The 116,306-nt window shown below is 40.6% G+C and overlaps 13 protein-coding genes and 3 long non-coding RNA genes across 22 annotated transcripts; 12 read left to right on the top strand and 4 right to left on the bottom strand.

The window, feature by feature from the left end:
• Positions 1-1,586: 1,586 nt before the first annotated feature.
• On the bottom strand, positions 1,587-11,683 carry LOC115673547 (uncharacterized). Of its 2 annotated transcripts, XM_030595755.2 has the most exons (18): positions 11,505-11,683; positions 11,291-11,416; positions 10,762-10,882; positions 10,236-10,330; positions 9,623-9,782; positions 9,388-9,526; positions 9,150-9,243; positions 8,502-8,642; positions 7,917-8,017; positions 7,244-7,357; positions 5,721-5,944; positions 4,301-4,359; positions 4,025-4,207; positions 3,800-3,923; positions 3,620-3,678; positions 2,918-3,063; positions 2,640-2,804; positions 1,587-2,063 (listed from the first exon to the last, which is right to left on the bottom strand). In XM_030595755.2, the coding sequence occupies exons 2-18, from the start codon at positions 11,349-11,351 to the stop codon at positions 1,764-1,766; spliced, it is 2,286 nt and encodes a 761-aa protein (XP_030451615.2). In that variant the 5' UTR covers positions 11,352-11,416; positions 11,505-11,683; the 3' UTR covers positions 1,587-1,763. The 2 variants fall into 2 exon arrangements, with proteins under 2 accessions (XP_030451615.2, XP_030451616.2); XM_030595756.2 differs by lacking the exon at positions 11,505-11,683 and having other exon boundaries at positions 10,236-10,340; positions 11,291-11,420.
• A 1,012-nt stretch (positions 11,684-12,695) lies between these two features.
• On the top strand, positions 12,696-15,900 carry LOC115673570 (probable serine/threonine-protein kinase PBL26). Its single transcript, XM_056314445.1, has 5 exons — positions 12,696-13,325; positions 13,750-13,955; positions 14,067-14,256; positions 14,542-14,933; positions 15,232-15,900. Exons 1-5 carry the CDS (start codon positions 13,190-13,192, stop codon positions 15,613-15,615), a joined length of 1,308 nt encoding a protein of 435 aa, XP_056170420.1. The 5' UTR covers positions 12,696-13,189; the 3' UTR covers positions 15,616-15,900.
• An 8,353-nt stretch (positions 15,901-24,253) lies between these two features.
• LOC115668751 (uncharacterized vacuolar membrane protein YML018C-like) lies at positions 24,254-29,038 on the top strand. Its single transcript, XM_056314444.1, has 4 exons — positions 24,254-24,545; positions 25,142-26,013; positions 26,098-26,524; positions 28,305-29,038. The coding sequence occupies exons 2-4, from the start codon at positions 25,441-25,443 to the stop codon at positions 28,613-28,615; spliced, it is 1,311 nt and encodes a 436-aa protein (XP_056170419.1). The 5' UTR covers positions 24,254-24,545; positions 25,142-25,440; the 3' UTR covers positions 28,616-29,038.
• A 3,774-nt stretch (positions 29,039-32,812) lies between these two features.
• On the top strand, positions 32,813-35,712 carry LOC115668489 (probable serine/threonine-protein kinase PBL26). 2 transcript variants are annotated; one of them, XM_056314449.1, is made up of 5 exons: positions 32,813-33,187; positions 33,580-33,785; positions 33,879-34,068; positions 34,341-34,732; positions 35,026-35,712. In XM_056314449.1, exons 1-5 carry the CDS (start codon positions 33,115-33,117, stop codon positions 35,407-35,409), a joined length of 1,245 nt encoding a protein of 414 aa, XP_056170424.1. In that variant the 5' UTR covers positions 32,813-33,114; the 3' UTR covers positions 35,410-35,712. The 2 variants fall into 2 exon arrangements, with proteins under 2 accessions (XP_056170424.1, XP_056170425.1); XM_056314450.1 differs by lacking the exon at positions 32,813-33,187 and having other exon boundaries at positions 33,657-33,785; positions 33,854-34,068.
• Positions 35,713-37,585: 1,873 nt separating this feature from the next.
• On the top strand, positions 37,586-41,145 carry LOC115668982 (uncharacterized vacuolar membrane protein YML018C). Its single transcript, XM_056314446.1, has 4 exons — positions 37,586-37,719; positions 38,339-39,198; positions 39,293-39,722; positions 40,729-41,145. The coding sequence occupies exons 2-4, from the start codon at positions 38,635-38,637 to the stop codon at positions 41,037-41,039; spliced, it is 1,305 nt and encodes a 434-aa protein (XP_056170421.1). The 5' UTR covers positions 37,586-37,719; positions 38,339-38,634; the 3' UTR covers positions 41,040-41,145.
• A 1,000-nt stretch (positions 41,146-42,145) lies between these two features.
• On the top strand, positions 42,146-42,738 carry LOC130138908 (uncharacterized). Its single transcript, XR_008817187.1, has 2 exons — positions 42,146-42,330; positions 42,442-42,738. It is a non-coding gene; the product is annotated as an uncharacterized LOC130138908 (long non-coding RNA).
• A 3,257-nt stretch (positions 42,739-45,995) lies between these two features.
• LOC130138905 (uncharacterized vacuolar membrane protein YML018C-like) lies at positions 45,996-69,183 on the top strand. 2 transcript variants are annotated; one of them, XM_056314447.1, is made up of 4 exons: positions 45,996-46,290; positions 65,287-66,146; positions 66,242-66,683; positions 68,440-69,183. In XM_056314447.1, the coding sequence occupies exons 2-4, from the start codon at positions 65,583-65,585 to the stop codon at positions 68,727-68,729; spliced, it is 1,296 nt and encodes a 431-aa protein (XP_056170422.1). In that variant the 5' UTR covers positions 45,996-46,290; positions 65,287-65,582; the 3' UTR covers positions 68,730-69,183. The 2 variants fall into 2 exon arrangements, with proteins under 2 accessions (XP_056170422.1, XP_056170423.1); XM_056314448.1 differs by lacking the exon at positions 45,996-46,290 and adding an exon at positions 63,918-64,028.
• LOC115669441 (E3 ubiquitin-protein ligase PRT1-like) lies at positions 48,764-50,595 on the top strand. The gene is made up of 4 exons (XM_056314459.1): positions 48,764-48,903; positions 48,999-49,202; positions 49,345-49,436; positions 50,206-50,595. The coding sequence occupies exons 1-4, from the start codon at positions 48,888-48,890 to the stop codon at positions 50,593-50,595; spliced, it is 702 nt and encodes a 233-aa protein (XP_056170434.1). The 5' UTR covers positions 48,764-48,887.
• Positions 51,035-54,323, bottom strand: LOC130138907 (uncharacterized). Of its 2 annotated transcripts, XM_056314457.1 has the most exons (5): positions 54,303-54,323; positions 53,209-53,259; positions 53,023-53,120; positions 52,423-52,739; positions 51,035-51,628 (listed from the first exon to the last, which is right to left on the bottom strand). In XM_056314457.1, exons 2-5 carry the CDS (start codon positions 53,215-53,217, stop codon positions 51,213-51,215), a joined length of 840 nt encoding a protein of 279 aa, XP_056170432.1. In that variant the 5' UTR covers positions 53,218-53,259; positions 54,303-54,323; the 3' UTR covers positions 51,035-51,212. The 2 variants fall into 2 exon arrangements, with proteins under 2 accessions (XP_056170432.1, XP_056170433.1); XM_056314458.1 differs by lacking the exons at positions 53,209-53,259; positions 54,303-54,323 and having other exon boundaries at positions 53,023-53,129.
• LOC115664336 (omega-amidase, chloroplastic-like) lies at positions 54,950-56,593 on the bottom strand (the record flags this gene model as incomplete). Its single annotated transcript, XM_056314510.1, has 4 exons — positions 54,950-55,329; positions 55,446-55,664; positions 56,084-56,200; positions 56,276-56,593. Coding segments are annotated over 4 exons (675 nt in total), but the record flags the coding sequence as incomplete, so codon positions are not given.
• A 1,040-nt stretch (positions 69,184-70,223) lies between the features above and the next one.
• On the top strand, positions 70,224-79,800 carry LOC130138906 (probable serine/threonine-protein kinase PBL26). Its single transcript, XM_056314454.1, has 6 exons — positions 70,224-70,511; positions 70,904-71,106; positions 71,200-71,389; positions 71,662-72,053; positions 79,169-79,516; positions 79,628-79,800. Exons 1-6 carry the CDS (start codon positions 70,439-70,441, stop codon positions 79,628-79,630), a joined length of 1,209 nt encoding a protein of 402 aa, XP_056170429.1. The 5' UTR covers positions 70,224-70,438; the 3' UTR covers positions 79,631-79,800.
• Positions 79,801-82,286: 2,486 nt separating this feature from the next.
• LOC115664235 (uncharacterized) lies at positions 82,287-83,944 on the top strand. Its single transcript, XR_008817189.1, has 3 exons — positions 82,287-82,578; positions 83,823-83,851; positions 83,930-83,944. It is a non-coding gene; the product is annotated as an uncharacterized LOC115664235 (long non-coding RNA).
• Positions 83,945-88,235: 4,291 nt separating this feature from the next.
• Positions 88,236-90,714, top strand: LOC115669737 (E3 ubiquitin-protein ligase PRT1-like). The gene is made up of 5 exons (XM_056314455.1): positions 88,236-88,602; positions 88,711-88,914; positions 89,058-89,149; positions 89,978-90,326; positions 90,604-90,714. Exons 1-5 carry the CDS (start codon positions 88,347-88,349, stop codon positions 90,678-90,680), a joined length of 978 nt encoding a protein of 325 aa, XP_056170430.1. The 5' UTR covers positions 88,236-88,346; the 3' UTR covers positions 90,681-90,714.
• An 84-nt stretch (positions 90,715-90,798) lies between these two features.
• Positions 90,799-94,192, bottom strand: LOC115664337 (uncharacterized). 2 transcript variants are annotated; one of them, XM_030586278.2, is made up of 5 exons: positions 94,052-94,192; positions 92,963-93,022; positions 92,777-92,874; positions 92,183-92,499; positions 90,799-91,389 (listed from the first exon to the last, which is right to left on the bottom strand). In XM_030586278.2, exons 2-5 carry the CDS (start codon positions 92,969-92,971, stop codon positions 90,974-90,976), a joined length of 840 nt encoding a protein of 279 aa, XP_030442138.2. In that variant the 5' UTR covers positions 92,972-93,022; positions 94,052-94,192; the 3' UTR covers positions 90,799-90,973. The 2 variants fall into 2 exon arrangements, with proteins under 2 accessions (XP_030442138.2, XP_056170431.1); XM_056314456.1 differs by having other exon boundaries at positions 92,963-93,013.
• Positions 94,193-95,744: 1,552 nt separating this feature from the next.
• Positions 95,745-96,248, top strand: LOC130138909 (uncharacterized). Its single transcript, XR_008817188.1, has 2 exons — positions 95,745-96,001; positions 96,131-96,248. It is a non-coding gene; the product is annotated as an uncharacterized LOC130138909 (long non-coding RNA).
• A 3,378-nt stretch (positions 96,249-99,626) lies between these two features.
• Positions 99,627-104,518, top strand: LOC115668110 (E3 ubiquitin-protein ligase PRT1). 2 transcript variants are annotated; one of them, XM_056314451.1, is made up of 8 exons: positions 99,733-99,864; positions 100,150-100,397; positions 101,087-101,115; positions 101,196-101,375; positions 102,163-102,549; positions 102,656-102,859; positions 102,999-103,078; positions 103,717-104,518. In XM_056314451.1, exons 4-8 carry the CDS (start codon positions 101,237-101,239, stop codon positions 104,113-104,115), a joined length of 1,209 nt encoding a protein of 402 aa, XP_056170426.1. In that variant the 5' UTR covers positions 99,733-99,864; positions 100,150-100,397; positions 101,087-101,115; positions 101,196-101,236; the 3' UTR covers positions 104,116-104,518. The 2 variants fall into 2 exon arrangements, with proteins under 2 accessions (XP_056170428.1, XP_056170426.1); XM_056314453.1 differs by lacking the exon at positions 100,150-100,397 and having other exon boundaries at positions 99,627-99,864.
• Positions 104,519-116,306: the final 11,788 nt, after the last annotated feature.

Genomic DNA, 116,306 nt, shown 5'->3' with positions numbered 1-116,306 from the left:
TAAATTGATATCCGTACAATAAGTTTAAGACTATTTCAACAATTTCTCCTAAACACACGAGTTACAATATTTTACAACAAAGCACGTGGCAACGTAGCTACAAACTACTACACAACCGCAGTGTTACCAAATAGACGCTAAACTTGGATTTAGATTTGGCCATATGAGTTTAAATATATGTGGATTATGTTTGTTAAAGCCAAAGGAAAGAGGTTTCTTTGAATCAAAAGCTGGGGACATATCTCCTGAACAAACTGGACAATACACTAACCATCATGTACAAATCACATAATACCAAGACTCCGTTTGTTTCACGAAAAATAATTGATTTGAAAAATATTTTTTTAAAAATAATTACTTGTATCGCTTTAAAAAATGAATGAACGAAAATTTCTTTATTGCCTATGAAAATACTTAGACGTAAATTATTGTCGATAATGATACAATTTTTCATTGGCTAATTATTTCAAGCGATATAAGTGATATTTTTAAGAAAATATTTTCCAAATCAATCAATTTCCACGAAACAAACGGAACACCCAAGTGTCGCAACATTGTCGATAATCACATCCTACATGCAATTTAAGATCCTGATCCGAGAGTTAATATAAACACATAAGACAATCCGTGTGTTCCAAATGCCCCATAAAGAATGTCTGTAGGAACACCAAAAGACTGTTGAGCACCAGCAATACTACTTGGGGAAGATCCACCAATCCCTAAATAATAATTAGTGTTGTCCAATCCCAAAAGCGAGGCTCGCTTTAAGGTCGTGAAAGAGAAATTAAAGCAAAGTCAATGGACCACGCGATATGAAATCTTTGTTGATTGAGCAATAAGGACCTTCATAATGGGGATTAAAGTGTGCTCCCCAAACAGGTATTATAAAGTTCTAGCAGGCTCTTAGAAATGAAATTTTATCTACAAAGCTCTTCAAACTTTGATGTATAATTCTACAAATGCAGTGATACGAAGTATCAAACCGACACTGAAAACATGCTTTCATGTGATTTACCATACTTCGCCGGATCCCTGCGGACACATGCGAGATAATCAGCACTATCTTTCATATGACGAGTAAGGCTTTACCTTCTGAGTGCCGGGCATGGCCCTAAGTTACTTTGAGCAAGCGATTCCTATGATTCCAATACGGGATTTGCCGCACACATATCAACTTTGACCGTTCAACATAATCCTTAAGAGAAGATTTTTCTCGAAAGCTTATGTCTCTCCTCAAGTAATAATGCACTTAAAGGACTGGAAAGCAATTGAAATTTGAGGGTTTCGTTTTCTGCAAACAATACCAATATATCGAATTTCGAACTATGGTTTGCTCAGGCCTGCCCAGTGCCGGAAGGTCAAGGAAGTTGGTGACATCTACAGTTTAGATGCGAGCACTTCTTAACCCACCCACACACAAGATAAGAACAGAATTGCCAATGCCCGTCTCCCATAGACACATTCGGAGGAAATGGAAGATCGAATAACATGAAAGGGCCAGAAACCTCGTATCGCATATTGGACTAGTTTGAGTATAAGAAACAGCTTCCAAAGGTGTTAGTAAATGAAGGGCCAAAAACCTCGTATAGCAAAATCTTTATTCATTGTCCTGGCGGATATCATTGAAAAGTGGCCAACAATTGTACTGACATATAGTCACAACAGAGAACATTACAGGTATGACAAAATTTTGGTTAAGGCACATGCACTGTAAGGAGGCTGAAATAACTAAACTTAATCCCGCACAGAGAAAAAATCGATCCTCATAATGATACACTAACCTCGATGGAGGATTCCGTCAATATAACGTCTTTCGAATTATCTGCTTTTGGGTGATTAAGAGTGTCGAACTTTAGCCTAACATGTAAGGGTTTAACAAATACGAGGTCCCGCAAATCTGTGGTGGATTTCAATAAAATCTCACAACAGAGATCCCTACCCCTTTTTCCACTGCTCTTTGGCACCAGAAGATCTGAAAGTGTTCCGGCATATTTTTCACGATTGTCTTCTAGTATATCTAAGTTCCTTCTAAGCCTCAAATAAAGTGCTGCGTAAACAATGACCTATATGGAAGTAAGAAGATTTAGTACCAGTAAAATGTTAGACGTGAATCGCAAAGCAACCAAATTAGCCAAGAAGCATCACTTCTAATTGTAAAGGAGAGAGCTTTGGATGACGGGACTGAGGATTCCAAAAAAGAAGGTGCTAGAGTGAAGGTGAAATGAATCAGTCTGTAGAATTGGTATTGCCTCGTTTAGCAAAGGAAAGGTGTGTAGAAGCTGTTTAAATTAGAATTGAAGAATTCTGCATTCTTGAGTGTATACTCTTTATTCATTACCTGTGTTTACTATTTAGGCAGAATACAGTCACCTATTGTTACTAAAAAATTCAAAGAAACCTCTGAAATGGAAGAAAGTGATTCAACAAATTAAAAGCCAAGAAAATATCATTTTAGTCTTTTAGAGCTCATGTAACCAATTCTTCAGTTGATAAAAATAATTCAGAACAATTAAACCTCCAAGTCGACCCACTTCGATATTTGAGAAGACTATAGAATTTAGCATGTTAAATGGTGAGATGGAGCATATTACCTGTTAAGGCAACTGAATTTATATAAGAAAAAAATTCAGAGAGCATACCTCACTAGAACCAGGACTTGTATTGACAGCACAATCGATGCGAACATTCTTATCGTCAATCCTCATGTTCGAAGCATCATTATTGTCTTCCACAATCAACTGCGACTCAGGCACGGTGAAGGCAAGTTCGTCCAGTTCATTGTACCATTTTTGGGCTACACCAACCTAGATTTTGTCCACCAGAAAAGGTTCTCAGCTATCAAATTTATGGAAGTAGTAGTCTATAAGATCCCACAGGTTACAAAACTCTAGTCTTTTTCCTAGAGACGAGAAATTACCTTTTCTGAAGACCCCACATCATCCTCTGATTCATGGACTTCGGTAGCAGCTCCCCTGGCCTGGCGCCATATGCTGCCTTCTTGTACTGGCTCCACGAGCTCAGCATCCTTGGGAATGTCCACATTCAATTTAATGTGGACCCTACCTGATTCATCACAAAGGATTATAATGGATGGGCTCGATAGTTGAAAGGGACAATTATCTTATCAGGTTATTGAGGATTAGCATTATCACTCTGCAGTTGCTCTTCCATATACAACTATAATAGAGGGTTCATCCTTGGGCAATGTCCTTTCCATTGTCACTTGATTTAATATATGTTGAGGGTCCGTGCCCGTGAAATTAAAAAAGCATACGAATCGGAGTGAATACCAAGAATTAAATAAAACAAAAATTAAAACGAATGAAACTAGGCCTTCTCACCATGCAAAATGTGATCTTTTCGGGACAGCTACTTCTCATTGAATATTTGACAAAGATCTCCAAACTAGAAACTTAGGAGCATAAGCAACCTTAAAGTTATCAGTGAAACTGCCAATGCAACGAGAACCAACAACAGCAATCAAGTCTTCCCCTACTTAGTTGGGTTAGCTTCATGAATCCTCTAAAGCCATTCCCCTCTATTTTGTACTATATCCCAGATAATTTTGAAAGGACCATGAATTCAAAGATAAGTATCAGGCTTAAGACCAGAGTAATACCAGGCAACAAGCTGAAACATTGAACATGATCAGCTGGCGTTCCTTGAACTCCGTCAGCACTGGTGGCATGTTTCCACAATATTAGCAAACAGATACAATCAATGATTTTTATTAGGGAAACAAAATAAATGCCAGGCATGTGTAAACTTGTGCTGACGTTATTAATATTTAATTACTCACGTGGTGTAAACTCTTTCCAAACGTAAGGCCAACCAGTAAGGTAAGCCAAGAACTTGAAAGTTTGATAACTTAAAAGTTGAAACTTCACCAGAACTTCTGTCAAGTTTTAAAACCCTGTGACCAACTTCAGAAAGAACAAAAAATTAAATCAGATTGGATCAGCACCTACTGTACAACAAGTTACCAACACATAGAGCTGCATATGTAGAACATAAAGTTGGGTACCTGGATCACATACTATCGTGTGCTTTCCCAAGGTAGTTATAGATGATATAAGATCATTATAAAGGAGACCTTCTCCTACATCAGCAAGAGATTGATGCTGCAACCAATCATAATGGATCTGTTTCAAAAGTGCTACTCTCTCTGAAATCAACTCTTTGCCGATCTCCAAAATCTTCTGGAATCCTTGTTTACCGGTCATCAATTCAACAAGACAATTTTAGTAGACCTGTATCAATAATGGAGAAGTGGTCAAAGGACATTGAGCTAATTTCAAACCTTTGACAATGCCTTTGGTCTCCCCTGAAGCCAAATCTAAGATCCATGATGCTTCAAAGCTGCAAGAACAACAAACACTCATACAGTAAGCATGAAAAAAGATCAAGAAACGTGCAATGCATTAAGGGATCAGATCATAGCTCCCCAAATAAACCTACTAGGTAAGTCCTGTTTAGCGTGCAACTAGGAAAGAAGTAAGTAGATAATTGCTCCTTAAAATCTATAAGTAAACTAACGTGCAGGTGCATATTCAAAAACTCACTCCAGTGAAGAATTTGATGGAAGTTAAAAAACCCAGATAGAAGTCTTAGTTTCCTTAGCAAGTCATATTTCTTCAAGTATATCAGACATAATCTTAGGTCCCTAAGCTCTGCTTTCTTTTCTTACTAAGTTACAAGAATTGAACAGATTTTGCCAAAAGGGAACCTAAAATTACTACAAGTGCTTCCTCTTTCCATTCTGATGAGTATTGTTTTCCTCTCCCATCAGTACAGAGGACCAATAGTTGACAGAAATAAAGAACCATTGAACTTCCTGAGAAAATTCCTACTTGAAGTTTCGAAAATGGTTCCAAGAGGAAAGCCCTCATTAAAGATGACAGGGACTTGACAAACGGCTTGTTGAGATATCCTCAAACGCATAAAAAAGGTGCAATACGCTTTTCCTAATGTAAAATGAAAACTGCGGTGGTTCCTAAAAAATCAAACTTAAATGTTCGTCCCATCAATGTTATATAGCATCATAGCTAGAGGCTTCGAGTTCAACTCTGGCACCCTCCTTTCACTCATTAATGAGTTTCCCATGTTTAAACATAATGGGTTTCAACAACTCTTCTACCCACACATTTAGTGCTTCTTCGGTTGAGGCCATGTCATTTTAACAGCCTTCTTTATCCTACCAGCCTTTTCTGGGGGGTGTGCTTAGATATAAACCGTGTCATTGCTAGTTTAAGCTTTTATGTTCTGTTTGGGAGAGCAAGGGAAAGAAAATGTAGAAGGAAAATGCTAACAATTGAAAATTTTCCCTCCGTTTCCTTCTAACTAAAATTTGAAAGCTTCCCCTATTTTCAACAGACATTTTCATTCCCCTCATTTTCATTATTCTCCCAAACAAAGCCTTGAGAAGACATTTGCACACTTAACTTCAAGAACACAAGTGCTTATCCAAATTGGAAAAATACAAAACTTGTAACTGTAGTACCTCCCTCTAAAACTGAAAAGAAAAATTCTTATTTTGAGTACTAGTGATTGCTCGATTCAATTAAAGAACAAAGAAATGGTATAAAGAGTCCAGCTGCTTCCATATGAACCCTGTCAAGAAATGTGGAATCCGACGCCTATATCATATGTTATATAAAAACATAAAAGAGCAATCGAAGCCAAGCAATTTGTTGGGGAAAAGCTGTACAAGCGTCCTTTACCTTCGGCTTATAATTAACAATTTATCAGCATCTAGTTGCATTATATGCCAAGGGAAATCTAGTATCTGTGTATCAGGAGCTCCAGAGTCTGCAATGATCTGCCTTTGCAAGCCCAGCATATTCACGATCCAGCTCCAAACTGTAACTTTTGTTTTGCTATAGTCTTTTGGATATATTGTCTCAACAAGCCGGCACCTCATGTCTGCTCTCCTTATAGCATGGTTCTATTAGAGGCAAACGATGAGTGATAAGGAAAATTTTTTAAATCCATGACAACTAACTAAGACTAACAAAGGCACATATTGAACTGAGGAAGCACCAGTTCCTGTAATCTCTCCCGAGATACTAACAAAAAAAACTACAGCATTAACAGTCAATTTGCAGACAGCTAGTCTATCGCAAACTTTAGTAATAAACTGCATTCATGCTACATGTTTTGAATTCAAGAGATCCCTAGTACGAAGATGTATGAATCCTGGACGTTCTTAACAAGAAAAAAATACAGCGCTATGTAACATTGGTTGTGTGTGAGACTACAAATTACCAGATCTGTGCACCATACATATCAGAAGAATGTGAAAGAGGGGGGGTGAAGGGAATAAAAGGATAACAGGAAATTCAACTAAAATTGACTGGCATATATTACAACATGGATATATGTTTCTTGAACAAGAATGGATTTTAATGAGCCATTCAAGAAGGCACCATTTTAGGTTTTAAATCGCAATCATACAGGGATTGATGAAGAGATGATCGTAATGCACACGGAATCCTTACAAATATTTCTTAAACAGATTTGTTAAGCTATCAGCTTTTCATGAAGACCATGCGACAGCCGGGCGATACCAGTGGAACAAAAAAACAAACACAAAAGGGCAACATTTGATGAGTTGCTTTGGGCCTCAGATACCTATGTCATTATGATAAGTCAAATGATCTTAATTGTCTATCATTTCATATCAAGGACATTCAAATACATCCTGACCACAATAGCACAATATAGTATTTCTAACATAAGCCAGATAAATGACCCATAGTATCAACTTTTTTCCAGTGAATGAACAAGACTATCATGACAACACTGAAAAGCTGTTTTTCTGTGTTGAGAGTTCCAATCTTCAAAATGATGTCACAGAATCATCTATTATCCCCAAAAAGTCCACAAATAGACAGGATACAAACATGAATCGAGCATTAAACAAAATGTGGCCATGGAAACCCACATGCCAAAGGACATTCTACCATTCTTAAATGCACCTAAGTGATAATTCTATATCTTGCTCATGCACAAATACTGCACAAGGTCTGCGAACAGGATCTCAAAATTTCACACTTATCATGAGCTATTCTTGACAAATATACATATTCACACCAATAGAAATATGAACAATTGAGAACGAAGAACTAGCACTGATAATAAAAAAGGTATATTTGAAGAATTCAAGGGAAGAAGTCTACTTTTATTTTCATCCACTGCTTTAGAATTGTCAGATAAGTATCAAAAGATATTTGTCAATGCATACCTCTGAATCCGCGATATACAGGCAATCCTCTGCGGCATGGTAGAAAGAAGATGCAGGACAGAACAATTTGGCAGATTCAAAATCACCATCTTCAAATCCCGGGAAAGAACCAATCTGACACATTGCTTTGCCTAAGTCATGTAAGTTATCTCTACTTTCCGACATAAGAAATGAAGACAACAAATGTCAAGTTTAGGATCCTATCTAACACATCAAATTGACAAAGTACTGAACACTCCGCTTAAGAAAGCTAGCTAAATGCATAAAGCTATTGACAAGAGTGATGCCTCCAGCATTTATGCATTGAGAATCAGCAAAAGCCAGCAATTGTATTGAAATGAAAGCATGTAGGCATTGGAAATTTATGCCTCTAGTTCTTTACTTACTACAAATTCTTTTTTAGTCAGATCTTCCTATAATTAAACATTACAATGTAGCATCTCACAAGCAACTGTTGGTAGAGACTGCTCTCAGAACTGGCTCAAGGTTTCTTTATGCCCGACAATTCTCAGATAAATGCTTGTTTTGTCTGATAAAGTCCATGCCATAGCTATAATGTAGTAGTATGAATGCATATTTGCCCACAATAGCAGAAAACATGCACATATTGTTCTACTCCAAAGACCAATGGCTAATCAAGATACTTATAATTGAGTACAAATTCCAGACATACACAATCCAGAATCTTCCCGTTGCCATCACATATGATTATCCGATGATGATTGCTGTCAGAAAGGAATAGGCGACTGCCATCCTCATCAGCAGTCACACAACCTATAACAAAGAATAACAATTACTAAAATTTAGCGTATGACAGAAGAGATCAGAATACTTCATATGCCAACCAGAAATTCTAAACTTGAGCTAAAAAAAGCAACAAGATACGATAACAACGCATCCGGCTGAGCAAAAAGAAACTTTACATCGGCACCAAAAGCAAACAAATGAGGGAAAAGTGCTAATAAAACCGTGCCTCTAGAAGTGATACCTAGAGTTCTCAGTGGCACTTCATATTTAGAAAAAAGAAGAATCTCTCAAGCATATACTGTAGAATCAAGAAATGCTTTCTTTCAGCCACAAACAGTTTTCACTTTCAAGGTAAAATCCATTCAAAAGCTAAAATAGCAAAAACACGAATGAAAAAAGAAGTTCTACCACCAACATGAAGCCACGAAACAATATTTCTTGGTAATCCATTGTGTTTCAAAACCGTGTTTCATAAAGTCAATTAAAATTTAAGCTTATCCAAATTTTCTACCTGGATTATAAAGAAGCAAATTTTGCACAATAGAAGAGAGGCAAAGCTCCTTGGCAATATCATTTTGCTTGAAAAGCGGGCTTTTGGATCTGACAGGTGGCTCGGAATCCTCTTTGTCTAGCTTACCAAAGTCCTCAACCACTGTAATATACATCACCAGATAGCTCGCATAAGCAAATCTCCAAAAGTTGTATAAACCATAAAGAAAAAGGCATAACCAAAATTGACATTGGATTATTACAAATCTGACAGATTACAGGAAACCCGCATTTTACTGACATCCAGTGAGCATGTGATTCTGGAGGAAACGCAACAAATGGTCCAGCAGGAGAAAGTAGGGAGAGAAGCACTAGTAGAGAAAACAAGGTAAATTTACCACAGCAACTTTCTGCACAGCTTAACAGACTGCAGACTCAACAAGATAAAGGACATTCTTAAATTGTCACATGTACTTTTACCATATTCAAGCAGGTAATGCTCAGCATATAAATCTCCAGGAGCAAAATAAGTACTACCCCGTCTAGACTTAAATATAGGGAGCAGAAAAAGACAATAATAGAAAGCAGAGTTATATCAGTCAAAAGTGACTATTACAGCATGCTATTACAAAAATATCTCCAAAATGCTATGAATGGAAATGTCACATACCTTTTTCAATCATCTCGACATTGGCATCCTTCTCAAGGAAAACAATTGGATTCTTAAATTCTTTATATAAAACAAAACAAGGCTCATTTGTTATCTGCAACGACAAAAGGACCAAAGATACAAGGATGAGACAAATAATCTAGGGAGACTACACTGGATGGCCAAGGTACAAGGAGAAATATAAATCCACAAAAACCTCGAAGCCTTTACCAAGAAGCACAAAGCTGCAGCATATTACCTCAGAGAAGTCCTTGCTAGAAAATAATACCGGAAAGTTGACGTGCTCCTTTATCATCAATTCAGCTAGATGGGTTTGATAAAGAGAGGAACAAGCTGAACTGCCAAACTGAAAAACCATGACATATATATGTGGAGACCTGCAACAGCGCAAGAAAGGAGGGAACAAAAAACTCACACATGGAAATGCATCCAATCAGATAATAAGTGGTTCAGAAGAGTACTTGTTCCTCTACCTCTGCTGAATTGACTTCATTATTCTAAGAGTTTTAACTACTTGATATCGCAATGATGGAGAATTCGCATCCAACTGACCAAGCAGAACTAAAAATGTCTTCACTCTCACAAGACAATCATTATCTGCTTCAACCTTATTCAACCAAAAATGATTCGGACCTGTAAAAATTCATTACAAAAGAGGGACTGAGAAGTGAGGAACTACATGATATGACATAGAATAAAAAAAAATACTTTTACACAACAATCCACAAGTGCAAGCAAGCCTGCATAGTCCGCAGATATACGAAAGAGAGAAGGGGAGGCTAATCCATGTATAAATATTTCAGGGATTCCAAAGTCAACTGCTGTTATCACTAATCAGCAATCCACAAGAACATGTTATACATTCTATTTCCTCATTAAAGATGAGCAAAATCACAAGTCATAATTTCTGGAAGAACAGACAACCAAAATATTTGTAAATAGCTAACAGAAAAGAACCTCCGAACAACAACAATAACAACCAAACCTATTCCTTCTAACAGGAAAAAAGGGGGGCAAAAAGATCTGTAACAAAAGGGTGCAAAAATAGAAAAAATGCCCTTTTTTCCTGAATATTGCTTCCCATACCTTCAAGAACATTAAATGAGGATTGAATGAAGGACAAAATGCTGTTTTCAACCTCACGCGCAGAATCATTTAGAACATCTGAAAGCGTTGAGATCCTGAAAATGGCTGTAGATGATAAGTTAAAAGATATTTCAAGCATAATTTCACTGAACAAAAATAAATCACTCATAAATCCTTTTATTTTCCTTAGTGGAATCACTTGTGAGTCTTAGACTGATCCAAGACTTAGGCATTTCATTTGGCTGACACATAGCAGAATTCCATAAAAAGAAAGAAGGAAAAGAATTACGCCACAAAATAGATCTTTTGCAAAATCTATGACATAAGAATGTGGACACAATCAACAGATTTAGTCACATCAAGTGAGTCACGCCATTTCTCAGACATCACTAAATTTTTAAGATTTCAAGAATATAATGAGACCTCAAGGACACGCTGCAAAAGAAAAGTGTATACCCGACTGGTAACATCAGCAATCATTCTAGAAAACACGGCAAGAAATATAAAAACGTATGCATCAAATTACCTTCGCATGTCAAAGACACTCCTTTCAATCGGCATGTCGAATCTTTCCCATGAATGACTGTGACTAACTGAATAGGAAGCCGATAGACAGAAAGATGATGTGCATCTCCAGCAGTCATTACCTGTAAATAAAATCAAAAGGCAAAACTTTAAGCGATACAATAACTTTTGGAACAGCATATCCTGCAAATCTGTAGGAATGAACCGAGGATTATCTCCGAGATAGGACCACCAAATATGTGAGTCCCCAATCAGGTTCTTCACTATAGAGAAGATTGCACAGGATGCCGAAACACCACTTGTGCTCAAAAGATCACAACTTACAATCGAAATTGATCTTACACAGTAAGATACTAATTCACCGTCGGTTCAGGAAATTGAATTAAACAGGAAACACAAGTACAACCCAAAGAAAAAGAAGAAAGATGGTTCAGAAACAACACAAGCCCACAACCCAATCTGCGAACACGAACCCAAAGCAAGAAAAAGGTTGAAATTTCAAGACAAATAGCCAAAAGATGCAGCCTAACCTGCGGAAACACGGGGCAAGAACCTCGAAATTTGACACAAGCGACGATATCTCACAGCCATGTGATCCCCGTCCTTTCCAAATGCACAAGTAGCCGGTTTCTTGATGCAGTGTCTCGGTTTCACCACTTCAATGGACAAAGGAGTGTCAGCATTAGAAGAAAGAGAGAGAGAGAAACGAGGAAAGAAAGAGGCATAGGACATGAAATAACATACATATATCGGAGGGAGGGCGCTTATCGATTGCTGTTGAGTGGGGAGGGAGAGTTGAAGAACAGAGTCACCATGAATGTGCATGTGTACGCGCCGCCACCTCCCGCCCAGGAGAAACGAAGGGTGGAAGCGGAAAGAGAACCAGAGGAGACCAATATGTTATTTCTCTTATTTTTGCATTTCATTAGTTTCACAGAGGCATAAACTCCTAAAACCTTCGCTCGTTTTGATTAAAAATTAAAAAAACAAGAAGACAAAACTGAAGAAAAAAAGAAAAAGAAGAAGAAGAATGCTAGGGTGCCGGTAGGCCGCCCATCGCCGGAGGGGCCGACGGAGGTCATCAGCCCTAGGCGAGGGTGGCTGGGCCGGCCCCGAGCAAGGGCCAACGACCCTCGTTAGACCCAAACGAGAGTGCCCAGATCTCGGCGATTTTTGAAGCAATGATTTTGGAAACCTCGCATTTTCTTTTCTTTTCTTTTCTTTTTGGCTTCGAAGCTGTGAAGTTGAAACATTGCATCTAGGGTCTACAAGCTCGATGGAGTTCTATGATTTCCTCATCAGGATGCGCAACGTTGCTTCTCTCAATCTCGTTCGATCCATTAAGAGGTTCACCCCCCTCCCCCTCTCAATCCCGTGGCAGCTTCAACTCAATCTATAAAAATGGCGTCGTTTTTAGGCTAGCCAGCCATGTCATTTCATGCGACGTCGTGGACTCGTTCGTAATAAAAAAAATGCCACTTTAGATTTAACTTTTTATTAATGAAATATTCGATTAACTTGACTTTTATATTGATGGCAATAATACAAAAGTCCAAATTAAGAGAAAATATATCTATATTGTTTATCTACTTTCTCTACTTAATCTCTCTCTATTCTCTCTATTATATTCTTGCAGCACAATATTTTACAACATATATAATGTTTATGATGTGTTTTTTGTGCGCCCTCTTTCTTTTCAGAAAAGAAAATGTGTTAATTCCTTCTGATGCTAAACTTTTCGAACGTCCAAAACCTCTTCTGCTAGTCGTCCATGTTTTCAGGAAACACCGGAGGACGCAAGGAGTCGTTTCCGTTTTCTTGTTTTTGACCTCATTTTCCTGTTAAGACACCATTCCTATTTTGGGATCTCGTTCGTTTTTAATTGAACGATGATGTTTGAATGCCTAATTTATCAGAATCGGGACATTCTCTTTTTGTCTCTTCATTACTCTCTCACCTTCGATGAGGATAATGACCAGTGTCTAGAACTACCTTCTGTCCCGTCTTCATCAACAGTTTTTTCAATGTTTTTCTGGTGATTTTTCAATCGATAATTTGCGCGTACCCGTCTCTCCTGGCCCCAGAACGCTGGATTCACGAAGACAAAGTGTTTCTAGCTACATTTTAGTCTGTTTGTTTCGTGAGAATTTTCTTGACATTTCCAAGGTTGCCTTGTGATCTAGAAGGATACACACAGATGCATATCCTTTGTGTTCTCTACCAGTTCATTCTGTCATTTGGGATGTGAAGCCTTTTTGATGCAGAGCTTGCTTGGATCAATATCTTTTCCGGGACATTTTTTTCGGTTCGGACGACCGCTACATTCATTGTAAATCGGTAATAAAATTGATCAGACTTCGATGAACAAAACCTTTTGTACTTGGGAGACAAAAGGGTGAGAATTTATCATTGCACCACCAGACTGAGAGATGAGTTGCTTTTCATGCTTTTCATCCCATGAGAAGAAGGCGGCTTCCAAGAGGTCACATGATGGGAGAAGACAACAGAACCAATTGCCCGCTTCTCCTCCTCCTCGGAAACAATCTAGCGCTCCAACACGGACCGGTAAGTGCATACGATCATGTCATTGTCTTTTTGGAGAATCAGCACTCACGCTATGGACCTCGCGTACTTACTGTTCGACCATTCAAATAAACTATTTTCTCTTCCTTATCCTGCATCATTCCGGCAAGTAATGTGTGAAATCCTTCTAAAAAGTTAAGCACGCAACTGTTTTCTTCAGGGATATGTATAACATCAAAGGATTGTGCAAAATTCTTTGTTCTCTTGTTTTTGGGCCTTTCTTATGGTTGAAATTATGCACCACTGGTCGTGAGACTCGAGAACTACTAAATGACTGGGATGGATGCCAAGGCAGCCAGGAGGCGAACTTGCTAGGCCGAGTTTTCTTTTGAGTTTTTGCTGTTAGAAATTCTTATTGTTTTGGTCGAACTCCTAGAAATTGATGTTTCTGTCATTGGTCGTGCAGAGACTAGTAAGCGGAGACCACCCGTCGAGACCGTGCCGAAAAAGGTCGCTCCTCCTAAAGTAGCGGACAGCAATAACAACGTTGCGGCGCAAACATTCACCTTCCGAGAACTGGCGACCGCAACGAAGAACTTTAGGCAGGAATGCTTGATCGGGGAAGGCGGGTTTGGGAGAGTTTACAAGGGAAAGCTCGACAAAACCGGGCAGGTGAATGCAAACCCTGAAAAATCAAAAGAAAAAAAAGTAGCATTTTATGACTACCATAATCAATTGACATACAAAGAGAGACTAATCTAGGGGTTGATGTAAAAAATTCAGGTCGCGGCGGTGAAACAACTCGACAGGAACGGCTTGCAAGGGAACAGAGAGTTCCTCGTGGAGGTGTTGATGCTGAGCCTTTTGCACCATGAGAACTTGGTGAATCTCATCGGCTATTGCGCCGACGGTGATCAGAGGCTTTTGGTGTATGAGTACATGCCACGCGGTTCCTTGGAAGACCATCTGCTCGGTACTGTGTACTTTCATTGCATTCATTAAGCATTATCGGACTGTTTGAACTCTTTCAAAAAATTATAAGATATTTATCCTTCGCAATGATTTCAAATAATTTCCTTTTGTCCATCCATCAAATGTTTTTGGAGATATGTTCTTAAGCTTTCACGGTCTCGGACGCCTTAGGTATATACAAACTGAATCTGCTTGTGTACTAGAATCAAGTCTACGTGTATGCCGAAACCAGTTTCAAGAGATTTGGTTCCAAAACAGCCACTTATGTTCCTGTGCTTCAATTCAGATCTTGGACCAAACAAACTGCCATTAGATTGGTTCACACGAATGAAGATAGCCCTAGGAGCAGCCAAGGGCTTGGAGTATCTGCACGACAAGGCGAACCCCCCGGTCATCTACCGCGACTTGAAGTCCTCCAACATTCTTTTGGACAACCAGTTCAACGCGAAGCTCTCCGATTTCGGGTTGGCCAAGCTGGGCCCAATGGGGGACAGACAGCACGTATCTTCAAGAGTGATGGGGACTTATGGCTACTGTGCCCCAGAGTATCAGAGGACGGGCCAACTTACCGTGAAGTCGGATGTGTACAGCTTCGGCGTTGTCCTGTTGGAGTTGATCACCGGAAGGAGAGCTATCGACACCACCCGGCCAACAGAAGAGCAAAATCTAGTCTCTTGGGTAAGGAACTTCTTTTGGGTCGAAAATCCAGCGTACGAATTATGCAGCAGTGCATCTGTTCTCACTAGCATTACGATCTCGCTAATTTATTCTTCATCCGCTTATACTTTCGTCCAATTTTATTAGCTTGAGAAGCGAATCGGACCTGAAAACAGTTTGACACATTGAGCGATCATCGCACGCAGCTCTTTCTAAACTACTGTCAATTTAAAATGAAATGCACACCAGTGTCCATTTCTTCCTTAACTTATTATGATCTGTTGAAGCAAAGTTTGTCTCTTACTTTGGCTCGAAACAGGCACAACCCGTTTTCAAGGACCCCCGCAGATACCCAGAATTGGCGGATCCGCTCCTAAACAATGAGTTTCCGGTGAGAGGCCTGAACCAGGCAGTCGCAGTGGCCGCGATGTGCCTCAACGAAGAAGTGGCAGTCCGACCCTTAATGACCGACGTCGTGACCGCGTTGAGCTATCTCTGGTTAGGCCCTGGGACAGGGACCGTAACGGTCCACACGCAATCTCCGCCGTCCGATCACAACACGATGGACGGAGATAGGAACAGTCAGGCAGGGGACAGCACCAGCACGATGGAACGTGAGCGCGCAGTCGCGGAAGCGATCGAATGGGGCTCCAACTCACGGCGCAACGCGAGCTCACGCTGCGGGAGTTATTCTTCATTGTAAGATTTTTTTGCATACAATGATGTTAATACCGGCATTTTCTCCGTCTGGGGGTTTCATTGCGTCTTCGAACCTTGCAATAAGAGGATCTCCAAGAGCATATTTCTCTTTCTTACGTTTTAAGATCGAAGAAAGATCGTCGAACTTCACGCGTGCAGAGATACGCTTACAGATTTCTGCAGATGCGTCTAAGAGGACACCAAACTTTGAACGTTTAGTCCTAGAATTTTTAAGCTAAGTTGTTAACTTCTTCTGTATCCGTTATGGTGGAATATTACTTCTTATGACTAATGACATGAAGGAGATATAGCCTTGGGATCCTTGTTATATATATCTGATATTCCAGATTCCCGAGCAGGTTAAGTTAATTAATGATTTTTATAGGTTTTTTCCGTGGTAAAAGTTGTAATTTCATTAGAACGAAAAATAGAATGCAAGTGATTAGTGAGATTAAATTCGACCGACATATCGACTTAGCCGTTGAACATGTCCGCAAGCAAATTTCAATCCAATTGGATATGGATCGTTGCAAAATGCAAGATCGAGCCAGATTCTTTTAAATTTTATCATCATCGCATTTGTTATTCGAGAATTGTTATAAAAATCAAGCACTTCTCTATTAGCTCAAGCTTAAATATCGACCTCACCTTCAATCACCTATCGAAGAAATCGTAACTCTCTCTCTCTCTCTCTCCCCCTACGGCATTCGCGACAATGGTGCCATCGGTGGCATTAGTGATGGCCCTGATGACAGCGGCACACCGGCATCGCTGTTGTGTTTGTGACAGCAATGATGGTGGCGGCGGCGACTTATTTAGAGGTGATCAGTTCTAGACCTAGAGCTTGGAACTTACCTCCTCAAGATCGATTCTCGATTCTTGGAATTAGGAACTGACCATGTTGACTTTGGAATTGGTCAGGGTCAACTCAAGAATGCTTTTTTTCTTTATTTTTTGTTTCATTTTTTTTATATATAATGTTCGTGTGTCAAACATAAATACAATTCTTTCTGTTTAAGGATAATATGTCAAACATATCAATTTCAACAAATATTTTCTATTTAAAAAAGTATACAGAAAAAACTTACTTATGGCCGGGAGAAACCGGTTCAAAACCAATTCGGATCCAGATTCTAAGGTATGAGTGAAACCGGCTGGTTCAGGGTATAGAGTCGAAAATCAAACTGGTCAAGACCGTTCCCAATTTTGGAACCGAAAACCAAATCGGTCTCCTCGTGAATGGCCTTGAAATGGCTGGGTAAGGCCAATTCGGGCTAGTTCCCGAGTTGAACACTCAACCTTAGATTTATTGGTGGTCATCATCCTATTGGCGATGGTAATGGCAATAGCCGAGTGTGTTCGTGCTAGTAAGTAGGGTTGTCAATCGGTCGGGTTGGGTCAAGCTTTCATGATACCCGACCCGACCCGAAACCTACAGGGTCATGCTTGACCTGCCCAGACCCACCCCGAGACCCTGTTCAGCGCACACCCCAAGGCCCGGGTCGGGTTGGGTTTCGGGTTTTTTTTTTTTTTTTTGCGGATAGATTGGAATTGACCAGCATTTTGTTTGTTAACCCAACAATAACTTATATAAACATAATATATATTTTTTGACAAAACAAATTGTCAATGTAAACCTATGTTTTCTTTTTTTCATTTTGATTAGTAAACTTGAAAGAGAACCCATCAAGGTAGCATACAATGGTCAAGTTTTCCAATTTTCATTTCGGCAATCAGCTAATGTTCAACCTCTCGTCAATTAACATCCAAGCATCGTTACCTAGATACGATTCGAATAAAAAAAAAAAAGAAAGCGCAACAAGAAAACAAAAGAAATACACGGTATCAAATAAATAGGATCGATTGAATTGTGAACCCGCCGCAAATAGAGAATCGAATCATGTTAGTGGTCTGCCCTAAGAATCAATCAAGGTTGATACTCTAATATTAGTTGTGGATTAGGTTGTGTCGGAAAACCGATCTTCACTATACTTAGGTAGTCATAATGTCTTGCTAGAGACCGCTTATGACTTGTGGGCCAAAAGAGTTTTGGGCACACTGCTAATGTTTAGTGAACCTACGGGTCGCACACAATAGCGAACGGACTTAATATTGTCTGTGCGCCTTGATCTACTTAAGAAGTAGATTTTAATTTATTCTCCTATTTAAATTATCTATGCGGTCGTGCGCGTTATGAGATAACGATTAAACGTACGATTGAAGGTGGACGGTTTGGCGGACCCAAATAGCCCGGCCCACTTCTTTTAATTCCGCTAGATAATGAGGCATAAATAGATAGAGAATCATTATCATCTAGGGTTTTTCGATAGAGTATCGAAAATCAAAAGGCGTTCAAGAAAAGGAACTTCAAGATCTTTCGCTAGCACGTGGATCGTTGGAGAATTCCGTTCGTATGTGTGGATACCGGTAGAGGCGCAACACTTGGGCGCTCATCCGACACAATCGATTGCGATTTATCTTCGATCTGCAAAGTCGTACGTATCGAAATTCCTTTTCGATTTCAATATACACATGGATCCTATCTAGGGTTCTATATTCCGCTGCGTTGTTTTCGTTGATGAACCCAACAAATCATTAGATGACTAACCAGGTAAGGTCGGTTATGTTCTCTTGTTTGTTCTTTTCATATGCATAAGACAGAAAAATGATAATAGAGACGACTTCCAACACGTTGCATTCAGCGGAATTATATGCACTACGCCAGAATCTCTTTTCTTCCCACTCTCGCTGCATGAATACCATCACAGAACAAGTTATGTAGTACAAAGAAACTAAAAAAAAAAGAAAGAAACTAAAACAACATTAACGAACAACAATGATTGGAATTTTCACTCCTAAGCAAGACGGGCTTGCTTCCAATTACTAATACATCATCATGGGTCAACATTCCAGAGATAAAGCTAGTGCAAAGGGTTTGACTCAGAATTTCTTTTCCACTTTGACGCAGTGTCGTCTGAAAGTGGATAGACACAGCGCATTAGTATGACACAGGCTTGATCAATTCAAAGCGTGAGAGACAATTCTCATTATGCAGAGAGAGAAATTGTCGAAAAATCACTTACCACTAACAAGAAGTGAAGGACAGTGCTTATTAAACCCAACAATTGGCATGGGCTGTGAATACCAACATGGAGCAAAGGCGTAAAAACATGCAAGAGCCTGATTCAATCTTCCTAACATAAGAAGAGATCAAATTCAGGATAGGGTATAATCATAAGATTAGCTATGTAATGGATTCTATAGGGCATGTAGGGTTTTGAAAAGTACGATTTCTCGGGCAAAGCTTCATGCAAAGCAAACAGGAAGAGTGTTGGAGGAAATCTAGTAATGTATTTAATTATATTACCACTTGTGCAAGTAGATGGACAAACAGAAACCCGAAGTTCAGTTCATCCACATATAAATATGCATACAAAATACTAAGAGAACAGCGACATGGATCATAAAGTTTTCAAAGCACGAATCTTCCCCTCATCATGGTCATTAATAGAAGGAAATGTTGTATAATAATTTCCGCCTGTTCTGCTTTTCAAAATTAGACATAATTTCATCAATAGATTCCTCCCAAGACTCGGCTGCTTCTATCTATGGACCAAAAATAACAATAAGCAATTTCTCAACATTTAGATATTTAGCATACTCTCATAAAGACGTCAGAGATGTTATTACTTTATCTTGTAAAGTTTCCGCCTGCTTGCTTTCATAAACACGATTAATCATCCACTTCACATATTCTCACTTATGCCACGGGTCAAGTATGCAAGCAATAAACAAAGTAAGATTGATGTTGCTCACATTGCCAAAATACTTATTGAATTTGACCTTCATTCTCTTAATCACTTCCTATAAAGTCGGGTCCTCATTTTCACAACATCCGTTGATCATGATATAAATCACATATACATCCTTCACCATATCATTACTAGTGACATAAGAAGAATCCGAAACTTTTAAAATAGTATCAAAGAGCAACTTCAGAAAAAAAAGAAAGTGACGGGCATGCTCCCAATCATCACTTGTAGGCAATCCTTTCACCTTGGAAAGCTCTTCAACAAATTTGCTATCTTGAAATTCCAGCAAGATAAAAGCTATTTGAAACTTCAAAGATGCTTCCAACATTATATATGTCGAGTTCCAATGAGTCTCCACATCCAAACATATAAAACTCTTGAACTCAATTTTCTCTAGCTCAATACAACCCTTAAACCGTCTTAGTCTCGCAAAAGAATATCTCACATAACGCACGGCCGAATGTATTCTAACAATCGAATCATTTATGTCTTTCAATCCATCTCTCACAATCAAACTCAATATATGATCACAACACCTCATGTGGAACAACTCATTTCTCAATACTAAAGAATTCCGAGAGTTAAGTCTTTTTTTCAAATATGGGTTAATATCACGAAAAACCCTAAACCGGTACACTTGTGATACATTTATCCCAAACTATTTTTTGACCATAAAAACCCCAAGCCGGACACCCTGTGACAATTTTACCTTGAACTATTTTTTGACCACCAAAACCCCAAACCAGTATACGTGACAATTTTACCCTGAACTTACCACAAAAACCTAAACTTGGTACATATGTGACAATTTTACCCCAATTAAAATTTTAATATTATTTTTTATTTTTCGAATTTTTATTTATTCTTTATTCTTTTCTTTTCTTTTTTTCATCTTCAAACCACTGGCCGGTCGCCGGTCCGGCCGAGCGGAAGCCGGCGAGGCGGCCCTCGCCGACGCCGGATCCGCGAGGGCGACCCTCGCTGCGTCGGGCGAGGCCGCCCTCGCTGCGTCGGCGAGGGCCGCCTCGCTGAGTCGGCGAGGGTCGCCCTTGCCACGGGCGACGAGGCGGCCTCGCCCGCGCAGCGAGGGTCGCCGCTCGCCCGACGCGTCGGACGAGGGCCGCCCGACGCCGGCGAGGGCGGCTGCCGACGCCGGTGAGGTCGCCCTCGCCCGAGATCCGGCGAGGGCGGCGCTCGCCCACCGGATCGCGAGGGCGGCCTCGCCAGGCTCCGCCTACGCGACCGCCGAGGTTGAAAGTGAAGGAAAAAAAGAAAAGAAAAGAAAAAAGAAAAAAAGAAAAATTCAAAAAAATAATATTAAAAATTAGTTCGGGGTAAAATTGTCACATGTGTACCCAGGTTAGGGTTTTGTGATGTTTGGGGTAAAATTGTCACTTGATACTAGGTTTGGGGTTTTTATGGTCAAAAAAATAGTTTGGGGTAAATGTGTCACAAGTGTACCAGTTTAGGGTTTTTCGTGGTATTAACCCTTCAAATATTGAATTCCTAAGTCATTTGAACTAGCATTATCCACAGTGATAAAAAAAAATGCTTTGAATCCCCCAATCAATCAAGCATTTCTCAACCGTTTGTCCTATTATCTCGGTTGAATGACCCGGGCTTTGACAAAAATTTAATATTTTCTTATGCAACTTCCGATCGGCATCAACAAAATGAGCAGTGAGACACATATAGCTCAAATTTTGACAAGAAGTTCATGTGTCTGTTGTAAGACACATTCTTGGAGATGTCTCCAAGAAATATTTCTTCAATTTACTTCTTTCTTCCGTGTATAAATCATAGCATTTGTGCCTCAAAGTGTTGCGCGGCGGGATTAAGAAATTTGGCTAGATTTTATTCACAAATCGCTGAAATCCCTCATGCTTTACCAACTTGAAAGGCAATTTCATCAAGAATAAACATGATCGCTAATTCTTTTCCACTATCATATTGGTCAAATTTCTAAGGACCTGAGTCACTTTTTTGCCTTTTCTCGACATTTGTATATGGGAATTCCTTACATCTAGCTAAATGACAATACATCGAATTGGTCCCTTGACCACTAGCACAACCAATACAGGCCCCACATTATATACACTCAACCTTTTCTTGATCAGGAATATGTTTGAAGTATTCCCAAATTGAAGATCCCATCCTTCTTTGTGTGACACTAGAAGCACTTATTTCATACATTTAGCAATCCTTCTATCTATGACACTTAGAATCTAGAAAGTATTATTACAATCAGAAATATAGTCCTCAACATACTCTTGACAAATACAAGAAAAGCATACATAAGACAACTCTAAAGTTGTGAAAGTATAGGGAGTAAAGTGACACCAACAGAATAAAATGAAAAATATGGAGAACATCAATAAACTCATACATCCTTTCTCCTATCATGCTTCCTCTTAACCTCATGAAATGTATCTGAGTATAAAAAGCACAGAGTCAGGAATTTCAAAACGATCATAAGTCACTGACTGAAGCAAAAATGCAACTCTAGCATATGCAACAAATGAGTTTCAGGGAGACCATAGACAAAATATGAAGCAAAATGAAAGGAGTTCCCACAAAGAAATATAATTGCTTGAATAGCTTGAAAAAAGAACATGGAACGCCATAAGTTAACGCATTGTACTTCTTCAATGCCCCACACCCTCTTGAAATTTAGGTTACGCATGGCAACCATTCTGTGCCCGGAAACAGATTCTGGTCAGAAATGATTCTTTTTTATTCTATGCCTGGGAACTGATTCTGAGCATTTGAAGGCGTTTGATAATGGCTCAAAATTTCTATTCCTGAAATAGTAAAAGAACATAAATGCGTTTGGTAACGGCATAAAATTTCTTTTTATTAATAATATTTTATAAAATTTCTTTCTTTTCTTTTTTTCTTCTCCTCCTTCTTGGCCATGGCCGGTAAAATATTTTTTAATTAATAATACTTTTATTAAAAATAATTTTTTTATTTTTTTGGCCATGGCCGGTAAAAAAATTTTCTTATAAATAATTTTTTTATTAATAACTTTTTTTAAAAATATTTTACTATTGAAAATATTTTTTTTTCGCCATAGCCTGGTCGCTGGGCATGGCCGGTAAAATATTTTTTTTATAAATATTTTTTATTAATAATATTTTAATAAAAAAATATTTTTATTGAAATTATTTTTTATATTTTTTTTTGCCATGGCCTGGTCGCTGGCCATGGCCGGATAAATAATTTTTTATAAATAAAATTTTTTATTAATAATATTTTAATAAAAAATATTTTTATTGAAAATATTTTTTTTATTTTTTTCGCCATGGCCTGGTCGCTGGCCATGGCCGGTAAAATTTTTTTTATTAATAATATTTTTTTTATTTTTTTCACCATGACCTGGTCGCCGGCCATGGTCGGTAAAATTTTTTTTATTAATAATATTTTTTTTATTTTTTTCGCCATGGCCTGGTCGCTAGCCATAGCCAATAATATTTTTTTATTAAAATATTTTAATCTCGCCAGATACGGCGAGGGTGGCCCTCACACCGGACATTAGAAGCTATATTAAAAACCAAGAAAAACAAGAAGAAAAAAAAACTGATTTTCATTTTTGTTCCCAGAATCAAGAAGCTACTTTTTTTTTATACTTGATTCTGCTCCAAAACTGATTCTGGGCACAAATTTGCAAGAATTTGTGCCCAGAATCAAAAAATTAAACAAACGGATTTCTATTCCCAAACTGATTCTGGGAACAAAAGAACAGAATCAAACACTATTTGGCAAGTTGCCATGCGCAGCCTTAGATACCCCTACTGCCACAACATGGAAAAGACTAGAACCAATCATCTTCATTTTTTTTATGTAAAGGATCACACTCAAAGTCCTTGAATCCATAAAATCACAGTGGAAAATAAAAAACTCTTGATACAACATACAAAGTAAGATGAGATAGACAAAGGCTGCTTTATAGCTGCATAAGTTGATCTGCAGCACTAGATAAGGCGTTTATATCAAAACAACAGCGGCATAAGTATGATGGAAAGCCAACATTCGATGACTATTTCTATCATTATCCCTCCACGATAAATTCAAACATATGGAGAATGACTATATTGGACCTCAAAAAAGAATCTCCCGGTAAGATTTTAATATGCGGTTATTAGGAAATTAACACCCTAGTCATTCCTTAAATTATTCGGCCTAATTCCAAAAAAAAAATACCAATTTTAGGTCGAGGGACAATTCTGGCCCGAACTTTTTTTTTGTCCCGTAAAAAAACACCAACTTTAGGTCGAGTGACAATTATGGCCCCAACTTTTTTTTGTCTCGTAAAAAAGCATCAACTTTCACTTAAATCCCAAATCTGGCCCCCATTGACTTAGAATCATTGATTATCCAACTTGATTATTCCACTTTAGTAATAAATCCACATGGCTTGCTGATTGGATTTAAAATACTATTCATTGTCTTATTCTCTGAGCTACCGTTTGAAGAATAACTATGAAATTATTCGTCTCTTTCACTTCACCAACAAGTCAAAATATCTTCAGATTGAACCTACCGCCCGTTGACAAACGCCATGGACGAGATTCGCCAAACTCACCACCATAACATTTTTTTTTCAAACAAGGGTGACTTCAGATAGAAAGTCAATGAGCGGCCAGATTTGGGATCGGGGTGAAAGTTTATGATTATTTATGAGACAAAAAAAATTGGGGTCAGAATTGTCACTCAATCTAAAGTTGATACTTTTTTATGAGACAAAAAAAAAGTTGGGACCAGAATTGTCGATCTTTCTAAAATTTGTGTTTTTTTTTTTAATTAACCCTAAATTATTCGAACGTGTCCTGAGCCGAAGGATCTGATCTGATTCCTTTCAATGTGAGTCTCCTCTCTCCCTCTCTTGTCCGAGCTTTCCCCTGTCAACAGAAGAAGAGGAGGATCGGAAATCTCCTCAATCTCTCGAGGTTTATCGTCGTCACCGCCATCTCCGATTCCTGTTTCTTCCTTCTCCTCATCGCCGTCGAGCTTCGCGCTCTCGGTTGGAGGAGTCGACTCGAAAGATGGGGGATCGATGGGTGGCTGTAGAAGACGGCGAGCCCGAGCCAATCTCCGAGTCTTTCACATGCTTCGTTTGCCTGTGAGCGTTCTCTCCTCTTCCTTTCTTTTTTCCGCTCTTTCTCTTTCCCCGATCAACGCGTGGCAAGGTTGTATGCCTCGGTTCTTGTTGGAAGATGGAAAGGATTTCGGTGTAATCGCGTGTCTGTAGCTTGCGGCAGCCCGTGGTTTCGTGCGAATTCGGCTAATTTCGTTTCGTTCGCGCTTGTGTGCGTATGCGATTGCGTCTTGCGGCTTTCGCAAAAGATGATGTTTTTTTCTTCTGTGTGCGCGCTACTCGCAATTGGTGTTTGTTCTTGGGCGATAATCAGTTTGCTAATCGACGCTGAATTTGCGCGGATACGGGGAAAGGGGACAAATGAACTGATACGAGAAGGCGTTTTACTCTTGCATTCTCGCTTAGTTGTTTGGAGAGTATCAATCGAGCTCTAGAAATTGCCTCGGCGGGGTCGAAATCGGTGCTGTATATAATGTGTTCTTCAGAAAAAAGCTAGATTTTGATGGAGGGCTCCGGTAACAGGAAATTCCTTTTGACTATAAGTTGTGGCATAATTACTATAGAGAAAATGTTGTCTTGATGCTGATTTTTGAATTCCACAATTTGGTCTTCAATTGCAGGTTTCGTTATGCTTTCCTTGCCTCTTCTTTAATTGCGAAGAGGGTCTTCATCTGATAATGTCTAGTATTGCTTAAATTTCCCAGCTTTCGGGTTCTGTGTTGTTCAAGCTTCCGGTAGGTGATTGTATCTTTAAATTGCGGATGTTCCTTTTTGGAATTGTGAATTGCGGAGGCTGTTGGGGACTCATCCTAGGACGAGATGTCTGAGAATTGTTGGGGGATTTGACTTTTCGTGGATTGATTTCAATCCTTTCCTGCTGAAAGAAGGGGACGGAAGTTGGGGGTTTTGATAGGAGGACATGACAACTAAAGTCTGGAGATGGATTTTGGGGTTGATATACATAGTTGCTGTCGCCACCATTTGGATTGCCGCTAGTTATGTGGTTCAATCCGTGGTTGATTCGGGAGTTTCGCCTTTCCTTATCACGTACATATGCAATTCGCTTTTCATCATTTACATTCCCGTATTTGAAATCGGGCGTTATGTAGAGGATAAATATGGAAGTTTATGGTTCTGGCGGAATAGGAAGAGTGATGATAGTAGCTCTTTGAAAGTATCGGTGGAGTCAGAGAAGGAAATTTTACTTGCAGAAGGTGATTTGAGTGCAAAAGCTGATGATCCGTATCCATCCACGTCTGCGGAGAAAGGTGAAATAAGTCGTCATGCAAAAGTTGGTTATTTAGGATCTGAATATGAGAGTGAAAGAGATTTGCATGATCAAGGTGTAATGAGTGAAGATGCTGACAAGGGAGTGGACGCAAAGGGACGTTGGACAAGGATGAGAGTTGCGAAAGTTAGCCTTCTCATTTGCCCATTTTGGTTCTTTGCACAGCTCACTTTCAACCTGTCCCTAAAGTACACTACTGTCACGGTACTACTATTTTTATAAATGTTTTCTATGCATATGTTTCTATCGTTGTTATTTAATTGGTTCCATTGCCTTGTTTTTTCACAGTCAAACACTATCTTGAGCAGTGCGTCAAGTCTGTTCACCTATTTGGTCTCTCTTGCATTCTTGGGAGAGAAATTTACCTGGGTAAAGCTGATCAGCGTTCTTCTTTGTATGGGAGGAACAATCATTGTCAGTGTGGGTGACTCGGGGACAGAATCTTCTCTGAGAGCAACTGCGACCAACCCTCTTCTTGGAGACATCCTTGCTCTTGTCTCAGCTGCCCTGTATGCTGTATACATCACCTTGATTAGGAAGAAACTACCTGATGATGATGAAAAGCAAGGCCAAGCCAGCATGGTGCAGTTCCTTGGATATCTAGGGCTCTTTAACCTCTTGATATTCCTTCCTGTTGCCCTTGTGCTTAATTTTGCTAAGCTGGAGTCATTTACTAACCTCACCTGGGAGCAAGTTGGTCTAATTGTTGGTAAAGGTGAGTAGCAAGGTGCATGATTTGATTCTTTTTGTTGATTTTCCTTTAAGTCATCTAAAATGTGCTATCCTTTGTTGAAAAAAAAAAAACAGTGGTTATGTCTAAGGTACTTGATCTTGATCATATTTTTAAGGAGCTTGCAGTTGCTTGTTGAAATTGTTCTTTCGCCTATTCTTGATATGACGCTTGCTTGTTTTTGAAGACCAACACAGCTTAGTCCCTTAATGTTTGGTAAGTCAAAGTTGTGAGGTAAATGAAGGGAAATAGGAATGGAGCAAGTTGAGGGAAATGCATAGTTAGGATGTTTGGATGGGGTGAAAGGAAAAGGCAATAAAATATATTCAAATAGTGAATGGAAATAACCTCAATATGTTCACTTTATGTCACGGGTCCCATAAAACTCCCCGTCGCCCTGCCAAAAATAAAAATTCTTTTGAGTAGGCCACCTTTTCCATAATGCAGTCCGGGAATTTCCTTTCATTTCCTCCCACATTTGAAACAAAATCTGTCAAGGGCCTGGGGGGAATCACTTCCCTGATGTTATTTCATATCCCTCTTTTTTTTGTCATCCAAGCAAGAGAAACGTCTGTAGAAGTATATATTTTCTTTGCTGTCCTCCCTTATCTGATTTTCTCTGGTGGACTATTGGAATAGTCATCATCATACCCGCATTCAGGTGGGTACACAAGTCAGACACCAGAATATATACTCTTATCAGCAGCTGTAGTGGACTGCAGATGATATATTGCAGGGTAGTCTTTGACAAGCAGATGGCGGGTGGTTGCTAAACTTGTAGTTATGTTAGCATGCTTACTGCCAATTGTGAAGGCTCTTTTAAGTTACGGCATCGTGCATGTCTTGGTGATTCATGTACTTGATCAGGCATATCTTTGGAATGCATGATCACAACTCCCATCCTGATCAGATTTAGCTAAGTTTGTTAGAAGTTGGCTTTGAAAGTTCCCACAGAGTTTCAAGGTTGATTTGGGTTGACATGGCCCTAAGCACTCGAAAAGAATTGCTGTGCCTTTTGACTAAGCATGTTTAGGGATATTCTATGCATGTGTATGGATATTTTCATTTGCTTTGTCGAAGAGGGATTTCTAGCTATAATATACTTGAGTTGTTGAAAGCTTCCTGGTGCTGAGTGATATTACCGCAATCGGTTGAAAGGTAAGTTGGGAAGAAAAGGAAGGGGAAGGGAAGGAGTTGATTGTTAGGTTTGGATGGGACTGATGAATTTCTGATAAAGGATATGGAGAAGTACTATTTTTGAGTTAGCATTTTATCAATTACCGCAAAGTAGACTCAGATTGCTGCAAAGTAGACTCAGATTGCTGGCATACTAACAATGGAATACCGGACAGCTGCATGATGGATACAGCTTTTATTTGGGATTTGGATTATTAAATTGATAGAGTTACTTAGCCAGATTATTTTTTTAAAATATAGCAACATCTGCTTTCTTGCCAATGGGAGCTTTATCCTTCAACTGCAAACCTTTTTTGAGGCAAAGATGATCATGGCCCTCTAAAATTGATCTCAATGATTTAATTCAAATGAAGGGATAGAAGAGCAATGATTTTGTAGTTGCCAGGGTGGTAACTCACACACATGCTTACATTTGACTTCTTGTGGACGGAGAGATAATAACTTCTACCTGACGACATTTGATTTGGAATTCTGTTGATCTATAGTTAGAGCTGTTGGATTTGCCAAATATGCTGGAAGTTCAAACTAACGAATCTGCTTCTTTTCCCCTTTCCCTATTCATACTCAGGTTTGTTAGATAATGTGCTGAGCGATTACTTATGGGCCAAGGCCGTTCTTCTGACTACCACCACCGTCGCAACAGCTGGTCTTACCATACAAGTTCCATTGGCAGCTGTTGTAGATTCACTGACTGGCAATGCACCTCATCTCATGGATTACCTCGGCGCTGTTGCGGTCATGATTGGATTTGCAGGCATCAATATACCTTCCGATGCTTTCAGCAGATCAAAAAAAGCCAGTGTTGATCTCGAAAATGAAGACATCGGTAACCAAGACCATGCTGCTTTGCATACTGAGAAATCTGATGCAGTTTCCTAGCACCAGGTTCCTGGGCTTACAATGCAATTCTTCATGTAAAGATATACAACCCCACTGTTCAAAGGAGAAGTTCTTAAAGGAGCATTTACTTCTCGTTCCCGGTGTATGACTCCATCCGTAAGCTACTCCATTCGACTCTCACCATTGTTGTAGTTATAACTCAGGCGCACATGGAATTGCTTATGCTCTGAAAGAATGCAAAATGTCTTCTCGATCTCAGTCAAGAAGTCTTCCCCGATCATTTAGGGCCAGTGTACATTTAGATACGAGAGTAGGAGCACTCTAAAGAGAATGAGCCTGATCAATCTTTGGAACAGTGAATCTCAGATGAAGCGGTGATATACGGTTTTCGATTGAACTATTGTACTTGAAGAACTATGTACTGCCTAAATAAATGTTGGTCATTTAATGGATTTTCAGTAATTATGAAGGGCCTCCCATCTTGATCTCCTATTAGAATTCGAGCTATGCTTTCCAACACATCTCCAATTTTGGGGTTGTTATGAAACTCCAAAAACGCATGGCACCCTCGAAGCACCTATTTCAATCGTTGGTTGAATGTGTTGGTGCGCGAGTAAAGCTTTGCATAGCGCCATAGACACGCACCAAATGCATCATATCCATTCAAGCCTGATCACCGTACAAAAGTGCACACAAATGCCCGGGCCAGGACCGGGACCGGGCTAAAGTTAAGTTGGCCAGCTCTTCTCAAAATAAGAATATTATCCGAACTCGCCCATTTATCTTTCAGGCCTCTCGAGCTACTCTCCAGTTAATAACATACAAATAGTACGTCATGCATATTTCGACCTTTTCATAAAACTTGTTTATCCAGCTAAAGTATAAACACATCTTTCAAATACAAAATACGTAATTCACTATATCAGCATTGATATATCTTAAAAAGGGCTTAGAATACCTTGGTTTAAATAGATGTCCACTAATAAGACATTTAAAGAGTCGCAAGATCTGAAAAGGTGAAATGCAGAAGTTGTCCCGGTGTTCGCCACGGATCAGCTTAATTGGGCCCAAAATAGATCAACAAAACCAGGAAAAGCCCAAGCCTAAAAGCATAACAAAACTGGCCTTTTCAAGATCTGTGGTTAGTTAGGGTGCGTATGGTAACGTTTCTATTTTTGGGAACAATTTCTTTTCAGAAATAGTTTTTTCTATTTCTATTTCCTGGAAGAGTTTCTTAGCAAAATAATGCGTTTGGTAAGTGTACAAAATTTCTATTTCTAGAACAGAAATGTGTTTGGTAACTGCACAAAATTTCTATTCCTAGAATAGAAAAAAAAACAGAAATGCGTTTGGTAACTGTACAAAATTTCTATTCCCAATTTTTTGCATTCAAATCTATATCTTTTATTTAACTATAAGTACAAGTTATAAGTGAAAAAACCAATAAGCATGATTTATTGGTTTGTCTAATCCTTTTTAGGGGTTTAAAATCCATTTTAATCCCTAAACTAACGAATCTTCAAAAATACCACTTGGGCACCTCAAAAATTTAAATTTCACTCAAAGTGGGTGGCCACAGGTATTTTAAGCCATTTTGTGAATTTTTTTATATTTTTTTGGGGTAAAATTTATTAAAAATTTTTACTTTCCCTAAATCTGTTTCTTTTTATTTTTCCCTAAATTTTTTTATGAATTTTTTTTAATTTTTTCAATTTCGGAATTTTGCAAATATTTAAGGGTTTTCTGAGTTTTTCTGATTTTTATGGATTTTCTGAGAATTTTTCTGATTTATATGAATTTTGGGATAATTTTCTAATTTTTTATGGGATTTTTCTGAAATTTTTCTAATTTTTATGAATTTTCGGAATGTTTTAATTTATTCTAAGCCATTATGTGAATTTTTTATTTTTTTTGGGGAAAATTTTATTAAAACTTTTTACTTTCCCGAAATTTGTTTCTTTTTATTTTCCAGAAAGCTTTTTATGAATTTTTTAAAATTTTTTCAATTTCAGAATTTTGCAAATTTTTATTCGTTTTCTAAGTTTTTCTGATTTTTTATGGATTTTCTGAGAATTTTTCTGATTTATATGAATTTTGGGATAATTTTCTAATTTTTTATGGGATTTTTCTGAAATTTTTCTAATTTTTATGAATTTTCAGAATTTTTTAATTTATTCTAAGCCATTATGTGAATTTTTTATTTTTTTTGGGGAAAAGTTTATTAAAACTTTTTACTTTCCCGAAATTTATCTCTTTTTATTTTCCAGAAAGCTTTTTATGAATTTTTTTTAGTTTTTTCAATTTCAGAATTTTGCAAATTTTTATGGGTTTTCTGAGTTTTTCTGATTTTTATGGATTTTCTGAGAATTTTTCTGATTTTTATGAATTTTTGGAATTTTTAAATTTTTTATAATTTAATTAATTTTTAAATTTTTTTATTATTTCTGCCGAGAATGGACCGGATCGGTGCTTTGAGACGGTTTGCAGATGACGGAGGATGGAGGAGGAGCTGAGGTCGCGGCTTGAGGACCGGACCTTTCTATTTCTATTTCTATTTCTGGGAACAAAGAAGTAGATTTTTTCTACTTCTTATTTCTGCTCCAAATCTATTTCTTGGCCACTTTTCTATTCCAGGAAATCGAAAAATAAAATGCGTTACCAAATGGATTTCTGTTCTTTTTTTGTTCCAGGGAACGGAAGAACAGAAAAATAAAGAAACAGAAGCGTTACCAAACGCGCCCTTATGTTGCACCGACACCGACATCGACACGCGGCACGACACGACACGACACGCCGACACGTCATTTTTCAAAAAGTAGAGAATTCCGACACGTTAGGACACGTTATATATTAAATGTATATTTTTATATATACACGATAAATTATCATTTTTTAATTATTTTAATCAAATTAATTTGATATAAATTCACAAATAAATAAATAAATAAAATCAAATTAATTTGATAAATTATATATGACATATTTTATCATGCCATGTGATATAGTAAAAATTCCTTTGTTTGGCCATATATATATATTTTCTCTTGGAATACCCCATTTTCGTTTTTTTTCCTCCCAGTCGTACCTCTACTGTAAGGGCTCCCTACTGCCCACGTGCCACAAAAGATTGCCTTTTCTTTCCCCTCTCTCACCCTCTCGCAATCAGACGAAGAAATCGCAAGTTTCCTCCTCAATCCCACCATTTTTTTATTTTCTGCCCGTCCGGTTTTTATCATTCCTCTCTTTCTCCATCAATTTTAAAAAGCTTTTAAGAAGCTATCGTCGTCGTCCACGCTTTTGCTTTTCTTTCCCTAGATTCTACTCTCTTGACTCTATCTCGCTCTCTCTCTCTCTCTCACTCCCTCCCACTTCTCCGATCAGATCTCCGGCAGCTCTCGCCGCGGAAACTCCGATTCGCTCAGCTCGCTCACCCATGGCGCTCGGCTCGGAAGGATCGGGGGGTCGTCGGTGAGTTCTCAAAACCCCTTAGCGACCTAGATTTCCAGATCCTCCCTCCCCGGGCAAATTCTCTCCTCCCAATCCGGACCGATTCCCAGATCCCCCACCTCCCCGTTCCCCATTTCTTCGAGAGGATTCGTCGTGGGGTTCGCAGCATCCGAGCCTCGATTTGTGGAAATTCGAAACGAACGGGTACTCGCTGTCGAAATTCCCAGATCCCCCCACCTCCCCGTTCCCCACTTCCAGATCAACGGGTACTCGCTGTCGAAAGGGATCGGGATTATGCGGTATGTGTCCTTGTTCATTGCTCTGGCGAGCGAGAGATCTGACGAGGGGGGCTTTTCTTTCTTCTTTCTCCCTTTTGCTCCGGACTCGCGTGTCGCCGGCGTGTCCGGCGCGTTGGCCGCGTGTCGGATCTCCGACACGCGTTGACCGCGTGTCCAAGCGTGTCCGCCGCGTGTCGGCGACACGGTGTCCTCCGGAACGTGTCGGTGCAACATAACGGGAGTGATTTTAGGGCCTAATTCCATAAAAAAAATCACCAATTATATCTTGAATAATAATTATTGCTCGAATTTTTTTTTATGTCGTGAAAAATTATCAACTTCACTTAAATCTCAAATTTAATCGGAATAATTTGAAAATTTTATATCACGGGGGCTAGATTTGAAACTCGAATAAAAATTTGCGTAAAGTTCAATTCAGAATTATCACTCAACATAAAATTTCTGCTTTTTTTTTTTTTAATTAGCCCGTGATTTTAGCCGGCAGAATACGAGGACTAAAGCTTATGGTGCGGAAACTGAAAGCGCGTCAAGATAAAAAGTCTATGGAGGGTGCCGTCCAAGTTCAAACTCTCTCTCTCTGTTGTCTGTATATTATATTGTCTCGATCAAGGAGTGGGCGGCAGATTGATTCGACTCGAGGAACCAAGTTGAATTGATGTTTCTGGGTTGCTCCATTCCATGGTTTCCAACTCCTAAAACGAACTAGATTCAACATATGTGCGATATTATCTCCGATATCCTTGAATTCAAGATCAACGAGTGCTGATCATCGTCACCATACCAGACTGAGAGATGAGTTGCTTTTCATGCTCTTCGTCCCGTGAGAAGGAGGCAGCTTCCAATAGCGCGGCTCCACCACGGACCGGTAAGTGCATATAGGATCACGTCGCCATCTTTTTGGAGAATCAGCGCTCAAGATTTGAAGCTCGCTTACTTACTGTTCAACCCTTCAAATGAAACTATTTCTTCTCCATTATTGTGCAACATGCCAGCAAGGGATGTGCGAAATTCTATTGAAAAAATTCACTACGTATCTGTTTTCTGCAGTAGCACTTATAACCTTAAAAGATTGTGCCAAATTCTTTGTTCTCTTTTTTTGGGCCTGTCTTATTGTTGAAATTGTGCACGTCTGGTCGTGAGACTCGAACTAGTAAATGACCAGGATGGATGCCGAGGCACGCAGAAGGCAGGACTCACTTAGGCGGAGTTTTCTTTTGAGTTTTTGCTGTTCGCAATTGATATTTCTGTGTCGTGCAGAGACTAATGAGCCGAGACCGCTAATTGAGACCGCACCGGAGAAGGACACTCCTCCTAAAGAAGCAGGCGGCAACAACAACGTTGCGGTGCAAACATTCACCTTCCAAGAACTGGCCACGGCCACGGAGAACTTTAGGCAGGAATGCCTAATCGGGGTAGGCGGGTTTGGGAGAATTTATAAGGGAAGGCTCGACAAAACCGGGCAGGTGAATACAAACCCCAAAAATTTAAAAGAAAAATTAATGACTACTATAATCAATTGGCATATAAACAGGGACTGATGTCAAACAAACATTCAGGTCGTGGCTGTGAAACAACTCGACCGGAACGGCTTGCAAGGGAACAGAGAGTTCCTTGTGGAGGTGTTGATGCTGAGCACTTTGCACTATGAGAACTTGGTGGATCTCGTCGGCTATTGCGCCGAGGGCGAGCAGAGGCTTTTGGTTTTCGAGTACATGCCGCACGGTTCCTTGGAAGACCATCTGCTCGGTACTACATACTTTCTTCGCATTCATCAAGCATTATTGGACTGTCCAAACTTTTTCAAGAACTTTTAAAGATATTTTTTCCTCACAATGTATTCAAATATTTTCCTCTGCTCTCAAGCCTTCGTGGTCTCTAGATATTTACAAACCAAATCAGCTTGTGTACTGATATCGAGTGTAGGTTTTGGCCATCGTTCTTGGAAACTCGTATGCCGAAACAAGTTTCAAGAGATTTAGTTTCAAAACAACCACTTATGTTCCTATGCTCCAATTCAGTTCTTGGGCCAAACCAAAAGCCATTAGATTGGTTCACAAGAATGAAGATAGCTCTAGGAGTGGCTAAGGGCTTGGAGTATCTGCACGACAAGGCAAAACCCCCGGTCATCTACCGTAATTTGAAGCCCTCCAACATTCTTCTGGACAGCCAGTTCAACGCGAAGCTCTCCGATTTCGGGCTGGCCAAGCTTGGTCCAGTGGGGGACAAACAGCACGTGTCTACGAGAGTGGTGGGTACTTACGGCTACTGCGCCCCGGAGTATCAGAGCACGGGCCAGCTTTCTGTGAAGTCGGATGTGTACAGCTTCGGCATTGTCCTCTTGGAGTTGATCACCGGAAGGAGAGCCATCGACATCACCCGGCCCACAGAAGAGCAAAATCTAGTCACTTGGGTAAGGAATTTTTTTTGGGGGGGTCAAAGTTCGGCGTACAAATGTGGCAGCACCATCTGTTTTCATTAGCATTAATCTCGCTATGGTATTCTTCATCCGTATATACTTTCGTCCAATTTTATTAGCTTGAGAAGCAAATTAGCACGAAAACAGTTCGACAAGTTGAGTGATCATTGCACGCAGCTCATTCTAAACTATTGTCAATTTGAAATGCACACCAGTGTCCATTTCTTCCTCAACTTTTTATGAAATCTGTTGAAGCGAAGTTTCTCTCTCATTTTGGCTCAAAACAGGCACAACCCGTTTTTAAGGACCCTCGCAGATACCCAGAATTGGCGGATCCGCTCCTAAACAGTGACTTTCCCTTGAGAGGCCTGAACCAGGCAGTTGCAGTGGCTGCGATGTGCCTCAACGAAGAAGTGGCGGTCCGGCCCTTAATGACCGACGTCGTGACTGCGTTGAGCTATCTCTGGTTAGGCCCCGGAGCAGGAACCGTAACGGCCCACACCCAATATCCTCAGTCTGATCACAACGTGATGGGCGGAGATGGGACAAACCAGGCAGAGGACGCCACCGGCACGGCGGAGCACGAGCCCGCAGTTGCGGAAGCGATCGAATGGGGCTCCAACTCACAGTGCAAGGCGAGCTCGCTTGGCGGCAGTGTTTCTTCATTGTAAAACTTTTTTCTACATACACTGCTGTGAATACCGGCAGTTTCTCCATCTGGGGGTTTCATTATATCTTCATGGCTTGCAGTGAAAAATCTCCAGGAACATGGTTCTCTTTCTCATGTTTAAAGATTAAAGCAGGATCTTCGGAATTTCATGTATGCAGAGATGCGCTTACAGATATCTGCAGATGCATCTAGGAGGACACCAAACTATGAACGTTCGTCCTAGAATTTATAGTTTAAGTCATTACCTTGTCTGTATTCATTATATTGGTATATTACTTATAAGTCGTGACATAAATTAGATATAGCCCATTCTTTGTAGTATTCTTGTTATGTAAATTCGATATTCCAGAATACCGAGCAGGTTTAACTTCTTTTTTTTTTTTGGCGGATGAGGAGGTTTAACTTAGAAAATTGATTTTTAAAGTTTTCTTTATGAGGTCACTCTATCTGACAGATCAGATTTAGGACGCGAACGATAACCATTCTATTCTAAAAATAGATTTCTAAGGATTTTTCTATCTCTTTTCCCGGAGCAAGTTTTTGAATAGAAATACGCTTTTGATAACCACAAGAAATTTCTCTTTCCGAAACAAAAATTCGTTTAATAACGACATAAAATTTCTCCCTTCCACGATCTTTTCCATTCATCGATGGGCAGCAACTGGTGGCGACGAGTGGCGGGAAGCTGATGAGGGGTGGCATCGGTCGACGGGGGAGCAGTAGTCGACGACTAGCGACAGCTATCAGCGAAGCGGTGGCCGCCGTGCGACGAGCTGCAAGAGGCGAGAGCGAACGATGAGAAGTTTTCTTATTTATCCTTTTGTTCGATAAATAGAAAAGTATAATATTTTTACTTTTCATTTGTGTTCCAAACCTATTTTTAGACTAAAAATTTGTTTCAAAAATAAAATTGTGTTACTAAACAAATTTTTACTCCAAACCTATTCTTGAAAAAAAAAAAAAAAAAAAATCGAAATGGTTATCATGCGCGCCCTTGACCTGTGTGCTCATTTATTGAACTTTGGCATTTAGTTATTTCTTTTAATATAGGGTGTACATATGTGACAATTTTACCCTGAATTAAAATTTTAATATTATTATTTTTTTATTTTTTTCGAATTTTTATTCATTTTTTATTCTTTTTTTTTTTCATTTTCAAACTATGGCCTGGTCGCGGCTTCGGCGACCGCTCGTGAGCTGACAGCCGGCGAGGGCGGCCGCCCGCCTGACGCGGCGAGGGTCGCCGGCCGGATCCGCGAGGGCGACTCGCTGCGTCGGGAAGGGCCGCCGTCGCTTGAGCCGCGAGGGGTCGCCACTTTGCCACAGGCGGGCGGGGCTGCCCTGGCGCTCTGCGTCGGGCGAGGGGTTGCCACTTGCCTCTAGGCGTGCGAGGACGGCCGCCCCGCTGGCGCAGCGAGGTCGCCTTCGCTGCATCCGGCGAGGCGACCCTCGCTGCGCGGGCGAAGGCCGCCTCGCTTGAGTCGGGCGAGGGTCGCCCTTGCCACTGGCGAGCGAGGGCGCCGACGCCAGCGAGGAGGCCCTTGCCGATCCGGCGAGGGCGCGCTCTCCTCCGATATTGGCAAGGGTCGCCCTTGCCGGATGCGAGGGCGGCCACTTTCGCCGACACGGCCGAGGCGGCCCTCGCCGGCTTCCGCTTGAAGATGAAGGAAAAAAAGAAAAGAAAAGAGAAAAAGAAAAATTCAAAAAATAAAAAATAATATTAAAAATTAGTTCGGGGTAAAATTGTCATGTAATGTACTGCCCAGGTTTAGCATTTTGTGGTATGTTCGAGTAAAATTGTCACTGGTGTATCAGCTGGGATTTTTATGGTCAAAAAATAATTTGGGGTAAATGTGTATGCAAGCGTGCACCGGCTTAGGATTTTAGTGTATTAACCCTTTAATATAAAAAAACGTTAATTTTCTTGGGCGGACGATTATAACAGATAACATCGTCCCCGCGTTCGGGCATGTATGTACGCAAGCCAAACACCAGAACACGTACTGTCGTCAGCAGCATTTTGTAGTTGACTGCAGATACCATGTAGCAGAGCAGCAGTCTAGTCGCGGATATAGGCAAAAGAAGAAGAGGATCGGAAATCTCCTCGATCTCTCGACCTCGAGGTCTATCTTCTTCCGCCGCCTCCTCCGATTCGTCCTCCTTCTTCGCCCTCTCTTCCCCTTTCGTCGCCGTCGAGCTTCGCGCTCTCGGTTGGAGGAGTCGGGCTCGAAAAGATGGAGGATCGATGGGTGGCTGTAGAAGACGCCGAGCCCGAGCCAATCTCCGAATCTTTCACTTGCTGCGATTGCCTGTGAGCGTTCTCTCCTCTTTCTTTCTTTTTTTTCTGCTCTTTCTCTTTCCCCGATCAACGCGTAGCATGGCTGTATGCCTCGGTTCTTGTTGGAAGATGGAAAGGATTTCGGTGTAATCGCGTGTCTGTAGCTTGCGGCAGCCCGTGGTTTCGTGCGAATTTGGCTAATTTCTTTTCGTTCGCGCTTGTGTGCGTATGCGATTGCGTCTTGCGGTTTTCGCAAAAGATGATGTTTTTCTCTTCTGTGTGCGCGCTACTCGCAATTGGTGTTTGTTCTTGGGCGATAATCAGTTTGCTAATCGACGCTGAAGTTGCGCGGACGGGGAAAGGGGACAGATGAACTGATAGGAGAAGGCATTTTACTCTTGCATTCTCGCTTAGTTGTTTGGAGAGCATCAATCGAGCTCTAGAAATTGCCTCGGCGTGGTCGAAATCGGTGCTATATGTAATGGGATCTTAAGTAAAAAGCTAGATTTCGATGGAGAGCTAAGGTAACAGGAAATTCCTTTTGACTATAAGTTGTGGCTTTCTTAATGAGGGTATGGGATGATAATTACTATAGATAAAATGTTGTATTGATGCTGATTTTTGAATTCCACAATTTGGTCTTCAATTGCAGGTTTCGCTATGCTTTCCTTGCCTCTTCTTTAATTGCGAAGAGGGTCTTCATCTGATAATGTATAGTATTGCTTAAATTTCCCAGCTTTCGGGTTCTGTGTTGTTCAAGCTTCCGGTAGGTGATTGTATCTTTAAATTGCGGATGTTCCTTTTTGGAATCGTGAATTGCGGAGGTTGGGGACTCATCCTAGGACGAGATATCTGAGAATTGTTGGGGGATTTGGCTTTTCGTGGATTGATTTCAATCCTTTCCTGCTGAAAGAAGGGGACAGAAGTTGGGGGTTTTGATAGGAGGACATGACAACTAAAGTTTGGAGATGGATTTTGGGGTTGATATACATAGTCGCTGTCGCCACCATTGGGGTTGCCGCTAAATATGTGGTTGAATCCGTGGTTGATTCGGGAGTTTCACCTTTCCTTATCACGTACATATGCAATTCGCTTTTCATCATTTACATTCCCATATTTGAAATCGGGCGTTATGCAGAGGATAAATATGGAAGTTTATGGTTCTGGCGGAATAGGAAGAGTGATGATTTGAAAGCATCGGTGGAGTCAGAGAAGGCAATTTTACTTGCAGAAGGTGATTTGAGTGTGACAGCTGATGATCCATATCCATCCACGTCTTCGGAGGAAGGTGAAATAAGTCATCACGCGAAAGTTGGTTATTTAGGATCTGAATATGAGAGTGAAAGAGATTTGCATGATCAAGGTGTAATGAGTGAAGATGCTGACAAGGGAGTGGACGCAAAGGGACGTTGGACAAGGATGAGAGCTGCGAAAGTTAGCCTTCTCATTTGCCCATTTTGGTTCTTTGCACAACTCACTCTCAACCTGTCCCTAAAATACACAACTGTCACGGTACTACTATTTTTATAAATGTTTTCCTTGCCTAGTTTATGCATATGTTTCTATCGTTGTTATTAATTGGTTCCATTGCCTTGTTTTTTCACAGTCAAACACTATCTTGAGCACTGCGTCAAGTCTGTTCACCTATTTGATCTCTCTTGCATTCTTGGGAGAGAAATTTACCTGGGTAAAGATGATCAGCGTTCTTCTTTGCATGGGAGGAACAATCATTGTTAGTGTGGGTGACTCGGGGTCAGATTCTTCTCTGAGAGCAACTGCGACCAACCCTGTTCTTGGAGACATCCTTGCTCTTGTCTCGGCTGCCTTGTATGCTGTATACATCACCTTGGTTAGGAAGAAACTACCTGATGATGATGATGAAAAGCAAGGTCAAGCCAGCATGGCACAGTTCCTTGGATACTTGGGGCTGTTTAACCTCTTGATATTCCTTCCGGTTGCCCTTGTGCTTAATTTTGCTAAGCTGGAACCATTTACTTACCTTACCTGGGAGCAGGTCGGTCTAATTGTTGGTAAAGGTGAGTAGCAAGGCGCATGATTTGATTCTTTTTGTTGATTTTCCTTTAAGTCATCTAAAATGTGCTATCCTTTATCGAAAAAAAAAACAGTGGTTATGTCTAAGGTACTTGATCTTGATCATATTTTTAAGGAGCTTGCAGTTGCTTGTTGAAATTGTTCTTTCGCCTATTCTTGATATGACGTTTGCTTGTTTTTGAAGACCAACACAGCTTAGTCCCTTAACGTTTGGTAAGTCAAAGTTGTGAGGTAAATGAAGGGAAATAGGAATGGAGCAAGTTGAGGGAAATGCATAGCTAGTTTCATTTGCATGTGTTTGGATAGTTTCATTTGCTTTGTCGAAGAGGAATTTCTAGCTATAATATACCCGAGTTGGTGAAAGCTTCCTGGTGCTGAGTGATATTACCGTAATCGGTTGAAAGGTAAGTTGGGAAGAAAAGGAAAGGGAAGGGAAGGAGCTGATGGTTGGGTTTGGATGGAACTGATGAATTTCTGATAAAGGATATGGAGAAGTACTATTTTTGACTTAGCATTTTATCAATTACCGCCAACTAGACTCAGATTGCTGGCATACTAACAATGGAATACGGGACAGCTGCATGATGGATTCAGCTTTTATTTGGGATTTTGATTACGTAATCGATAGAGTTACTTAGCCAGATTATTTTTTTAAAATATAGCAATATCTGCTTTCTTGCAAATGGGAGCTTTATCCTTCAACTGCAAACCTTTTTTGAGGCAAAGATGATCATGGCCCTCCAAAATTGATCTCAATGATTTAATTCAAATAAAGGGATAGAAGAGCAATGATTTTGTAGTTGCCAGTGTAGTAACTCACACACATGCTTACATTTGACTTCTTGTGGACGGAGAGATAATATCTTCTACCTGACGACATTTGATTTGGAATTCTGTTGATCTATAGTTAGAGCTGTTGGATTTGCCAAATATGCTGGAAGTTCAAACTAACTAATCTGCTTCTTTTCCCCTTTCCCTATTCATACTCAGGTTTGTCAGATAATGTGCTGAGCGATTACTTGTGGGCCAAGGCCAGTCTTCTGACTACCACCACCGTCGCAACAGCTGGTCTTACCATACAAGTTCCGTTGGCAGCTGTTGTAGATTCACTGACTGGCAATGCACCTCATCTCATGGATTACCTCGGCGCTGTTGCGGTCATGATCGGATTTGCAGGCATCAATATACCTTCCGATGCTTTCAGCAGATCAAAAGAAGCCAGTGTTGATCTCAAAAATGAAGACATCGGTAACCAAGACCATGCTGCTTTGCATGCTGAGAAATCTGATGCAGTTTCCTAGCACGAGGTTCCTGAGCTTACAATGCAATTCTTCATGTAAAGATATACAACCCCACTGTTCAAAGGAAAAGTTCTTAAAGGAGCATTAACTTCTCGTTCCCGATGTATGACTCCATCCGTAAGCTACTCCATGCGACTCTCTCCATTGTTGTGGTTATAACTCAGGCGCACATGGAATTGCTTATGCTCTGAAAGAATGCAAAATGTCTTCTCGATCTCAGTCAAGAAGTCTTCACCGGTCATTTAGGGCCAGTGTACATTTAGATATGAGAGTAGGAGCACTCTAAAGAGAGTAAGCCTGATCAATCTTTGGAACAGTGAATCTCAGATGAAGCGATGATATACGGTTTTCGATTGAACTATTGTACTTGAAGAACTGTGTACTGCCTAAATAAATGTTGGTCATTTAATGGATTTTCAGTAATTATGAAGGGCCTCTCATCTTGATCTGCGATTAGAATTCGAGCTATGCTTTCCAACACATCTCCAATTTTGGGGTTGTTATGATACTCCAAAAACGCGTGGCACCCTCGAAGCACCTATTTCAATCGTTGGTTGAATGTGTTGGTGCGCGAGTAAAGCTTTGCATTCCGCCATAGATACGCCCGACACGCATCATATCCATTCAAGCCTGATCACGGTACAAAAGTGCACACAAATGCCCGGGCCAGGACCGCGAACGGGCTAATGTTAAGTGGGCCAGCTTTTCTCAAAATAAGAATATTATCCAAACTCACCCATTTATCTTTTAGGCCTCTCGAGCTGCTCTCATGTCGATAACATACCAATAGTACGTCATGCATATTTCGACTTTTTCATAAAACTTGTTTATCCAGCTAAAGTATAAACACATCTTTCAAATACAAAGTACGTAATTCACTATATCGACATTGATATATCTTTAAAAAGGCTTAGAATACCTTGGTTTAAATAGATGTCTACTAATAAGACATTTAAAGAGTCGCAAGATCTGAAAAGGTGAAATGCAGAAGTCGTCCCGGTGTTCACCACGGTGCAGCTCAATTGGGCCCAAAGTAGATTGACAAAACCAGGAAAAGCCCAAGCCTAAAAGCACAACGAAACTGGCCTTTTCAAGATCTGTGACTGCGTTGAGCTACCTCTGGTTAGGCCCCGGAGCAGGAACCGTAACGGCCCATACGCAATATCCTCAGTCTGATCACAACGTGAGGGGCGGAGATGGGACAAACCAGGCAGAGGACGCCACCGGCACGGCAGAGCACAAGCCCACAGTTGCGGAAGCGATCGATTGGGGCTTCAACTCGCGGTGCAAGGTGAGCTCGCTCGGCGGCAGTTTTTATGGTGAAACTTTTTTCTACATACACTGCTGTGAATACCGGCATTTTCTCTATCTGGGGGTTTCATTATATTTTCATATCTTGCAGTGAAAAGATCTCCAGGAACATGGTTCTCTTTCTCATGTTTAAAGATTAAAGCAGGATCTTTGGAATTTCACGTACGCAGAGATGCGCCTACAGATATCTGCAGATGCATCTAGGAGGACACCAAACCATGAACGTTCATCCGAGAATTTATAGTTTAAGTTATTACCTTGTCTGTATTCATTATATTGGTATATTACTTGTAAGTCATGACATAAATTAGATATAGCCTATTCTTCGTAGTATTCTTGCTATGTAAATTTGATATTCCAGAATCCCGAGCAGGTTAACTTCTTTTTTGTGGATGAGCAGGTTTACCTTAGAAAATTGATTTTTAAAGTTTTCTTTCTAAGGTCACGCTATTCGACAGATCAGATTTAGGACGCGAATGATAATAACTATTCTGTTCTAAAAATAGATTACTAACGAATTTTCTATCTATATTCCCTAGACGAGTTTTTAAACAGAAATACACTTTTGATAACCACACGAAATTTATCTTTCCGGAACAAAAAATCATTTGATAACGACACAAAAATTCTCCCTCTTATGATCTTTTCCATTCATCGACGGGCGGCAACCGGTGGCGACGGGTGGCGGGAAGCCGACGAGGGGTCACAGTGATCGGCGGGAGGGCACCGTTCGACGGCCGGCGACAACGATTAGCAAGGCAGTGGCCGTGTGTGACAAGCGACAAGAGGTGAGGGCGAGCGATGAGAAGATTTTTTATTTATCCTTTTGTTCCATAAATAGAAAAGTATAATATTTTTACTTCTCGTTTATGTTCCAAACCTATTTTCAAACTAAAAATTCCAGAAATAAAAAAATAAAATTGCGTTACTAAATAAATTCCTATTCCGAACCTATTCCTGAGAACAAAAAAAAAAAAGAGAATCAGAATGATTATCATGCGCGTCCTTAATTTTTGTGCTCTTTTGTTGAACTTTAGCATTTAGTTATTTCTTTTGAGGGAATACTACTGAATAAGTCCTAAACCTTTTGGGGTAGTGCCAATTTAATCATAACCTATTTTTTGTGCCAGTTGAGTCCTAAACCTTTTGATATAGTGCCAATTCAGTTCTTTTGGCTGGATTTTGCTGATGTGGACGTCAGCCGGTCACCGACGCTGACGTGGACAAAATTTAATAATATTTTAATTTTTTTTTCTTCTCCCTCTTCCTTCAGCCGCTCACTGGAGCAGCGACCGGCCGAAGGCCAGAGGCCAGCGAGGTTGACCTCGCCGACCTCGGGCGAGCCACGCTGTCCACTAGCGAGGCTCGCCCTCGCCGGCGACAGCGAAGGCGAGCCTCGCCGTGGCTGGGCGAGGCTTGACCTCGCCAGATCCGACGAGGTCGAGCCTCGTCGGCGGCTGGGCGAGGCCCGACCTCACTGGATCTGGCAAGGTCGACCCTCGCCCGGCCATGGAGAGGGCCCGGCGAGGGCCCGGCGAGGGCGAGCCTCACCAGTGGCCGGCGTGGCTTGCCCGAGGTCGACCTTACCGGCCTTGGGCCTCCAGCCGGTCGCCGCTCCGGCGAACAGCTTAAGGAAGAGGGAGAAGAAAAAAAAAAGAAAAAAAATTCAAAAAAATATTAAAATATTATTAAATTTTATCCACGTCAGCGCCGGCCGACTGACGTCCACATCAGCAAAATCTGACCAAAAGGACTGAATTGGCACTATATCAAAAGGTTTATGACTCAATTGACATCGAAAATAGGTTTAGGACTAAATTGACACTACCCCAGAAGGTTTAGGACTTATTCAGCACTTTTCCCTTTCTTTTGATTAAAAAACAAAACATTTCGTTAATTTTCTTGGGCGGACGATTAGGACAGACAACATCGTACCCTCGTTCGGGCATGTACGTACGCAAGCCAAACACCAGTACGCGTACTGTCATCAGCAGCACTTTGTAGCTGACGGCAGAGCAATAGCAATTGCACCTATCAAAGCAACTAAAAGAATTATGGAAATGAATTCAAATGGAAGAAAAAAATTTGTTGATAAATGAATTCCGATTTGTTGACTATTACCTATCAAATCTTGCTCGATAATCTGGTTTGACTTTGTCGTCCAGATAATCCCGTACCAAGATGTATCCAAAATAGTAGTCATTAGTGAAACCAAAATACTTGTACAAATCAACGAAGTAATCCCATCTTCAACGGTCCAAATATTCAAATCTTTGTAATATTATAAACCATTCATGAACATCACAGCAAATAGAATTGAAACGTTTATAGCTCCTACATAAATAAGGAGCTACGCAGCCGCTACAAAGTGGGAGTTTGATTGAATATAAAATAAGGATATACAAACAAGAACCAATCCCAAGGAAAAGGCAGAATAAATTGGATTGGTAAGTAATACCAATCCTAGACTTCCTAATATAAGACCTGATCCCAAAAAACTAAAAGAAAATCATGCATTGGTCCAGGCAAATCCATTATTATATGTAAAAGAGAAATAAATTGAAATGTTTTTCATGATTTTATTGACTCGACAAAGAATTTTTTTAGGATTTGCTCCTAATTGCATTTAATTCGAATCGAATGCATTTAAAATGGGCCTAGGTCCAATTAGATTGCGCGTGACAACGATTTTCCATCCCTGGAATAGAAAAAGAACATAAATGCGTTTGGTAACGCCACAAAATTTCTTTTTATTAATAATATTTTTTATTAAAAATATATATTTTATTTTTTTTGGCCATGGCCTGGTTGCCGGCCATGGCCGGTAAAATATTTTCTATATTAATAATATTTTTTTATTAAAATATTTTTATTAAAAATATACATTTTTATTTTTTTGGGCCATGACCTGGTCGCCGACCATGGTCGGTAAAATATTTTTTTTATTAATAATATTTTTTATTAAAAATATATTTTTTATTTTTTTTGGCCAAGGCCTGGTCGCCGGCCATGGTTGGTAAAATTTTTTTTTATTAAAAATATATATTTTTCTTTTTTTTTGCCATGGCCTGTAAAATAATTTTTTTATTAATAATATTTTTTATTAAAATATGTTTATTCAAAATATATATTTTTTCTTTTTTTGCCATGGCCTGGTCACCGGCCATGGCACGTAAAATATTTTTTTATTAATAATATTTTTTATTACAATATTTTTATTAAAAATATATATTTTTCTTTTTTTTTACCATGGCCTGGTCACCGGCCATGGCCGATAAAATATTTTTTTTATTAATAATATTTTTTATTAAAATATTTTATTCTCGTCAGATCCGGCGAGGGCGGTCCTCGGGCCAGACATTAAAAGCTACATTAAAAATCAAGAAAAGGAAGAAGAAAAAAAAATTGATTTTCAAAATTGTTCGTAGAATCAAGAAGCTTACTTTTTTTTTATTCCTGAAAACTGATTTTGGGAAAAAATTTTGATAAAATTGTGCCCAAAATCAAAAAATTAAACAAACGTATTTCTGTTTCCAAACTGATTCTAGGAACAAAAGAACAGAATCAAACACCGTTTGGCAAGTTGTCATGCGTAGCCATAGTGGACCAATATAATATGGCAAATCCATACCATATAGCAGAGCAGCAGTCTAGTCACGGATATAGCATCATGCTTTTCTTGGTGAACTCATGTTCTTGATCAGGCAAAAGAAGAAGAGGATCGGAAATCTCCTCGATCTCTCGACCTCGAGGTCTATCTTCTTCCACCGCCTCCTCCGATCCCTCCTTCTTCTTCGCCCTCTCTTCCCCTTTCGTTGCCGTCGAGCTTCGCGCTCTCGGTTGGAGGAGTCCGGCTCGAAAAGATGGGGGATCGATGGGTGGCTGTAGAAGACGCCGAGCCCGCGCCAATCTCCGAATCTTTCACTTGCTGCGTTTGCCTGTGAGCGTTCTCTCCTCTTTCTTTCTTTCTTTTTTCCGCTCTTTCTCTTTCCCCGATCAACGCGTAGCAAGGCTGTATGCCTCGGTTCTTGTTGGAAGATGGAAGGATTTCGGTGTAATCGCGTGTCCGTAGCTTGCGGCAGCCCGTGGTTTCGTGCGAATTCGGCTAATTTCGTTTGCGCTTATGTATGCGATTGCGTCTTGCGGTTTTCGCAAGAGATTATGTTTTTCTGTGTGCGAGTAGCGCGATTGGTATTGTGTTGGGCGATGATCAGGTTGCTTATTGACGCTGAAGTAACACGGACGGGGAAAGGGGAAAAATGAACTGATGCAAGAAGGCATTTAGCTTTGGCTTTCTCGCTCAGGTGTGTCGAGCGCATCTCGATCGAGCTCTAGAAATTTGGGGGGTTAAAATCGGCGCTGTATAGGATGTGGTCTTCAGTTAAAAGCTAGATTTTGATGGAGAGCTGCGGTAACGGGAAATGATATTTGACTATAAATTGTGCCTTTCTTCTATGTCATGGAGCATCATTTGCGCCGTCTCTCTAATGAGGGTATGAAATGATGATTGTCCTCTGGATGCTGATTTTTTAATTGCATAGTTTGGTCTTCAATTGCTGGTTTCGTTATGCTTTCCTCGTGTCTTCTTTAATTGCGAACAGGATTTTCATCTGATAATTTCTAGCTGCAATGCCTAGATAATAATGATCCAAAATCTGCGGTGACTGGCATGGCTTTTGTTCTTGGTGTACTTTTTGGATCTTGCTGTGACAGAAGTTGAGACTTTGGCTATGGCAGTCTCATCATATTGGCGGTGGACTTCTTTCCTCCCTTGGGTTCTTTTTGATGTTCTCAATTTTGTGGTCGTGTTTTGCGAATAAAGTTAGCTGCTGCTTTCTCAGTTTAAACGATTAGCTTCTATGTCTTCTCCCATCTTTTCAAATGCAAATCATGAGGTTTTTGTTAAAATAATATAATTTGTCACTCGATAAGAAGTAAACTTTAGTCGCAACAATGAGGATCATCCTCTAAGAAATCGCGCCATGCAATGCCTGAACCTGTGTCTGTGACATCGGGTTTGGGTCCTGTCATTTTCTTTTTCGTTTTTTTATATGTCACCTTAATGTCACTTGTGTCCTTATTTGAGCAGTTATATGTTTTTATATTTGGGAGACCAGTTTCACCAATCTTTTCTCATCTTGCTGCAGGGACCTTCTTTACAAGCCAGTCGTATTACGTAGGGAGCTTCTCTTTTCCACATACACAGAAGTTCTCTATCTGCTTATTAACAAATTACTGGTTTCCTTTGATGCAGCTTGTGGCCATATCTCCTGTTTCTGGTGTGTACATCAATCAATGAGTGGTTTTCGTGAAACCAAATGCCCACTTTGTCGGCAACCATACTTTCACTTCCCCAGCATCTGCCTGTTACTTCACTTTTTGTTGCTTAAGATGTATCCTGATTCCTATAAGAGAAGGGAAAAACTAACATTAGGTGAGTTCTCTATGTGCACTTGACTGCTCTTAGCTAATGTAAAATACCTGGAGAACAACATTGCGCATGAAAAGGACTTGGCCTGACTTATTAAATTTTATGATCTACTTATGTCAAGGACGTCTTATTGCCGAGTGAAGCAAAGCTTAGCTAGCTGATTATGTACTTAGAAACCAAGCGGCGTTGCTCGACCATTGTGGTTGTACCTTTTCACTCCATATCTTTGTCTTCCCCTTCCAAATTAGTTCTTAAACAATATTTGCACTGAACGCTTCTAACTTAGATAAACTCCATAGTTTTCTCACCCAATGTCTATTTTGTTCTATGTACTAAATGGGGACTTAATTTTCAGAAGTATCAGTGGCACTACAGCGGGTGTTGGAGTGTATGCTTAAAGTACTATTCTTTAAGTCTTAACATGCAGTTCTAAATGATTGTCCTATTCTGTCGTATGAGTATCAGTTCTGCACCTTTTCTATATGGAAGAAATTAAACAACCTGGTGAGGTGTGTGAGTATGTGCCTTTGAGGGTGGTTGCTTACAGCTTCTTCTTAAGCTTGATCACATTTTCTTGTCCCATTTAATCATGGATATGAGGATCGTCGGATCCACTGGTCATTATAATTCTACGTTGATTTTTCTACCGGCTTAGCTTTGTTAAAATATTGCACAAAATCAACTTTTCTGAGACCCTTACACCCGCCCCCAAGCCTTTGTCTGCTTCAGAGGAAGAAAAGAGAAAGGAAATTTTCTCTCCGCAGTTTGATGCTCGTGTGGAGATCCGGCGATGAGGAAGAACAAAAGTTATCTGGTTCTTCACAATCACACCTGACATGTCCCTAACTCATCTATGGACACCGAGTCTTCTAGAAATGGTGAACCCTGTGCAAGTAAGGTGCAATCAGAGCCCATTGCAGGTATTGATGGTAACAGTCCAAGCAGTCCCAAACAAGATTTGAAACGAAAACATGATCTACCTGTTGAAGAGGAGAATGGGCATCTAGTTGGCTCAGACAAAAGCTGCAAGCAGATTACAGTATCGGATGTGCTCTGTGCAGAATGCAAGCAATTGCTTTTTTGTCCCGTTGCTCTGAATTGCAGCCATGGTATTCTTTACATGTAGTTGCTTCTTCTAGGTTCAGAAATTCTTTTCAAATATAAAATTAGAAACTATATTCATCCTAATACCTCTTTTTTGTGGTTTGGATTTCCAGTCTATTGCGAATCTTGCATTGTGAATCCAGTTGATGAAAAGATCAAATGTCAAGTTTGTCAAAGCCGACATCCAGGGGGATTATCAGAAGTTTGTTTGGAGCTGGATCACTTTTTGGAGCAACTGTTTTCTGAAGAATATGCTTTGAGGAGATTAGCTGCACGGCGTAGACTGAGTATCTCAAAGAATGATAGCCCAAAATCCCGTATGTTCTGCATATCTGCATTTTATATTGTTCAGAGTTCAAGGGATTATTTGCAGACCATCATGACATGTAGCTTCAATCATCATTCATTTCCATTTATAATATTTGAGATGCCATGATGGTCGTGGTGCTGTGTTAATAGGTAATAACAGAGGTGATAAACAACAAAAAAATTCATCAATGAAAAATGATGCTGCGATGATCCATGCGGGAGCTGGCTGCGATTACTGTGGGGTGAGCTTTTCATCTCTCTCTCTTTTTTATATATTTACTGAATGGAAAGAAAGAATTTCAATTATCTTGAACTTCAATTGATAGCAAGCGATTCTCTCTTATATAAGCAAAAGATTATGGATTTAGGCACGTATGTGGTTCAATTTAGAACTTTATACTAATCTTTCAAATGATCTTGTTTCCATATCAAAACTTTTGTCATTGTTGTAACTTTTTAAATCTTTTCACCCAGACATATAAGTTTGGATCGATTCCATGATTATCTTGCCATGTTTTGGTTTTGCAGGCTTTGTAGCTGTAGTGGAATTATATATTCAATGTGCTTAGTAGCATTCATAACTGGTGAAATAAACGTTTAAAATACATTTAGGTTCCATTCGATTCGCGGAAAGTGTGACCTTTCTGAAAAATGTTTTCCATGAAGTTATTTTCCGGTATTCAGCTGAAACGTGAAAATGAACTGGAAATATTTTCCATCGTTCAGTAATTGCTTACTTGAAAATCTGGAAAACATATTCCTGGCAGTTATTTTCTGGGAAACGAACAGAGCCTTAACGTGAAAATGCTAAGTTTCTAATTCTCCTTAGCAATCTTCATATTTTGAATGCGTGGTACTGTACTTTTGGCCCCTCCCTGTCTTTGCTTCCGAACCTGTTGCTGTGGATGGTGTAATCCAACTTTTGGCCTCAGTTACCAACAAAATTTTTATTTTAACTCATGGAAGTGACAAATCAGTATTATTGAGTTGATTGGGTTGGATTTTGTGCAGATGCATCCAATAATCGGGGATAGATACCAGTGTCAGGATTGTGTCGAGAAGATTGGCTATGATCTCTATGGAGATTGCTACAATTCCCATTGCAAACTCCCCGGCCAGTTCAACCAACAACATCGACCGGAGCACAAGTTCAGACTCAAAAAGCCAAGAACCTCGCGAAACTATATGTTGAGGTTGGTAACAGGGCGGCTGCTGGACGATGGCTCTGCTGCTCTCGTCCTCTCTAATGACGGTTCAGAAGATGGAACCGCATTGACCACTCCCGCTTTCCCGAGTGATGTTTGGGAAGATGCCGTGAACAGTCTGGCGATATCCTTTGTAATTGAAGACGGCGGCGCAGGTTCAGAACATCAGAACAATTCCCAGTCTAACTCTAACTGAAGCCCGTCTTGGGAACAACAATCAGTCTAAGTGTAGTTTGTTCCCAAAAAAAATTTAGCAAAATTCCTTTTCAAGTGTAGCTTGTTCCAAACAGTCAATGCACTTTTTAATTACACTTTATAAAATACTATTTGCATTTCAAAAGAAAAACTTTTTCACTTAAAAGTGTTTTGCATTTACTCACCGGCTTTTCTCAAAAGCCTAACCGAAGGCAGCTGAGGTCTTCTTGTTATTCTTTGGCCAGGAGAGGTAAGCAGAGAAAGCTGAGAGAGCAAATTTAAAGGTGCCTGTCTTTGCATTTCGAAGAGCGTACGGACAATGATAGTCAACTTCATTTCATTCTTCCAGGGGCTAAAGAAACACGCCTCAGGAGAAAACACGAGGCGCAAATGCAATGGTTTATTCGTGTTTTCCAAACGCAGTGTTTTGAACCGCGCACTTATGAAGAAAAGGTCTCTGCTAATGATTCAAACAATGAAATCAGTTTACATCAGGGTGGAGCCGACCAATTCAGTTTTTCATGACAATCAATCACTGTGTGTCAACTGCATCAACTGATGAAGTTAAGCACACTTTTTCCAAGTAATAATGATGTGCCTTGTTTTTTCAAATTTCTTTTAGCTCGACATCGCAACATTCATGTGTCCGTATCTTTGCATCACCCTCTTGGTAGCAAGTGCCGCAGCTTCACTCGCGCGCAATGTTCCGCTCGCCATGATCGCCACAAATTCTGCGGTGATCTCCTCCTGCACCTTGCTCCGTGCATCCCCAAGAGGATAGCCTGGTACAGGGTCGACTTTTGCCGCGGCAGAATCACTTGCAGCTGGGGCTTTTTCATTGTTAGACTCCTTGGCACACTCCTCAGATTGCTGTTTCTTATCTGCATCTGTGGCTTTGGTTTTCTTGACGGGTGCACTAGGAGTACTGCCAAAGGACCTGCTACCAACGGGGGTCGAGGATGGAGGCCTAAATTGTGGAACTTGAGGTACAGCTCCTGCTTTCAAAGTCGTCTCTAGGTTCTGTATCATAGGCACTGCAATACAAACCAGAAGTATGTCATTTGACAGAACACATTCACCAGCAGCTTGGTGACGCAATTTAGAAACCCCAAAACATCGCAAAAAACCAAACAATGAGCGACAACATTCGCAATTATATATGAGGAACTAGAGCAAGTTGACCTTGATGATGATTGTCTGACTTGAAAACTTTCATTTACCACCCCTTCAATCTAATCTCTCATAAACAGGCAATAACTTATAAGGGTGTCTCATCCTAGAAAATTTCCAGGACAAGATTCTATGGGCCTATCACACTCTCCACTCTTAGACTTCTTAAGACGAGAAGGAAAAGGGTGAGGTCTTTTCCTCACGTGATTACGCCTACATAAAGACAATCTTTTCCATGCAATCACCCACCAGATGGATGATCCCCACGTTGTCCCCAAAAAAACAGAGACCAAGCACACTCAATTAACATCACCTGCAGAAATCGCCCGATTTCATAGAGGAACTACAGTTCATCACAACACACCAGATAATCACCCAAGACACTGAGGAATAACAAACAGTAACACACGACCTGTGGACATAGAGGAGCACATATCCAACCTCAAGATAACAGGGCGAATGGGACAGGTGTTTACTGCCGCGTTCTGCTGGCATAGATTTCTATTTGTAGCACAGTACTAGGGTGGTGCAAGAGCAAGTTACATCCAACCAATTCCTTTAGTTTATGGAAAGGGGAATTAATAGACAATTGAAGGAACATCTTGGCCAGAAACACTAGAAACAGAAATCAGGTATAACACAGTTAAGATGGACTTACATATCAAAGCACCCATTGGGCTACTCATGACCTCATTAGGAAGCTGCAAAATATAGTCTGGAATGGATGAACCCACTAAAAATTGGGCTACCTCATTGCTGAAGTTGTTACAGTTGTGAGTGAGCAGACTGTATGTTTCAGCTGTGTATCGAGGACTGATCTCCTGTAAATACATCTCGAAAACATCTTTTGGCACATGTGTGACACCCAAATCTACAATGCGAATGGGAGTACCATATGGTGTTGTCCCAACAGGAGCATGTTGTATACCTCCTCCAAAATAGTACTCATCACCATACACTACCACTCCAGTGTGCCTGCGTTCAAGGAAAATTTTTCAAATCATTGATGTCAGTAAGAGTACTCAGTATCATTAAGAAACATTACGATTTAAAAAATTCAGTACCAAAGATCCAACTTAAATAATGTCTCTATTTGCAGCCCCCCACCCCCCAAAAAACAATAATAATCATAATAATAATAATAAATCTTCAAGATATATTGCCTGGAGATTGTGCACACAGAAGCAGCACTTTCATGAAAACAAGAGAAGACTAAACAAATAGACGACTTTTCCTCCTCCAACTGCAATCCACTCACCATATGCCCTCAATCGCCTTCCCCAAGAATGATGTGGATAGCTGTCGAGCTAGACCTTGGCTCAGGTCATAAACATTCAAAGAAACCTTGTGACCCTCCTGCCACATTCAGAATTTGTTACTACATGCACACGATGCACCAACAGATACCAGAAACCAAAGTACGTCACTGAAGTTCTCCATTTACCTCAGCCATTTCAGTTTCAAAACTCCAAAATGTGAACTGCGAAAGTGTCACCTACAAGGACTAAACAAATCAAAGAACCAACATCATCAAAACCAGCCCTCCAGCCATGCAAGTAACAAAGCAAAAGCCTCACAAGTCACAACTACACTGAGAAACTACACAAAAAGCAACTACTTTTGTCTATAAATACTGCACCACAATGCAGCTGGTTTTTTGATAAAATTAACCAAATTGACTGACTTTGTTTTTCACTTCTCAGATAGCTCCTCAAGATTATACCAATTAAGGGATCCATGATTCGAAGAAGAATATTACCGCGTCTAAATTTTTTATTGAACCGAGAGCATTCTGGAAAAGATAATCTAAAGGATGACAGGTGAAAACCACTAAAACAAGCACAGTTTTACGAGGTTAGAAAACTGAAGGAAGAAATCCGAAACAAATAATTAAGTAAACATTAAAAATGCCAACGCTTCTCCAAAACCAGATGCAGCCTCCACAAGCATGCAGGAAAAGCTTCAAAGAACCCCACCCGCAACCAACCATCTCCTTTAGATGAGAACCTAATCATATAACTAATCCACAAGCCATCACTCTCCGGGACTGTGTTCTGCTATACGCTACAAATAAAGCATCGCGGTCGGTTTGGATGCCAAACCTAAGCCAAAGCTGCACTCAACCAAACAGAATCGACTCTTCTTCGTACCGCATTCGCCGCACGGCTATCTAACACGAACAAGAAACGAACCACGTGACTGGCACCGCTAACCGGCCACGCCCGAAACCAAGATCCCGCACCGGAAGACGCAGACAGGTCGCACCCAAATCGGGACGGACAACAACCGCGCGAATTTGCATAATCACAAACATAAAACGCAAGGCCCGGACGCAACGGAAAGAAAAAAATCTAAGAGCTTTACCGGTTGGTGGGGGGGGGAACGGGGGTCGAATCTTTCCAGCGCCGGACGCAGAACCGGGTCAATCCGAGAGCAAACCGAAAAGAGCGAAGCTTTCAATTCAAGATCGCGGGACACGATCCACAGACAGAGACACGTAGAGAGAGAGAGAGAGAGAGAGAGAGAGAGGGAGAGTACCTGAAGGAAACAGAGGAAGCGAAGCGGGGCCAAGGCAAGCGGTGTGACGGAGGCGCGAAGGAGGACGACGCGAGAAGAAGCGAGAACTTGTCGATGGCCACAACAAATATAGGAGGACAACTGACCCGGAGGCCTGGAGGAATTTATAAAGCCATTTTTGTGTTGGGTTGGACTTTTCTAGAACCTGCCATTCCTGTTTTCTAGTTTCCTCGCAGCACGCCCCTTGCGACTTCTTCTTTTTTTTTTTTTGTAACAAAAAGTTCGCAACGGGCTCTGGACTCCAAAAAAAAAAAGGTAATTTAAAAAAAAATACGGACTTCTTCTTGAGTGATATAAAATAGGGGTGAGCGATTTCGGGTTCGGTTCGGTTTCGCTTTTGGAGACAAAAAGTTTATTTCGCTTAGTAGAAATGGGATATTATCTAACAACCTAGATCCATTTATGCAGAATAGAAAACACCAAGAGTTCAACATCATATAACTTTATTATCAATGGATCAATGCAAATATATTTAGTAGAATGATATTGTCAATAAAAGGCCAATTAGCAACACCAATAGCAAACCTCATTAATCTAGGAAAGAAACTTAAAACAATATAACAGTGGAGGAGGCAAAAACTAGCTAATTAGGACTCAATATTGCAAAGAGATATCTTCTATACAAAAAGCAATAGAGGACATATCGCAATGTCGTAAAAGCATTTATACAGCTAACCCCCCTTTGTGCAAGGCTTACTTTGCTGATGTTCAACTTAAAAATCATTGGAAGGGATAAAACGAAAATAAATCAAAGGAAAACAATCCAAAGGTCCACCACTTAAGACATACATGTTTACCGTCAGAAATCTTCTTACTTTCGAACTGCATAGACTGGGCCAGTGGCAGCCCCAGCACCAGTATGCAGTCAACATTGTAGGAAATGCAAAATAGACGAAGAGGAAACGAAACCTACCTCTTGCAGCATAAATCATTGCTAATTCCTGAAACCGAATATCATAACAGATGCCTATACCAATACGTCCAACGTCTGCATAGAGCCAAAAAGAAAAGAAAAGAAAAGAAAACAACTTAAACAACAGATAGACCAGAAGACTCGGGCAACTAAATGTTCCATACATAGTTACTTAAGGAAAGAAAAGTTACCTTGCGGTGCTTGGCTTTTAGCACTCCAATGGAACCAAAAACACAGCAAGCGTTGTACAATCGATCACCACATCTTTCTGGGATTGAACTGCCCACTATGGTAACCTTCAAGACCTTAGCAACTTCAGATAACATAGCAGTTGAAGGAGATGAACCTCCATCAATGTCCTCAGCATAAACAGGGAAGCTATCTTTTGAATAGGGACTGTTCCATATTTCCTGGCACAGAGTAAACAAAACCATGAGGCAAGCTGCGTGATTTTTCCCTCCTTTTATAGAACGGCGCAGGCTACAAATATAACTGATTTTACTGGAAGCCAAAGCTTGCAGTATAAAAACATAGCAATTACATAAGCATCAATAAGAACTTAGCCACAGAAAGTCACCCAAAACTGATGAAACAGACACGTGCCCGCTCAAGATGCTTTTACCCATTCTTTCTTCTAGTGCACGCCTTCACAAAAGGGCATTTGATAAGGTATAAAAAGTTCTTGTAAGCCATAAATTTCCCATTTTGCAATCAGGAGGCACATCCAAACTTTTCGCAGCTACACGAAATGCTCAATGACCTTTTTCATTCAACACGGGCTACATTTGCCTAAACATCTGCTAAGTCTACCTAATGCAGAGAGACTCACGGGCAAGAGAACAAGCTGAGCGCCCTTGTCCACGGCCTCCCGAATCGCGTCGCGAGCATGGGCAATGTTCCTCTCTTTATCCGCCGTCACTGAAAGTTGGCATAGCCCGATCTGAAACTGAAACCACACCACCCAAAGAAAAGACGTCAAATTTCGAGGTTGCATCGATGATCGAAGTCGAGGGGTTCGAACCCATGCCTTGGCGAGGGGAGGAGTGGGCAGAGGGAGCGCGGGCGTCAATTGACGCTTACTCTTGTCCTTGCTCGCTCCCTTCTTGCGCCTCCAGCCACAGGCCGCTCGATTGGTCACCAAAAAAACCCAGAATCGGAAATCCACCGTGGATGAGCCGGACCGCGATTGATGAAGACAGAGGAAGAGCCGAGGTGGACACCGAACGGTGCGAGGAGAGGCGAGAGGGTCTCGTCGAGTCGTGGGTGTGGGGAGTGGGAGAGAGGGCGCAACGGAGGAGCAACCGAGAGAGAGAAATTTGTGAAGAAAAATTAGGATTTTTATTTTTTACTAGGAAGAGCGTCGGTTCCGGTTCCTGGTTCCCGGTTCCGTAATCGGGAACCGGAACCGGCGGTTCCTAAAAAATTGGAACCGAGAACCGGAACCGCCCACCCTAGAACCGGGAACCGAACCTTACCCGCCGGTTTGATTTTTCGGTTCCCGGTTCTACCCTGGAACCGTGCTCACCCCTAATATAAAATGCACTGACTTTTACTCGAGTCTCAAATCTGGCTTCCGTGATATGAAACTTTCAAATTGTTCGGGCCAAATTTTGGATTTAAATGAAAGTTTGTGGTTTTTTATGAGATAAAAAAAATTCGAACTAAAATTATAACTCAAAGTAAAGTTTGTGTTTTTTTTTTAATTAACGCATTTGATAGATATATGATGACATGTTCTATTTCAGTTTTATTATGACGATCGGTGTAGGAACAATAACATTAGTAATAATAATTCTTCTCTTATATTGAAATGGGCAAAAGACACCAAGAACCCTAAATTATGCCAATTGTTACACATATATCCTAAAATACGCCAGAAGTCCCAAATTTGTACATGCGTGACATACTTACCCTCCATCAAAATTCTGTAAATGAAAACCGTTAAAGATTTACATATATGAACACCAGGAAGCAAACGGTATTGACGTGGCGCACACGTGACTCAAATGAAATAAAAAATTTAACGGAACCTTGACTTAAGGTTTTTTATGTCACGAGAAAAAATTCGTGATAAATATGTCACAATAGGCATAATTTTGAATTTTTTGTGGCTTTTTCCTATTGAAATTGATAACGATTTTCATTTATCGATTAATCTTCACTCTCTTGTATGTTGCCCGCTTAATGATGATATTTAGGCTCCGTTTTGTTAAAGCGTTAAATGAATGATTTTAAAAACATTTTTTTACAAATCGATCATATTTCTTAAAAAATGAATAAACGAAAAATATTTTCATCGTTTATGAAAATATTTAAACAAAAATTGTTATCAATAAAAAAAATATTTTACATTAACTAATTATTTTAAGCAACACAAATAATTATTTTTAGAATTTTTTTAAAATCTTTTTTTTCTGCAAAACAAATAGAACCATAGAAAACAAACACTTCTTTATGAAACATGCTATTTGTTTGCCTAACTCTCATTAAGTTTAGTTAATCATGTGTATTTCGTGTATTAATCTGATTATCTTTTAGTTATATCTTATATGTCGCTTCTTCGTTTTGACTTTTTTCTTACCTTCCGTTTCCGTTGACTCTCTCCCTCAGCGAAGTTTCCACTGATTCCCAGGTATTTGGCAGTTCGAGTAGACGAGAACCTTCTCGAGCTTTCCTTCACGGAATCGTTTGGACTTGTTTTTTTTTTTTTTTCCTTCGACTACCTACGAAAAGAACCAAAAAAGGAAAAATGATGCAAATATCTCTTCAACTTTAGCCTGATATTTGATGTAATCCATTAATTTTTTATTTTATTAGATGTGGTTCCTAAATTATTAGCAAATGTCTAATGTAACTCCTGAACTCTTAATTTATTCGATGTGCTCCATGAACTATTAGTAAAGGTTCAATGTTGTCATTCAGCTTACTCAAACGACAAATCGGTAATTATTTGATGATGTGGATATTATTATATGCCGAGTTGGATTATTAAAGATGATGACTCAATATATACATCTTTCTACTTTAGGGTAGGGAAAAAATTTAAGGTGTTAACGTGTCCATCGTTATTTAATGACTTGGATTATTATTTCGAGATTTGAGCTGGAAAGGGGATGCTAAGATGCCAATCAGGGAAAACGAAGATAAGGATTATGACAGGTATGTTATCCCACGTACAAACGGCTCTTCAGGCCTTTATAAAAGGGATTGTAACGTTTCTTTTTTGTTCACCAATGAAAATAAACGAATTGGAAGCTGCATCAACAAATTCTGTTAATTTGAATTAATGAAATGGTGACATTGAACATTTTTGTATAGTTTAGGAAGTAGATTGGACATTTATCGATAATTCATGGACTATATTAAATAAATTAAAAGTCTAGGGACTGCATTGCACATTAGACCAAACTTCAGGAATCATTTATGTCATTTTCTTGACAAAAAAGCAACAGTAACTCATCCACACTACGAGGTCAATCGTTGGGTGGCTAGGATCTCGCCAGGCTCGACGATCAAGCCGGGTGTATTGCCCAAGTTCACTCACGACGTAAAAATATACATAAAAACAAAAAAAAAAATTGTCCGGATCAGGACCCGACCAAAGTAGGTTGGGCCGGGTCTTCTAATATGCTTTATCAGAAGATTGCCCGATAAGAGGACAATAAGAGCCACGAGATCTGAAAAGGGAAAATGCAGAAGTCGCTATGGCGTTGGGCCTGCTGGCTGTGGCTCAGCTCGATTGGGCCCAAAATAGATCTAACAGAACTAGGCGTAGCCCAAGCCCGAAACCAAAATGACATCGCTTTTCAGGATTCGTGGTTAGCAATGCACGTGGGACATTGAGAAGAGAAGGATTTATTTACCTATGCACGCAAGTCGTAATTCCGTGCGTGATTTTTGGGATGCTGATGTTCAATTGACCTCTAATTTCAATACGAGAAACATCGAGAACAAAAGTTTACGATCGACTCCATGTTGAAAGTTAAAACGAGTCGAGTTAAGTGCATTGAGTCGCGTGGATTCACATTTTCTCTTTGTGATTATATTGTCAGGATTGAGGAGGGGGGTGACGGTTTAATCCGGCTCGAGAACCAAGTTGAACTGATGTTTCCAAGTCGTTGACCGAGCGAACCGATTCCATTCATGGCCGAGACCTACTAAAGCCAACTACATCAACATGCATGTGATGTTTTCTCTTTTCTTTAAATGATTTTTTGATCGTTATAGTGGAACCGTGCACCTGCGATTAATCAAATGCGACGTCAATGATTCTTGCTCACACGTGACTATTTATGGTATGACATTGGATCGTGTAACTGTACATCATTTCCTTGTAACTGAGTTTCAAACGTTGTGTGATGAAATTACTAATTTACAAATGGTTAATGATACTGGCGATTTGTGTGTGATTGGACATTGGTTTGGCAAGGCAAAATATAACAATGTTATAAGAAAAATATAATGTCATTTTTTAATTAAAACTTGATGAGAGTAATATGTATAGTTTGAAAGGAGAAAGATGTAACTGACTATAATTAAAGTTGAAGTTCTCATTTAATTATTGAAAAATTAGCAAAGAATTCAAGACATGGATATGTGGCGGCTTTCTGTGACATCAGTTGTCACCTACCTTGCTAATTATTTGGCTAGAGAATCATTATCAGAAAAAAAAAAGAAAGAAAAAAAAATATCCATCATTCAAATTGATTAAAAAAAAACCAACTCACTATTCTAAGAACACCACATCAATAAAATGCAATTCCATGTTCTCCGGCTCATCTTAATTAAAATGATCTCAGCGTAATACCACTACAAAAAAAACAAGGTTTTAGCGACGAATTTTGCGACAAAAAATTTGGTAAAATTCGTCGCTAAACGAATTTGCGACGAATTTTGCGACGGAAAAAAATCGGTCGCTAATTCGGCGTCGCAAAATTTAGCGACGGAAAATATCAATTTTTGTCGTTAATTTGGGACGAAAAAAAATTCGTCCCAAAATTCATTCGCAAAATTCGTCGTAAAAAATTCATCGCAAAATTCGTCGCAAATTAGCCACGAACTTTATTCGTCGCAAATTAGCCACGAACTGTATTCGTCGCAAAATTCGTCACTAATGTACCACGGAATTTTTTTTTGGTCTCTAAATTGCGACAAAATGTTTTTTTTTTGTCTAAAAATTGCGACGAAATGTATTCGTGGCAAAATTCATCGCTAATTTTCGATGAATTTTTTTTTTGGTCATTAATTTGCGACCAACTGATCCGTGGTGAAATTTGTCACTAATTTGCCATTCCAAATTTTGACTTTTGCCACAAACGTTGGTCCAGAACGGATTTAGTGATGATTTTTTATTAATTCTTTAGCGACGAAGTGTGTAACGAATATTGTTTACGGACGATTTGGATTTTAAATCTAATTAAAAGCAAAATTAATTTCTAGAATTTATATTTAACATTGATTAAATAATGGAGTAACTGCAGCTCCAACGGGCTCGGCGCGGTGGTCGAGCTCGACGCGGCGGTCGGCACAACGGTCGGCCAATGAGTGAGGCCTCGGCACGGTCGTCGGCACAGCCCTCAGCCACGGGCTAGGTGCTCGGCCACGGCAGGGCAAGTGGCCAGGCGAGCGGGGCACGGCGACGGGTGACGGCCTGGGTGGCTAGGCGAAGAGCGGGCAAGCGGCACGGCCGGGAAGCAGCCAGGCAAGCGGCGAGTGGCAGTGGCTGGGACAGCGGTAGGCTTTAGGGGTGTGCATGGTCCGGGTGGGCGGTTCCCACCCCGGAACCGTGGACCACCCGCTACAGGATCGGTTCCAAAAATTGGAACCGAGAACCGCCCGTCGATTCCATGGACCCACCCGAGAACCGGACCACTGGTCCGGTCCGGTTCCCGGGCGGGTCCATGGAACCGGTCCCAACAAGTTTTCATGGACAAATAAAAAAAAAATCTGTGGACCAACATTGGATCAATAGAACAAAAAGAAAAGAACATAACTATCCATACAAATCCTATTCTATGATCGGTTATATTAACCACATCATCCATAAATCAAGTGGGTACCCATCAATTATTGGGAAAAATGACCAAGGTATCCCAATTACACAAGAGCTTCAGACACGATAACAATTTTCTTCTTTTTTTTAAAATTTTTTTTGGTCAAATTTTTTTAATTAAAAATTAAAAAAATAAATATATTACTATTATATTGCCGGTCCGGTCCGGGTGGGCGGGTGGGCGGTTCCACACTGGGAACTGGACCGGTTCCGGTCCGATTTCGGGCGGTCCCGGACGGTCCGGGTGGGTCCCGGTTCTTTTGCACACCCCTAGTAGGCTTGGCCAGGCGAGCGGCTGGGTGAGCGGCTGGGCTGGCTGGGCGAGCGCAACGACGGTGATGGCGAGCTGGGCGAGCGACGACGGCAACGAGCGGCTGCTGGGTGGTGATGGCGACGGCGTCAGGCGGTGAGAAGGCGAGCGACGGCGACGACCTCTGGCGGGCGACGGGCTGGTGGTCTGGCGACGACAGGCTGGCCAGGACCGAGGGCACGGCTAGAACAAGGGGGTCAGCGTTGATGGCAACGGCATGCGGTGACTAGACGGCGGTCGGGGGAGGCATGGCGGCGTTGCAGGCTGCCGGACAACGCCGGGCGAGCGGCTAGACGCGATGCAAGCGAAGGGCCATGCGTGCACGAAGGGGAGAGGAAGATAGTCGGCCAAGGGGGGAAAAGCACGGCGGCGGACGGCGACGGGCGGCCGGACGAGAGCCGGCGCAAGGCAGACGGCGCGCGGCGACGGGGTGACAAGCAGCGGCTGCTGGTCTAGGCGGAAGGTCGCACTCACGGTTGGCTCGGGGCGAGGCCCGGTCGGGGGACAACGGCGGTGGCGCGACGGCCGGGTGGAGCCTAACGGCCGGATGGCGACGCAGTGGTGGGGGTCCCGTCGGTGAGTTGTAGGCGGAGCAGCGGACGTGCGCGCAAGGAGGAGAAGAGAAGAAGAAGAGGAGGAGGAAGAAGACAAGAAAAAGAAAAAGGAAGAGAGAGAAGGGGGAAAAGGACGGTCTGCATGGGTGGGAATTTTTCTTTTTTTTTTTGGTCAAATGGGCGAGAATTAAAGAAGTGGCTTTTTGAGACGGGAATTAGCAACGGATTTGTATCCGTCGCAAATTTGCGACGGATTTATTTTCAGTTGTAAATTTGCGACGGATTTATTTTTCCATTGCAAATTTGCGACGGATTTTGCAACGGATTCCAAAAATAAAGGGCATTTCCAATCCGTCGCATTGCGACGGATTTATTTTTCCGTCGCAAATTTGCAACGGATTCCAAAAATAAAGGGCATTTTCCAATCCGTCGCAAATTTGCGACGGAAGTGATCTTCGCGGCACATGGCTCTCATTTTTTCAAATCCGTCGCTAATTCCGTCGCTAATTTGCAACGGAGTTAGCAACAAAAATGTTTATATCGACCAATTTTTCGAATTCGTCGCTAATTTCGTCGCTAATTTGCGATAGATTTATTTTTCGTCGTATACTAGACAAAAAATTAAGATTAAAGTGATAAGTGTATAAACACATTAATCAATCAAGAGTCAAGATTGCCCTTTAACTATTCCATTCCCCTCCATGAAGTACATATATTCTTTTAATAAATAGCAAAAGTGGCATTAAATTAGATTTAAAAAGGAGTAAAGAATAAACTAATTAGTTGAGAAAAGGACGGTGAAAAGGCATTGGAAATTCACTCAAAAGGTGACATCACCAGTTTATAATTCACGATAGTAAAAAGAACATAAATAATCCCTAACTTTAATTTAATGTGTAATGTGGTCCCTGAATTTTTTGTATTTGTTCATATAGTATAGAGACTAATTTGAACATTTACCAGAAATTCAGACACTATATTGAACAAATTAAAAGTTTAGGGATGAAATTACACATCGGACTAAAATTCAAGGATCACATCAAACAAATTAGAAGTTCGAGAATAGCGTTGCATACCGGGCCAACATTCGAGAGCTATTTGTGTCATTATCCCTCCCCGATAAATTCAAGGGATAATAACACAAACGGTTCCTGAATTTTGATCAAATATGTAATTTGATCCATGAACTTTTAATTTATTTAATGTAGTCCCCGAACTTTAGCCGAATGTTCAATTTGATCCCTAAACTTTTAATTTGTTCAATGTGGTCCCTGGACTTTTGGTACATGTTCAATTCGATCCATGAACTATATGAAAATGTTCTATGTAGTCATTCCTTGTTCGAGGATCACATTAAACAAATAAAATATTGAGGGACCAAATTACATAGTGAGTCAAAGTTTAGGGACTATTTATGTTATTTTTCCTAAATACAAACATATGGAGAATGACTATTTTATATCGTTACTTATTAGGGACTTAACATCCTATTCCTTCCTTAAATTATTCGAACGTCTCCTGAACGGAAGGAGCTGATCTGATTCGTTTCAATGTAAGAAGTCTCCTCTCCCCCTCTCTTGTCCGAGCTTTCCCCTGTCAACAGAAGAACAGGAGGATCGGAAATCTCCTCAATCTCCGGAAGAACAGGAGGATCCGAAATCTCCGAAATCTCCGGACCTCGAGTTTTATCGCCTTCACCGCCTCTCCGATTTCTCCTTCCCTCTCTTCCTCTTTCGTCGCCGTCGAGCTTCGCGCTCCGGTTGGAGGAGTCAACTCGAAAGATGGGGGATCGATGGTTGGCTGTAGAAGACGGCGAGCCCGAGCCAATCTCCGAATCTTTCACTTGCTGCGATTGCCTGTGAGCGTTCTCTCCTCTTTCTTTCTTTTTTTTCTGCTCTTTCTCTTTCCCCGATCAACGCGTAGCATGGCTGTATGCCTCGGTTCTTGTTGGAAGATGGAAGGATTTCGGTGTAATCGCGTGTCCGTAGCTTGCGGCAGCCCGTGGTTTCGTGCGAATTCGGCTAATTTCGTTTCGTTCGCGCTTGTGTGCGTATGCGATTGCGTCTTGCGGTTTTCGCAAAAGATGATGTTTTTTTTTCTTCCGTGTGTGCTCTACTACTCGCGATTGGTGTTTGTTCTTGGGCGATAATCAGTTTGCTAATCGACGCTGAAGTTGCGCGGACGGGGAAAGGGGACAGATGAACTGATAGGAGAAGGCATTTTACTCTTGCATTCTCGCTTAGTTGTTTGGAGAGCATCAATCGAGCTCTAGAAATTGCCTCGGCGTGGTCGAAATCGGTGCTATATATAATGGGGTCTTAAGAAAAAAGCTAGATTTCGATGGAGGGCTCCGGTAACAGGAAATTCCTTTTGACCAGGGGTGTGCAAAAGAACCGGGACCCGCCCAGACCGCCCGGAACCGGTGGTTCCCAAGGGAACCAGTCCGGTTCCCGGTTCCAATTTTTTGGAACCGGTACTGTTTGGGCCGGTTCCCGGTTCCCGGTGTGGAACCGCCCGCCCACCCGGACCGGACCGGTAATATAATAATAATATATTTTATTTTTTTAATTTTTAATTAAAAAATCTGACAAAAAAATTAAAAAAAAAAAAAGAAAATTTATTATCATGTCTGAAGCTCTTATGTAGTTGGGATACCTTGGTCATTTTTACTAATAATTAATGGGTACCCACTTGATTTATGGATGATGTGTTTAATATAATTGATCATAGTGTAGGAATTGTATGAAAAGTTATGTTCTTTTCCTTTTGTTCTGTTGATCCGATGTTAGTCCACAGATTTTTTTTTTTATTTGTCTAGGAAAACTTGTTGAGACCGGTTCCATGGACCCGCCCAAGAACCGGACCGGACCGGCGGTCCGGTTCTCGGGCGGGTCCATGGAACCGACGGGCGGTTCTCGGTTCCAATTTTTGGAACCGGTCCTGTAGCGGGCGGTCCACGGTTCCGGGGTGGGAACCGCCCACCCGGACCATGCACACCCCTACTTTTGACTATAAGTTGTGGCTTTCTTAATGAGGGTATGGAATGATAATTACTATAGATAAAATGTTGTCTTGATGCTGATTTTTGAATTCCACAATTTGGTCTTCAATTGCAGGTTTCACTATGCTTTCCTTGCCTCTTCTTTAACTGCGAAGAGGGTCTTCATCTGATAATGTCTAGTATTGCTTAAATTTCCCAGCTTTCCGGTTCTGTGTTGTTCAAGCTTCCGGTAGGTGATTGTATCTTTAAATTGCAGATGTTCCTTTTTGGAATCGTGAATTGCGGAGGTTGGGGACTCATCCTAGGACGAGATGTCTGAGAATTGTTGGGGGATTTGACTTTTCATGGATTGATTTCAATCCTTTCCTGCTGAAAGAAGGGGACAGAAGTTGGGGGTTTTGATAGGAGGACATGACAACTAAAGTTTGGAGATGGATTTTGGGGTTGATATGCATAGTTGCTGTCGCCACCATTGGGGTTGCCGCTGGTTATGTGGTTCAATCCGTGGTTGATTCGGGAGTTTCGCCTTTCGTTATCACGTACATATGCAATTCGCTGTTCATCATTTACATTCCCATATTTGAAATCGGGCGTTATGCAGAGGATAAATGTGGAAGTTTATGGTTCTGGCGGAATAGGAAGAGTGATGATTTGAAAGTATCGGTGGAGTCGGAGAAGGCAATTTTACTTGCAGAAGGTGATTTGAGTGTGAAAGCTGATGATCCATATCCATCCACGTCTGCGGAGGAAGGTGAAATAAGTCATCACGCGAAAGTTAGTTATTTAGGATCTGAATATGAGAGTGAAAGAGATTTGCATGATCAAGGTCTAATGGGTGAAGATGCTGACAAGGGAGTGGACGCAAAGGGACGTTGGACAAGGATGAGAGTTGCGAAAGTTAGCCTTCTCATTTGCCCATTTTGGTTCTTTGCACAACTCACTTTCAACCTGTCCCTAAAGTACACTACTGTCACGGTACTACTATTTTTATAAATGTTTTCCTTGCCTAGTTTATGCATATGTTTCTATCGTTGTTATTTAATTGGTTCCATTGCCTTGTTTTTTCACAGTCGAACGCTATCTTGGGCAGTGCGTCAAGTCTGTTCACCTATTTGATCTCTCTTGCATTCTTGGGAGAGAAATTTGCCTGGGTAAAGCTGATCAGCGTTCTTCTTTGCATGGGAGGAACAATCATTGTTAGTGTGGGTGACTCGGGGTCAGATTCTTCTCCGAGAGCAACTGCGACCAACCCTCTTCTTGGAGATATCCTTGCTCTTGTCTCAACTGCCTTGGGTGCTGTATACGTCACCTTGATTAGGAAGAAACTACGTGATGATGATGATGATGATGATGATGAAAAGCAAGGTCAAGCCAGCATGGTGCAGTTCCTTGGATACTTGGGGCTGTTTAACCTCTTGATATTCCTTCCCGTCGCCCTTGTGCTTAATTTTGCTAAGCTGGAACCATTTACTTACCTTACCTGGGAGCAGGTTGGTCTAATTGTTGGTAAAGGTGAGTAGCAAGGTGCATGATTTGATTCTTTTTGTTGATTTTCCTTTAAGTCATCTAAAATGTGCTATCCTTTGTTGAAAAAAAAAAGTGGTTATGTCTAAGGTACTTGATCTTGATCATATTTTTAAGGAGCTTGCAGTTGCTTGTTGAAATTGTTCTTTCGCCTATTCTTGATATGACGTTTGCTTGTTTTTGAAGACCAACACAGCTTAGTCCCTTAACGTTTGGTAAGTCAAAGTTGTGAGGTAAATGAAGGGAAATAGGAATGGAGCAAGTTGAGGGAAATGCATAGTTAGGATGTTCGGATGGGGTGAAAGGAAAAGGCAATAAAATATATTCAAATAGTGAATGGAAATAACCTCAATGTGTTCACTTTATGTCACGAGTCCCATCCCCCTCCCCGTCGCCCCGCCAAAAATAAAAATTCTTTTGAGTAGGCCACCTTTTCCATAATGCAGTCGGGGAATTTCCTTCCATGTCCTCCCACATTTGAAACAAAATCTGTCAAGGGCCTGGGGGGAATCACTTCCCTGATGTTATTTTCATATCCCTCTTTTTTATGTCATCCAAGCAAGAGAAACGTCTGTAGAAGTCTATATTTTCTTTGCTGTCCTCCCTTATCTAATTTTCTCTGATGGACTATTGGAATAGTCATCATCATACCCACATTCAGGTGGGTGCACAAGTCAGACACCAGAATATATACTCTTATCAGCAGCTTTAGTGGACTGCAGATGATTTATGGCGGGGTAGTCATTGACAAGCAGATGGCAGGTGGCTGCTAAACCTGTAGTTATGTTAGCATGCTTACTGCCAATTGTGCAGGCTCTTTTAAGTTACGGCATCGTGCATGTCTTGGTGATTCATGTACTTGATCAGGCATATCTTTGGAATGCATGATCACAACTCCCATCCTGATCAGATTTAGCTAAGTTTGTTAGAAGTTAGCTTTAAAAGTTCCCACAGAGTTTCAAGGTTGATTTGGGCTGACATGGCCCTAAGCACTCGAAAAGAATTGCTGTGCCTTTTGACTAAGCATGTTTAGGGATATTCTATGCATGTGTATGGATAGTTTCATTTGCTTTGTCGAAGAGGAATTTCTATCTATAATATACCCGAGTTGGTGAAAGCTTCCTGGTGCTGAGTGATATTACCGTAATCGGTTGAAAGGTAAGTTGGGAAGAAAAGGAAGGGGAAGGGAAGGAGCTGATGGTTGGGTTTGGATGGAACTGATGAATTTCTGATAAAGGATCTGGAGAAGTACTATTTTTGACTTAGCATTTTATCAATTACCACGAACTAGACTCAGATTGCTGGCATACTAACAATGGAATACGGGACAGCTGCATGATGGATTCAGCTTTTATTTGGGATTTTGATTACTTAATTGATAGAGTTACTCAGCCAGATTATTTTTTTAAAATATAGCAATATCTGCTTTCTTGCAAATGGGAGCTTTATCCTTCAACTGCAAACCTTTTTTGAGGCAAAGATGATCATGGCCCTCCAAAATTGATCTCAATGATTTAATTCAAATGAAGGGATAGAAGAGCAATGATTTTGTAGTTGCCAGTGTAGTAACTCACACACATGCTTACATTTGACTTCTTGTGGACGGAGAGATAATATCTTCTACCTGACGACATTTGATTTGGAATTCTGTTGATCTATAGTTAGAGCTGTTGGATTTGCCAAATATGCTGGAAGTTCAAACTAACTAATCTGCTTCCTTTCCCCTTTCCCTATTCATACTCAGGTTTGTTAGATAATGTGCTGAGCGATTGCTTGTGGGCCAAGGCCGTTCTTCTGACTAGCACCACCGTCGCAGCAGCTGGTCTTACCATACGAGTTCCATTGGCAGCTGTTGTGGATTCACTGACTGGCAATGCACCTCATCTCATGGATTACCTCGGCGCTGTTGCGGTCATGATGGGATTTGCAGGCATCAATATACATTCCGATGCTTTCAGCAGATCAAAAGAAGCCAGTGTTGATCTCGAAAATGAAGACATCGGTAACCAAGACCATGCTGCTTTTGCATGCTGAGAAATCTGATGCAGTTTCCTAGCACGAGGTTCCTGAGCTTACAATGCAATTCTTCATGTAACGATATACAACCCCACTGTTCAAAGGAAAAGTTCTTAAAGGAGCATTAACTTCTCGTTCCCGGTGTATGACTCCATCCGTAAGCTACTCCATGCGACTCTCTCCATTGTTGTGGTTATAAGTCAGGCGCACATGGAATTGCTTATGCTCTGAAAGAATGCAAAATGTCTTCTCGATCTCAGTCAAGAAGTCTTCACCAGTCATTTAGGGCCAGTGTACATTTAGATATGAGAGTAGGAGCACGCTAAAGAGAATGAGCTCGATCAATCTTTGGAACAGTGAATCTCAGATGAAGCGATGATATACGGTTTTCGATTGAACTATTGTGCTTGAAGAACTATGTACTGCCTAAATAAATGTTGGTCATTTAATGGATTTTCAGTAATTATGAAGAGCCTCTCATCTTGATCTCCGATTAGAATTCGAGCTATGCTTTCCAACACATCTCCAATTTTGGGGTTGTTATGATACTCCAAAAACGCGTGGCACCCTCGAAGCACCTATTTCAATCATTGGTTGAATGTGTTGGTGCGCGAGTGAAGCTTTGCTTTGTGCCATAGATACGCACGACATGCATCATATCCATTCAAGCCTGATCACGGTACAAAAGTGCACACAAATGCCCGGGCCAGGATCGGGAACCGACTAATGTTAAGTGGGTCAGCTCTTCTCAAAATAAGAATATTATCCAAACTCGCCCATTTGTCTTTTAGGTCTCTCGAGCTGCTCTTCTGTTGATAACATACCAATAGTACTTCATGCATACTTTTTCATAAAACTTGTTTATCCAGCTAAAGTATAAACACATCTTTCAAATACAAAGTACGTAATTCACTATATAGGCATTGATATATCTTTAAAAGGGCTTAGAATACCTTGGTTTAAATAGATGTCCACTAATAAGACATTTAAAGAGTCGCAACATCTGAAAAGGTGAAATGCAAAAGTCGTCTTGGTGTTCACCACGGTGCAGCTCAATTGAGCCCAAAGTAGATCGACAAAACCAGGAAAAACCCAAGCCTAAAAGCATAACGAAACTGGCCTTTTCAAGATCTGTGGTTAGTACGGGCTTGCACGAGTGATTTTAAGGCCTAATTCCAAAAAAAAAAACCACCAATTATATCTTGAATGACAATTCTTGCCCGAATTTTTTTTTGTCTCATAAAAAATCAGCAACTTCACTTAAATCTCAAATCTGACCCGAATAATTTGAAAATTTTACATCACAGGGGCTAGATTTGGGACTCGAGTAAAAATTGGTGCAAAGTTCAATCTAGATTTATCACTCAATGTAAAGTTTTTGCTTTTCTTTTTTTTTGGAATTAGCCCTTGATTTTAGCCGGCAGAATACGAGGACTAAAGCTTATGATGTGGAAACTGAAAGCGCGTTGAGATAAAAGTCTATGGAGGTTACCGTCCAAGTTCGAACTCTCTCTATTGTCTGTATTTTATCCTGTCACGATCATGGAGTGGGCGGCAGATTGATCCGACTTGAGGAACCAAGTTGAATTGATGTTTCTGGGTTGCTCCATTCCATGGTTTCCAACACCTAAAACGAACTAGATTCAACATATGTGTGATATTATCTCCGATATCCTTGAATTCAAGATCAACGAGTGCTGCTCATCGTCACCATACCAGACTGAGAGATGAGTTGCTTTTCATGCTCTTCGTCCCGTGAGAAGGAGGTAGCTTCCAATAGCGTGGCTCCACCACGGACCGGTAAGTGCATATAGGATCACGTCGCCATCTTTTTGGAGAATTAGCGCTCAAGCTTTGAAGCTCGCTTACTTACTGTTCAACCCTTCAAATGAAACTATTTCTTCTCCATTATTGTGCAGCATGCCAGCAAGTGATGTGTGAAATTCTATTGAAAAAATTCACTACGTATCTGTTTTCTGCAGTAGCACTTCTAACCTTAAAGGATTGTGCCAAATTCTTTGTTCTCTTTTTTTGGGCCTGTCTTATTGTTGAAATTGTGCACGTCTGGTCGTGAGACTCGAACTAGTAAATGACCAGGATGGATGCCGAGGCACGCAGAAGGCAGGACTCACTTAGGCGGAGTTTTCTTTTGAGTTTTTGCTGTTAGCAATTGATATTTCTGTGTCGTGCAGAGACTAATGAGCCGAAACCGCTAATTGAGACCGCACCGGAGAAGGACACTCCTAAAGAAGCAGGCGGCAACGACAACGTTGCGGTGCAAACATTCACCTTCCAAGAACTGGCCACGGCCACGGAGAACTTTAGGCAGGAATGCCTGATCGGGGTAGGCGGGTTCGGGAGAATTTTTAAGGGAAGGCTCGACAAAACCGGGCCGGTGAATACAAGCCCCAAAAATTTAAAAGAAAAATTAATGACTACTATAATCAATTGGCATATAAACAGGGACTGATGTCAAACAAACATTCAGGTCGTGGCTGTGAAACAACTCGACCGGAACGGCTTGCAAGGGAACAGAGAGTTGCTTGTGGAGGTGTTGATGCTGAGCACTTTGCACTATGAGAACTTGGTGGATCTCGTCGGCTATTGCGCTGAGGGCGAGCAGAGGCTTTTGGTTTTCGAGTACATGCCGCACGGTTCCTTGGAAGACCATCTGCTCGGTACTACATACTTTCTTCGCATTCATCAAGCATTATTGGACTGTCTGAACTTTTTCAAGAACTTTTAAAGATATTTTTTCCTCACAATGTATTCAAATATTTTCCTCTGCTCTCAAGCCTTCGTGGTCTCTAGATATTTACAAACCAAATCAGCTTGTGTACTGATATCGAGTGTAGGTTTTGGCCATCGTTCTTGGAAACTCGTATGCCGAAACAAGTTTCAAGAGATTTAGTTTCAAAACAACCACTTATGTTCCTATGCTCCAATTCAGTTCTTGGGCCAAACCAAAAGCCATTAGATTGGTTCACAAGAATGAAGATAGCTCTAGGAGTGGCTAAGGGCTTGGAGTATCTGCACGACAAGGCAAACCCCCCGGTCATCTACCGTAATTTGAAGCCCTCCAACATTCTTCTGGACAGCCAGTTCAACGCGAAGCTCTCCGATTTCGGGCTGGCCAAGCTTGGTCCAGTGGGGGACAAACAGCACGTGTCTACGAGAGTGGTGGGTACTTACGGCTACTGTGCCCTGGAGTATCAGAGCACGAGCCAGCTTTCTGTGAAGTCGGATGTGTACAGCTTCGGCGTTGTCCTCTTGGAGTTGATCACCGGAAGGAGAGCCATCGACATCACCCAGCCGACAGAAGAGCAAAATCTAGTCACTTGGGTAAGGAATTTTTTTTGGGGGGGTCGAAGTTCGGCGTACGAATGTGGCAGCACTATCTGTTTTCATTAGGATTAATCTCGCAATGGTATTCTTCATCCGTATATACTTTCGTCCAATTTTATTAGCTTGAGAAGCAAATTAGCGCGAAAACAGTTCGACAAGTTGAGTGATCATTGCACGCAGCTCATTCTAAACTATCGTCAATTTGAAATGCATGTAAGAATTTCCTAATGTGGGCTTTATTAATTGAAATTAACTGAATTAGTTTGGTCTAATAAAGGTAAGATATATGGGTTCTTAATTAGTCTAATATGGGGCTGGCTGGTGTGCGCCGAGTACGGCCCGGCCCGTAATGAGAGGGCTCGTGGTCGAAAACTCTATAAATAGTGCTCAAATCCCTCCTCTAACCTGATGATGCACAATTTGACTCACATATGGATTTAGAGAGAACTTTATTCTCGTGAGTGGCAATCTCATTAGGCCAGTGTTCTAACGAAGGGTATAGGGGAGAAAAACTTGAGTTCGTATTCAGAAACCGTCGCAAATTCCGCGTCAAGTTCAATGGATTCCAAACCAGGTACGTGAATCGACAATTTCTCCATTATCGTGTTTCAGTTTCTGATTATGGTGATCTTGGGAGTGCCATTTTCGTGGCCAACATGTGGTATCAGAGCCTGCCATAGATTAGAACTGAAACATGTGGATTAGGACCGTTTTCGTTTTGTCTGAGAGGTTTTTGCCCAGTTTCGAAATTTTTTGTCGGATGAAAGTTAAATTTTATTACATATTTGGAATCTACTCGTCGAGACGAGAAGAATGGTGGGCGGCACGTCGCCGAAGGAGGTCGGACGCGCCGTCATGCGCCAACACGCGCCCTAGGCGCGGCGGCGCGTGACGACCACATGCGGCCGTGCCGAACTGGTGCGTCTTTCCGCCGGTAACCGTAGGCTAACGTCAGCGAGGGCGCGGATCTGGCTTAACCCGGATCTTGACCCGACCCGAATCTTGACCCAACCCGGTTGTTGACCCGACCCGACCGTTGACCCGACTGGTCAACCGGTCGGACTAGTACGTTGACCAGTTGGACCGGTCAACCAGTCGGACCGGCTATTCAGACCGGTTTGACCGGCTGAACACGCGCGCACGCACCGCGCCTTTCGGCGGCACGTGAGGGCGCGTCCGACGTCCGTTTTAGACGTTCTCGCACTCGTATCGAGATTCTCTACACTGTGGTGTATTTATTTTATATATTTTAAGCTTTTACATATGTGAAAATACGTATACAACCCTATATACGCGTATTTTTAGGGTATTATTGCTTATTTTCTTGTATTTCTCTATGGTTTCGGAAATACATATGGTAGCTCACATGTATATCACCACATAAGGACTATGTAGAGTGTAATTCATTGTCTATCAATGAATGGAATAATATAATTAGCATGACATGTAATTTCAAAGACATACGCCCCTTTCTTTACGTCTAGCATTACATGTATATAGTGAATGTGATACATAAAGTTCATATCCCTGGTATGAGAGATTTTCAAGGATTCAGTTGGGTAGTGACCGCCAAAGTAGCACACTTGACTGGGTTTGAGAAATATCGGTCTCATATTATGGTGGGATGTCTCCAGTTCTATTGCGTGATTATACTCCCAAAGGAGGTAATCTCGTACTGGTTCATGGAGGGGTACATGTATAGCATGTGCTTGAGAAATGACTGATCTTAGTGGTTCATACATCCAAAGGTGGTGATTTCACGAAAGATTAGAATATGTTCTCATGGCCTCTGTCATGTGGAGAGTGTACAACTGCATGTCATATTTTCTGCCCAAAGGTAATTATGTGATGATGTATGTAACTCTCTAGATAAGTACTCACATGATGCTGATTGTATTATTTGTTTTGTTTTCCAGTCACCTTTTCTGTAAACAGCAATTCCATTTCCATTGAGGTCCTTACTGGGTTGAACTTTAAGAAATGGAAAGAGGATTTTCTATTTGGAATGGAGCTGGCGGATGTTCACATTGCTCTTACAAAGGATAAGCCGGCCAATATCTCGGCCACCAGTACTGAAGCTGAGAAAACGGACTATGCTACTTGGGAAAAGAGCAATCGGATTTGCTTATTGACAATGAAGAAATCCATTCAAGAACACTTAAAAAGTGGTTTGCCAGCTGACTGTACTGCTAAGGAAATGATGGCAGCCTTAGAGGCTAAAAACCGCATTTCATCTAATGCTGAGGTTGGTACACTTCTTCAAAAGCTCTTCAATATGAAGTATGATGGTAATGCTGGGGTTAGAGATTATGTCCTTAGGATGGTAAACCTAAAGACAAAGCTTCAAGCTCTTAATGTTTCCATTCCTGATGCTTGTATTGTGCATCAAGCTTTGAATACCCTTCCACCTGATTTTGGGATTATAAAGACAAATTACAATTCCCAATATGAGACTTGGTCAGTGAATAACTTGATAGCAAGGGTGGTGGCAGAGGAAGAGAAACTTAAGAAGGAAAAAGGGCATCTAGCCTTATATGTTTCTAGTTCCCACAAAAGAAAGAATAAGAAGTCCAGAAATCGTACTCACAAAGGTGCTCATGACACTACCGGTCAATCGGACTATATGGGTCCAAAGAAAATATCCTTCAAAAGGGATGATGACTGCTGCTTCTTTTGTAAAAGGAAAGGTCACATAAAGAAGGACTGTGGAAAGTTCAAAGCTTGGTTGTCCAAAAGTGAGCCTACAGGTAATGATTCTTTGGCACTTGTTTGCGAATCCAACCTATCAAAAGCACCATCCAGTTCTTGGTGGCTCGATAGCGGTGCAACTAATCATGTTGCGTTTACCATACAAGGATTCATAAACCGGAGGAAGCCAAATCAGGATGAGTCAAGACTCACTGTGGGAAACAACGAGAAAGCTGATGTTGTGTTTGTGGGAGATGTTATATTGATTCTAGACTCTAGTTTTAGATTAATGTTGAAAGACACTTTTTATGTACCTTCTTTTAGACGGAACTTAGTTTCCGTATCGTGTTTGGACATGCATGGCTACTCTTTTGAAATCAAGAACAATGTTATTTCTTTGTTTCTTAATTCAAATAAGGTTGGGTGCTGTTATATGTCCAACGGATTGTATAGATTGTGTTTGTCTCCCAATGACATATACGTCGCTTATACGGCTGAAAATGTTGTTTCCAAGAGACCACTACCTAAGGAACAGTCTTATGCATTGTGGTATAAACAGCTTGGTCATATCTCTAAGGATAGAGTAGAAAGGCTGATACAGAATGACAACCTGCCGGCTCTTAAAGATGACTTAGAGACATGCGTGGACTGTTGTAGAGGTAAAATGACCAAGATAAGGAAGAAAACTGCAGTCCGAAGTTCTGACCTGTTGGAGGTCATTTACACTGATATAAGTGGACCCTATACGGCAACCTTGTGTAGAAATTTTTATTTCATTACATTTATTGATGACTATTCTCGATATGGCTATTTGTACTTGATTAAAAAAAAGTCTGAGTCTCTTGACAAGTTTAAGATTTTTCGGACTGAAGTTGAGAAATAGTTGGGAAAAGTCATAAAGGTTGTTAGATCTGACCGAGGTGGAGAGTATTATGGCAAGCATAGCGATGCCGGATAGCTTAAGGGGCCATTTGCCAAATACTTAGAGGATTATGGGATAGTGGCTCAGTTCACTATGCTTGGGAGTCCTGAGCAAAATGGTGTAGTCGAAAGGCGCAATCGCACTCTTATGAAAATGGTGAGAAGTATGATTAGTAGTACAAATTTACCTAATTTTTTGTGGGGTGAAGCTTTGAAAACAGTTTTGTACATTTTGAATCGTATACCTACTAAAGCTGTTCCATTGACTCTTTTTGAGTTATGGACTGGACGTAAGCCTAGCTTAAACCATCTTAAGGTTTAGGGATGTCCCGCAGAAGTGAAGTTATATAATCCAACATTAAGTAAGTTGGACTCCAGAACCACTCGGTGTTACTTTGTATCTTACCCGGATCATTCGAAAGGATAACGATTTTATAATCCCAATGGAGGCACAAGAATTGTGGAATCACAGACAGCCAAGTTTCTGAAGTTTGATGTGGCCGAAAAAAGTAGTTGCTCACAGAATATTGAGGATAATAGTACGGTGGGTAATATTGTATCTTTATCTCCTCCCATATAAATAATTGTGGAGATTCCCACACCACAGACTGAATCTATTGAGGCTCAGGATCCCGTTGTCGAGACAGCTCCTAATGAAGTTTCTCAAGGCTCTCAGGTGCAGGATGAGGCTGTTGTTGCTCCAGTAAGGAGATCCATTAGGGAGAGACGATCAGCTATACCACCAGACTATTTAGTCTATATAGGAGAGCAAGACTACGATATCGGTCATGTAGCTGATCTAGTGACTTATGCAGAAGCTGTTTCTTGTCCTCAGTCGGAACTGTGGTTGGATGTAATGAGAGATGAAATGCAGTCTATGAAGCATAATGGAGTTTGGGAACTTGTTGAATTACCTGAAGGTCATGGACTCATTGGCTGCAAATGGGTGTATAAGACTAAAAGGGACTCTAAAGGAAAGATTGAGAAGTTTAAAGCCATACTAGTAGCCAAGGGTTTTACTCAAAGAGAAGGAGTAGACTATGAAGCAACTTTTTCTCCAGTCTCTTCTAAAGATTCTTTCAGAGTGATCATGGCATTAGTAGCTCATTTTGATATGGAGTTACACTAGATGGATGTTAAAACTGTCTTTCTCAATGGAGACCTTAATAAAGAAGTCTATATGATGCAACCCGAAGGCTTTGCGGCAGATGATTCAAGTACGCTTGTATGTAGACTGAAAAAGTCTATTTATGGTCTCAAGCAAGCTTCTAGACAATGGTACTTGAAGTTTCATAGTGTTGTCGCTTCATTTGGTTTTGTTGAGAACAAAGTAGATCAGTGTATATACTGCAGGGTCAGTGGGAGGAAATTCATTTTCCTTATACTCTATGTGGATGATATCCTGCTTGCGAGCAATGGCATTGGTTTACTGCATGAGACAAAGCGGATGTTGTCAAAGAACTTTGATATGAAAGACCTTGGTGAGGCGTCTTTTGTCCTTGGCATTAAGATTCATAGGAATCGTTCTCGCCGATTATTGGGTTTATCTCAGAGGCCATATGTTGATCGTATCTTAGAAAGATTCAACATGCAACAATGTAAGCCAGGAATTGCTCCTGTAAGGGTGATAAGTTGAGTCTGTCACAATATCCTCATTCAGATTTTGAGAAAGCCCAAATGAAGAATGTACCTTATGCTAGTGCACTTGAGAGTATCATGTATGCTCAAGTATGTACTAGACCAGATATTGCTTTTGCAATAGGACTTCTAGGCAGATATCAGTCAAATCCAGGACACGATCATTGGGTTGCTGCCAAAAAGGTTTTGAGGTACTTAAAGAGGACAAAAGACTATATGCTGATTTACAAACATGTTCAGGACCTACAGCTAGTTGGGTATTCGGATTCAGACTTTGCTGGCTATCAGGATGAAAAGAAGTCGACAACGGGTTACATCTTTAAGTTAGCAGGAGGTGCAGTATCATGGAAAAGTGAGAAACAGAAATCAATGACATCCTCTACCATGCAAGCGGAGTTTGTAGCATGCTTTTTGGCTTCTACTCAGGCAATTTGGCTTCGAAACCTCATTAAGGAGTTGACCGTATTTGATTTTGTGGATAGGCCCATACAGTTGTATTGTGACAATAATTCTGCAGTGTTGTTTGTTAACAATAACAGAGGTCTCAAGGGGTCTAAGCATATGAAGGTCAAGTACCTAACTATAAAGGAAAAAGTTCAAGATTGTGACATTGCAGTAGAGCACCTTTCAACAGATGATATGATTGCAGATCCGCTAAATAAAGGCCTTCGCCCTTGTGTATTTGATCGACATGTCATTAACATGGGCTTAGGAGTATCATGGGATACTGTTAATTAGTGGGAGCTGTTTAGTTTTATGTTGCTCTTATGAAGTTTGTATCTGATTTCGTTACATTTTGTAATATTTGAATATCTATCAACTCTTTTGCATTCAATGAGGTATTTGTGGATGTAGATTTATCAAGTTGAGTACATATATTTGATAAAAATCTCAAGGCACTGTGTAAACCTTGAGTACAGGCTATGGGGCATTCTTAGTATTAGCCTTAACGATATATCTTGTTACACATAAAGTACAGTTAACTATCAAGGTAAGACATATACAGGTTCGTTGGAACCATAAAGGATATTCTCTGGTGACACACTAGGTTTTGTGACACTTAAGGAGAGAGAATTTATACTAACAAAATGGACAACACATGAAGTATCACTCATTATGAGGTATTGTCCATTTGACACACTATAATATTGAATCCATATCAGTAAAGTTGAAAGCACTCATGACCATGGAAGGCTCTGCGTGAGTACATGCAGTTACCGCCATGATTCGGTGTTCACGAATTTATGGGATCGAATTGACTATTAAGAATAATCTTTAGACTAATATAAGGGTGCGCACACAGTTCTGTTTCAATTAATATCGCCCAAGTGGGAGAATATAAGAATTTCCTAATGTGGGCTTCATTAATTGAAATTAACTGAATTAGTTTGATCTAATAAAGATAAGATATATGGGTTTTTAATCAGTCTAACATGGGGCTGGCTGGTATGGGCTGAGTACGGCCCGGCCCGTAATGAAAGGACCCGTGGTCGAAAACTCTATAAATAGCGCTCAAGTCCCTCCCCTAACCTGACGATGTACAATTTGACTCACATACGGATTTAGAGAGAACTTTCTTCTTATGAGTGGCAATCTCATTAGGCCAGTGTTCTAACGAAAGGTATAGGGGAGAAGAACTTGAGTTTGTATTCGGAAACCGTCGCAAATTCCGCGTCAAGTTCGATGGATTCCAAACCAGGTACGTGAATCGACAATTTCTCCATTATCGTGTTTCGGTTTCTGATTATGGTGATCCTGGGAGTGCCATTTTCGTGGCCAACAATGCACACCAGTGTCCATTTCTTCCTCAACTTTTTATGAAATCTGTTGAAGCGAAGTTTCTCTCTCATTTTGGCTCAAAACAGGCACAACCCGTTTTTAAGGACCCTCGCAGATACCCAGAATTGGCGGATCCGCTCCTAAACAGTGACTTTCCCTTGAGAGGCCTGAACCAGGCAATTGCAGTGGCCGCGATGTGCCTCAACGAAGAAGTGGCGGTCCGACCCTTAATGACCGGCGTTGTGACTGCATTGAGCTACCTCTGGTTAGGCCCCGGAGCAGGAACCGTAACGGCCCACACGCAATATCCTCAGTCTGATCACAACGTGAGGGGCGGAGATAGGACAAACCAGGCAGAGGAGGCCACCGGCACGGCAGAGCACAAGCCCGCAGTTGCGGAAGCCATTGAATGGGGCTTCAACTCGCGGTGCAAGGTGAGCTCACTCAGCGGCAGTTTTTATGGTGAAACTTTTTTCTACATACACTGCTGTGAATACCGGCATTTTCTCTATCCGGGGGTTTCATTATATTTTCATATCTTGCAGTGAAAAGATCTCCAGGAACATGGTTCTCTTTCTCATGTTTAAAGATTAAAGCAGGATCTTTAGAATTTCGCGTACGTAGAGATGCGCTTACAGATATCTGCAGATGCATCTAGGAAGACACCAAACCATGAACGTTCGTCCGAGAATTTATAGTTTAAGTTATTACCTTGTATGTATTCATTATATTGGTACATTACTTGTAAGTCATGACATAAATTAGATATAGCCTATTCTTCGTAGTATTCTTGCTATGTAAATTTGATATTCCAGAATCCCGAGCAGGTTAACTTCTTTTTTGTGGATGAGCAGGTTTACCTTAGAAAATTGATTTTTAAAGTTTTCTTTCTGAGGTCACGTTATCCGACAGATCAGATTTAGGACGCGAATGATAATAACTATTCTGTTATAAAAATATATTGCTAACGAATTTTCTATCTCTATTCTCTAGACAAGTTTTTAAACAGAAATACACTTTTGATAACCATACGAAATTTCTCTTTTCGGAACAAAAATTCGTTTGATAACGACACAAAAGTTCTCCCTCTTATGATCTTTTCCATTCATCGACGGGCGGCAACCGGTGGCGGGAAGCCGACAAGGGGTGACAATGATCGGCGGGCGGGCACCTGTCGACGGCCGGCGACAACGATTAGCGAGGCAGTGGCCGCGCAAGGCAGTGGCCATGTGCGACAAGCGGCAAGAGGTGAGGCGAGCGATGAGAAGATTTTTTATTTATCCTTTTGTTCCATAAATAGAAAAGTATAATATTTTTACTTCTCATTTATGTTCCAAACCTATTTTCAAACTAAAAATTCCAGAAATAAAAAAATAAAATTGCGTTACTAAATAAATTCCTATACCGAACCTATTCCTGAGAACAAAAAAAAAATAAGAGAATCGGAATGATTATCACGCGCGTCCTTAATTTTTGTGCTCATTTGCTGAACTTTACCATTTAGTTACTTCTTTTGAGGGAATAGTGCTGAATAAGTCCTAAACCTTTTGGAGTAGTGCCAATTTAGTCATAAACCTATTTTTTGTGCCAATTGAGTCCTAAACCTTTTGATATAGTGCTAATTCAGTCCTTTTGACCGGATTTTGCTAATGTGGACGTCGACCGACTGGCGACCGGTCACCGACGTTGATGTGGACAAAATTTAATAATATTTTAATATTTTTTTAAATTTTTTTTTCTTCTCCCTCTTCCTTCAGCCGCTCGCCGGAGCGGCGACCGACTGGAGGCCAGAGGCTGGCAAGGTCGACCTCGCCGGCCTCGGGCGAGCCACGCCGGCCACTAGCGAGGCTGGACCTCGTCGGCGGCTGGGCGAGGCTGGACCTCGCCGGATCCGGCGAGGTCGAGCCTCCCCCAACCATGGCGAGGCTTGCCGCGACCTCTGGCGAGGGCCGGGCGAGCCTTGCCAATGGCTGGGTGAGGCCTGACCACATCGAATCTGGCGAAGTCGACCTCGCCCGGCCATGGCGAGGGCCCGGTGAGGGCGAGCCTCACCAGTGGCCGACGTGGCTTGCCCGAGATCGACCTCGTCGGCCTCTGGCCTCCGACTGATCGCCGCCCCGGTGAGCAGCTGAAGGAAGAGGGAGAAGAAAAAAATTCAAAAAAATATTAAAATGTTATTAAATTTTATCCACGTCATCGCCGGCCGACGTCCACGTCAACAAAATCTGGCCAAAAGGATTGAATTGGCACTATATCAAAAGGTTTAGGGCTCAATTGGCACCGAAAATAGGTTTAGGACTAAATTGGCACTACCCCCAAAAGGTCTAGGACTTATTTAGCACTTTTCCCTTTCTTTTGATTAAAAAACAAAACATTTCGTTAATTTTCTTGGGCGGACGATTAGGACAAGCAACATCGTACCCGCGTTCGGGCATGTACGTACGCAAGCCAAACACCAGTACGCGTACTGTCATCAGCAGCACCTTGTAGTTGACGGCAGAGCAATAGCAATTGCACCTATCAAAGCAACTAAAAGAATTATGGAAATGAATTCAAATGGAAGAAAAAAATCTGTTGATAAATGAATTCCGATTTATTGACTATTACCTATCAAATCTTGCTCGATAATCTGGTTTGACTTTGTCGTCCAGATAATCCTGTACCAAGATGTATCCAAAATAGTAGTCATTAGTAAAACCAAAATACTTGTACAAATCAATGAAGTAATCCCATCTTCAACGGTCCAAATATTCAAATCTATGTAATATTATAAACCATTCATGAACATCACAGCAAATAGAATTGAAACGTTTATAGCTCCTACATAAATAAGGAGCTATGCAGCCGCTACAAAATGGGAGTTTGATTGAATATAAAATAAGGATATACAAACAAGAACCAATCCCAAGGAAAAGGCAGAATAAATTGGATTGGTAAGTAATACCACTCCTAGACTGCCTAATATAAGACCTGATCCCAAAAAACCTAAAAGAAAATCATGCATTGGTCCTGGCAAATCCATTATTATATGTAAAAGAGAAATAAATTAAAATGTTTTTCATGATTTTATTGACCCGACAAGGAATTTTTTTAGGATATGCTCCTAATTGCATTTAATTCGAATCGAATGCATTTAAAATGGGCCTAGGTCCAATTAGTGGACCAATATAATATGGCAAATCCATACCATATAGCAGAGCAGCAATCTAGTCACGGATATAGCATCATGCTTTTCTTGGTGAACTCATGTTCTTGATCAGGCAAAAGAAGAAGAGGATCTGAAATCTCCTCGATCTCTCGACCTCGAGGTCTATCTTCTTCCACAGCCTCCTCCGATCCCTCCTTCTTCTTCGCCCTCTCTTCCCCTTTCGTCGCCGTCGAGCTTCGCGCTCTCGGTTGGAGGAGTCCGGCTCGAAAAGATGGAGGATCGATGGGTGGCTGTAGAAGACGGCGAGCCCGAGCCAATCTCCGAATCTTTCACTTGCTGCGTTTGCCTGTGAGCGTTCTCTCCTCTTTCTTTCTTTCTTTTTTCCGCTCTTTCTCTTTCCCCGATCAACGCGTAGCAAGGCTGTATGCCTCGGTTCTTGTTGGAAGATGGAAGGATTTCGGTGTAATCGCGTGTCCGTAGCTTGCGGCAGCCCGTGGTTTCGTGCGAATTAGGCTAATTTCGTTTGCGCGTATGTATGCGATTGCGTCTTGCGGTTTTCGCAAGAGATTATGTTTTTCTGTGTGCGAGTAGCGCAATTGGTATTGTGTTGGGCGATGATCAGGTTGCTTATTGACGCTGAAGTAACACGGACGGGGAAAGGGGAAAAATGAACTGATGCAAGAAGGCATTTAGCTTTGGCTTTCTCGCTCAGGTGTGTCGAGCGCATCTCGATCGAGCTCTAGAAATGGGGGGTTAAAATCGGCGCTGTATAGGATGTGGTCTTCAGTTAAAAGCTAGATTTTGATGGAGAGCTGCGGTAACGGGAAATGATCTTTGACTGTAAATTGTGCCTTTCTTCTATGTCATGGAGCATCATTCGCGCCGTCTCTCTAATGAGGGTATGAAATGATGATTGTCCTCTGGATGCTGATTTTTGAATTGCATAGTTTGGTCTTCAATTGCTGGTTTCATTACGCTTTCCTTGTGTCTTCTTTAATTGCGAACAGGATTTTCATCTGATAATTTCTAGCTGAAATGCCTAGATAATAATGATCCAAAATCTGCGGTGACTGGCATGGCTTTTATTCTTGGTGTACTTTTTGGATCTTGCTGTTACAGAAGTTGAGACTTTGGCTATGGCAGTCTCATCATATTGGCGGTGGACTTCTTTCCTCCCTTGGGTTCTTTTTGATGTTCTCAATTTCGTGGTCGTGTTTTCCGAATAAAGTTAGCTGCTGCTTTCTCAGTTTAAACGATTAGCTTCTATGTCTTCTCCCATCTTTTCAAATGCAAATCATGAGGTTTTTGTTAAAATAATATAATTTGTCACTCAATATGAAGGTCTAGTTTCTAAACTACTCATGTAAACAGCATAAGAAGTAAATTTTAGTCGCAACAATGAGGATCATCCTCTAAGAAATCGCGCCATGCAATGCCTGAACCTGTATCTGTGACATCGGGTTTGGGTCCTGTCATTTTCTTTTTCGTTTTTCATATGTCACCTTAATGTCACTTGTGTCCTTATTTGAGCAGCTATATGTTTTTATATTTGGGAGAACCAGTTTCACCAATCTTTTCTCATCCTGCTGCAGGGACCTTCTTTACAAGCCAGTCGTATTACGTAAGGAGCTTCTCTTTTCCACATACACGGAAGTTCTCTATCCGCTTATTAACAAATTACTGGTTTCCTTTGATGCAGCTTGTGGCCATATCTGTCACGCCCCGTACCCCACGAAGCGCAACATCCCGTCACGGTCGATTAAGGTGCAACGCTCCCAGGAAGCGTCGCCGACCCAAACCCAAACAGAGATCAAGCACAAGCGGAAGTACGTATATAAATATATATATATATATAAACCCTGACAATAAAATACATGAGGCCAAGGTAGCACAACCAGCAAACAACACCTCTGAAAGTATGTATACTAGTAGTATCAAAGAAAACTTTTTACACAATTCATTTAGACAACAGCAGAGGAAACACACAGTCAGCAGCCACTCAGTCAAAAGGGGTCAATGAAAAACACTTCGGCTCCTCAGCTTCCTCGACCATGGCTGCAGGTCCATCCCCACAAGGGTGCACACTAGATGACCGCTGGATGAATTGCGGTATACCAAAAAGAGGCGCTCTCCTCGGCATCCTACGGTAGGGTGCTGAAATGTTTCGGTTTACTGGGCCAAGTGAGACGAATCTCGGTGAGTTCAAAACCCCTAAACCTAGACTAGGCTAGCATGCAATCTCCTGACCGGAAAATAAATATGTGAAACCATAGTGCAACAACAATCAAATAATCCTCCGACCCTGCAGGTTAGGCAGTTCAATATATAATAATCACGGCACGTACATGACACATATTATCACACGTACGCCAATCACATGCTCATGCACCGAGGCTCACACATTCGCATGCCAGTCCATGCATGTTCATGCATGCAAATGTCGTCGACATGTCACGTGTATTTCCCGGCCCACTTGGCCCTGCAGCACACGGCAATCGCCCAATTTATTATTTATTACGACTCGAGTCATCAACTTTTCACGGCCGGTGCGTCTACTGTTTCAAAGTGCATGAGGCGCGCAACCGATCTGGCCCGGTGTCTCTAGCACTTCAAAGTGCATGAGGCGCAACACTGTTCTCCTGCGAACGGAGCTTGCTTCAAAGTGCATGAGGATGGTCGCCTTCGGACGTCACGGGCATCGTCCCGCTTCAAAGTGCATGAGGACGGTATCGACCCGAAGGTCATGACCCAAAGGTCCTTAGGTGATCACACAATTCATTATTATCTAAACCCAGCGTATAATGCTTCAGGGTATTTTAGGTGATCACATGCTCATGGCAGACACGCATCCTCGCGCAAGTTCATCACATGCATCACTCTTGGCATACGCAATGCGTGTCCATGTTATGCAATGCAATGCACCACGAGCACCACTATAATTCAGACACCCAATGTCACAACACGTGCTTAATTGGCTCAATTAATACCGTGTGGCCTAACGTGCGATTCACAAATCAGTAAATCATTGTAAACCAAACAATGGCCAATCGCACTCCATAAAATCAGCCACACCACATACGACATAGCAGATACGAAATCAATAACAATTAAGCACAATTGACGTACAATCAGTCAACCGGACATACCCGGTAATTTTCCAACGGGCTCCTAAATTGGTCATTTAATCCAATTAATCTCCCCAATTAATTCTCATTAATCCACTAAATTTCCCAATGATAATTTCTACCAATCCGTCCTCAACCCAGTCTGAAATACACACTGATAACATCTAAGCCGTCTAAATTGTACCGATAATACCTAAACCAGTCCGGAAAAACGCACTAACAGTCCTAATCCAGGTTTAGGAATTTTACTCACTTAATCCAAGATCACGACGACGAGGAACGGCGGGCGATCACTGATGAACGGTGAAACCGGCGGCGGAATTCCCGGGCGCGTACTGTTTTCACGCGCGTACTGTTCACGGGGGTACTGTTCACGGTACTGTTCACAGCGTACTGTTCACGCGGTACGGACTTGTACGGACGGGGCGGAAGACGGTGGCCGGCAAAGTGCCGCGACGGCCGTACGGTCGAGATGAACAGTGATCCGTACGGACGCGATGAACAGTACCGTACGGACACCGTACGGGCAGGGCTGGATGGCGACGCACGGCTAGGCTGGACGGCTGGGTGGTGACGGAACAGCGATCCGAGCTCCGGCGAAGCTCCGGCGACCCTTTTTGCCGGACGGGAAAGAGAAAAAGAGGGAGAAAGAGAGAGAAAGGGAGAGAGAAAAGGGCTGGACAGGGGCGAGGCTGAAGCTGGGGGACTATGTGGTCGACGGCGGGGCACGGCGGTCGGCGGCGGCACTCCGGTGGCCGGCGGCAAACTCCGGCGAAGCCAAAACCAAGAGAGAATGGAGAAAAAGAGAGGAAAATGGAAGAGAAGCTGCTGGTGGGGGCTGGTTCTGCCGTGAGGGAGGGCTGAGGAGAGAGAAAACAGTCCAACTTGGTCAAATAAAGCAGCCCAAAGTGCCACGTGTCGCCGATCCGTGAAAAATGACCAAAACGCCCCTAATCTAACGGTTCTAAAGAGATAGGCTTAAATAATTGAGGGGCAATTGGGTCTTTGGTGCCAATAATGCAGCTGATAACCACAGTTACTTATCCCAAAAATTTCCCAAAAATTCGGACCCGAAACGGCCCGGGGCAAAACCGTCATTTTCCGGTCCGGGGCGAAATTCCAATTTTCGCACATACGTGTTCCATATGTGCGTGGCCAACATAATATGGCGTCGGATTCGCGAAATTCACTTTCTAAGCCCTCGAAAATCGACTGCGAAGTTTCGGGAATAAAATAATATTATTTTTCCAATTTTTGTCGAAATTCCAATTTTTGGCCAAAACCACTCTAAATGTGCATGGCCACCCCAAAATGACCTTGGCCGCGAAAAATAACCTCAAACGGCCTCCGAATCCAGCCTCGATGCCCACAGGGGCAAAAACCGTAATTTTTCACCCCCGGACCGAAATTCCACTTTTTGCTCGTACTAACTCCAAACGTGTGTGGCCAGCGTAATATGACGTCAGATTCCCAAAAATAGTCTCTTAAGCCTTCGAAAATCAACATCGAAATCCAGGCCCAATTTCGTGATCAAAACTCGCTCAATTTCCAATTTCAGGGTCTCTCACTAACGGACGGTTGTTTAGGACATACACGTATCGACCTAGGGTTATTCGAATTACGACGGTCCCGATCATTGAGAGAATGAGAAATTATCATTAGTTCCAAATATCACGATCGTTCAGTTCAGGTTCAGGACTGGTTGGCCACGTGCACTTTCGGTCTTGCGGAATCACCTGCGATCCGATTGTACATCGTTGGCCTTGGCCAAACCAAATCCATCACCTTTCCTAAGATCGGCCCACGTTGGCCCAAAATATTCACTCATCGTATCTCGAGATCGGTGTCCCGTTCAGTTCCGAATCCAGATCCACGTACCGTTTCCTAGTTAGCCATACCCCATTGGTTAGTATCCAGAGAGTGATCGAGCTGCAGGCGAGACTTACTAAAATGAAATGCGAAATATTGTCAATTTTATTGATCCCGGAATTACGTCGAAATTCGGGCTGTTACAATATCTCCTGTTTCTGGTGTGTACATCAATCAATGAGTGGTTTTCGTGAAACCAAATGCCCACTTTGTCGGCAACCATACCTTCACTTCCCCAGCATCTGCCTGTTACTTCACTTTTTGTTGCTTAAGATGTATCCTGATTCCTATAAGAGAAGGGAAAAACTAACATTAGGTGAGTTCTCCATGTGCGCTTGACTGCTCTTAGCTAATGTAAAATACCTGGAGAACAACATTGCCCTTGAAAAGGACTTGGCATGACTTATTAAATTTTATGATCTACTTATGTCAAGGACGTCTTATTGCCACGTGAAGCAAAGTTTAGCTAGCTGATTATGTACTTAGAAACCAAGTGGCGTTGCTCGACCATTGTGGTTGTACCTTTTCACTCCATATCGCTGTCTTCCCCTTCCAAATTAGTTCTTATATAATATTTGGACTGAACGCTTCTAACTTAGATAAACTCCATAGTTTTCTCACGCAATGTCTATTTTGTTCTATGTACTAAATGGGGACTTAATTTTCAGAAGTATCAGTGGCACTACAGCGGGTGTTGGAGTGTATGCTTAAAGTACTATTCTTTAAGTCTTAACATGCAGTTCTAAATGATTGTCCTATTCTGTTGTATGAGTATCAGTTCTGCACCTTTTCTATATCGAAGAAATTAAACAACCCGGTGAGGTGTGTGAGTATGTGCCTTTGAGGGTGGTTGCTAACAGCTTCTTCTTAAGCTTGGTTTCATTTTCTTGTCCCATTTAATCATGGATATGAGGATCATCGGATCCACTGGTCATTATAATTCTACGTTGATTTTTTCTGAGATCCTCACACTCCCACCCCCCCCCCAAAACCTTTGTCTGCTTCAGAGGAATTTTCTCTCCGCAGTTTGATGCTCTTGTGTGGAGATCCAGCGATGAGGAAGAACAAAAGTTGTCTGGTTCTTCACAATCACGCCTGACATGTTTGGGCCCTAGCTCATCTATGGACACTGAGTCTTCTAGAAATGGTGAAACCTTTGCAAGTAAGGTGCAATCAGAGCCCATTGCAGGTATTGATGGTAACGGTCCAAGCAGTCCCAAACAAGATTTGAAACGAAAACATGATCTACCTGTTGAAGAGGAGAATGGGCATCTAGTTGGCTCAGACAAACGCTGCAAGCAGATTACAGTATCGGATGTGCTCTGTGCAGAATGCAAGCAATTGCTTTTTCATCCTGTTGCTCTGAATTGCGGCCATGGTATTCTTTACATTTAGTTGCGTCTTCTAGGTTCAGAAATTCTTTTCAAATATAAAATTAGAAACTATATTCATCCTAATACCTCTTTTATGCGGATTGGATTTCCAGTCTATTGCGAATCTTGCATTGTGAATCCAGTTGATGAAATGATCAAATGTCAAGTTTGTCAAAGCCGACATCCTGGGGGATTATCAGAAGTTTGTTTGGAGCTGGATCACTTTTTGGAGCAACAGTTTCCTGAAGAATATGCTTTGAGGAGATTAGCTGCACGGCCTAGACTGACTATCTCAGAGATTGATAGCCCAAGATCTCGTATTTTCTGCAGCTCTGCCTTTTATATAGTTCAGAGTTCAAGGGATTATTTGCAGACCATCATGACATGTAGCTTCAATCATCATTCATTTCCATTTATAATTGTTTGAGATGCCACGATGGTTGCGGTGCTGTGTTGATAGGTAATAACAGAGGTGATAAACAACAGAAAAATTCATCATTGAAAAATGATGCTGCGATGATCCATGTGGGAGCTGGCTGCGATTACTGTGGGGTAAGCTTTTCATCTCTCTCTCTCTCTCTCTCTCTCTCTCTCTCTCTCTCTCTCTCTCTCTCTCTCTCTCTCTCTCTTAATCAAAATGCAAAATGCTTTTTTTTTTATATATTTACTGAATGGAAAGAAAGAATTTCAATTATCTTGAACTTCAATTGATAGCAAGCGATTCTCTCTTATATAAGCAAAAGATTATGGATTTAGGCACGAATGTGGTTCAATTTAGAACTTTATACTAATCTTTCAAATGATCTTGTTTCGATATCAAAACTTTTGTCATTGTTGTAACTTTTTAAATCTTTTCACCCAGACATATAAGTTTGGATCGATTCCATGTTTTGCAGGCTTTGTAGCTGTGGTGGAATTATATATTCAATGTGCTTAGTAGCATTCATAACTGGTGACATAAACGTTTAAAATACATTTAGGTTCCATTTGATTCGCTGAAAGTGTGACCTTTCTGAAAAATGTTTTCCAGGAAGTTATTTTCCGGTATTCAGCTAAAACGTGAAAATGAACTAGAAAATATTTTCCGTCGTTCAATAATTGCTTACTTGAAAATTTGGAAAACATATTCTTGGAAGTTGTTTTCCACGAAACGAACAGCTTTAATGTGAAAGTGCTAAGTTTATAGTTCTCCTTAGCAATCTGCATATTTTGAATGCGTGGTACTGTACTTTTGGCCCCTCCCTGTCTTTGCTTCCGAACCTGTTGCTGTCGATGGTGTAATCAAACTTTTGGCCTCAGTTTTACCAACAAAATTTTTATTTTAACTCATGGAAGTGACAAATCAGTATTATTGAGTTGATTGGGTTGGATTTTGTACAGATGCATCCAATAATCGGGGATAGATACCAGTGTCAGGATTGTGTCGAGAAGATTGGCTTTGATCTCTGTGGAGATTGCTACAATTCCCATTGCAAACTCCCCGGCCGGTTCAACCAACAACATCGACCGGAGCACAAGTTCAGACTCAAAAAGCCGAGAACCTTGCGAAACTATATGTTGAGGTTGGTAACAGGGCGGCTGCTGGACAATGGCTCTGCTGCTCTCGTCCTCTCTAATGACGGTTCGGAAGATGGAGCCGCATTGACCACTCCCGCTTCCCCGAGTGATGTTTGGGAAGATGCCGAGAACAGTCTGGCAATATCCTTTGTAATTGAAGATGGCGGCGCAGGTTCAGAACAATTCCCAGTCTAACTCTAACTGAAGCCCCTGTCTTGGGAACTCCAATCAGTCTAAGTGTAGTTTGTTCCAAAAAAATTAGCAAAATTCCTTTTCAAGTGTAGCTTGTTCCAAAAAGTCAATGCACTTTTAAATTACACTTTATAAAACACTATTTGCATTTCAAAAGAAAAACTTTTTCAACTTGAAAGTGTTTTGCATTTACTCAACGGCTTTTCTCAAAAGCCTAACTGAAGGCAGCTGAGGTCTTCTTGTTATTCTTTGGCCAGGAGAGGGAAGCAGAGAAGCTGAGAGCGCAAATTTAAAGGTGCCTGTCTTTGCATTTCGAAAAGCGTACGGACAATGATAGTCAACTTCATTTCATTCTTCCGGGGGCTAAAAGAAACACGCCTCAGGAGACAACATGAGGTGCAAATGCAATGGTTCATTCGTGTTTTCCAAACGCTGTGTTTTGAACCGCGCACTTATGAAGAAAAGGTCTCTGCTAATGATTCAAACAATGAAATCGGTTTACATCAGGGTGGAGCCCACCAATTCAGTTTTTCATGACAATCAATCACTGTGTCGACTGCATCAGCTGATGAAGTTAAGCACACTTTTTCCAAGTAATAATGATGCGCCTTGTTTTTCAAATTTCTTTTAGCTCGACATCGCGACATTCATGTGTCCGTATCTTTGCATCACCCTCTTGGTAGCAAGTGCCGCAGCTTCACTCGCGCGCAACGTTCCGCTCGCCATGATCGCCACAAATTCTGCGGCGATCTCCTCCTGCACCTTGCTCCGTGCATCCCCAAGAGGATCTCCTAGTACAGGGTCAACTTTTGCCGCGGCAGAATCACTTGCAGCTGGGGCTTTTTCATCATTAGACTCCTTGACACACTCCTCAGATTGCTGTTTCTTATCTGCATCTGTGGCTTTGGTTTTCTTGACGGGTGCACTAGGAGTACTGCCAAAGGACCTGCTACTAACAGGGGTCGAGGATGGAGGCCTAAATTGTGGAACTTGAGGAACAGCTCCCGCTTTCAAAGTCGTCTCTAGGTTCTGTATCATAGGCACTGCAATACAAACCAGAACTATGTCATTTGACAGAAGACATTCACAAGCAGCTTGGTGACGCAATTTAGAAACCCCAAAACATCGCAAAAAACCAAACAATGAGCGACAACATCCGCAATAATATATGAGGAACTAGAGCAAGTTGACCTTGATGATGATTGTCTGACTTGAAAACTTTCATTTACCACCCCTTCAATCTAATCTCTCATAGACAGGCAATAATTTATAAGGGTATCTCATCCTAGAAAATTTCCAGGACAAGATTCTATGTGCCTATCACACTCTCCACTCTTAGACTTCTAAGACGAGAAGGAAAAGGGTGAGGTCTTTTCCTCACGTGATTATGCCTACATAAAGACAATCTTTTTCATGAGATCACCCACCAGATGGATGATCCCCACGTTGTCCCCAAAAAAACAGAGACCAAGCACACTCAATTAACATCACCTGCAGAAATCTCCCGATTTCATAGAGGAACTACAGTTCATCACAACACACCAGATAATCACCCAAGACACTGAGGAATAACAAACAGTAACACACGACCTGTGGACATAGAGGAGCACATATCCAAACTCAAGATCACAGGGCGAATGGGACAGGTGTTTACTGCCGCATTCTGATGGCATAGATTTCTATTTGTAGCACAGTACTAGGGTGGTGCAAGAGCATGTTACATCCAACCAATTCCTTTAGTTTATGGAAAGGGGAATTAATAGACAATTGAAGGAACATCTTGGCCAGAAGCACTAGAAACAGAAATCAATTATAACACAGTTAAGATGGACTTACATATCAAAGCACCCATTGGGCTACTCATGACCTCATTAGGAAGCTGCAAAATATAGTCTGGAATGGATGAACCCACTAAAAATTGGGCTACCTCATTGCTGAAGTTGTTACAGTTGTGAGTGAGCAGACTGTATGTTTCAGCTGTGTATCGAGGACTGATCTCCTGTAAATACATCTCGAAAACATCTTTTGGCACATGTGTGACACCCAAATCTACAACGCGAATGGGAGTACCATATGGTGTTGTCCCAACAGGAGCATGTTGTATACCTCCTCCAAAATAGTACTCATTACCATACACTACCACTCCAGTGTGCCTGCGTTCAAGGAAAATTTTTCAAATCATTGATGTCAGTAAGAGTACTCAATATCATTAAGAAACATTACCATTTAAAAATTCAGTACCAAAGATCCAACTTAAATAATGTCTCTATTTGCAGCCCCCCACCCCCAAAAAAAATAATAATCATAATAATAATAAATCTTCAAGATATATTGCTTGGAGCTTGTGCACACAGAAGCAGCATTTTCATGAAAACAAGAGAAGACTAAACAAACAGACGACTTTTCCTCCTCCAACTGCAATCCACTCACCATATGCCCTCAATCGCCTTCCCCAAGAATGATGTGGATAGCTGTCGAGCTAGACCTTGGCTCAGGTCATAAACATTCAAAGAAACCCTGTGACCCTCCTGCCATATTCAGAATTTGTTACTACATGCACACGATGCACCAACAGATACCAGAAACCAAAGTACGTCACTGAAGTTCTCCATTTACCTCAGCCATTTCAGTTTCAAAACTCCAAAATGTGAACTGCGAAAGTGTCACCTACAAGGACTAAACAAATCAAAGAACCAACATCATTAAAACCAGCACTCCAGCCATGCAAATAACAAAGCAAAGCCTCACAAGTCACAACTACACTGAGAAACTACACAAAAAGCAACTACTTTTGTCTATAAATGCTGCACCACAATGCAGCTGGTTTTCTGATAAAATTAACCAAATTGACTGACTTTGTTTTACACTTCTCAGATAGCTCCTCAAGAATATACCAATTAAGGGATCCAAGATTCGATGAAGCAAAATTACCATGTCTAAAGTTTCGATTGAACCGAGAGCATTCTGGAAAAGATAATCTAAAGGATGACAGGTGGCAATCACTAAAACAAGCACAGTTTTACGAGGTTAGAAAACTGAAGCAAGAAATCTGAAAAAAATAATTAAGTAAACATTAAAAATGCCAACGCTTCTCCAAAACCAGATGCAGCCTCCACACGCATGCAGGAAAAGCTTCGAAGAACCCCACCCGCAACCAACCATCTCCTTTGGATCAGAACCTAATCATATAACTAATCCACAGACCATCACTCTCCGGGACTGTGTTCTGCTATACGCTACAAATAAAAAGCATCGCGGTCGGTTTGGATGCCAAAGCTGCACTCAACCAAACAGAATCGACTCTTCTTCGTACCGCATTCGCCGCACGGCTATCAAACACGAACCAGAAACGAACCACATTGACCGGCACCGCTAACCCGCCACGCCCGAAACCAAGATCCCGCACCGGAAGACGCAGACAGGTCGCACCCAAATCGGGACGGACAACAAACGCCGCAGAACAACCGCGCGAATTTGCATAATCACAAACATAAAACGCAAGGTCCGGACGCAACGGAAAGAAAAAAAATCTAAGAGCTTTACCGATTGGTGGGGGGGGGGAAACGGGACTCGAATCTTTCCAGCGCCGGACGCAGAACCGGGTCAATCCGAGAGCAAACCGAAAAGAGCGAAGCTTTCAATTCAAGATCGCGGGACACGATCCACAGACAGAGACACGTAGAGAGAGAGAGAGAGAGAGAGTACCTGAAGGAAACAGAGGAAGCGAAGCGGGGCCAAGGCAAGCGGTGTGACGGAGGCGCGGAGGAGGACGACGCGAGAAGCGAGAACTCGACGATGGCCACAACAAATATAGGAGGACAACTGACCCGGACGCTTGGAGGAATTTATAAAGCCATTTTTGTGTTGTGTTGGGTTGGACTTTTCTAGAACCTGCCATTCCTGTTTCCCAGTTTCCTCGCGGCACGCCCCTTGCGACTTTTTCTTTTCTTTTTTTTTTTAGTCAGAGCCCATTGCGACTTAACACAGGGCTAATTCCCAAAAAAAGAAAAAAAAAACCAACTTTATCTTGAGCGGCATAAAAAGCACAATTTTTACTCGAGTCACTCTCGTGATGTGAAACTTTTAAATTATTCGGGCCAAAATTTAGAATTTAAGTGAAAGTCTTTTATTTTTTATGAGACAAAAAAAAATTCGGACCGGAATTATAACTCAAAGTAAAGTTGGCGTTTTTTTTCTTTTTTGAATTGAGGCATGTTCTATTTGAGTTTTATTAAGACGATCGGTGTAGGAACAACAACATTTGTAATAATAATTCTTCTCTTATATTGAAATGGGCAAAAGACACTAAGAACCCTAAATTTTGTCAATTGCTACACATTTATCCTAAAATTCTGTAACGCCAGAAGTCCCAAATTTGTGCATCTGTGGCACAATTACCCTCCGTCAAAATTCTGTAAATGAAAACCGTTTAAATATTTACCTACATGGACGCCAAGAAGCAAATAGTATTGACATAGCGCCCACGTGGCTTAAATGAAATAAAAACTTTAACTGAACCTTGACTTGGGGTTTTTTATGTCACGAGAAAAAATTCATGATAAATATGTCACAATAGGCATAATTTTGGATTTTTTGTGACTTTTTCCTATTGAAATTGATAACGATTTTCATTTATCGATTAATCTGCCCTCTCTTGTATGTTGCCCGCATAACGATGATATTTAGGCTCCGTTTTGTTAAAGCGTTAAATGAATAATTTTTAAAAACATTTTCTTACAAATCGTTCATATTGTTTACAAAAATGAATAAACGAAAAATATTTTTATCGTTTATGAAAATATTTAGACAAAAATTGTTGTCAATAAAAAGAAAATATTTTTCATTAACTAATTATTTTAGGCGATATAAATAATTATTTTTAGAAAAAAAAATTTTGCAAAACAAATAGAACCATAGAAAACAAACACTTCTTTATGAAATATGCTATTTGTTTGCCTAACTCTCATTAAGTTTCGTTAATCATGTGTATTTCGTGTATTAATCTGATTATTTTTTAGTTATATGTCGCTTCTTCCTTTTGACTTTTTTCTTACCTTCCTTTTCCGTCGACTCTCTCCCTCCGCGAAGTTTCCACTGCTTTCCCGCGTATTTGGCAGTTCGAGCAGACGAGAACCCTCTCAAGCTTTCCTTCACAGAATCGTTTTGACTTGTTTTTTTTTTGTTCCTTCGACTACCTACAAAAAATAGGGGTGTAAATGGTTCGGTTCGGTTTTGTTGAAAAACCGAACCGAACCGAACCGAACCATTAAGGGTGCATTCTTGAACCGAACCAAATTTCGCTTGAACCGATTATGAACCGAACCGAACCGAAAATCAGTTCAGTTCGGTTTGGTTCGGTTCGGTTCGGTTTTGGGTTTCTTCTTTTTTTTCCTTTTTTTTTTTTTGCTTTTTATTCACGGCTCGGTTTCTTCTGTTCCCAGAGCTTGGCCGAGCCCGCGATTCCAAACACGATGTGCCGGAGCTCCGTCCTTTGCTCCGATTCTGCGAGGGCCGTGCTGTTGCAGAGCTCAATCTATCAATTAGAGCTGGAAAATTTCTCACAGAAGAGAGAGAGAGGAGGAACGAGAGGGTTTCTTCTTCAAGAGTTCGAGAATGGCGCCGATTTTGCGGAGCTCAACCTTGGGTCGAGAAATAGTAGAAATTCCCTTCCTTTTCCTTCTCCCCTTTTGTGGGTTTCATGTTTCACTCTCGTTGAAGTTCTGTTGCTGCTTGGTCAAAATACCATCTGTGTTTTTTTTTCTTTCGGTCTTTTGCAATCACCAGTCAAACGAAGCAAGTGAAGGACGTGGCTCACCGGGACGAGGTGATAAAGATGAGCAAGCAAAAGAAAATGGAGGATTCGAGTGACAGCCGAGGAAGAAGAGAGTTTCAGAAATAGAAATAGAGTGAGAAGGAGACAATAAAAGAGATGCGTTAGAGAGAGAGAAATGACGGCCCATTCTGATTTTAGTTTTAGCCCTTTTAGCTTTAGGGTAAACGGAAGGTTATTTTCAGTTCGGTTCGGAGTTCGGTAACCGAATCGAAATAAATCAAATTGAAAAAAAATAATGGTTAGCTGTGATTATCCGAACCGAAAATCGAACCGAACTGAAATGCACAAAATTTTCAGTTCGGTTCGTATCTCGGTTTCGTTTTTCGGTTTGGTTCTGACACCCCTAACAAAAAGAACCAAAAAAGGAAAAATGATGCAAATAACTCTTCAACTTTAGCCCGATATTTAATATAATCCATGAATTTTTAATTTATTAGATGTGGTCCCTAAATTATTAGCAAATGTTCAATATAGCTCATGAACTCTTAATTTGTTCGATGTGATCCATGAACTATTAGTAAAGGTTCAATGTTGTCCTTCAGCTTACTCAAGCGACAAATCGATCATTATTTGATGACGTGGATATTATTATATGCCGAGTTGGATTATTAAAGATGATGAGTCAATATATACATCTTTCTACTTTAGGGTAGGGAAAAAATTTAAGGTGTTAACGTGTCCATCGTTATTTAATGACTTGGATTATTATTTCGAGATTTGAGCTAGAAAGGGGATGCTAAGATGCCAATAAGGGGAAATGAAGACAAGGCTTGTGACAGGTATGTTATCCCACGTACAAACGGCTCTTCAGGCCTTTATAAAAGGGATTGTAACGTTTCTTTTTTGTTCACCAATGAAAATAAACGAATTGGAAGCTGCATCAACAAATTCCGTTAATTTGAATTAATGAAATGGTGACATTGAACATTTTTTGTATAGTTTAGGAAGTAGATTGGACATTTATCGATAATTCAGGGACTACATTAAATAAATTAAAAGTCTAGAGACTGCATTGCACATTAGACCAAACTTCAGGAATCATTTATGTCATTTTCTTGACAAAAAAGCAACAGTAACTCATCGACACTACGAGGTCGATCGTTGGGCGGCTAGGATCCAGCCAGGCTCGACGATCAGGCCGGGTGTATTGCCCAAGTTCACTCACGACGTAAAAATATACATAAAAACAAAAACAAAAATTGTCCGGTTCAGGACCCGGCCAAAGTAGGTTGGGCCGGGTCTTCTAATATGCTTTATCAGAAGATTGCCCGATAAGAGGACAATAAGAGCCACGAGATCTGAAAAGGGAAAATGCAGAAGTCGCTATGGCGTTGGGCCCGCTGGCCGTGGCTCAGCTCGATTGGGCCCAAAATAGATCTGACAGAACTAGGCGTAGCCCAAGCCCCAAACCAAAACGACATCGCTTTTTCAGGATTCGTGGTTAGCAATGCACGTGGGACATTGAGTAGAGGAGGATGTTTTTTACCTATGCACGCAAGTCGTAATTCCGTGCGTGATTTTTGGGATGCTGATGTTTAATTGACCTCTAATTTCAATACAGGAAACATCGAGAACAAAAGTTTGTGATCGACTCCATGCTAAAAGTCAAAACGAAGCGAGTTAAGTGCATCGAATCGCATGGATTCACATTTTCTCTCTGTGATTATATTTTCGGGATTGAGGAGGGGGGTGACGGTTTAATTTGGCTCGAAAACCAAATTGAACTGATGTTTCCAAGCCATTGACAAAGCGAACCGATTCCATTCATGGCCGCGAACTCCTAAAGCCAACTACATCAACATGCATGTGATGTTTTCTCTTTTCTTTAAATGATTTTCTTATCGTTATAGTGGAATCATGCACCTGCGATTAATCAAATGCGACGTCAAAGATTCTTGTTCACACGTGACTATTTACGGTATGACATTGGATCGTGTAACTGTACATCATTTCCTTGTAACTGAGTTTCAAACGTCGTGTGATGAAATTACTAATTTACAAATAGTTAATGATACGGGCGATTTGTGTGTGATTGGACATTGGTTAGGCAAGGCAAAATATAACAATGTTATAAGAAAAATATAATGTCATTTTTAATTAAAACTTGATGAGAGTAATATGTATAGTTTGAAAGGAGAAAGATGTAACTGACTATAATTAAAGTTGAAGTTCTCATTTAATTATTGAAAAATTAGCAAAGAATTCAAGACATGGATATGTGGCGGCTTTCTGTGACATCAGTTGTCACCTACCTTGCTAATTATTTGGCTAGAGAATCATTATCAGAAAAAAAGAAAAAGAAAATATCCATCACATGCTTTTCAATTGGAAATGAAAAGACTATACTTTCTCATCATTCAAATTGATTGAAAAAAAAACCAACTCACTATTCTAAGAACACCACGTCAATAAAATGCAATTCCTTGTTCTCCGGCTCGTCTTAATTAAAACGATCTCAGCGTAATACGCGACAAAAAATTAAGATTAAAGTGATAAGTGTATAAACACATTAATCAATCAAGAGTCAAGATTGCCCTTTAACTATTCCATTCCCCTCCATGAAATACATATATTCTTTTAATAAATAGCAAACGTGGCATTAAATTAGATTAAAAAAGGAGTAAAGAATAAACTAATTAGTCGAGAAAAGGATGGTGAAAAGGCATTGGAAATTCACTCAAAAGGTGACATCACCAGTTTATAATTCACAATAGTAAAAAGAACATAAATAATCCCTAACTTTAATTTAATGTGTAATGTGGTTCCTGAATTTTTTGTATGTGTTCATATAGTATAGGGACTAATTTGAACATTTACCAGAAATTCAGAGACTATATTGAACAAATTAAAAGTTTAGGGATGAAATTGCACATCGGACTAAAATTCAAGGATCACATCAAACAAATTAGAAGTTCGAGAATAGCGTTGCATACCGGGCCAACATTCGAGAGCTATTTGTGTCATTATTCCTCCCTGATAAATTCAAGGGATAATAACACAAACGGTCCCTGAATTTTGGTCAAATGTGTAATTTGGTCCATGAACTTTTAATTTATTCAATGTAGTCCCTGAACTTTAGCTGAATGTTCAATTTGATCTCTGAACTTTTAATTTGTTCAATGTGGTCCCTAGACTTTTGGTACATGTTCAATTTAGTCCCTGAACTATATGAAAATGTTCTATGTAGTCATTCCTTGTTCGGAGTTTACATTAAACAAATAAAATGTTCAGGGACCAAATTATATATTGAGCCAAAATTTAGAGACTATTTGTGTTATTTTTCCTAAATACAAACATATGGAGAATGACTATTTTACATCGTTACTTATTAGGGACTTAACATCCTATTCCTTCCTTAAATTATTCGAACGTGTCCTGAACCGAAGGATCTGATCTGATTCGTTTCAATGTAAGACGTCTCCTCTCCTCCTCTCTTGTCCGAGCTTTCCCCATGTCAACAGAAGAAGAGGAGGATCGGAAATCTCCTCAGTCTCTCGACCTCGAGTTTTATCGCCTTCACCGCCTCTCCGATTTCTCCTTCCCTCTCTTCTTCCCCTTTCGTCGCCGTCGAGCTTCGCGCTCTCGGTTGGAGGAGTCGGGCTCGAAAGATGGAGGATCGATGGGTGGCTGTAGAAGACGCCGAGCCCGAGCCAATCTCCGAATCTTTCACTTGTTGCATTTGCCTGTGAGCGTTCTCTCCTCTTTCTTTCTTTTTTTTCTGCTCTTTCTCTTTCCCCGATCAACGCGTAGCAAGGCTGTATGCCTCGGTTCTTGTTGGAAGATGGAAGGATTTCGGTGTAATCGCGTCTGTATCTTGCGGCAGCCCGTGGTTTCGTGCGAATTCGGCTAATTTCGTTTCGTTCGCGCTTGTGTGCGTATGCGTCTTGCGTCTTGCGGTTTTCGCAAAAGATGATGTTTTTCTCTTCTGTGTGCGCTACTCGCAATTGGTGTTGTCTTGGGCGATAACCAGTTTGCTAATCGACGCCGAAGTTGCGCGGACGGGGAAAAGGGACAAATGAACTGATACGAGAAGGGATTTTACTCTTGCATTCTCGCTTAGGTGTTTGGAGAGCATCAATCGAGCTCTAGAAATTGCCTCGGCGGGGTCGAAATCGGTGCTATATACAATGGGGTCTTTAGAAAAAAGCTAGATTTCGATGGAGGGCTCCGGTAACAGGAAATTCCTTTTGACTATAAGTTGTGGCTTTCTTAATGAGGGTATGGAATGATAATTACTATAGATAAAATGTTGTCTTGATGCTGATTTTTGAATTCCACAATTTGGTCTTCAATTGCAGGTTTCGCTATGCTTTCCTTGCCTCTTCTTTAATTGCGAAGAGGGTCTTCATCTGATAATGTCTAGTTGAGATGCCTAGATAATGACTGGCGCGGCTTCTATAGTTGGTGTACTTTTTTTTTATAATCTTGTTGTAACAGAAGCTTTGATTTTGACTGTGGTAGGTTCATCAAATCTGCAGTTGACTCTTTTTCTCCCTTGGGTTCCTTTTATGTTCTCAATTTCACGGTTGTGTATTGCAAATAAAGTTAGCTGCTGCTTACTCAGTTTAAACGATTAAATTAACTTCTATCTCTCGTCTCGTATTTTCAAATGCAAATTATGAGATTTTTTTTACAAAAATATAATTAGTCATTCAATGTGAAGGTCTAGTAACTAAAATGCACATGTGAACAGCATAAGAAGTAAATTCCAGTCGCAACAATGAGGATCATCCTCTAAGAAATTACGCCACGCAATGCCTGAACCTGCATTAGTGACATTGGGTTTGGGTCCTGTTTTTCTTTTCTTTTTTTATATGTCACCTTAATGTTGCTTGTGGATTTGAGCAGCTATTTATTTTTATATTTGGGAGAAGCAGTTTCACTAATCTATTCTCATCTCGCTGTAGGGAACTCCTTTACAAGCCAGTCGTATTATGTAAGGAGCTTTTATTTCCACATACACATGGAGGTTTCTCTATCTTCTTATTAACAAATTACTGGTTTCCTTTGATGCAGCTTGTGGCCATATCTCCTGTTTCTGGTGTGTACATCAATCAATGAGTGGTTTTCGTGAAACCAAATGCCCACTTTGTCGGCAACCATACCTTCACTTTCCCAGCATCTGTCTGTTACTTCACTTTTTGCTGCTTAAGATGTATCCTGATTCCTATAGGAGAAGGGAAATACAAACTTTAGGTGAATTTTCTATGTTCACTTGCCTGTTCTTAGATATGTAAATACCTGGAGAACAATGTTGCCCATGAAAAGGACTTGGCCTGACTTATCAAATTTTATGATCTATTTATGTCAAGGGAGGATTTATTGATTGATTCTGTGAAAAGGATCTAGAAGGCCATACTTGCTGTTAATTTCCCTTCTTTTCCACATCTTATTGCTGAGTGAAGGAGGGCTTAGCTAGCTGATTATGCACTTGGAAAACAAGTGGTAATGCTTGACCGCTGGTTGTACCTTTCCACTCCATAGCTTTGTCTTCCCCTTTTAAAGTTATTCTTATGTAAAATATGAACTAAATGCTTCTAACTTAGATGAACTCCATAGTTTTCTCATGCGATGTCTATTTTGTTCTATGTACTTAATGGGGCCTTAATATTCAGAAGTATCAGTGGCATTACAGGGGGTGTTGGAATGCATGCTTAACGCACTATCCTTTAAGTCTTAATATGCAGTTCTAGATGATTGTCCTATTCTGTCGTATGAGTATGAGTTCTGCAACTTTTAAATACTGAAGCAATTAAACAACCTGGCGAGGTGTATGAGAATGTTCCTTTTAGGATGGTTGCTAGCAGCTTCTTCTTAAGCTTGATCGCATTTTGTTGTCCCATTTAATCATGCATATGAGAATCATCAGATCCACTGGTTATTATGATTCTACATTGATTTTTCTTCTGGCTTAGTTTTGTTAAAATATTTCACAAATCAACTTTTCTGAGATCCTTTACCCCCCAACCTTTGTCTGCTTCAGAGGAAGAAAAGAGAATGGGAACTTTCTCTCCGCAGTTTGATGCTCTTTCGTGGAGATCAGGCAATGAGGAAGAACAAAAGTTATCCGGTTCTTCACAATCAAGCCTGACATGTTTGGGCCCAAACTCAACTATGGACACTGGGTCTTCTAGAAATGGTGAACCCCATGCAAGTAAGGTGCAATCAGAGCCTGTTGCAGGTATTGATGGTTACGGTCCAAGCAGTCCCAAACAAGACTTGAAACGAAAACATGATATACCTGTTGAAGAGGAGAATGGGCATCTAGTTGGCTCAGACAAAAGTTGCAAGCAGATTATAGCATCGGATGTGCTCTGCACAGAATGCAGGCAATTGCTTTTTCATCCCGTTGCTCTTAATTGCGGCCATGGTATTCTTTACACTTAGTTTCATCTTCTCGGTTCAGAAATTCTTTTGAAATTTAAAATTAGAAAATATTTATCCTAATTCCTCTTTTATGTGGTTTGCATTTCCAGTATATTGTGAATCTTGCATTGTGTATCCAGCTGATGAAAAGCTCACATGTCAAGTTTGTCAAAGCCGACATCCAGGGGGATTACCGAAAGTTTGTTTGGAGCTGGATCACTTTTTGGAGCAACAGTTTCCTGATGAATATGCTTTGAGGAGATTAGCCGCACGGCCTAGACTGACTATCTCAGAGAATGATAGCCCAAAATCTCGTATGTTCTGCAGCTCTGCCTTTTATATAGTTCAGAGTTCAAGGGGTTTGTTCCAGACCATCATGACATGTAGCTTAAGTCATTATTCATTGCCATTTGTAATATTTGAGATGCCACAATGGTTCTGGTGTTGTGTTAGTAGGTAATAGCAAAGCTGATTCATCTTGGTCAATTGATACTTCAGTGACCCATTTGGGAGTTGGCTGCGATTACTGTGGGGTAAGCCTTTTATCTCTCTCTCTCTCTCTCTCTCTCTCTCTCTATCTCTCTCTCTCTTAATGCAAAATGCAAAATGTTCTCTTTTATATTTACTGAATGGAAAGAAAAATTTGGATTATCTTGAACTTCAATTGATAGCAAGCAATTTTCTTATATTAGCTAAAGATATGGATGTAGGCACCGAAATTTTACCATTGTTGGAACTTTTTTTTTTTTTTGGCCCAGATGTATAAGTGGGGATCTATTCCAAGATTATACTTGCTTTGTTTTGGTATTTGAGGCTTTGTAACCGTAGTTTAATTATATAATCATTGTTCTTAGCAGCATACAGAACTAGTGAAATAAACTTTTAAATTACGTTAAATGTGGAACTCTCATATGGTAATTGCCAAAGTATAATCAAATGATAAATTTATAGTTCTCCTTAGCAATCTGCATATTTTGAATTAGCGGCATTGTACTTTTGGTCCCTCCTAGTCTTTTCTTTTGAATATGTCGCTGCGGATGGTGTAAACGAATTTCTGGCCTCGGTGTGACCAACCAATTTTTTATTTTAACTAATGGAAGTGAGATGTAAGTATTATTAAGTTAATTAAGTTGGATTATGTATAGTAATATTCTTGGGTCTTGATATGTAGATGTATCCAATAATCGGGGATAGATACCAGTGTCAGGATTGTGTCGAGAAGATTGGCTTTGATCTCTGTGGAGATTGCTACAATTCCGGTTGCAAGCTCCCTGGCCGGTTCAACCAACAACATCGACCAGAGCACAAGTTCAAACTCAAAAAGCCAAATAACTTGCGGAACTATATGTTGAGGTTGGTGACGGGGCGGCCGGACTATGGCTCCACTGCTCTCATCTTCTCTAATGAGGGTTTGGAAGATGGAGTCTCATTGATTGCTCCCACTTCACTGAGTCAGGAAGATGCCGCACTGAGTCAGGAAGATGCCGAGAACAGTCTGTCGATTAATTTTCTTTTTGAAGATGATGCGGATTCGGAACATCAGAATAATTCCCAGTCTAATTCTAACTGAAGCCCATCTTGGAAGCAGTTTTCCCAATCAACCGACAGTGCTTGAGGATGGACATCGCACTTGAGTTGAGCAAACTGAGTTTGTGATGATGACAACAGCGGCGGCGGCGGCAGCTTGTGCTTCCCTTGGGCTCTTTTGACCTGCGGCACGGCAAGTGCCAGAGGCAAAAGTCATTGCGAGAGGGCTTTTAGTAGAATGCAGATGGGGCGCCTTTTCATAGCCAAAAAGTCTTATGGAAGTGTGGAATTTCATAATGTATGGAGCGGATTATATATTCCGTGTGTCTGTATGTAAATGTCGAGGTGCTATGTTGTTATGTAACGATGACAGAAATCACAATGTTGTACATTGTACATTAACGATGAGTATTTCCACGATGATCTCGCCAGTTCTGTTTTCTGCAGCTAGAATTGTGGTCTCTCTTCAGCTTCCATTGCATGGTCCGATGGACTAATGAGCATCTGGATTGTTGATCATGTGCGTCCACCATAACTCTCATGTGATCGACGATCTAAATAAATTTGGCAAAATAAAAAAATGGTCTGACCTGTACACGTGAAAATTATGTGGCTTTTTTTTCGAATTTTTTAATTTTTAGAAAAATAATTTAATAAAAAAAAAAAAGTTGCAGTAGCGGTGAGGGAGCCCTCGCCGCTGCTGCCGCCAACCCACCACCGCCGGGAAGGGCTAGAGGTGGTGGGCGTAGTGGTCGGCGAGGGCCGGATCCGGCGAGGCGAGACCTCGCCGTCGCGACCCAGGCGACGGCCCTTCCCAGCGGTGGTGGAGTTGATGCGCAAGGCCGAGGACTCCTCGCCGCCGCCGCTGCAGCTTTTTTTATTTATTTATTTATTTATTTTTTTGAAAAAGTACACGCCAATGGCTAAACGGCGTCGTTTTTGGTTTTTAATGCTTGATCGGACCTCTCCGCGAGCCTCTGTGGACCTCTCCTATCTAGCCGTGCTGCTGCCACATCGGATTTCCGATGAGCCACATCGATATTGCACTAAAATGATCGTTTTTCAAAAGTTAGCACCAAAGCCGATCCGAAAAAAAGTTACAAGACCAAAGCCGATGGCCGTACATAAGTTATGGCACTTCTAGTGTACTTTGCCAAATAAATTTGGTCCTTGTGATTGAAAGATCTTAGGATCTTTTGTATTCTTCAATAACTAACTATTATTATTCACATTTTGGCTTGTTATGCCCGGCTCTGCTGGCTTCTCTCAAAGTTTGTAATTTGTATTGACATCTTTTTACGTTTAATGGCCAGAAAGATCAGTAGAAGTATGCGAGTCATGGGAATGTGGGCTAACTTTAGGACCATTTCACCTTTTGCGAGCTTAGTTTTGCAAAATCACATCAATTTTCAGCTTATCCCTAATTTTGCTCAAAAAAATAAGAGTCGAGAGTAGAATTATATCACCCGCCCCAGGAATATTCTAGAGAACACTAGAGAGGCTCGTCCGATCTTCACAAATGGTTCACAATCCTTCAAGCCTAAAAAACCTAAGGATCGTGACAAATGACGATGTCGTATAACTTGTATACAATAGTTGTCGCGACCCTCCCAATGCCCATGTCGGGAAAATAACGGTTTAGAGGTATTGTCGAGTTGGGGACCAACAATCCTCAATCAAGGTGGGTTCTTTCAAATCCTTACATCGCATGACATTGGGATTTTCATTTTAATTTGATTAGCTCTATGAGAATTACATGTAAGGAGTCGCTACTAGCCAATTGAATCAGTTAGAAACCAAGTGAGGCACGGGAGAATACTTCACTTCTGACCAGAGATCTAAGGTTAACGACTTTATAGACTCCTAACCATTAAATGATAAAGCAAAGCGAAATGCACCATAGTGCAAATGAGTAGGGCATCTCAGCGGTCTTTTTACCAAATTATGAATCCTAAGATTCTCATCCGCTAAGTGTTCATGCGATGTTTTTGTATTCATTATGGTCCTAAAATGTAATCTAACCATTCGACTAAGAAAATAAATCTCAACACAAAAACGGTATAAAAGCATTCACAACAAACAAACAAATCAAGAATAGTACTGAAAAGTGAATAAAATGGTGAAGTGTGGTAAAGTAACTCAATATGAGTCAGGTAAAGAAAACACGGTCTCACAATAATCCCAGTGAGGTTAGTTCAAATCAAATTCAGTTTTTTAAAGAAACTGATTTTTCCATATCTAAACTTGAGAAAATCACAGGTTATCCTAAATCATGCGTACTTTATAAATGAAACTATACTAATATAATAATAAAATCGAACAACCTAAGCAAGGCCTATCCTCTGACCAATTTTTTCAAGTTTTTGTTTTCGATTTTTTTTTATTGTTTTCTGGAAATAGAGACTGGGGCCTAGTCGGAATCTGGACCCAACTTGGACCTCGCAGGTCCAGGTCACTGAAAACATGAAAGGCTTTATAAACGAAATGGGCTTATTTGTTCAAGTCCAATTCAATTTTGACCAGAGTCAAGCCCGAATTTTCTAAAGCCGAAGCAAATCCAAATTTATCAAACCTATTCAAGCCCAAAGATATATAACACCCATCGTCTTCCTCCTACTGTACTGAGAGCACACCAGTTTTGGTTTTAATCTTGAGGGACCTCTCCGTAGCCGTGTCGGCGCCACATCGGATTTCCGGTGAGCCACATCGATATTGGCACTAAAATGATCGTTTTTCAAAAAGTTGGCACCAAAGTGATCAGAAAAAGTTATGGCCCAAAGTGATGGCCGATACGTAAGTTTATGGCGAGCTTACAGTGTCTTTTTTAACAAAATAAATTTGGTCCTTGTGATTGAAAGATCTTAGGATCTTTTGTATTCTTCAATAACTAACTATTATTATTCACATTTTGGCTTGTTATGCCCGGCTCTGCTGGCTTCTCTCAAAGTTTGTAATTTGTATTGACATCTTTTTACGTTTAATGGCCAGAAAGATCAGTAGAAGTATGCGAGTCATGGGAATGTGGGCTAACTTTAGGACCATTTCACCTTTTGCGAGCTTAGTTTTGCAAAATCACATCAATTTTCAGCTTATCCCTAATTTTGCTCAAAAAAATAAGAGTCGAGAGTAGAATTTCTCCGGTAGTTGTATTATTTGTGGGATGGATACAAATGAGGGGAGGAGATTACAAGTATAAGCCTAATCACGTCCATAGATCTCTCTTCAATCTTACGACGGAGATTGCATTTCCACACTTACCAACTACTCGCATTTATTACAAGAAGATTGTAGAATATGGTACAGTTATAATATCACCCGCCCCAGGAATATTCTAGAGAACACTAGAGAGGCTCGTCCGATCTTCACAAATGGTTCACAATCCTTCAAGCCTAAAAAACCTAAGGATCGTGACAAATGACGATGTCGTATAACTTGTATACAATAGTTGTCGCGACCCTCCCAATGCCCATGTCGGGAAAATAACGGTTTAGAGGTATTGTCGAGTTGGGGACCAACAATCCTCAATCAAGGTGGGTTCTTTCAAATCCTTACATCGCATGACATTGGGATTTTCATTTTAATTTGATTAGCTCTATGAGAATTACATGTAAGGAGTCGCTACTAGCCAATTGAATCAGTTAGAAACCAAGTGAGGCACGGGAGAATACTTCACTTCGACCCGAGAGATCTAAGGTTAACGACTTTATAGACTCCTAACCATTAAATGATAAAGCAAGCGAAATGCACCATAGTGCAAATGAGTAGGAGCATCTCAGCGGTCTTTTTACCAAATTATGAATCCTAAGATTCTCATCCGCTAAGTGTTCATGCGATGTTTTTGTATTCATTATGGTCCTAAAATGTAATCTAACCATTCGACTAAGAAAATAAATCTCAACACAAAAACGGTATAAAAGCATTCACAACAAACAAACAAATCAAGAATAGTACTGAAAAGTGAATAAAATGGTGAAGTGTGGTAAAGTAACTCAATATGAGTCAGGTAAAGAAAACACGGTCTCACAATAATCCCAGTGAGGTTAGTTCAAATCAAATTCAGTTTTTTAAAGAAACTGATTTTTCCATATCTAAACTTGAGAAAATCACAGGTTATCCTAAATCATGCGTACTTTATAAATGAAACTATACTAATATAATAATAAAATCGAACAACCTAAGCAAGGCCTATCCTCTGACCAATTTTTTCAAGTTTTTGTTTTCGATTTTTTTTTTGTTTTCTGGAAATAGAGACTGGGGCCTAGTCGGAATCTGGACCCAACTTGGACCTCGCAGGTCCAGGTCACTGAAAACATGAAAGGCTTTATAAACGAAATGGGCTTATTTGTTCAAGTCCAATTCAATTTTGACCAGAGTCAAGCCCGAATTTTCTAAAGCCGAAGCAAATCCAAATTTATCAAACCTATTCAAGCCCAAAGATATATAACACCCATCGTCTTCCTCCTACTGTACTGAGAGCACACCAGATAATGTTCACTACCCCATGAACTTCCAGACTTACAATATAACATCAACACAGCAAAAATCTCAAGCCATGAATATGTATTCTTCACTGTTAACCACCTTATATTAATTGCCGGATAATCACAGTCGGCCATCAACAAACCTCAACCTTAAAGCGCCGGTTGTTAAACTATGTCTCGAGTTTGAGCCCGTGAATCTATAAGTGCACGTGGATATCCGACTGGAAATTTTTTTGATATATTCCGATGTGGCATAAATTTGCAAAGTCTGAATTTGGTCTTTAATCGTTGTTAACTTGGATGTTTCTTGAAGTTTGACTTTGGGTCAGAAAACAAGAAAAGGAAAGTCTGTGTTAGAGAAAGAGCAAGAAATATTCTTTCTTAAATCCTGTGGAAGTCACGGTCAAGATCGGAAAGTCTAATATGGACTTAAGACCATATTCAGACACAAGTGGATTTCACATATGTGTGTACATGCATTTACATGTATATATATATATATATATATATATTTGTCTATATGTAGGTGTGTGTGTGTGTGTGTGTTTCCTACCATTGGGATTGACGTCTTGAACTGCCGCTTAGTGAGTGCTTGTTAAGCTGTTGTTGATGATTACGTGCAGAGGTTGAAGTACCGTTTGACGAGTGCTTGTCAGTGGGTTTACGTGCAATTACACCAGGAGCTTTTATTGTTGAAGTCGATTAATTTTGTGATAAGATTTATGTATAATTTTTTCGTGAAATTAAGATATTATTTTGTGAGGAATTGTAAGGTAAAATACCGTGTGAATTATTAGGCGTGATGGGAGCTCGGAAATATTGAGAGTGTTTGAGTGATTCGAGTGCGATTAAAATTTCTATTGTATCGCTTAATCTATAGTAGAATTTGTTATTGCCCTTCCTGTCAAATTAGGTCACCACGATCGAATCACGTAAATCTAATGTTAGATTTCATTTTATTATTCGATAGCTTGTTTCAACAATATTATCTGTATCTATTATCGAGATTTATTATAATTCGAATATAAGAGCCCCGTGCATGCACGAAATAGCTTCCTGATATCCTGTAAAATGGATCGGGTCGAGATTGAGTCGTGATCGGATGAGCTCTTTGATGCCCGAGCTCGTTTAAAAGTGACGAGGGACGGTGGGACGTGGATGTTTATCCTGTGTAACCAAAATGATTAGCGACGAGGGCTTTGATTAGCATCGGTACGTGAGTAATAATCATGTTTCATCGGACGAGTGGGGGCTTCAGGAGATTCCCCTAGGAGTTTGCAAAAGGTTACTACTCCCACACAAAAGATTTAAAGGCCATTGATTGGCGTGCCCCGTGATTAATCATCAATCTCACTCTCGCTTGCAGATCCTTCAGATCTGGCTCATGATTTAGTCTTGAATGCTGTCTTGATCATGAGATAGAGAATGAGAAATTGTTAAGAAAAAGTGAAATTTGACAAGAACGAGGGTGACTGATTTTTGATCGACGCAAAGTCCCGTTGGACCATGGAATAGATCTTTTTCTCTCGAAGGTGAAATTTGTGTGTATTCTTGATTTGATAGTTTAGGAGAATGATTATAGGGGGAGAATTTCGATTGGTCCAGTAAATTTGGATCATTAAACATGCTTATTCCACATCCACATTTAGCCAAAATTTCGACGGTGTTATTTTGTCCAATAATAAAGAAATCACGTAGCGATTTAAAATAATAAATTAAACCCCAAAGATAGGGAGGGAGACTGAGTGGTGGCAGTAGAGGCACCCTTTAGAATCAATGAGGATCCGACGCCTCTCGCGCTGCAGTAGCATCCGCCACTTTAGATAGAGAAAAAGCATAACAAGCAATGCCAAAGTCTCCAAGATTCCGGAGTGTGCAATGCTACAAGATCACTCCTCATAAGAAACACGATGTGAGATTTTTTCTTAAAAGAATGCTTATTAAGAATGTTGCCAATTTATGAGAAAACTAAGGGTGCGTTTGTTTCAAGAAAAATGCACTCTAAATAAATGAGATCCAAGCATCAGAAATGTTTTCAATCAAGTATCACTAAACAAAGAAAAACTAACTATTTTTTTAGAAAATGATTTTCCGGAAAACATTTTTAAAAAACGTTACATTTTTCGTGAAACAAACACATTCTAAATGATGGAGATCCCAAGCTCGTGATGTTTGATTTAGTGGTTTTGTCATCCGTGGGAATTTTGTTGTGCTCTCTTTTTCGAGCCTAGACCTGTTAAAAATCATAAACTCATTTTTAACCCATATTTGATAGGCTAAATTGTTATATGGGTTAGTTATATTTAGAAGATGGGTTATAAATGGGTTTAGAATGGTAAAACTTAAAATAATATGAATATTAAATGGGTTCACAACTTACTTATACCCAATCCACCTCTATAACTCTCTCTCATCCTCATTCGATCTCAACTCGCTCACTTTGCGTTCTCACCTCAGTTTGAGTATGATTTTTCCTAGATTTGATTAAATATGGAAGTGTTTTGGCCATATTGATCAATATAAGTCACTAGATCTATATTGCATGGAAATGAGTCAAAATAGGTTGAACGGCTCAATTTGGATAAGACCATTTTCGACTTAACTCAAACCCGACCCACCCATTTGAAGGGTCTACTCATACCTAAAGCAATAGCCTCGATGACAACATGTACGCTAGAGCCCGACAAGAGACATCGAAAACCCTTGTTGATTCCTACTAGAGAGCTTGAGCAATATTTTAGGCCCCATTCATGGGCCCAGTCTAACTCGAATTCGCCTATTAATCATCTCTAATTCAAACTTAGCATTCATAGGCGGGAATGAAGTAGCACCACTATCCATGAACAACCCACGGGGCTAGTCGGAGAAACCCGGCCACTGGGTACAGAGTAGGAATGGAGATTGGTAGCGTGAAATTATATATATGTATATTTATATTTCGATTGAATCAAATTTTAAAAAATGACGTGTAATTCAGGTAGACGAGTAAATTGAAGATGATAATTTGTTGCAAAGAGGGATTTATTAATTTATTACTTGGAGTTGGGATCGGTGAGGCGTGAGGGGGGGGGGGGAAGCGAATTGGCGGGAAATCGAACTTTGGATGGGGCGGAAAAGATTCCTCGAAAACCGGTCGTCGTACGAGAATTAATTGAGGTTAGTGTCGATAACATCGGTATTTGGGAATCGACGTAATGGTTTTCGTTGGGATTAAACAGAAAGAAAGACAAAAAAAAAAAAAGGCACTAATTTTTGGTTGCCAAGTTGATTTTTTTTATGTTACCCTTTTAGACGACATGATTGTCTTTGTCTTGGCAAATGAGCCCCCAATCAATCTTTTTCCCCTACCTTTTCTTTTTATCTTTTCCCTTTTAAAAATAAAAAGATAAAATATTTATATATATATGTATGTATATCTATAAGAGTCTTGTTAATAATTGCTCTCGGAGTGTTGACTATTCATGTTCAATAAGAAATATATTTGTATTTTCAATGCATGGATTAGATAAGATGCGAAAAACACAACATACCCAAAATGACAAATTTTCTTTATTCAAGTGTTCAGCCATAGGTGTCATAGATTTCTATCTCGCTCGTCTCCTCCATCCATCTCCTCAAACAAACGCTCGTGTTCTTCCTCATCGATAATCGCCCGACTTCACATGCGAGTGTAGCACATGTCCCGACACTAGCATATATTAGGAATTTCGTAAGCAGCTTTCGAAGAAAGAAAATTTATCGTTTCAAAAATACCTTCATTCTTGTGTTATGCACAATTAATATGATAAACATAAGCAAAGCTATCATTGTTAACGTGCACGGTGTGAACAAAACTAATGTGACGTAATTGTTTCCAAAGGACAATCGTCGCTTGTAGTAAAAGTCTTTCAATATCAGTAGTCTAATCAGTTAATGTTGACCGTAATATTGCAAATTTTGTCGTCGGTACAAAGTGTATGTGCATTATTTGAGTTTTCTGCAGCCCAAAAAAATTATGTTGTTATGCTTAGATTTAATTAATTTAACCATCTACTTTATGATAGGAAAATATATTCACACGGAAAAATGTAGATAAGATTTCCCTGAATAGAATTGTTCAGGTGTACGTTTGACACGTTATATCCCATATTAACTAGTTCATAGGAGAGACTTTGGTGAATGATATATAAGTAAGAGCCACCCGGTGGAATTGCACTAATAGGCTCGCTTAGGAAAGCGGTCCGTGCTTTGTTGACACCTTTAATCGCATATTAAGAAGCGAGTGAGGTCGGTAGAGGGGAAAATTTCTCTTGAGTAAACTTGAAATTGACATATTATTTAGATTGAACAACGAATGAATCCTATCGGTTTTTGGGACTCTAATGCACTATTTATTTACATTTTTTAAGAGGTACTAAAAGTACTGAATAATAATCATGCTTTCTCATAAAAAAAACCATGATCTCATTATGTCCATCTCATGCGCTATAATGACATGAAAAAAGAGCTGATTGCCACAATCTTGTTTGCCAATATCGACAGTATTATATTGATCTCCATTTGAAAAGTTGAAATACTTAATTAAATATAAAAAAAAATTAGGTGCCCCTAGGAAAATGGATAAAAGTTAATTTCCTTGCGGTATCATTATACCTAAGGGTGAGCAAGATGGACTGCCCAAATCGGGACCGAACCTGACGGACCGATTTGGTCCGGTTCTCGGAAATATCAGTTCGGTTCCCGGTTCCTAAAAGTGAAACCAGTTTTCGAGCGGTTGCATTATAATTTAATAGAAAAAATCTTATATCCTAGTTGAAACTTTTTGGTGACCACACGAAATGACAAGAATAACAACAAGGACAGATTGGCACGACACAAAATTGTCATGATACATCAGTTTTATGCCTTTCAGATCTCACTCTAATCAAGTCAAATCCCTTGGATTAATTGGCTAAATTAAGCGGTGTCTTCTTGATCAATAAACAAGAGTTTCCATCAACACTAATGGCTTATTCATGTCCGTTTGAAGTCAGCCGAATGGTGCTTTGACCGTCGCGATTGAACGTAAAGAAATTTAAAAAGTATCCTCGCAGTACTAATTAAACAATCAAATAATGAAATATTGCAATTTCGATACATTAATTACGCTCGTGATACGCAGAAATAGTTCTACACCGCTTCATTTTTCCCCAAGCTTTGTTGACGTAAAAAATGTTTCTAACCCGGATGCCCCGCGTCGTCTATTTATTCATCAAGGATGAAGATCAATATCTTAAAAAAATAGAACATTGTCCCATCAATTACATTTAATAAATATTTTGCTAATTAACAAGACCCGGACGAAATAAATCATAGAATACGATCAATTTTGACTTCGAAGAAAGCATGAGACTTGCATAAATAATTGGTAGGATAACGAGGGCAGGTGACTCTCGGGTGTGATGAAATTAACTTAGTGACGTTTGGTGAAATGCATGCAACATGTTGTCGATTTTAATGCTCCAACGGATAACTTCGAATTAATCATCAATGTCAGTTTGACTTTTGCTCCGTCCTCGGATTTTCTCATTTGATTGATCGTCTGCATAAGAGATTATTTACACATTCATCCTTAGATGGTCGACATCGACATATGAAAAGATTCAATTATAAAACTAACTTCAAAAATATATGTTTTCAACAACGAACATTTGAGAATAATGATGCATAGCTATTCATTTAGGTGGGTTGTACTCGGCACGATGTTTGTGCTTGACCTTGATCGGCCGACATAAACGGACTCGATTATGACACAATCCCGTTTAATTACGCATGACGTCATATTGTGCAAATGGACAATATCGAAAATTGCTAGCACGGCTTCCCCATGCGAAGAGATTGAGTTTCTTATTTTCCTGGATAAAATTCATTCGAGACAGTTAAAAATCGCAACAACGAAAATAATTTAATCGAGAAATCTTTAGAGGGAAAAAGTAGGGTCATACCAATTTCTCTTTCTTTAATTTGGTATAAATATTAATTTCACTTCAACTCGATCAATAGCTCCCGCACCTTTTGTCACATAAGTGGCGATGATTGATGACCTTTTTTCCTTTGATATTTCATTCGGTCGCAGACTATTTTCATTTATCAATGACGTACTTTGACAAATTATCTTAGGTTGTGTTTGTTTTGGTGAAAGTATTTTTCCGGAAAGTGTTTTTTGGACTTTCATTCGTTTGGTTCTCCGAAAATGATTTGATCAACGAAAAATACTTTTTGGTCAACACAAATATCATGTTTTATTTTAGGAAAGTGAATTCTCTTATCTAAGAAGATGAAAATACTTTTCGAAAGAGTTGCGCTTTTTTCACTCCTTATTTGATTTAGACACTCTTTTTTTTTTTTGTGTATTTTGACCATACCATCCCTTGTATGACTACCACTTCTCTTATAACTCTACAAAATTGTCCCTTTTATTTTGTTTCTTCTTTTTTTTTCTTTGCGGGTCCCACTTTCCTTCCTTTTATTTCTTATCAAGCCTAAACCGTCTTTCTGTTTTCTCTCTCATTCTCTTCTTTCTACGCGTCCCTACTCAAATATCTATCATGCTAACCCGTCATCCTCCACACTTTCGCTAGCACCAACATTGTTCTCAACCCAACGAGCCTCTTTTCTCCACCACACACAGCCTGAATAATTCCGCACTTGTGAGGGGGTTTCTAAGGTTTTGTTGTCCGACGGATTGCTGCTCGAATAATTCCATATTTGCTTCGATTTGTTTCATGAGCATGTTAGGGAGATCTTTGCTCTAATTATCAATTTAGAAGCACAACCTAGAAGGAAAACACATTGTTGTCCATGGACTCTGGCTTTTTGTCTCACGATGAATTGGAGAGAGAGATCTATGGCTCGATCATCCATGGAGGACCACCCGATTTCAATCTCCCTTTGTCATCAAGGCCTAGCCCACCTTCTCTGCTTTGGAATGACCCTTGTGATATTTTAAATGTTGTTTGGGACCCCAACTTTACCAAATAGAGATGAATGTTAATATCCTAAAAGTGGGGCATAAGAGTAACAAGCCCCTTGATAGTGAGTGGAGCGCCTGGTTTTTCTTTAGTTTCTACTTTAGGCCTATTTTGAATGAAAAATCAAAGTCCAAAATAGTTCAGGACCGTAATGGTGTGTCTGGCTTTGAGAAATCAGACTTGCCGCTCAATGCTTTTTTGGTTTAGCACGACATGGAAAACATTTACATGTGGTTTTCAAGGAAAGGCCTAAAAATGCTCTCGGCAAAATGCAGCTGAGAAGTTACATGAACGGGCATAGTCGGCAAGGGGAGCGTCCATTTCCCTTTAGTGTGGATAGGGTTTTTGTGCGTTCTCACAATATGCAGAGGAAGCACTACCGTGGCCTCTCCAATCCGCATTGCGTTCATGGGATTGAAATTGTATGGTGAGCCCAGTGTTGGTGCCAGGAAAAGTGTGGAGGACAATGGGGTTGGCATCACATGGAGGTGTAGAAAGAAGAGAATGGCAGAGAAAACGCAAAGACGATTTAGGCGTGAAAAAGAAGAAGAAGAAGAAAAGTGAGGCCCGCAAGAAAAAAAAAAGAAGAAACAAAATAAAAAGGAATCAGTTTTCTAGAGTTATAAGAGAAGTGGTGGCCATACAAGGGACAATATGGTCAAAACACAAAGAAAATGAGTATCTAAGCCAAATGAGGAATGGAAAAGCGTGGTCCTTTTCGAAATTGCTCATCTTGAATTTGTTAATATTTTTATTTTATTTTA

This window comes from Syzygium oleosum, unplaced genomic scaffold, assembly GCF_021117445.2.
Source record: "Syzygium oleosum isolate NSW1041296 unplaced genomic scaffold, Sole_v2.1 Sole_v2.09, whole genome shotgun sequence".
Classification (NCBI taxonomy): Eukaryota; Viridiplantae; Streptophyta; class Magnoliopsida; order Myrtales; family Myrtaceae; genus Syzygium; species Syzygium oleosum.
Note: the sequence above shows the minus strand (reverse complement) of the source record. Positions and strands in the feature narration are given on the sequence as shown.

What these genes read in the sequence shown, in the direction of transcription:
- LOC115673570 (XM_056314445.1), top strand. Translation starts at nt 13,190, where the DNA reads ATGAGTTGCTTTTCATGCTTTTCATCCCATGAGAAGAAGGCGGCTTCC. An exon ending in AGCTCGACAAAACCGGGCAG is followed by an intron (nt 13,956 to 14,066) that starts GTGAATGCAAAC and finishes TAAAAAATTCAG; the next exon opens with GTCGCGGCGGTGAAACAACT. An exon ending in AGCAAAATCTAGTCTCTTGG is followed by an intron (nt 14,934 to 15,231) that starts GTAAGGAACTTC and finishes GGCTCGAAACAG; the next exon opens with GCACAACCCGTTTTCAAGGA.
- LOC115664337 (XM_030586278.2), bottom strand. An exon ending in AAGGCGATTGAGGGCATATG is followed by an intron (nt 92,500 to 92,776) that starts GTGAGTGGATTG and finishes CCTTGAACGCAG; the next exon opens with GCACACTGGAGTGGTAGTGT. An exon ending in CCCAATGGGTGCTTTGATAT is followed by an intron (nt 91,390 to 92,182) that starts GTAAGTCCATCT and finishes TTTGTATTGCAG; the next exon opens with TGCCTATGATACAGAACCTA.
- LOC115668982 (XM_056314446.1), top strand. Translation starts at nt 38,635, where the DNA reads ATGACAACTAAAGTTTGGAGATGGATTTTGGGGTTGATATACATAGTC. An exon ending in TAAAATACACAACTGTCACG is followed by an intron (nt 39,199 to 39,292) that starts GTACTACTATTT and finishes GTTTTTTCACAG; the next exon opens with TCAAACACTATCTTGAGCAC. An exon ending in CGGTCTAATTGTTGGTAAAG is followed by an intron (nt 39,723 to 40,728) that starts GTGAGTAGCAAG and finishes ATTCATACTCAG; the next exon opens with GTTTGTCAGATAATGTGCTG.
- LOC115669441 (XM_056314459.1), top strand. An exon ending in GAATGATAGCCCAAAATCCC is followed by an intron (nt 49,203 to 49,344) that starts GTATGTTCTGCA and finishes CTGTGTTAATAG; the next exon opens with GTAATAACAGAGGTGATAAA. An exon ending in CTGGCTGCGATTACTGTGGG is followed by an intron (nt 49,437 to 50,205) that starts GTGAGCTTTTCA and finishes GATTTTGTGCAG; the next exon opens with ATGCATCCAATAATCGGGGA.
- LOC115673547 (XM_030595755.2), bottom strand. Translation starts at nt 11,351, where the DNA reads ATGGCTGTGAGATATCGTCGCTTGTGTCAAATTTCGAGGTTCTTGCCC. An exon ending in TGTCGAGATGATTGAAAAAG is followed by an intron (nt 8,643 to 9,149) that starts GTATGTGACATT and finishes TGTATATTACAG; the next exon opens with TGGTTGAGGACTTTGGTAAG. An exon ending in ACGGGAAGATTCTGGATTGT is followed by an intron (nt 7,358 to 7,916) that starts GTATGTCTGGAA and finishes GCAATGTGTCAG; the next exon opens with ATTGGTTCTTTCCCGGGATT.
- LOC130138906 (XM_056314454.1), top strand. Translation starts at nt 70,439, where the DNA reads ATGAGTTGCTTTTCATGCTCTTCGTCCCGTGAGAAGGAGGTAGCTTCC. An exon ending in CGTGGCTCCACCACGGACCG is followed by an intron (nt 70,512 to 70,903) that starts GTAAGTGCATAT and finishes TGTGTCGTGCAG; the next exon opens with AGACTAATGAGCCGAAACCG. An exon ending in GGCTCGACAAAACCGGGCCG is followed by an intron (nt 71,107 to 71,199) that starts GTGAATACAAGC and finishes ACAAACATTCAG; the next exon opens with GTCGTGGCTGTGAAACAACT.
- LOC130138907 (XM_056314457.1), bottom strand. An exon ending in AAGGCGATTGAGGGCATATG is followed by an intron (nt 52,740 to 53,022) that starts GTGAGTGGATTG and finishes CCTTGAACGCAG; the next exon opens with GCACACTGGAGTGGTAGTGT. An exon ending in CCCAATGGGTGCTTTGATAT is followed by an intron (nt 51,629 to 52,422) that starts GTAAGTCCATCT and finishes TTTGTATTGCAG; the next exon opens with TGCCTATGATACAGAACCTA.
- LOC130138905 (XM_056314447.1), top strand. Translation starts at nt 65,583, where the DNA reads ATGACAACTAAAGTTTGGAGATGGATTTTGGGGTTGATATGCATAGTT. An exon ending in TAAAGTACACTACTGTCACG is followed by an intron (nt 66,147 to 66,241) that starts GTACTACTATTT and finishes GTTTTTTCACAG; the next exon opens with TCGAACGCTATCTTGGGCAG. An exon ending in TGGTCTAATTGTTGGTAAAG is followed by an intron (nt 66,684 to 68,439) that starts GTGAGTAGCAAG and finishes ATTCATACTCAG; the next exon opens with GTTTGTTAGATAATGTGCTG.
- LOC115668110 (XM_056314453.1), top strand. Translation starts at nt 99,788, where the DNA reads ATGGAGGATCGATGGGTGGCTGTAGAAGACGCCGAGCCCGAGCCAATC. An exon ending in TTCACTTGTTGCATTTGCCT is followed by an intron (nt 99,865 to 101,086) that starts GTGAGCGTTCTC and finishes ATCTCGCTGTAG; the next exon opens with GGAACTCCTTTACAAGCCAG. An exon ending in GAATGATAGCCCAAAATCTC is followed by an intron (nt 102,860 to 102,998) that starts GTATGTTCTGCA and finishes GTGTTGTGTTAG; the next exon opens with TAGGTAATAGCAAAGCTGAT.
- LOC115669737 (XM_056314455.1), top strand. Translation starts at nt 88,347, where the DNA reads ATGGACACTGAGTCTTCTAGAAATGGTGAAACCTTTGCAAGTAAGGTG. An exon ending in TGCTCTGAATTGCGGCCATG is followed by an intron (nt 88,603 to 88,710) that starts GTATTCTTTACA and finishes TTGGATTTCCAG; the next exon opens with TCTATTGCGAATCTTGCATT. An exon ending in AATTGAAGATGGCGGCGCAG is followed by an intron (nt 90,327 to 90,603) that starts GTTCAGAACAAT and finishes TTCTTTGGCCAG; the next exon opens with GAGAGGGAAGCAGAGAAGCT.
- LOC115668751 (XM_056314444.1), top strand. Translation starts at nt 25,441, where the DNA reads ATGACAACTAAAGTCTGGAGATGGATTTTGGGGTTGATATACATAGTT. An exon ending in TAAAGTACACTACTGTCACG is followed by an intron (nt 26,014 to 26,097) that starts GTACTACTATTT and finishes GTTTTTTCACAG; the next exon opens with TCAAACACTATCTTGAGCAG. An exon ending in TGGTCTAATTGTTGGTAAAG is followed by an intron (nt 26,525 to 28,304) that starts GTGAGTAGCAAG and finishes ATTCATACTCAG; the next exon opens with GTTTGTTAGATAATGTGCTG.
- LOC115668489 (XM_056314449.1), top strand. Translation starts at nt 33,115, where the DNA reads ATGAGTTGCTTTTCATGCTCTTCGTCCCGTGAGAAGGAGGCAGCTTCC. An exon ending in CGCGGCTCCACCACGGACCG is followed by an intron (nt 33,188 to 33,579) that starts GTAAGTGCATAT and finishes TGTGTCGTGCAG; the next exon opens with AGACTAATGAGCCGAGACCG. An exon ending in CTTGGAAGACCATCTGCTCG is followed by an intron (nt 34,069 to 34,340) that starts GTACTACATACT and finishes GCTCCAATTCAG; the next exon opens with TTCTTGGGCCAAACCAAAAG.